Source organism: Gnatocerus cornutus, chromosome 10 (genome assembly GCF_029298725.1).
Source record: "Gnatocerus cornutus isolate USDA-ARS CGAHR chromosome 10, icGnaCorn1.1, whole genome shotgun sequence".
Classification (NCBI taxonomy): domain Eukaryota; kingdom Metazoa; phylum Arthropoda; class Insecta; order Coleoptera; family Tenebrionidae; genus Gnatocerus; species Gnatocerus cornutus.
The window spans coordinates 4,791,384-4,899,499 of record NC_142242.1 but is presented as its reverse complement, the minus strand read 5'-3'; the positions used below and the strand labels follow the sequence as shown (position 1 = coordinate 4,899,499).

The 108,116-nt window shown below is 35.1% G+C and overlaps 14 protein-coding genes and 1 pseudogene across 29 annotated transcripts; 4 read left to right on the top strand and 11 right to left on the bottom strand.

Annotated features, from left to right (window-relative positions):
* The first annotated feature begins 522 nt into the window (after positions 1-522).
* Positions 523-1,452, top strand: LOC148167332 (uncharacterized). Its single transcript, XM_088047042.1, has 2 exons — positions 523-634; positions 898-1,452. Exons 1-2 carry the CDS (start codon positions 574-576, stop codon positions 1,392-1,394), a joined length of 558 nt encoding a protein of 185 aa, XP_087903168.1. The 5' UTR covers positions 523-573; the 3' UTR covers positions 1,395-1,452.
* A 1,642-nt stretch (positions 1,453-3,094) lies between these two features.
* Positions 3,095-3,780, top strand: LOC148167331 (uncharacterized). Its single transcript, XM_088047046.1, has 2 exons — positions 3,095-3,506; positions 3,553-3,780. The coding sequence occupies exons 1-2, from the start codon at positions 3,259-3,261 to the stop codon at positions 3,689-3,691; spliced, it is 387 nt and encodes a 128-aa protein (XP_087903172.1). The 5' UTR covers positions 3,095-3,258; the 3' UTR covers positions 3,692-3,780.
* A 169-nt stretch (positions 3,781-3,949) lies between these two features.
* Positions 3,950-8,293, bottom strand: Art4 (arginine methyltransferase 4). 5 transcript variants are annotated; one of them, XM_088047007.1, is made up of 10 exons: positions 8,086-8,293; positions 7,680-7,808; positions 7,430-7,632; positions 6,988-7,373; positions 6,764-6,936; positions 6,233-6,455; positions 5,989-6,185; positions 5,782-5,892; positions 5,565-5,731; positions 3,950-5,251 (listed from the first exon to the last, which is right to left on the bottom strand). In XM_088047007.1, exons 1-10 carry the CDS (start codon positions 8,246-8,248, stop codon positions 5,147-5,149), a joined length of 1,857 nt encoding a protein of 618 aa, XP_087903133.1. In that variant the 5' UTR covers positions 8,249-8,293; the 3' UTR covers positions 3,950-5,146. The 5 variants fall into 5 exon arrangements, with proteins under 5 accessions (XP_087903133.1, XP_087903135.1, XP_087903134.1 ...); XM_088047009.1 differs by having other exon boundaries at positions 5,565-5,710; XM_088047008.1 differs by having other exon boundaries at positions 5,998-6,185.
* A 246-nt stretch (positions 8,294-8,539) lies between these two features.
* On the bottom strand, positions 8,540-10,082 carry LOC148167329 (putative elongation factor 1-delta). Of its 6 annotated transcripts, none has more exons than XM_088047034.1 (7): positions 9,978-10,082; positions 9,760-9,897; positions 9,465-9,542; positions 9,301-9,385; positions 8,994-9,254; positions 8,706-8,947; positions 8,540-8,655 (listed from the first exon to the last, which is right to left on the bottom strand). In XM_088047034.1, the coding sequence occupies exons 2-7, from the start codon at positions 9,844-9,846 to the stop codon at positions 8,617-8,619; spliced, it is 792 nt and encodes a 263-aa protein (XP_087903160.1). In that variant the 5' UTR covers positions 9,847-9,897; positions 9,978-10,082; the 3' UTR covers positions 8,540-8,616. The 6 variants fall into 6 exon arrangements, with proteins under 6 accessions (XP_087903160.1, XP_087903164.1, XP_087903161.1 ...); XM_088047038.1 differs by having other exon boundaries at positions 9,301-9,379; XM_088047035.1 differs by having other exon boundaries at positions 9,760-9,851; positions 9,978-10,080.
* Positions 10,083-10,104: 22 nt separating this feature from the next.
* Positions 10,105-13,793, bottom strand: CycE (cyclin E). The gene is made up of 10 exons (XM_088047006.1): positions 13,569-13,793; positions 12,906-12,957; positions 12,809-12,856; positions 12,562-12,606; positions 12,349-12,513; positions 12,043-12,301; positions 11,455-11,991; positions 11,130-11,409; positions 10,865-11,082; positions 10,105-10,813 (listed from the first exon to the last, which is right to left on the bottom strand). Exons 2-10 carry the CDS (start codon positions 12,941-12,943, stop codon positions 10,481-10,483), a joined length of 1,923 nt encoding a protein of 640 aa, XP_087903132.1. The 5' UTR covers positions 12,944-12,957; positions 13,569-13,793; the 3' UTR covers positions 10,105-10,480.
* Positions 13,794-14,470: 677 nt separating this feature from the next.
* Positions 14,471-18,440, bottom strand: LOC148167327 (GPI ethanolamine phosphate transferase 1-like). The gene is made up of 11 exons (XM_088046998.1): positions 18,074-18,440; positions 17,798-18,018; positions 17,523-17,748; positions 17,184-17,469; positions 16,906-17,127; positions 16,616-16,856; positions 16,398-16,570; positions 16,160-16,350; positions 15,917-16,110; positions 15,601-15,869; positions 14,471-15,542 (listed from the first exon to the last, which is right to left on the bottom strand). The coding sequence occupies exons 1-11, from the start codon at positions 18,331-18,333 to the stop codon at positions 15,147-15,149; spliced, it is 2,679 nt and encodes an 892-aa protein (XP_087903124.1). The 5' UTR covers positions 18,334-18,440; the 3' UTR covers positions 14,471-15,146.
* A 981-nt stretch (positions 18,441-19,421) lies between these two features.
* Positions 19,422-22,369, top strand: LOC148167326 (GTP-binding protein 2). Of its 2 annotated transcripts, none has more exons than XM_088047013.1 (5): positions 19,422-19,579; positions 19,845-20,038; positions 20,085-20,507; positions 20,555-20,719; positions 21,069-22,369. In XM_088047013.1, the coding sequence occupies exons 2-5, from the start codon at positions 19,856-19,858 to the stop codon at positions 21,990-21,992; spliced, it is 1,695 nt and encodes a 564-aa protein (XP_087903139.1). In that variant the 5' UTR covers positions 19,422-19,579; positions 19,845-19,855; the 3' UTR covers positions 21,993-22,369. The 2 variants fall into 2 exon arrangements, with proteins under 2 accessions (XP_087903139.1, XP_087903140.1); XM_088047014.1 differs by lacking the exon at positions 19,422-19,579 and adding an exon at positions 19,609-19,773.
* A 1,604-nt stretch (positions 22,370-23,973) lies between these two features.
* LOC148167325 (ras-like GTP-binding protein Rho1 pseudogene) lies at positions 23,974-24,623 on the bottom strand (annotated as a pseudogene).
* Positions 24,624-40,502: 15,879 nt separating this feature from the next.
* Positions 40,503-65,634, bottom strand: LOC148167324 (atrial natriuretic peptide-converting enzyme-like). Of its 4 annotated transcripts, none has more exons than XM_088046994.1 (15): positions 65,557-65,634; positions 52,020-52,136; positions 51,784-51,967; positions 49,365-50,078; positions 49,182-49,314; positions 48,800-49,132; positions 48,415-48,567; positions 47,623-47,838; positions 47,429-47,573; positions 44,099-44,277; positions 43,605-43,791; positions 43,395-43,548; positions 42,749-42,872; positions 41,271-41,419; positions 40,503-40,679 (listed from the first exon to the last, which is right to left on the bottom strand). In XM_088046994.1, exons 2-15 carry the CDS (start codon positions 52,076-52,078, stop codon positions 40,503-40,505), a joined length of 2,907 nt encoding a protein of 968 aa, XP_087903120.1. In that variant the 5' UTR covers positions 52,079-52,136; positions 65,557-65,634. The 4 variants fall into 4 exon arrangements, with proteins under 4 accessions (XP_087903120.1, XP_087903119.1, XP_087903122.1 ...); XM_088046993.1 differs by lacking the exon at positions 65,557-65,634 and adding an exon at positions 52,434-52,493; XM_088046996.1 differs by lacking the exon at positions 65,557-65,634 and adding an exon at positions 52,434-52,493 and having other exon boundaries at positions 49,365-49,739.
* A 3,840-nt stretch (positions 65,635-69,474) lies between these two features.
* Syn2 (Syntrophin-like 2) lies at positions 69,475-74,027 on the bottom strand. Of its 2 annotated transcripts, XM_088047902.1 has the most exons (8): positions 73,864-74,027; positions 73,578-73,782; positions 73,372-73,531; positions 72,860-73,326; positions 71,599-71,757; positions 71,323-71,547; positions 71,071-71,274; positions 69,475-71,023 (listed from the first exon to the last, which is right to left on the bottom strand). In XM_088047902.1, the coding sequence occupies exons 2-8, from the start codon at positions 73,773-73,775 to the stop codon at positions 70,916-70,918; spliced, it is 1,521 nt and encodes a 506-aa protein (XP_087904028.1). In that variant the 5' UTR covers positions 73,776-73,782; positions 73,864-74,027; the 3' UTR covers positions 69,475-70,915. The 2 variants fall into 2 exon arrangements, with proteins under 2 accessions (XP_087904028.1, XP_087904027.1); XM_088047901.1 differs by having other exon boundaries at positions 71,323-71,757.
* A 261-nt stretch (positions 74,028-74,288) lies between these two features.
* On the bottom strand, positions 74,289-75,509 carry Hmgcl (hydroxymethylglutaryl-CoA lyase). The gene is made up of 4 exons (XM_088047032.1): positions 75,356-75,509; positions 75,165-75,304; positions 74,997-75,120; positions 74,289-74,949 (listed from the first exon to the last, which is right to left on the bottom strand). Exons 1-4 carry the CDS (start codon positions 75,419-75,421, stop codon positions 74,314-74,316), a joined length of 966 nt encoding a protein of 321 aa, XP_087903158.1. The 5' UTR covers positions 75,422-75,509; the 3' UTR covers positions 74,289-74,313.
* A 42-nt stretch (positions 75,510-75,551) lies between these two features.
* On the bottom strand, positions 75,552-86,791 carry LOC148167321 (RNA-binding protein 38-like). Its single transcript, XM_088047031.1, has 5 exons — positions 86,053-86,791; positions 85,379-85,505; positions 84,717-84,774; positions 77,126-77,355; positions 75,552-77,075 (listed from the first exon to the last, which is right to left on the bottom strand). The coding sequence occupies exons 1-5, from the start codon at positions 86,491-86,493 to the stop codon at positions 76,936-76,938; spliced, it is 996 nt and encodes a 331-aa protein (XP_087903157.1). The 5' UTR covers positions 86,494-86,791; the 3' UTR covers positions 75,552-76,935.
* A 6,069-nt stretch (positions 86,792-92,860) lies between these two features.
* LOC148167320 (uncharacterized) lies at positions 92,861-94,252 on the bottom strand. The gene is made up of 3 exons (XM_088047718.1): positions 94,133-94,252; positions 93,142-94,080; positions 92,861-93,094 (listed from the first exon to the last, which is right to left on the bottom strand). Exons 1-3 carry the CDS (start codon positions 94,161-94,163, stop codon positions 92,919-92,921), a joined length of 1,146 nt encoding a protein of 381 aa, XP_087903844.1. The 5' UTR covers positions 94,164-94,252; the 3' UTR covers positions 92,861-92,918.
* A 1,618-nt stretch (positions 94,253-95,870) lies between these two features.
* Positions 95,871-98,381, top strand: LOC148167319 (solute carrier organic anion transporter family member 74D-like). 2 transcript variants are annotated; one of them, XM_088047874.1, is made up of 7 exons: positions 95,871-96,165; positions 96,211-96,396; positions 96,442-96,630; positions 96,679-96,783; positions 96,829-97,481; positions 97,527-97,788; positions 97,840-98,381. In XM_088047874.1, exons 1-7 carry the CDS (start codon positions 95,901-95,903, stop codon positions 98,214-98,216), a joined length of 2,037 nt encoding a protein of 678 aa, XP_087904000.1. In that variant the 5' UTR covers positions 95,871-95,900; the 3' UTR covers positions 98,217-98,381. The 2 variants fall into 2 exon arrangements, with proteins under 2 accessions (XP_087904000.1, XP_087904001.1); XM_088047875.1 differs by having other exon boundaries at positions 98,001-98,091.
* On the bottom strand, positions 98,210-104,345 carry Oatp58Dc (Organic anion transporting polypeptide 58Dc). Its single transcript, XM_088047873.1, has 8 exons — positions 104,189-104,345; positions 103,764-104,124; positions 102,937-103,368; positions 102,530-102,835; positions 99,195-99,555; positions 98,724-99,116; positions 98,555-98,658; positions 98,210-98,499 (listed from the first exon to the last, which is right to left on the bottom strand). Exons 2-8 carry the CDS (start codon positions 104,011-104,013, stop codon positions 98,288-98,290), a joined length of 2,058 nt encoding a protein of 685 aa, XP_087903999.1. The 5' UTR covers positions 104,014-104,124; positions 104,189-104,345; the 3' UTR covers positions 98,210-98,287.
* Between the last annotated feature and the right edge of the window lie 3,771 nt (positions 104,346-108,116).

Here is a 108,116-nt window from a genome sequence, read left to right as displayed (position 1 = left end):
TGGAGATCTAACGATGTTTTAATTCACTACATGAATATGGAAATTACAAATGAAAGGTTTTTACGCTCCCAAATTGATTTTGACAACGCCTATTTTTGAGACGTGAAAATTATGGAACAGAGAAAAGATAAATGTGTTTGTTTTTCTCGCTTCGAGTTTACGATATTCCGTGACACTAAAGAGGAAGTAGGAATACGTTGAACTGCAAAAAATTATAGTTTTGCGCTCTACCCAAAAACCCCAAATTCTTACATTACCCATTACGTCAATCGCGAATAATTCGTTGACCAAACATATTTTCGTATTTACTCTACGGATAATCAAACAAATATAGCAAGAACTTCTTAGATCCTTCATCGATATTCATGTTCATTCTTATTAATAATTGTGGTATTTGCAGAAGATTTTAAACACGTTTTCATTAATGTTTTCTGACGAATTAAGGTGATTCCCGCAGTTTGTGACGAGTAAATAAGAGACATTCTTTGTTGGAGGGGACAACTCCATTTGTTTGTCCCCATATATAAATATCATCCTAAATTCTTCACCTGGAGTATTATAGAACATCACAAGATGAAGTGTTTGGTTTTGGTTGTAGCAGTGGTGGCGGCGGCTCAAGCCGCCAGATATGAAAGTAAGTACCCACTAGTAAAAACGGGGATTTTTTTTTCAAACGGAACAAATGGCAAGGTCTCGCGGTTCTTAAAACGAGCAAACATCGCATTGTCATCATGTACAATTGTCTAACTTCCAAGGTTAAAACCATTAAAATCGAACCCATCCTACAGTAAGAGATCTACTAATTTACTAAATCAATATTAGTTCGATCAATATTAGCACAAAACTACGCTTTCATTGCTACAAGAGATCAATATTATTCCTAATCGTGTCTTGTAGTAATCCCAGTTCTAGAATTCGACGGCGATCTTTTCGTCCCTCTTCCCCAGTCTCGTAGCATCCGCGCCGCAGACCGCCGAGGCTACGGTGGCGGTGGCAGCGCTGGAAGCCAAGCTGACGCCTCCTCTGCAGCCAACAGCCAAACCTACGGTGGTGCTTTCGGACCATTCGGCAGTCTTGGTGGTTATGGAGGAACAAAAGGAGGTTATGGAGGTAAAGGTTACGGAGGAAACAAAGGTGGCTACAAAAGTCCTGGCAACTTTGGGGGATCTTCCTCGAATGCCGGAGCGAACGCTGGAGCTTCCGGAGGTGGACATGGAAACTCTGACTCTACAGCTAACGCGCAAAGCCAAACTTTCAACGGAAATGGGTTCAGTGGGTCAGCTTCTTCAGCTAGTGCTTCTAGTCATAGCTCTAGCGGAGGAAGGGGTTATGGAGGAGGCGCCGGGTCCAACGCTGCCGCCTCCGCTCAAAGTGCGAGCAAATCGCAAGCGTAATTTCTAATATGTATGGATAAAAATGCTCTTTAATAAATATGCAGGTGGATAAAAACAAGTCAGTGGGTTTCAATGTAATTATAAACAAAAAGAAAAGAGTTTTCGACTAAAAATGAAAACTGCGAACACATGGGTTCCCGGCAACACGTTATACACATCTGTTAGCTCGACACCGACTAACATATTAGCCTTTATTCTAAATATTGAAGTTTTATTTATTGGCAGTTTTACGATTCGATGGGCAAAATTTTATTTAGAAGGGAAATCTCAACTTTATCATCTCCAAAAAACTACTCACTTGTGAGACCTCATTAGGACACTCTTATGTAATTGAAAATGATAACATTTACAATCGTAACTATAAACAAAGAGATCTCTGGAAATGATGATAAATATGTTAGGAACTTGAAAATTTACGATCTCCCATTCGCGTAAATTAGAAAACAGATTTAATTACTCTGAGTTTTGTTACGAAATTTATCACTGTACCATCATAAATTACTAGATTCCGAGATTTAAGAAATAAATTTTTAATTGAAGCCTCTGGTGGATTGTAAACACGTCAAAGTCGCGACTACAAATTAAACACTTTAAACCCCATCGAGAACAATGCTCTCAATAATTACACATGCTCAATTTACACAATAGTTCGTCTAAGTTCTGTGCGGAAACAGATGTGTCTTCATAATAATGGGAATTTAACAAATATTGATACTTTTCGCATTAGAGTTGACAAACTGACAGAGAAGACAAATTATTACCTCAATTCACGAAGCACTGACCGCAAATGATCGAATTTTCTGTCACAAAAGTCTCTCTCGAGTTTTTAACACATATCGGACATAATTTAATTAACATTGCGTCATAAAATATTCGGCACACCTAAATCAATAATTATGCATAATATAGTATTGCGACACTCTCCAACTGTAAAAACACCTTCCTTGAATTAAACAAAGGGTAACAACCGTTTTAAATAATTCTTGCAAGTTTTCTCGATGCTGTATTCGTGTCGACGAAATTAATTGTAGCAGATGATCAATAATCGCGAACACGGAGATATAATTGAATTGTGTCGCTGCATCTGTTTTCCTCAAAGACAAGAAAGTTTGGAAAAACTAAACTGTGTGGGATCCATAAATTATTGAAGTAAGATAATCGAAAACGCCGATTCATTTCAAATAATTAGGAACGATCGGTTATCGACAGGCGGTGCTGGTGGTAGCTATCCTTCAAACTTCTCTCAGCCGCACCCGCCTTAAAGCTCGCGGTTATTTTTTATAATGAGATTGTTTGGGTTTTTCCTAGAGTGAATTGAAAACATAATCGAATTTGTGGTTTCTGTTCTTTTACTCTGAAATAATCGTACGCGAGTTCCCTAGCTAAAACCTCGGATATTTTCTCATGCCCGAAGGTCGGAATTTAAGGATTCTCCGTACGATTCTTATATTTCCATTAGAGTGCGGACTTGGTGCTCGAATTTTTTACATACATAATAAACTTGATTATAGTAAAACCTTGCAGGTGGCTTCCGTCTTCCTTATTATTAAAAATAGCTATAAATCACTACGAAAGTTTGGTCATGGTGGTGTGGGCCCGATAAAAACCCAAAGAATAAAGTTGACCTCTAATTATTTAAATTAGGGCACAAAGTTTGGATATTTGGTAACATCGCGACTAAAAAACAAATTTGTCGACTAATAATATCGTCAATATTATCGACTGTGATCAAAACAGTTTCCGTCGTTTTATTATCACACCATTTCCCCTAAAACTGGCTCCTGAAACACAATTCCAGGACCACTTATATAAGCACAGCAAAGGATTAGCGAATCAGTTAGCAGTTCGCTCAATCGCAGACAAGATGAAATTTATTATCCTTGCCGCTTTGTGTTGTTTCGTCTTAGTTATTAATGCAGCGACAGTACCGCTTACTGACGACGAGATTAACAGTTCTAGTCCTACAAGACAAAAACGATCACCGCTCTTATTAACCGCCTTAGGTGCAGCAGGACTAGTAGGAGCAGGATTGGTGGGAGCAGGGATTGTAGGCCTGGCTGGAGCAGGACTCGTTGGGGCGAAATTGGGAGCTAAAGCTGGATTTGCGACGGGGTATGTACCTGTGATTTGGATTATTAAAATTAAACAAATTTTATAGGGCTTTAGTAGGATCTGCAGCTAGGGGGTTCGCCGGTGGCTCTTATTATTATGCTAGGAATAATGAGCCGGGATATACTTCCAGAGTTTACGACCCTAGAGATTACGAGTATAGGGCGATGGTTAGGGTGCGAGTCTAGCAATCGGCTTAATCAAAATAACAAATTAGGGACAATTAAAAAGACGGCATCGATCTTGGCTTTGGAAAAGAAGTCCCAGTACGAAATTCACGTTCAATTCTCATCTGATTTTATGATGGAAGGAAATGAAAGACGAAACAAAGAAGTTCTTTTCTGTATTGCCGCAACAAATAAATTTCAAAAAATGTGTGCTCAATAGAAATAAATGTTAAAAGAAATTTGTTTTTTTTTATTAAGGGGACAGTAAAACTAGTCGACTCAAAAGTGATACAATATATTGTTCTTAATGAATTCAATGTACAGATTAAATTATCCTATGGTATACATGAAGCATATATTATATGTAACTAGGCTTTCATTACACTGCCATTGCACATGGTATTGTAAGGCAGAATATGCTCCATTGCCTAAAATTCAGCAACGACTGCTTCATTGCATATAATATCAGATGCACTTGATAATTTAAAACACAGTAGATTCCCTAAACTGAAAGAGATTACATTATAGAATAAATATATAAACACGGTAGGCGAACAAACTATCCTGTACTCCTAGTCTACAGTAAACATAATCCTGGAAACGTGTTTCATTAAATAATGTAACCAAAATATCACAGACAAAATAGCAACATTTACAATAAAATGAGTTTTTAGTCAGTTGCCAATTATGTCATACATTATGCCCTTACTGATATGACATTTACAAACGCAAAATATATAAATATATCCAAAAATACTTTTTGAACAACCTGATATATAAACGCAAATTTTAAAAATATCTCACAGATCTTACGAAAATACTACAACTACGAGCCATAAATTAATAACTATAAATAAATTCCTATTAAAATATCGACAGTGTATATAAAAAAAAGAACCTGTAAAGTTGCTATATTAAGATTACGGGGTACACAATAAAATTACTATTGTCATAGTTTAATACAAAAGCTGACCAGATTAAAACAACTGATTACCTATAAACCGTGATGCTAATACAAAAAACACAATAAAACCGTCATTCAAATCATTGCAATTTTTGAAAAGGCATTGAATTTATTGCTTAGGTGATGTTCTAAAACCCGAAAAATGAATGACAAAAATCAGCAATTAATAATACAATACACATAATAAAAACCCGAGGCTTTAAAAAAAGATTCGGTCACTTTTAATACAAAAGTTGCTCCCTGCCGCATTCAGTAAGCTAAGGCATGGGAATAAATCCCAGAAAAGATGTTCTTTTCGACGACACAATATCCGTAAAAAACGTGTGACAAAGGGACATCTTTTCATATATACAAATCACATGATAAAGCGAAACTAAAAAGAACACTAAACTCAAACCAACACGATACAAAACGATAAATTAGGAGAATAGTTTACAATAAAAATAGTCAGTTGTCTGAAATCCATCGCAACTTTTTTAAGAGTTTTTGAGCATGACAGTGCCTTTAACACACTACTGGCGATACGCAGGCATTGCTACTCCATTTCCTGGCGTAACATAGTCTCCAATCATTAAATTAGCACTAACTGGGTAATTCGTCATCACTAAAGGTTGTTGCTGAAAGTAAAAAATTGGTAAAAAAAATTCTATCAGCTACCAACTAACTCATCGGAAATAAAAGTGATTTATTATAAAAAGAAATGAATACAAACATTCATAGTCATAATAAAAAGATATTTTCGTAATAAAATTAATAAAACAATACTAAAAATTTGTCTGAAATTACTTCTTCAGTTTTAAACAATTAACGAGCAATTTAGCGGTGTTGATATACACTGTTCTTCACCCGAACCCTTACCTTTCCCTACAAAATTTTGGATTGACAACTATTACCTGAAATCGTCGTTTCTAAACAGTAAAAATAACTCACCTGTTGTGGATTTGGTGAGGTAAATAATGAGGGAGAGATCGCGCCACCAATTAACTGAGCTGTGTGGGTGGAAGTCGGGCTAGCTGCAACACGTCCTCTTCCAGTACTCGAAATGCAACCGGGATGGATATTAGGTTGGGTAGGTTCTGACAAGTGAGAAGGATCCACTATATAAAATATCCATTACCAAGAAGTTAAGTAAACTGTGCAAACTTACCTAAAGCTATAAGATTGTTGGCCATCATATTACTATTGATGATAGTTTGAGTGGTGTCCATGGAAACTTCGCCGAGACCATTTACCGACATTCCGTTGACCATATTAACGGCTGCAACATAACAATGAAATGACTCACGCAAGTAAAATTAAGTTTGCAAAAAGAATTTTTCATTCTTTTTGCTTGCAACTTAGCACTGGATTAAACCTGATATACCATTTCTGACTCCTTGTGCATCTAACTGACTCCAATAATTCTCACTAGGGGACACATTCGAAATTCCTGGAGGAGGTTGCACAGGCGCCCCCGTATACCTAAAGTATGGATTTTTCAAATCTAACGTGTTTTTAGAACTTTGGTTTGTTCCTTCAACCGCCAAGTCTATAGTCACATCGTAACTTTGTCTAGAAAATCATAAATTACCACAAAGGCACATCAATCCAGTTATTACCTTTTATTAGCGACAAGTAAGACTCTTCCTGTCAATACTTGTCCTTGCTTAAGTAACAATGGCTGCTCTAGTAAACACCTGACTTGGTACCAATGAGTAAGAGGCTCAGTTGGGCCTGTGCTCAACCAAATCGTTTGTTGCGAACCAGCGAAAGCTACATCGAACCAAAATGCTAAACCATGGCAAGTTCCGGATTCTAGAATGTGGAACTCCAAAGGAATATCTATGATAAACCGCGAGAATTAGTTAGTCATCCAATTCAAAAAAAATCAGTTAAAATAATTAATTTCCGTTACCAGCGTAATATTAAAATTCCATTTCTTATCGTGTACATAAATCTGAAAGTTTCTATTGTTGGCTTGTTATCAAGACTCATAAAAATCGCCATATACACATTTAAAATTACTATTAATCTCCAATACAAAAAATACGATAAGATTGAAAAAGTTCGCCCACACAGCATTGCATTGAAAAATTATGTATTTCATGCAATTTTTTTTATTTTTGTACGCAAAAAAGCGCTTTCCTCACCTATTGTGTGAAGATCCGTCTCATGGGCTTCTGAGAAATCCACGACATGCCTAATGGATTTGCTCATGCAAATTCTAATGTCGAAAGTATCGACAATTGGTTGTCTAAAGTACTCCTTAACAGCACAATTCTGAATTGCTGATAAATTAACACCATGAAAGCACGTCTGGAACCTGAATAAAATTAATAGAGTAATTGAAATTCCCCCGTTTGGTCGGTTTTACCAGAAATTCGCTTTACTATATTGTTCCATATAAAGAGAATCATCCGTAAAGGGTGCTATATGAAGGTCTCCCCTGGAAGGATACATTTTCCCCCCAGGAGACAACCACTTTTTTGCGTGTAAATATGTCTCTAACATCCTCTCATTGTAAAGCATATATCCCATTGGTTCAGATATAATTACATCTACTTTTTCTGGAAGTTCAATTTCTTCTATTTTACCAGGTATCACTTTTATTGAATCTGACAAGTTGTTAGCATCTACTAATTTCTGCGCAAAGTGTGCCATCGTGGAAGCTTCTACTGCGTAGATTCTCTTAGCCCCAGCTTGGGCGGCAAAAAAGGATAAAATTCCGGAACCAGCACCAACATCTAAGATGACTTTATCCTGAAAGCAGGTAACTTCCGGTAATCCAAACTGTGATTCTAATTTAGCGAAACTACCTTAAAATCGTCGAGATTGCATAATATTGCTCTTTGATACGTGTAAGTCCTAACAAAGTCTTGTAACATATTCTGTTGTTGTGATAGATATCCATAAAATTGAAAATACTGTGTGGCTGAGGAATCTTCTGTTCGAACTGAAAAAACGGACGCTCCTTTTCCAGATTTGACCTTTGTAATGGCTATTGTGAAGCTCCTAGCATCTAAAAATGGGGGCTAAAGACTGTGTTTAAGACAACACGGCGACTACCTTCTATTGAACTAAATTTAAATAGGATTGCCTCATTATCGAAGGAAAAGACATAGGATTTAGGCCCCACTCGGCAACACTCTGAGGTGGCGGATATCGGAAATTCTGTTAAAACGTGTGATTCATCACCTGAAAGTTAGATAAAGTCAAGAAACAATACAGCTAATTAGAGGTCTGAGAAATAATTGAACTGTGGCAACGAAACAAAAGCCGAAATTACGTGAAAATAAAGCACGACAGGTTTACGCGGCTATTTTTAGAAATAAATAATAGAGGAGCATATTGGAGACACTCGCTACCACGCACTAAAACACAAAAAACCGACGAATTTGACTCGGAAAAAAAATAAAAATAATAATACCTGCATGATGCTTCAAACTAAATCACTCAGATTTATTGTACGTACCGTCCATTAATTTTATACTAATTCCTTGTGGATCGTAATCAGCTCTCAATTTCACTTTCTTGTTATATTTTGGATTGCAAATAATTTCTTCTGTTACATTAAAAACCTCAACTTCCCAGGTCCTAAGCGCCATTTTTCGCCAGTCACACACTACCGCACTCATTTGCAACAAACAACGGCAGACTGAGTCGGTAACCGAAAAAACTACAATACCGATTTTTTCAAACTGAAGAAAGGGAGAAATTACCCTTACTATAAAACCAGACGGAAATTTCACGACAGGGTCGTTTCTTCCAAACCCTTATAACCGTTATTTTAATCAATTTATTCAACGGATATCAAACGATTAATTGAACGAGAAATAAAAGTGCCACCTGGTGGCGATTTGAGCTATTACCACCGGTAGCCGGTATTTAGCAACCACCTTGAACTTGAATTGGAATAAAAATCGGGAAAGAATTGTACACTTTATTGTAAATTAATAATCCCGATGATCGAGTAAATTTAAACATAAAAAAAGAGAGTTTTTCTTTAAATTTTGTTGAAGGCAGCAATATCCACGCTCTGGATCTGAAACAGCATGTTATGAAATCCGTCAAAATAATAAACAAAAAACTAACATAATCCTCAATCCCGGTAATTTCATCTTGCAGCCAGTCGATGGAGACTTTCTCGTCCTCCACCACGCATGAAATCTGCAATTTGTGGATGCCGTACGCTAATGGCACGAGTTTAGCAGCCCCCCACAACAGCCCCTCAGAAGAGATCTTCCGAACTTGTTTCTCCAGTTCTTTCATGTCGGTCTCATCGTCCCACGGTTTGACATCGAGTATTACGTTTGATTTTGCAATTAAAGCTGGTTCTGTAACATTCCCGTTAGTAGGAGCCCCCACTATTTATTAACCAACTTTTCGATTTTTTCGCGTTGTACGCAGCGAGTCTTTCTTCTCTGATTTTAGCCGACGCCTCGTTCTCCTCTTCAGAGTCTGAACCAAACAAATCGACGTCGTCGTCATCATCCACTTTGGTGGTTGAGGTGGGTTTGACGGTCGCTGTAGCTTTTGCACTGGATGACACCTTGACTTCTTGGATGGGTTTTGAGGTGCCTTTTTCTAGTTTCGATAGACGCTGGTCTAGTTGCTCGATTTTACTGAGAATTGTATTGATAGCTGAAATGAGAATGAAAATGCGTGAAACTGGAGAAGGAAATCTCACTTTTCCCAAATTCCAGAGTTTTCTTTTCCAGGAATTTGATCGCACCGGGGTCGATTGATTGGGTGCCTTGCACTGAGTTCTGTAACTGAGAGAATCAACAGATTTCGAAAGTAAGAGATTGAAGTTCTACATGAAATGTTAGTGGAAAGCTCCCTTTTACTCACATCTTTAAAAGAATCCCTACTTTCAATAAGAAGTTGTCTGGCCTTGGCAACTTCACCCGCCAAAGGAGTTACGGATGCCTACACCAAACAGAACACCATTAGTGTTAAAAGTGAGAAGACAATTAGTGTGATTTGAGGTTAGAAAGAAATAGTTGCCAACGTTTGTACTATTACATAACTATACATACTCGTTTTGTTAAAGAATCTAATGTAGAAACTAGAGACTAAATCCTGTCTAAAGTGTGACTTTGGGAACAGAAAAGATGAATTTGAAATGACCCCAATAAATACGCACCTTTGCTAGATTTTCGTAATACTTCGTTTCAGCGTCTTCATAAATGCATTTTGTGATCCAAATGTTCTCGTATTGAAGGTTTTCCATTTCTACTAGAAAACAAAAGTCTACTAGAAAACACGTGTACAGTTAGGATCACTGAAAAGCACAAAAATATCAAACATAGAAAAATAAAACTTCAAGATACTATAAAACTGAGTTATTTAAATGTAATTTACCTGTAAATTTAATGCGTTTTAATGAAAAGAATTCGCTCAGTAGTGCTCGCTAGACAGCTGTTGACGAAAAGGTTATGATGAATGACATTTGACAGCGCCACAAAGCCGGAGCGGTGATAATCATAACTATTTTATCAAAAGAATTTATTCAATTACAAAAATTTTACAAATACGTGGTGTTTCTACAGTCTTTTATGCCGCATTAAACTACCAACATATACATTAGTTACAAACAATTTCAAAACGTACATACATATTAAAATATAATTTGTACATTGAGATCTTTTCATTACCTAAAAACCTTGCTATTGCGTCAACTTAACATAAAATTGGAACAAGAGACAAATTCAATATTAAGACTATTGATCACAGAATATTTAAAATGATCTACAAAACTAACATAATTTAGTGTCTGGTTGAGCCATGACAAAACAACACCTGAGAAAAAAATGAACTTTTACAGTGAATCAAAACGAGGTAGTTTTGGAACAACCACTTGTTCTCTACTCGTCGGTAGTTTTCCCTTCGTCTTGACTCAAAATCAACTCAAAAATCTCGTCAAGACTCATCAGATTCTGATCAACATTTGCGTCTTCCTCAGGATCATTCTTGGTAAGTTGTTCCAAACTGAAGTCATCAATGTTGATACCAATGTTGTTTTCAATAATTTCGCTGACTAGTTCTCTTCCTTCAGCGTCTCCTTCATGGTCGCTGTTAGACGGAGGCTCTGCTTTAGCCGAATCGGGAGTCTCGGGCTTCACATTTGGGACTTCTTCCGGGGGCTGCTTGCTGATCTCGCGCGAGTGGCACGAGAGACGATAAATCGTAGCTCTTTCCTAAGAAAAAACACAAAAGTTCGGAGAATTTCACAGAGTCGCGCAACTTACGAAGTACTCCATGCTGGCAACGTGGGTTTGGAAAGAGTAGTTTTCATTCTTTGGTCCGTTTTGGACTCGTTTTAACAGTCCTGTTGAAAATTTGTTGACTTCTTCGGGGTGAGGTCCTCCTAAACAAGATTGGAGGCGCGGATCCGGAGTGTCTTTCACAATGGTGTAGAAGACTTCCATGTATTCCACGCACGGTCGCAATTGCTGCCACGACAAACCTAAGTCCGAACGTAAAAATTGAACAATTACAAAAATTAGAAATTACCTGACACAGAGAGGGCGATTTCTTCACCATACATGTAGTACATCGCAGCTGCTGCAATCACACTGTACCCGAATTTCAAAAATCCGGGATCCAGAGACAATAAATCAATCAATTGAGACGCTCGTGTGAACTGATAAGCGGAATATTGAGGGAAGATGAAGTCTCTGTTGAAGTCCATGCTCAGAGAAGAACGGACTATGTCTTGACTTTTGAAATGTAGTTGCATGTACAAATTTAGCCAGTCACTGGGCGTTGTCGACACGACCTCCCAACCCAAGCTCTGAAGACAAAGTCATTAAGCTGTAATTAAAGTCATTTTACTTACATTAAGAATAAGAAGCTCGCACGACACCATCTCGTTGGATTTGCAGGCCCCGTCGCAGACATACGAAAATTCCGATAAATTCGGTGGATAGATCTCCTCGACTTTCGCGGCTATGTACAAACAGGTAATTCCAACTAATTGTAGGAGACTTTTAGGAATATCAGGTCTGATCGAAAGAAATCGATCGAAATAATCGACGCTCAAATAGTAAGTTACACGTCGTAAATGGTAGACAGCCGCAACTTCCATCAACCAGTCGAGAAGTATAGCTCTCATTCGTGGAGTGACACTCTTGAAATCGTTAAATAAACGAGGGTTTCTCAGTTTAAGAGACGCTTCTTCTTTAAAGATCATGAACGTCCAGACTTCTTTACAGTCGGAGTGGTTGATAATACAAGAAGGAATGCGGCGAGTGGCTTTGGAGAAATCTACATCAGAGTTGGTCACGTTCATTCTAGCTTCCGCGAGTCTTTGGCGTTTGCGGGAGTGAGGTGTTTTGTGCTCAGTTTCTGGGCCTTTTGAACAGGAAGGTTTCCCCTAAAAGTGGTAATCAATATCGATAACTCTTACTTAAAATCTAGTACGTACCTCTTCGTCTGTAACGACGACAAGTTCTTCACTCTTCCTACTTTCGCTCTTCTTCTTATCTCTAGCGGTTTTCATGTTTTCTTGGGCGCGACGTTTGGTTGCTTCACCGAACTCAAAGCCTGAGACCAACTGTTTCACATGCATCTTTAGCAACTGGGGAAGGGGTATCTGGTCTGTGTTTTCATATTCTCCCAACTCATGCTCATGGGTAACTAAATATTCCGAATGGAATTCTATATGACTCTTTTGCAAGACATTACTAGAAAAGAATGTCAGTGTTTGTTACAACAATAAGAAACGACAAACCTGTCGATATTTTCTTTGTTTGAATCAGAAGAAGCGAGACTTTCGCAGCAAGCAACTTCATTTAGAAAGTCTTGAGAAGATTTGGAGGTATTAACGCTGCAAGCAGCTTCGGTGTCCCTTTCTTCGTTGTCGGCTTTGTTGACTTCGGCTTCCTCATTGTGGGAACTAAATTGCATAGTTTAGATAGAAGTATCAGTGGAATTAGATACTTACTTGTTTTCTTCTGTTGGATTCTCATCCCCACTCACGTCGGCGCAGCTACAAACAAATGACTTTTAAAATTTAAAGGGCCGAGATAAACAACGGAAGTTTTGCCTTCACATGCACTATCTAGTAGACATTTTACGAGTACTATTATACAAGACACAGAAAAGTCAGTTTGACATAGTTTTTTTTTGACTTGTTCTGACCCCCTTATCAGGGAGTATCGACACAAAAATTAAACATGAAGTTTTCTCACCTATTTCTACGACTCCTAGAACTTGTAGGCTCTTCCATTTTGGTACTTCTACGAAAAAAGCAATAAAACCCTTCTAATGAAGAACACTTCTTCTTACCTGTCTTCACGTCCTTCTTTACGAGCTGAAGAGACCATACTTGAACCACTATCTAAAATCACAGTTTTTCAGTAACCCTGAACTGGGTATTGTATAATTACAATTAATTTTGGATGAAATAGCAACGTTTGCCTTCGTGGCGGTCATTGACAACACCTGAACTTTAGGCGCCAAAACATTAACACGAATCTGCATAAAAGCGGTAATTCTGGATAAATACAGCACGAAAATTATTCCGCGGGTTCTAGTAGAGTGTCCCCACAAGACCTGCCCCCTGAATTTCAACAAATTTTGGAAATATTCGCTATTGAAAGTGATAGTAATATTGGTGAGGTTATAGGCGCCAAATATCATTCACGGGCTATGATTTTCGAGGAATTTGAGTTTTAAAAGAAGTTCTTTTGGATTTTGGTAGTTCGTACTCTCCTCCAAAGATTTCCAGTGAGGAACGCCCCTTGTTCATTTAATTTACGGAAGAAAAACTCCTTTTAAGTGAAAAAGACCGGGAAAGTGCACCTCCCACGAATCTGACACGAAACCACCACAAACCGTTATATTCCCGATTTATATTAAAAACACATCCAAACCAAACATAAATTCATCGAATTATAGCTGCTCTTCATTCAAAATCATAAGAAAAATTAACAAAATGTAGCTTCTTACCGATGCTGCTATCAACAGTTTGTTGAAAGAGTTGAAACGGATTTACATCATTAACCACATTGTACAACTACACTAACATTAAACTATATGAGTTTCGCACAAAACTTACAAATAAACATTAATTAGGAACAAATAATTACACCGAAAAACTCAAAACAAAACTTTGCTCTTCAATAACCTACACCATTTGACGACTGATCTCTTGATTGGGCAACATCAACAAATAACATGATTGCCGCGTTCAGGGACGCATGCGTAGAGGGCAGCAGGGTCCTTTAATTTTTCGAAAAGTGGCGCGAAGCTAAAATTATGCTCGCTTTGCCTCACAAAAGTGTTTTTCAACGAATTGTAAGTCAAAAATAAAGTAAAGCAAAAAAAAAAACGCTACGAAAAAACTAAGAAAGTCACACAAAAAACTTTAAATTCAAGTTAACACAGATTTGTTCAATAATAGTTTTGCTACTCCTGCACACATTCAACCTCTTTCCCGTTTATTTCCCACAATCTCAATTTAAAAACACTTTTTATACAGGATGGTATGGAAATAAGAGCACTAAATTAAACTGGTGGGAGAACTTACCATTTGTAACGACTTTTCTTAATATTTTTTTTTTCGAAATCGCATTTTCCCCCCATATTTTGATAAATATCCCACCTACCATTAAAGAACTATAAAATTAAAGAACAAAAAAGCGTTAAAAACTCGTTATCAGACCTTATTAATGCTTAGTCAATACTAATTTGGGGTGGTTTTCGGATTTATTAATAAAAGTTGCATATTTTTAACACCCTGTATGTTGTGTTCTTTTCTTCTTCGGGGGGAATAGGCGCACTTTCTGGATTCAGTTTTTTTACACTTAAAATTTTTAGGCGTGTAAAATAAAAATAAGTTTTTTTTTATAAAAATTTATTAAACTCTTTGTATCAAAACATTTTATAACAAGACAAATACTGTTAGGTATAAAATTTAACAATAAATAACAGGAATTGCGTTCTCTTAGAGCTAACAGTCCATGGACAATTACCCGCACACTGTCAACTATAAGAACGCAACTCAACTACATAGTTAAAATATGAAATCTTTATGAAAATATCTATAACTCAGTCAATATCTCTTTAATATTATCATAACAGTTATAGCAGTCTTTGGAATGTTTTAGTAACTAACCGTAGTGATGAAATAGGCAACTCCATACAATAGAAGTAAAATAAAAACAAAAACTTCCATTGTAATGAACTGAAGACAAATTTATGCCTAATTACAACACGACTGGCATAGGTGATCTCATTAAGAACTTTAAAACAATTACAAACATATAAAAAGCTTTAGCTTTATGGAACAACCTAACAAGTGAATAGAAATTCGCCGTGGTGATCAGATAGACAACTCCAAACAATAGAAGCAAAATAAGAACAAGAGCTTCTATTACAATGAACTGGGTCAAACTTATGCCTATTCAAGCCGCGATCCAATATTGGTAATGTAAAAAAAATAAATCACATCAAATCCGAAAAAATTAGAATACAAAATACAAAACGAACACAAAGCTTTGTTTTTACCAAACAATTACAAACAAGTTAACGGTAACTAGCTGTGGTGATGAAATAGGCAACTCCATAAAGTAAGAGTAAAATAAGAACAAAAACTTCCATTGTAATGAACTGAGACAAGCTTATGCCTATTTCAAGCCACGATCCAATATTGGTGATGTCATAAAGAAGCTCAAGTAACATTAAATCCGAAAATATTAAAACAGTACAAAACATATGCATTGCATTTCCTTTCCGAAATAAGTTAACAGCCCTATATGAGCAACTTACAAATATAAATGGCACCATTATTTTCAGCATTATCAAGCCGGCCATTTTGAAGGGGCTGAAAACGGTCAGGAAGCATCGCACCCACATAGGATCAAATGAATTCAAACTTGCAATGTTTCCAGTTCCAAAAAAGCCCATGAAGATCAAACCAATCTAAAGGAGTCAAGGACTGTCTTAATTTAGTCGGGTATTTTACGTAAGAAAAGGATACGAAGAAGAATGCCCGGCGGAAATCATCGCTGTTTGGCTCTTTGTCTTCACGAACTTCAACGCTAAAATTCTTCTTTCTCATGGTGGCGTAACCGAAAATTTTGCTCTCTATTTTCATCCAGGCGAAAAGTACAGTTACGTAAAAGGTCAAGAAAACAAGCTCGTAAGTGGAAGACACCATTAAATAGTACGTCGCAAAACCTATACAAATGCTTGTCATTCTTGTATAGATACGAATACAGGTGGCGGGAATGATTAAAATTGGCACGACTGTAATTAAAAGGTTTAGAGGAAGAATGACATGTAAGGTTTCTTACAAGCCCAGATCAATGCGACTGTTTTTATATAGGAGTCATTAGGTACCAGTTCCATATGTACGGCTAAGGTATAAATTGGAGTCAGTTTATAACAAAAGTGTTGAAACTGCACATATTGGTTTGTAATGTCGGGCTCCATAATAGGTAAAACACCCTTGTCAAACATTGCCCACCAAATTCCATATCCAAAAATACTGCAAATTGTAACAGTTAACACAGAATTACCTCCACTGTTTAACTTACTAAGTTATTGTACTAAAAGTGGTTTTCATCACTGGCAATAATGGGAACACAGAAAGAACAATACAACAAATAATCCAAACACTTTTTTGTTCTCTTGAGCAATTTGTTTTAAGCGGTTTTGACCACATTGGAAAACTCGCCATGACGAACATTAAAACACACAAATATTCCCGGCTATGAAATCCTTTAACCTAAAGGTGGTGTGTAAAATAAATCGGAAAAACTGCAGTGAACTTACTAAAAGTCTTAATCCGAGTGTGTAAACAATAAGATGTATCACAGTCTTTTTAAATCCAAATGCTTTCACGAGTCTTAAACCTTCTAGAACGTAACGGTGGCGTTTAAAAAGTACCTGAGTCATGGCCACCGGGAACAAGAAGTAGATATAATACATCCACGGCAACGATTGAACTGGAAACAATATTGTAAAGCACATCATAATAGGAAAAAACTTACTCCAAACAATTATACAAATATTGCAATACAACGGTGAGAACAGAAAACCTTCTATACGATCAACGAGACTTCTTCTCGTAGGATACAAAGTTCTACGAAAACGGATATTAAGGGTTGCTAAATAAATTATCCACACAATGATTCCGATAGTTACGGCCATCAATAGTGGCAGTTGATAATAATTATGGTAGTAATCGGTACCGAGGATTAGAAACTTCATGAGCGACCGGGCTTCGATTTTCTAAAAGTTTAAATTACAATGTGGGTACAAATTTAGTGATGTTACTTACCAATTTCTCAAATTCACCGCGCATTGATAGGTTTCGGAGAGTTTGTATTCCTTTATCGAGTTCTTCACTTCCCATGCCATGAAATGGCACAAATCTCATGGCGTGTTGCATTCGGCGATATCTTTTCACGTTGAAGATCTCGATCAGTTGAAGAACGTTAGTAATCATCATTTGGCTCAAGTTATCTATGGCGCTCTCAATGTATTCAATTGGTAATTGGCCCTAGAAAACGTGTAACAATTTTTTTCTGTTTTTATATAAGTAAACAGTCAATTCACCTGTGAATTAATAGGATAGTTGATTCCAATCAAAGCAGAAATTAAAGGCGCTATGTCGACTTGTTTTATATCTTTCCGCTGATTTTCGGGCTTGATTCCAGCACCCCATGCAAAAAAAGGTGTTTGAGTTTCATGGTCAGATCCAGCCCCATGAGAACCCCAAGACGTCATACCATGGTCAGCAGTAAAAATATAAGCTGTCGATCGATCTGGAAAAGCCTCCTCAAACCACCCTTCCAATTTTGGGATGTACTGATCAACAAAACGTATGTTGTTTCGGTACTCGCTAAAATTACATTTTTACTTTTTCGGTTACAGCTACTAAAATAATAAACCTACTCTGAGTCAGGTTTGAATCCATGGCCAGCAGTGTCAGTTCCTAACAAATGCAAGAAAAAAAAGTTCCCTTTAGCTTTGAAGTCTGGACATTCTGTACAGTCCTTGTTTTCCTGAAGGAAACGCTCAACGTGTTCAAAGACCCACAAGTCTAATCCAATGGTATTATTATTACCAAAATCTTCCATTTGCGGGTCATATGAATGGAGATGGATGTGGGAAAGGTTGTCTAAGGAACAGAAAGGAGTAAACATGTGTACAATGACCCCCAGTGTTACCTTTATTGAACATGTTGATAATGCTCGGTCCACCCCAGCACCAAGCGTTTGTGCTTTGATTTACAACTGAGTCAAAATCAACAGGATTTGATTTCCATCCTTTTAAAATGGCTGAGGGGTCTTCATAAATACCACCAAGAAGTGCAACGTGACCAGGTCGCGACTCTGTAGGTACTCTAGTGTGTGAAATCCCCCAGGAACCACGAGTCATTTTTATATAACTACAAAGAGAGCAAGTCAAGGAGGAAAGAAGAAAAATGAAAAATGTAAACATACTTGAGGTTAATTGCAACATCATTTTGGATAGCTTCAGCTCGTAGCCCATCAGCAACAATGAACACCACTCGAGACGCTGGAGGATCGTAAGTGGCTCTGATGGGTCTCATTCCATGGTCTATGGGGCTTGAGAAGTAAATATCAAAGGCAGCTTGAAGTAACACAGTATGCACCAATATACCGAACGAAATTAATACTACAACTTTTCTGTTACGATAATTCGTAACGAAAGAAACTATTTCTTCAACTATTCTGTACATTTCTGTTTTTATTTGTTACATACACATTAGTTTGCTACTTGTTTATCACAGGTTATAACGACTAGTAAACATTGGAAATGTGAAATGACGTGAAATTCCACGTCGGTTGTAATGAAGCTTCGCGCTGATTGGCGCAGGAACCAATTATATGTTTGAAAAGTAGCGCCTTATAGTAAAATTTGTTAACAATAAAATATACATTTGCCAAAATTAAACATACAGTTATTAACAATTAAAACTCCTATCAACAAAAACAAGAAAACATAGTCTAATATTTATTTTAAATACATAAGTCTAGTGGAATCTGAAAATCCTAGCAATGTGGTAGAGCCCTCTAGGGAACAAATGGATTCAAATGTGTGACGTTACAAGCGCAAAATTCAAACTATTCTATTCGAAAAATTTCTTAAAAAAATTAGCGGAAACGAAAGATTGGTTTCATGTTCTGTGCTAATTAGAGTTGTATAACAAATGTGATAACTTCAAATTAAAAAAAATGCGAATCCCATTTACGGCCAAGCTTAAAATTATTAATTTTTTATTTCCTCATGCACAACGTTTATGGAACAAAACATTTCCAATTTGTTTAAATACAAACGGTTTTTAAGGTTGCATTTGCAAAGTAGAGATCAAAAAGCAGAAAATAATTTTTTTTTATCAAGATACAACAATTGATTCTGAAAAAATCGGCTGAAATGTCCTTGAAATCTACAAAATTTGTCGACAAATCAATCAACTTTTGTTAAAAACAAGAATGTGGAATTATGTATTTAAATTAAAAAGATTACCAGATTTTAACAATAAAACTCGTTTTTGATTGATCGCATGTAATCATTCTGATAAAAACCACAAAAACATGATTACTGATAAATTATGTGCAATTAAAAAAAAGACGTATGAGATTTTGATTAGCACAGCATCTACCAAATTATGAAACATGATGAAACCGTACTGTTTGAATTAAAAATGTAGAATTCAAAATTTCCTTTGACCAATGGAAACTCGTAGTTCTTTTGAATCGAGTAAAAGTGGTTCTGATTGGTGGAGCTCTCCCCCTCCGCTAAGCTTCGCAAGACATTCTCCCCACTTTCCAGCGTCATTTTTCGTGTAGTTCAGCTGATGTCAGTTGTCAAGTGTCCAAGAATGATTGTCTTCAAATAGTGTTTGTTTTGGTAGTTCAGATTTAAAATATGTATTTTTAACCTCTCGCACAGTTTATTGGCTAGGCTTCAAAAAGTAAATAAAGGTGAGTTTGTAAACATATTTACATTGATCTGCCAAAGTTTTTCCCTCTATTGTTAAACAATCAAGTTGGCAAAAAATTATCAAAAACAAATGCCAAAAGTTGGTTTTGTTTAAAGTTCTTGAGGTTAAACTCGTACAAGAAAGTTTTGCAATACTGTGGAACTAATAGTTCACTTTCACCGAATTTCATAATAGGTAACAATATGTCGTCATAAAATAGTTTATTGATATGTACTGGATAGATTAAAATGACGTGTTGTTGATAGGTGCAAGAACAATGGATTCATTCTTAGGTCTCTTTGATCCTAATAATTGCAATGAGTGCAACACTGAAGACTTTGCAATAGGCAATCTCAACAACCAAAAATCCCTCCCGCCAGAACCCCAAGTTGGCAATATTGAGTACAAATTGAAAATTGTGAACCCAACAAACCAAAGGTTTGAACATCTGGTGACACAAGTAAGACTTTTCCACCGTTAAGCCCCCATTTACCACTTCTTTCTAGTTGAAGTGGCGTCTTCGTGAAGGCAATGGTGAAGCCATCTACGAAATCGGCGTGGAAGACAGCGGAATCCTCGCTGGGCTCTCCCAAAGAGACATGACAGCCAGTCTTCACACCCTCCAACAAATGGCCTTAAAACTAGGAGCCACAACTACCATCCTTCGAGAGCGGACACTTGACAATGGTCGCAGCATCGCTGAAGTTCTTGTACGCAAAATCCCAGACGACCAAAACAACATCGAAGTTCGTGTTGCTGTTCTTGGAAACGCAGATGCTGGGAAATCCACCCTTTTGGGGGTCTTGACCCAAGGCAGTCTAGATAATGGACGAGGACGAGCGAGACTCAACATGTTTAGACATCTACATGAAATCCAAAGTGGACGGACGTCTTCAATTTCGCATGAAATTCTTGGGTTTAACTCTCAAGTGAGTTGGAACAATGAAATTTACATTGAAATAATTCGGAATTTTAGGGACAACCAATTAATTATAGCTCCAGTGAACTGATCACTGCTGAGGAGATTTGCGACAGTTCTACAAAATTGGTGACGTTCTTAGATCTTGCCGGTCATAAGAAATATTTAAGGACTACCATTCAAGGCCTTTCTGGGTATTCACCGCATCACGCCATGCTTGTGGTAAGTGCGACATATCCGAGATATGAAGGAATTTTTATGATAGTAATCATTTCCCACAACGATCAATTAGCGGAAACAATGCAATGAAATTCTTGGTTGCAAGCTGATGACACTGTTTAAAATCTTGTTATGATTTCCGCACATTAAAAAGTCGCTAAAACAATCCAACAAAAAGTGAATTTTTAAATATTTTACAATATTAATTGAAAAATCTAATGAATTATTTATTTATTTATTGAAATGTGGGTTATCTTCCCTTAGATAACGTGTTTTTCCTGTTTATATTTGATACATTACATACGTAATAGAGTTTAACAATGACAGATCTGTAGATTATTTTTCATTCAAGGTCTCCAGTACTGCGGGTGTTGTGGGAATGGCACATGAGCACTTGGCCATAGCAATCGCCCTAAACGTGCCATTCTTCATAGTCATAACAAAAATCGACTTGGTATCTCCAACTAACGCTCTTCAGTCTGTTGAGACTTTCTTAAAGCAAGTGGGTAGTCGACGCGTCCCTCTCATAATAAACACTTTGGATGATGTTATAACAGCTGGAGCAAACCAATTAACCGAGAATGTTGTGCCTATATTTTGCGTATCTAGCGTAAACGGAGAAGGATTAGAACTACTTTTGAAATTCCTCCATGTCCTCCCTCCCGGGATCAGCGCCACTGAGAAGGAACGTCTCGAACAAGAATCTCCCGAGTTTCAAATTGATGAGAATTTCAAAGCTGGTGATGTTGGGCAAATTGTTGGAGGTTTGTTAACGAAAGGAGTGATAACTGAAGGAATGCAGATGCAGATTGGGCCGCAGAAAGACGGTAGTTTTCATAATGTGATAGTCAAGTCTATCCATAGAAATCGAGTTCCTTGTCGCATGGTGAGAGCAGGCCAAAGCGCAGCTTTGTGTTTGAGCAGTTACGTTTCTGGGTTAAGAAATGGGATGGTTTTGTTAAGACCCGGATCTAATGCGAGAGGTTGTTTATTCTTTCAAGCTAGTGTGAAGGTTTTGTTTCATGCTACTGCTATATATGAAGGCTACCAAACGACCGTCCATATTGGAAATATACGACAAACGGCAGTGGTTGTGGGCATTTTTTCTTCTAAATGTATTCATACCAATGAAAGAGCGTCAGTATTATTTAAGTTTAAGGTACATCCTGAGCATGTAACTGTAGGTCAAAGACTGCTGTTTAGAGAAGGAGCTGCCAAGGGGATTGGTGAGATTACTCAAGTATTTCCGCTTCCTTTCAAACCTGACTCTGAGTAATTATATGCGTTAACTTAACACCATACTGCTTCTCTTAGTTTAATGCTTCACGTACTTAAAAGCCAAATTTTTAATCTCATATTACAAAGTTATTTTCTTATTTATTTGTTTATCTTCCAGTAGTTGTAGTGTAAATTTGTACAAATGTACATACTTTAACGAAAGTTCAAGATTTAAAAAAAGTCGTGTTTAAAATTTAACGTTTATGTACAATGACATCTAGTACAAAATTAGATTCTTTTATTGTAATGACAAAAATCTGTGATTGTAATTTAAGAACTTTTGTAGGTGAAGATGTTTTATCTAAATGCACATATTATTTTATTTTGATTTCCAAGATCTCTGTCTTTATCGATAAATATATGTTGTAGGTAAGATTGTGTTTTCTATTTCGCACCAAATTTCCTTTACTACTTATAAATGTGAGCATCTCTATCACACCCGTCACAAGCAATATGTGAAAAAACCAGATGGAAATAAACATTATACAATTGTTTACTTAATTACGGGATTTACTGGTAGTTTTTTCTCATCAAAACGGCAAAAAAATGTAAATTTTCAGACCTTTATATTTTCGTAACTAGAATGACAAGAACAATCTGGTTTGTGCCATCAACCCTAGGTTTGAAAAATTGCGCCAATTGTACTAATAATGGGTGGTCTTTTTATATTTCATGGATAGATGGCACTCTCAAAAAAAAAAAACTTATAAGCTTTGTAATTCAATATAATTCCTATTTAAAAAATACAACTATGTTAAACAACTAGTTACAACTTCACTATTACACAATATTTCACAAAAACTTTATACTTATAAATAATATCTTTAAATTATTAGTAACGTATACACAATTTAATGATTAGTATTATCTTTTTGTGCATATAATTCCGCGCTTTATTCATGAGCCGACCTGACTAAAGCCAACAAAGTTATTATGGTTTTGAATATGTACTTGAAATTTATAGAAATATTGGAGGAACAGTTCAGCAATGTTTTCCTAATTTTATTTTGGTCCAGCAAGTACGAAATAATTGTCAACTATTAATTTACATTTTTCTTTTTAATTATATTAAAACACCATAAATAATAAAGTATCGGGGATTAGATACCCCTTAGAATAGGTATGATTGAAATACTTATTAATTAATATTAAATTTTACTTTTTTACGATTTTTGAGCATTTTATTTCCCCGCAACCCAATATACACTATTGCATTAATAATAACTTTAAGTAACCATTTCATTTAAAAAAGACGCCATTTCGCCGCGTTATCTCGCGGCGAAAAGCTGAAGGACCATGAAAACGACAGCTGAATGTCAAAAAGCTTTCCCTACTGATTGTATTCCTATGCTGTGTTGTATATTTATTTGATTAGGACAGTTTTTTTCTCATTGCTTACAGGAAAAGAGTTCAACCTTACTTATTTTGTATTTCTTGAGTGAAATAGATCTCGCCATAATGATTCATTTTGCTACTTTCGCTAGCAGATAATAGAGGACGCTTATAGCCGATTCTTGGAAAAATTAAAACTACTGTTTTAATTATTTTAAAAATTTGTTAAAATCATTATTTCGAATGTAAGTGTACATAGAAAAGTTATAAATAATTTAAATTGCTCAAATTCTTCAATTATTTCTGATTTGAAGTTGTAAAAGTCGTTCGGATTTATGTTTTGTGCGTTAATTTTAAGTTAAGTTAAGTTGTTCGTTAATTTTGAATAAATTATTATTTTCTACCGTATCTTGAGAAGCGTCAAAAACAAAATTTTGAATTAAAATGAAGGAAATTGGAGGGATAGAAAACTGAACAATGATTGTAAATTAGGCTCCCTTCTTTATCAAGTGCGATTTTAGTATTAAACATTTTAATGTTTAAATTTATAACTCATTGTGTAAACTCAGCCTTGGACAGATATAATGCGTTTTTATCTATTTTTTATCAGTTTTTTCAGTGGCGCGGGGTAATAAAAAATATAAAAATCGTATCAAAATGTATATTTAAAAAACATGACGCCAAGGTATACACCCACAACATTGTTCTTCAGTTTCTTCGTTTAACGCAATCTCTGCAGCTCTCAAAAACACGTCTTGAATCCTCATCATATGTTTTGCCGAACATTCGATATAATCCCTCGCTTTGATTTTCTTCGCAACTTTTAATCCTTCTCGGTTTTGCACAGGATGTAAATTGCGGCTTGTTAAACTTTCAATGCTTTGTCTGTTATTTCGAAGGTCGAGTTTGTTTCCAATTAGTATTATGGGAACTGGCGGAATGCAATGTTTGACTTCTGGCGCCCATTTATTTTTAACATTCTCCAAAGACACAGGATTGTCAATCGCAAAACATATCAATATGACACTGGCGTTGGCGTAGGATAAAGGACGAAGCCTGTCGTAGTCTTCTTCACCGGCGGTGTCCCAAATCGCTAATTCTACATTACGGTCTTCAAGTCTGACAGTTTTAGTGTATGTGTCGTAAATGGTAGGAATGTGTTCTTCAGGAAATTCATTCTTGCTGAAAACTACCGACAAGCAGGTTTTACCGCACGCACCATCACCAATTACCACGATTTTTTTGTGCACCATACTTCAACAAAAACGAAAGTGATGTAGTGACGACATATCTCGAGGAATTGTTATCGAAAAGGGAAACTTATCTATGGAATACTTATCATTTTTATTTGTTTGTTTAAACAAATGGTGGGAAAAATGAGAGTCGTATTCAAATTTATCTCTATTTAACCAAAACTCGGCGATGAAATCAAGCGATTTTGTGTCTTTACCGTTTCTTTTATTCCGTACTTAATTAGGCTGCTTCAAAGCATCGATGCAGCGTTTAAAAATTTGCAATTGATTGGATTTGCTTTGAAGTTTGGCTCTCGTGTAGAGGATTTCCATGTTTGTTATGAAGTGAGGCAGAAAGTTATTGAATTATTTTACTACCGATTCGTGACATCATACTTCTTAAACGTACAAAATTGTCGAAACCTTTCATTACAGGAGCATAAAAACTATCAGAATTGTATCTATTTTCAACATTTTCATATGACAACAAATAACTAAATAATTAGAAGCGATTGAAATTTCGGGGTGTTGCCAAGTTAAAAAAAAAGTGAAATTTTTGTCACGTGGTTGTTTCTTATAAAGACGAACTGAATGCAGCATGGACTTGTAAACTTTATCGATAGTCGTGAATTGCATAAGATTTGCCTTGATCTGCCTACCTCTAACGCAGAGGTGCCTTTCGCACGGTTCTGGGTAAACGAAAATTATATCACTTATCTTGAAGTTTCAAGACAAAAATATATAAAAATTCCAATTAATATTTTAAGATGTACATGATTTTTAGACTTTTTACTAAAAACAGAATAAAAACAGGAAAAAACGTCGGTGTACCTAAATGTCCATGGTGAATTTTAACCAAAATATCAGAGACACCGCTGTAAGTAATGATTCTGCAAAAAAAATCGAGATTCGAATGGGGCAAAACGTCCCTGGATTACCCGTTATTCGACGCTAATGGAACTGAATTTAAACGCTGTTCTCCAGACTCCATAAACCGCTCGAAAAAAATATTTACTCTCTTATCTATCATACTTGTTTAACATTCCCTTAACTACTGGTTTTAAAAACATTTTTAAAAGTGCCTATTGCGAAAAAATAATTTGTTTGAAATAAATTGAGCGCTCAAAAGGGCCAACCTTTATCTCGATTGTTGTTAAGGTAGCTTTTTCCGACTCGCTTTGTGGATTAAACTGAAATTTTAATTAGAAACGAAATATTTATTTAATAAAAAAGTTACCTGAAATTATGACAAAAAATGACAAAACGCCCTTTATTGGACAATCCACAATGTCATCACGCGTGTAAATTTAATTTCACCAGAATAAACAAAACACTGTTTATAACTTTAGGTTCATTAACACTATCAAAAAATAAAAAAATCAACAATTTGCCACTGTAAAACCAACATTTCTGTACCACGATTGCTACACTGACGGGAACTCAATAAAGACATTTTTATTAGCGTTTTTCTTCCCAACACTCAACCCATTTCGTGACATTGATAGTGGATCATCGGACGGCAATTTCTGCAGAAAAAATTAATAATTTTTCTCTCGAAAACGGTGACGTTTCGGAACCCGAAATTTGGCCATTATATCAAACTGTGTTGTCTGATATTGGGATTAAAATCTTTGCACTTTATTCGGGTACACCTGTATAAAGCAGATTTCTCAAACATTACAAATGATGCGAATTTAAAAAATTTTAAATAAAAATAGGCGTATAAAACAAATCAAATGAGAGTATTCATATTTTGGCGACACTTCCGGTTGTACCAGAAATAGGGCTCAACTTGCTTATTTAAATAAGAACACAAAACACAATAAGAACATATTTTGACGTAGACTCTCGTAGATCAAAACGTAAATTTGACTTATGTACATACTATAAGCAATTAGGAAATTACATATTAATCTCATTTGGTGATTTGTGCTACAGAGTGCTGCTCTGAGAAAATATCGTGCAAGGTAAAGTACCAACAACCCTATAATTATTGAAGAGTTTTCAATTCAACGGAACGTAAGGAGCGTTTGATTGTCTATTTTTTCAGTTCGTTGGCTTTGACAAAAGCAGTTTAATATACAGAGTGTTTATGCTTAGTAATAATCGAAATTTTAAGGAAGTTAGATACATTTAAACTTTTTTGTTCTTACAAATGTTTATCTAAGATCTGTATGGAACTCAACTTTATAATCGTGTTCTGTACTAGAAATTCTGTTTTCTTTGCTTGGATCTTTCCTAAAAATTTCCATAGTCTTCTCACGCCACCGTGCTGGAATTCACTTAGGTCTCATGTATTTATTTCATCCTTCAATTACGTAATTAGTTGAAGGTTAGTTGAAAGTTGAGCAGTACCGCACCATCGACAAACAATTCGTTTTTTTGGCAAAAAAATAGTTAGATAACAATACTGATAACTTCGCTCTTATTGTGCTCAATTTCAAGTCCAATTATATGTATGAAAAAAGGCCACACTAATAAACCTTTGTTGAAATCAGTGCTTCATTATTTATTATTTAGGCGTAGTCGGAGTTTCGTTTTAAAAATTCGAAATTTGGTTTAATCGACAATTATTAAATCTGATTATTGCAAGCACTCTAAATACAAGTTTTTAATGTAAGGGAACAGTTTTGATAAAAACTGATTAGTTTTTGTTCACTCAAGAAAAAGGTAGTTAGCAATTAGGAAATTACATAATAATCTCATTATTAGAATCAGTTGTGTTTCGACTTTTGATAAAGAGGGTCGTTTCGTGCTGCTCTGAGAAAACATCTTGCAAGGTAAAATACTACTAAGGTAATTTTAGTGCTACAGTTATGGCATTTCGGGAAATTACTAGTTTTTAATTAAATATTAAATTGCAAAATTGTAAATCAAAAGACATAAATAGAAATTTTTATTTTTATTGCCCAAATGCTTCACTAAAATATGCGGTTTTCTCTATCGTTTTTCTAGCACTATTGTTGCTACTCTTTTATTATTAGATTGAAAATTTTGAAACTAATGTAAAGTTGAAAAATCTGTTGTGTCTACCCATCGTATATTTGAATTTATTTTGGAACTCGACCTTCTGAAAAATCGTTGTCATTAATTACCCTTGGTTATGGCATGGCAATAGCGCCACCTGATAAGGTACTTTTTGTTCGCTCAAGAAAAAAGTAATAGTTTTTGTTATAAGCAATTAGGAAATCACATATTAATTAAAACAGTTGTGTTTCGACTTTTGATAAAGACGGTCGTTTCAGAGATGTGTGCTACAGAGTGCTGTTCTGAGAAAATATTTTGTAAGGTAAAGTACTACCCTATATTCATTTATTGACATTTTGGAGAGTTTTTAATTCAGAGAAACGTTAGGCGCGTTTGATTGTGCATTTTTTGACTCGTTTCTATTAACTAAAGCAGTTTACTATACAGAGTGTTTATGCTGAGTAATAATCGGGTTTTAAAGGAAGTTAGATACATTTAATTTTTTTTTTGCATTCAAATGTTTTATCTAGGATCTGCGTTTAACTGTTGGATATGACGAACAAACTTTGAACATGACTCTTAGAATTTTGAAAATTTTTTATTTAGACGGAAACATTTTTTTTTTAATTAGTTGCCCAATATTAAATCTTGCAATTTTAAATTTATTTTAAAACTCAACTTTATAATCGCGAGAATGGGTAAGATTCATTTGACTGAAATGTTACTAGAAATTCTGTTTTTTTTTTTGGTTGGATTTTTCGTGTAAATTTCCATAGTGGTCTCACGCCACCGTGCTGGAATTCTTTTAGGTCTTACGTATTAATTTCTTTCTGCAATTATGTAATTAGTTGAAGGGCAGACAAGTTGAGCGTTACCGAACCACCGACAACAATTAGTTTTTTTTGATAGAGAAAGAGTTGAATAAGAGCACTGAGAAATTCGCGAATATTCTGGCCAATTTCAAGTCCAATTAAACAAAAGAAAGATCACACTAATAAACCTTTGTTGAAATTTGCTTTTCGCTAAAAATCCTGGTGAGAATCAAAATCACTTGCGTCCCAGCGAAAATCAAATGTTTAAATTTTGTTGCATAGTGAAATCAACGCTTCATTATTAATTTTTTACGCGTGTTTGGAGTTTCGTTTAAAATCAACGTGCTTTAAAAATTCGAAATTTTGTTTAATGTGCAATTATTAAATCTGATTATTAGAAAGCAGGCTAAACACAACAAGTTTTTATTGTAAGGAAACAGTTTTAACAAAAATTGTGTCGTATTTTTCGGTAAATTTCTGATTGATTAGTTTCAATATTTCCGACTTTTGAAAACGAGAGGCGAAGTAATAAAGAATTGCTGTCTTTAAAATATAGCAATTCTCCGTACGTTTGAGTCTTGTTTTTTAACGCAGAATACGTAATTGATTGGAGCTGCATTGTTCCTAATTAGTGAAAAGGAAGGTCAGTTACAAATAGATTCGGAGTGATTTGTTTTTTTGTCAAAAAAAAAGAGTTAAATAATCGTTATCTAATAACGCTTGTAAAGTCATCATTTATTTAGTTGTGCTCTGAATTTTGAGTGAGAAAGACGTGCTACGGACTTTATTAATTAATTAAAGGTAGGACTTGTACGGTGGTTTAAAAGTAAGCGTGTATTGTTTGTACATAAATATTCGATCCTTTTACTTAATACGTATTTATTTGTTGCAGATATCATCCTAACTTCGGAATTTTCACTCGAAATCTTGGAACATCTTGAAGAATGTAAGACGAAGGATTAAGGTAGGACAGTTTAGTTGCATCTTTCTAGTTGACTGTTCTTGTTGCATTTTTGCCTCATCTCTTCAATTGGATCTTTTTTATACTGTTTCTTAGTCTCATGTCTATTGAAATGAAATTTTCCTTTCTATGACGTTTTTGCTCTTTTACCACATAAACTTCTATTTGCTTTCTTTCTTTATACTGGAAAACTCTGTCCTTTCTTTTATACCAACACAACCATGAACTTCTATTTCTTCTCTTTCTTAATATTGGAAAAGTCTGTTCAGTTCTTTTATACCAACACAACCATGAACTTCTATTTCCTCTCTTTCTTAATACTGGAAAAGTCTGTCCAGTTCTTTTATACCAATACAACCATGAACTTCTATTTCCTCTCTTTCTTAATACTGGAAAACTCTGTCCAGTTATTTTATACCAACACAACCAAGGGGAAACAAATAGGTAGACAAAATTGGGGAATTAGATATACACACATTTTGCGTGAGTTTATGGAAACATCCATGTATGTTCTGTATTCTGCACATAATTTAACATCACTACACTTGCTGCCACCTACCCTGTACACTTAAACATACCAACACTAGAAAGGGGACCCACGTTCATCCACGTAGGCACACACATTTAGGAAATTAGGTACCTTTTGCGTGCGTCTATGGAAACATCCATGCATGTTCTGTAGCCGACACATTAGTTTTGTCAAGTTACGGCATTTACAGAGTCTTCTAAAGGTGTTCAGTTTGTGTGAGCTAATGATGCGACGGTGTCAATCCGATACCGACCAGCAGACGTCGGGTACGAATGACTTCATTTGCAGCTCTAAACTCTCAGAGCGCATTTAGTTGAAGCTGTATCTGCATATCTCCACGATTTGACTTTAGGGGGGGTGGATGAACCTTAAGGCGGGGGGATTTAGCTAGAAAGCCGAAGTAGAATGCCGGTCGCATCACATGCTAACCTAGAAACAGGGCCAATGTTAGTCATTCAATACCCCAGGCTCGGATTGTGTTATACCATAATGGTTGGAACGGAACTATTGAGGTATTTTGCTTTCATTTCTCCAACATTGGTTGGACAGTATTCATTTGGCACCACCGAAAAACTGGCCTCGACTGGACAATTGGTAGCCGACAGACCTTAGTATGTGGGCGCGCGATGAACGAACATCATGTTGAGGGGGACGAGGACAATGTAAAGACGGGAGACGGGAGCTAGCTGTCGTTTGATAGCACAACTGCCCTTCGAATCAAAATTTACCATAGCGTTCAGAATAGGTTTAGAATCATTTTGTGTAATTTATTTTTCAAGACGGTTAGCTAGGTGTTGGTTTGAAAGTAAATGTCCGGTTAGTTTTGCTAGAAGGGTGGACACACTTTACGGGACACCTTGGTCAAGATGCTTACTCACGGGATAAACTTTTGTTTCGTTAAACATGGTGGACTTCCGGGAGCTGAGTTCATTTTGAATCCACCAAGATCCCCTACGGTGTCTGTGTTCGCGAAAAAGGGGTGTATTTTGAGACCAAAAATGGGGGGAGAAACACCTGAATTTCATTCTTTTTTTCTTGCCACTTTACACTTTTCAACTCCAACTTTGATGAGTTACTCTGCCCAACCACCCATTCATTCCCCATCTGAGCACTTTTTTTATTAACTTTTCCTCCATTAAACCATTTTACGACGTTTCTAATTTTGTCATTTCATCTATTCAATGTTCTCTTTTTTTCTTATTAAAAAATGGGGAGAGAGTCACCCGAATTTTATTCATTTTTTCTTGCCACTTTACACTTTTCAACTCCAACTGGTGTCCTATTTGTTCAATCTTTGATGAGTCACTTTGGCCAACCACCCATTCATCTGAACACTATTTTTATTAAAATTTCCTCCATTCCACCATTTTACGACGTTTCTAATTTTGTCATTTTATCTATTAATGTTCTCTTTTTTCTTAATATTCCTCCTATTTTAATTTCACTATTAATTTCGAGTGCCGACATTTTTAGTGCGGGAGATAGTTCAGTTCAGTTTCTGTAGCGTCTTAAAAATAAAATTCAAATCGTTTTTAAAACAAAGTGAGTGAGTGGTTCCTGGTTCCTGATTCCTAGAGGGGGATGCAGTGGTAGGAGCCTGTCGATGCAAGCTTCGGGATCAGGATTAAAGGGTAAGTTAACTGCTAACTTTAAAATGTCGGTTCAAATTTTTAATAAGTTTTTTCTTGCAGTAAGTCCGTGTACGAAGATGATGGCAACGTTGGATCCAACAAGGTAGGATTTTTTCCTTCTGGGTGACGGGATTTGAACGACGATGGATCTCGCGATGCGATGTTTTTTCTTTACGAGTTGTTCGCGAAGTGCAAGTGCATTCGTTGTTTGACAAGTGGTAGTGGTAGTGACACTGTGCAAGTTAATATGCAGGTAAGACAAAACTATGTTTACCTAAATGAATATAATTTCACCTCTTTACAACTCTTCGTAAATTCGGAACTTCCGCGAGTGTCAAAGTTAAAAGTCGAGTTCTGCGAAACAGTGCCGAAGCTCTTTTTAGTGCGCGAGCTACTTTAGTGTCTTAAAGCTAAAATTAAAACCGTTTTTGAAACAAAGTGAGTGAGTGCTTCCTGTGTCCTAGAGGGGGATGCAGTGGTAGGAGCCTGCCGACACCGCTTCGGGATCAGGACTAAAGGGTAAGTTAATAAAAATCGTAATTTTTGTAATTTTAGTGCTACAACTATGAAATTTGGGAAAATTGCTAGTTTTCAATCGTTTATTAACTCTGCCAAATTGCAACATTGTAGATCAAAGGACCCAATTTTAAAAAAAATTATTTTCAAGGCAAGCCGAAATATAAGAAATCCTCCCAATTTTGGTAATTTTAGTGCTACAGCTATGAAATTCTATCGTCAATTTGAAAATGCGAGTAAAATGACTAATAAAACATTTCTATTGCAGTAAGTCCGTGTACGAAGATGACGGCGACGTTGGATCTCACAAGGTAGGATTTTTCTTTTTTTTGGTGTTGGGATGTTGCGCTTGCGGTTTTTCGCGGAGTGTAAGTGAACCCATTTTTTGCGCAGTGGTAGTGTTAGTGCTGTTGTGTTAGTGTGTGTTAACATGCAGGTAAGAGATTAACAGTCGCCTAAATGTAAAACACAATATCTGTACCTGTCCCAAATTTAACACAGCCAATATAAATTTCATAATTGTCACCAATTGATTCTATACAAATTTTGAAAACACCTTCGTGATTTACAAGCTTTTATTTTGTTTATTTAATAAATAAATTAAAAGCTTATAAATTACGAAGGTGTATATATATATATATTATGGCTATTATTATTATTATTATTATACATATATATTTATCATTAAATTATTATTAATTTTATCTTTTATCAAGCTTTTTCAATTGCTTCGAAAATTAGGGTTGACTGCAGATGTCAGATTTTGCATTTAAGCGACTCCTATAAGTAACTGTCTTTTTCACTTCTTAAAAATGAAATTGTTAGGTAAAAGACAACTATGTCCAGGTAAGCACACCATTTTATATTATTTTATCACATAAATAAACACTTTTTTTTTAGGTTTAACTCCGCCTGCAGCGTCCTGGGGTCTGTTTCATAAAACTAACTCTGCTAATTTTCAATTAGAAGTTGATTAGTGTTTGAACTAAAGACACCTTAGTAATTTATCATAGTAAGTTTTTATGGTACAAGCCCCCTGGGGTACATTCCGTATCACTAAGGACGCTGTTGCCGGTCCCAAGCCCGGAAAAAGGAGGAGGGTTTTTCGGCTATTTTAGGAAGGGACCTGCCCATTGTGAAACCGCTTTTGAGGATTATTTTGCGGTTGGAGAAAAAACTGGAAACATAGATGACACCGACTTGTCTATGATTATGGAAGCCAGTTTTGTCATGGAGGAATGAAGATGTTCAAGGTGAGGACGAAATATGAAAAATCCTTCACTAAAAATCGTAATTTTAGTAATTTTAGTGCTACAGCTATGAAATTTGGGGAAATTACTAGTTTTTGATCAAATATTAACTGTGTCAAATTTTAACATTGTAGATTAAAAGACACAAATTTTAGAAATTTTTATTTTCAAGATGTAATTTTTAGTAATTTTTATTTTCAAGATGTAATTTTAGTAATTTTATTTCTTAATTTTAATAATTTTGGTGCTACAGCTATGAAATTTGGGAAATTACTAGTTAAATCGATCGTATGCTAACTTTGCCAAATTGTAGAAATTTTTAATGCCAAGCAAAAGTTGTTTCATTCAATACCCTCTGTTATGCCAATAGCGCCACCTGATTATTTTTTGTTCGCTCAAGAAAAAGGTATTTCATATATTTGAATTCCTAAAAAAAGTGGCATTATTTAAATGTTTTTTTAGGCTTTAATATTAATGATTTTTCAAATAATGTTGATGAGATAAAAGCTTATATTATAAGCTTTCCAACTACGTAATGTTGTTGGATATGTGCTAATTGATAAGCAAAAACACGCGGCGAAATTGCCTGCAATTTAATGGATAAACTGCGTGTATAACATTCATTCGACTTTAGCGAATTTAATGGCCTATTATAATTTTTAAACGCTTTTGTGAATAGTTTTGAAATTAGAACAATATTTGGTACCTATCTAGAACTTGCATCTAGATACAAAAATGTCCATTTCAATCACATTAATAATAATCGATTGATTGGGTATTTTATTATTGAGTGCCAATAAAAAACTCTTTCTTTTGAATTTGGCGTTGTTATAAAATATAACGGTTTTGTTAAATTTGTTCATTGTTTACACAAAGAAAGTGTTGTGTTTACTGGCTCATTTTAGTCAGTTTAATTGTCTATACTGTAACTTGATGATCGAAAGAAAAACTTCACCGACGATCGCAATTGTCGTTGACAATGGTTTCGTTTTACTGAAGCATCACAGACGGAAGGTATGCAAAACAATTAATTGGATGTTATTATTATCATCAGCTTATTAACTTTTTGTTTTCAGGTCATTTTCGAGGAAGCTTCTTTTTACAATCTGAACGATTTATTATTTTATTCATTTGTCGTAGATGCAAAGTTTTAGCCGAAACAGACATTTTATCACAGTTTCACTTACATCTTTACTGCTTTGCCTTTACATCGTTCCACATTGACCGATCGATCGGATTGCGAAGGGAAACTTTCATCATGATTATGCTCTGTTTGTCGTAATAAATAAGTTTGTTACTAAGATGAGCTTTCAGTCACATTTTAATGCGAATCCTCCATTTCCTGGTATTCCGGCATTATCTTCATTCAATTGTGATACTGTACTGAATTCGTCTAACTGAAAAATAGTTCTGAATCCGTAGACATCTTTTATTGTTGTAGAAGAAAGGCGGAAATGAGCTGCTGTTATTGTGTAAATAACTGAAGTATTTTATGCAGAATCCTTCAATATCGATTACATTTTTTCGTACGACGGCTAAAATTCCAGTTTTTCGCACGAGTTCAACTGCATTTTTTATTGGTTTTCAGGTGTTTATCTATCGTGATTTCAAAGTTTAGATGCAGTTTCTGGTGACGTGACTTTTCTAAGATTGGGGAACTTTCACCATCTTATAAAGTCGTCAAACATTGTCGGAAATGCCCATTTCAATTTTTGGAATGTTTGAATTTTCAGGGGGATTTCTTGTTTTATCACAATATCGATGTATTATCTTGCAGGTCATATTGTAAGTTGGGAACGTATTTTACCACTAATAGGGCTCCTTCAGAACACAACACTTTTTTAAGAATTCTACCTTATTTTTAAAGGTATATGTATTATACAGGGTGTTTTTGAAATACACTACCAAAAATTTAACACTGTTTTTGGCAGCCTTAAGGAATAAAAAAAACACCATTTGTTACTTGCTTGGAACACCACTGATGAAAATTTCCACCTAAAACAACAAACTTAGGATTTTTGCTAAGCAATCAAGATTATAATCTTTAATCCAGTGGCGGACTGGAAATTTTGACCAAATATTTGATTAATTTTATCTAGAAAACAAAAAGACTTTTACATACACTATTTTTGTCAATTGATTCTACTTGTCTCCACCAATTACCATGTTTTGTTTCATAGTTTATTTCAAAAACACCTTGTACATATATATGCATTTAAAAAGGAAATATGTATTTCAAACATTTAAAAAAGTAACAATTTTAACTCATGACCGAAAGAGCAATACAGATTGCAAATTCAAAATTAAAATTGCTTTATTTTAGTTTATTAGTATAGGACGAAAAACTGAAAAACATTCCTGAAAGCTTTTACATAGGTTGCCGTGAAATAAAAGGCCATTTCAATTTCCTAGGCAACAAGACCGTAATGTCAGCCTGACAAATGAACAACAGTACTGTCTATTTTGCGTATTCGAGCAATTATAAAAAACCTCTCACAATACCTCGGTCATCGTGGGTTCAGCGATCGTCATTGGCTACCGTATTTTCGATTTAACTTTTTGATGCTGTAATTTGTTTTAATCCTTGTGGTTAAAAAATGTCTGGAGGAAATAAAAAATATTGTATAAAAGAAATTATTTAAAAACAAAGTAGCTCTATTTAATAAAAAAAATACAGCCCAAATTATCAAATATGTGTGGTCATCTTTGTCTTCTGATAAACCAACATCACACTTTAAAACTGTACGAAGACATATTGATAAAAATAAAATACAGTTTGATAAAAACCTTGTTAATTTTTCTGATAGTATTTCCTGTTTTTCATGAGTAGGTAATTTTGTAATTAAAATTATTGTAACATTTTTTAACAACTCAAATTCTTCTTCATCAAGAATATAATTGCAAAAACTTGACCATTTGTTTTAAATTGAAGTGTAGAGATACCATTTTTCTTTAAATTTAGAGTTTTTCATTTACCTACGTATGCATACATATAATTGATTATTCATTACCTAGTAACAAGAAAAAAGGATTATTAATTATAGTTTCCAATTAGTTCGTTATTAATTAACAACAAAAGGATTAAAGTATCCAAACGGTATTGTTTCCAAATTTTCTAGAATCTCTCTCTTTTCATCAACAAAACCAATTTTTTTTGTTTCTATTTTATTTTTAAATTATTTAGTTTGAGTATCTCTGGTTATTTGATGATATTCTTTTATTTGGAAGCTTCATAGTTTAATGTAAATCTTTTTATTTTACAAACAACTTTACCTGTGTTATAGTCTTATAAAAATAACTCTTTGGACCTGTTGATACAGTCAACAATCCATACGTACATACTTAATTCATCGGTCCAATAGATTTGCTAAATTACCACCAAAAAATGTTTCTTGTGTTATACGCAGATGCAATGTGCTTACTGATTAATTAACTTAAAATGTTTGTAATGCTTAAACATTGTACGATACAAAAATTATCTCAGATTTTGATCTCAGCGTTCTGAAACACCTGTATATACACGGTGAACCCGAATAAAGTGCAAAGATTTAAACCTCAAGATGACATAATGGCTAAATTTCGCGTTCCGAAACGTCACCGTTTCCTAGAAAATAATAATGAAATAATAATTTTTCAATAATGAAAAGTTTTCTGCAGAATTCGTCGTGCACCACTGAATTGATAGAGGTTTCAATATCAATGTCAGTCCAGACCATCGAGAAGTTGGGAATAAAAACGGTAATAAACTACTGGCAAAAAATGTTTTTATCGGGGCTCCGGTTCCCGTCAGTCTAGCAATAATCGTGGTAGGGAAATGATGGTTTTCTAGAGCCAAATTGTTCAAATTTGGATTATTTTAAGTTAGAATTACAACAGAATTATTTGGAATGTTTTTTAATTCAAAATATATAAAAACTTTAGCAAAATTTATCAACATCTTAACAGTGACAATTTTTAATATTGAAAGAAATTGAAACAATCAACTCTTATGAGACATTACATAAAAGTAACTATTTTGTAGTAAAAAAATCTGGTGCTTTTATTTATTCCTTTTTTGGTCCCAAAATTTTCTCTGCCACTTAAGTTTTCAGTTTTCTTAAATATGCAAAAGAATTTATTTCAAGCAGTTTTGTTAATGTTTGCAAACACGTCAGAAATTTTATCTCATAATTTTGTTTTTGCTTTCTGCACTGACTTAAATCTCAGTAAATTACAGTAACTACACCAACTGTTTCTCGTGAAATTTCAAATTTTGAGTTTTTAACATTAGATGCAAAAATACGAAATAGTTGGTCTTTGATTTGTGTGTTTTTTGTAATGTACAGATAATCCGCAGCACGGATAATCCGCACCCAGATAATCGAGGTTCTACTGTAATTTCAAATCATTTGGAAAATGAATATAAATGATAAATAAATATAAATGATAAAATGTAAAACAAATTTCTGACATCTATCAAGGACCATCTGGAGGAATTGTAATTATAGATGAAAATAAATATTATTTTATTGGCTTTCCTAGTTTTCAAATAAAACAGTCTGGGCACATTTGAGTTACGATTAGGTACCTAGTAATAAAAAAATTCAAGCAGGAGTTTAAAATTAAAATTCAGCAAATTCCTACAGAAACAACAAAAGGAGCTCAAAATGATTCAGTATTTTATAATTGTTGCATTCTTTCGATTTTCAACAGTTTTTCTTTTCCCATCATTGAATTCGTGGATTTATTCTTCAGAATTCGTTTTTCTTGAACCCGATAGCTTTTCCATGTTTTTTATAAAATGTTTTCCAACTTATTACAATACGTTATAATTAATAAATGACAGGCCAAAAAATTTCGCGTGTAATCGAACATACTTATCCAAGTTGCAAGCAGTCTTAATACTCGTTCCTCGGAATTCAAAGAGTGAAAGTGGTTCCAGCTCCTACGTTTTTGCGAGCAAGGCCGCTTATAAAATTAGAACAATAACATATTTAATTTCGGGAGTTTAGCAGATAAAAAACAGTCTATGGCCTTGACCTAAAGATACAACTAGTTGTGCTGATGTCAACATTCTTGGAAGAGTACAAGCAGGAAATAAAATTTTATTTTATTAAAAAATTTGGGGTGGAATGTTTTGATTTAAATAATATAATTTTTTTCTTGTGTCTCTGTTTAGCCTGTACAGCTTTCGTAATAAAATGAATGATTAAGAAGCATCTGTTGAATTAGGTGAAGCCTCATGCAGGATTTAAGATACTGAAAGTTCAAGTTTGCTTTATTTAATAAATCCTCCGTCAATATTTATTATTAAGAGAAAGCAGCTCGTTTGCTAAACATCTTTTTGCTCTCTCGTGATTATTATAAGGTTATGTTTATTAATTCCTTTTGTCTTTTTAGGTAGTAATTTTCTTTGGGAAGGAATAGTGTTGGGATAAAATGAAAGAAAAGTCAAGTGTTGTTATATATTGACTACATTTTTTTCAACACAGGTTTCAATAATACAGGAGCGGTAACTGGAAGCACATAGCATGCTCACCGGACATCACATATAACTAGACCAGTTATTGTCCCATTGCATCGACTAGATGTAGCAGCAAAAGCCAAGGAACACATAAGTGAACAATTTCGCCTAATTTAAACAATTTCATAAAAGATAAGAATGGTTCTATCAAAATAGTATTTTCCCCCCAAACAAATAATGCATATGTATGTCGAAGCTCACATGAAAGCACCCACGATGTATAAATATAAATTTATTGTCTAAAATATTGTCAGGATATGTTATATCACTTAATTTTCATGATTCTCCGAGTTTTAGAGATATGTTTATGTCTATTAAAAATTTCATGTGAGCTCATAATTTTTATTTGCGTCATTAATCGCGCAAAACACTTTCAGACGATAGTGCTTCCGGAAATATTCAAGTAGCATTAATTTTACTTTAAGGAATCTAAAAATTTTTATTGACTAAGTGTAACTGTTACTTAACGTCTAATATCACTGTATTTGATTGCGATATTTCTGTAAACAATATCGTGCAGTACAGTTTAGCTTTTTGGGGATTAATGACTTTTGCGTTATTTTCTATATGAAAAACACAATTTAGAAACATGTACAACGTATTTCATTAGTGATTGCCCACACGTCGCAATTTTAGTTAAACGCAGCGTCTCTGGAATTTGACAATCGCCGACGGCGAGGACGGGCTAAATAGCAAGAAAATTATTCATATTTCAGCATCGTCTGGATATTTCTGGAAGGATGATTAAGTTTTCGGTTATAGATGGAAAAATCGATTAAAAAAAGTTCTTTGGATGTGAACCTCGCCGCGAGCTGTAAAATTCACGACCTGCGCACAGTAGACACTAGTTAACATCGTTATAAATCTATAGAAAACTATTATATCTTCTCTGTCTAAGGGTATAAAATATATTTAAAGCATTGCAGAAGGCTCCGAAGTGATTATTGTCACGGGTACACCAGCACCAGGGCGCAAGGCTATTATCTAATAGGGTCTTCGAAGACTTCTGCACAGATGGCGATGTTACGAAATATACTGAACCTTTCATGCTCGTTAAAGGGCTCTTCATGAGCCAAACACCAACGTGATGTAAGTTAACCTTTGCACGAGCAAAAAGAAGATGCATATTTCGGTGTAGACATATTACGTATACATTTATACATTTACAATAGAAGCATTCACATTCAACCTTGACAATTTTTATATTTCGTAAAGTCCATCGTCTCCGACAATACACAGACATCTAATGATCTGATTAGTGTTATTTTTAAAGCTTTCGCCAAGTTGCCGAGTTATGTGTTTATTTTCACGCAAAAATTTCGTTCTGGAAACTTGGGGAAGTTTTCGAGTTATTTAATTACCAAAATATTCCACATTCCGGCAGTCGGCTATAGCTAGATGAATAGGAGGTTCTTGAAGGTACGACATAATCGTTCGTTACAGCATGTTTTAGTTCAGTATATTTATTAATACCGCACAAAGTTGTATATGACACAGCTGTATAAACAGATCACATGTAGTAGCGGTCCGCTCGAACACTAGGTGAATTGTCACGAAATATCACTAGAGGATCATTCTAGATATTGTGCGTAGCTGGATTGTGGCAGGGGAGAACTGCTATACCACAATATAACAAATGCGTCTTACTAAGTAACTTTGTAAGCATTCTCTTCATGTAAATGTCTTAGAAAACCATAGTTACCGTGTATAATTTGTACCATTCATTCTTGTTACATTATTGTCAGCTTAATTGAGATTATTGTCTTATCTACTATCTAATCGGAGTAATGCTTCATCTGCTGTAAAATCCATGGAATATATTTCGGAACGTAAGCATAAACTCCGGGTAGGTGCGGATGAGCACATTTGATACCCCAACTGACGATTCCACCTACGAACCATCGGTCTGAATCGTTGCTGTCACGACACAGTAAAGGTCCTCCGGAGTCTCCCTGTGAAGAAATTTCACCCCATTTTGACGGCTAGTACAGACTCGTTCAACTAAGACAACCACGCTACATTTCCCACCAAAGCAAGCGCTGATTTATTTTTGTCCACACCAAAAATCGATTTTTATTTATTAATTCAATGTGCACTCTACGTAAACTATCATAAATTGAATAAATTTAGAATGTGTTCCTTTCAACTACCCGATTCAAATATAAGAGCGGATTTATTTCCCGATTTTCACGGAAATAGCATCCAGAAAGTATTTATAACGTAAAATCTATAATAACAGAGTTTATCCTACTTACAACTCGGTTTACGAACACTAAATATAGTTTACAATCAATGAAAATTTCGTTTTGTTTTCAAATTCGTGTGCATATCGTTGTATCAAACTTACTCAAGCATTTTGACTTGTGATTGGCACGTACATGATGTGAACGTGTCTACGTCCCCGTTGGACAGATAATTTACTCGTAAACAACGTGCGGTTCCATCCACTCTGTTTTTTCGACTTTTAAATCAGCTTTAACCTTGGCCTTGGTTTATTTGTATCAGCTGCACGTACCAAGAGAAAATGTTTTGTAATCGCTCACCTGACAGGCATCTTTTCCTCCCTCCTTGTACCCGGCACAGATCATACCATCTGTAACATTTAGTTCCCGATTTTCCAGCCAAGCGTTGCACAAGTCCCGATTCAAAACGGGCACCTCCACTTCATTTACTTCGGGTTCGTATTCTGACACTACAAATAAACAACAAGTCTAACATCACTTTTTCCAAATCGTCCCCCTTTCCAACAAATTGCCCAATCGTTTCAAACGAAACAAATATCCCAACTTCCTTCAAATCCAAAGTAAAGTATTTTACTATTTTTACACCCCCATTTATAAGCGAGATTATTATTAATTTCTCTCTTCTTGCTCATAATCCCTTCATCCCTTCTCAGTTAAATAAGGTTCAACTTCACCCGTTTCTTTACGACACTCTATTTTATTAGTGTTGATTCATTTTTCTCTGACAAACATATTTTTTGCTTTAACCGCTAAAATGAAACAAAAACAAAATCCCCGACTCGCTGTGGAAGAATATTAATTATAACCTAGTGTGTCTTGTTGCTGTGCACCATTAATTGATGACAGAAAACATGAAAAATGTTAGTTTGCTCTTTAATAAACTTCACAACGTAATCGCTGTCCCCATTTTTCGGTTATTCAACAAAGAATTTTTTAAATCATTTAGTTAAAAAGAACCATCAAGTTCGTTGTAATATTTACACGCAAATAGCAACGTTCACAATTGGAAACTTTTCCTTTCAAATAGAATGTTTTAATAAAACTTTATGTAAATAAAGCGCGAATTTTGTATTTCCAGGTTATAAAGTTTTGAAGTTCCAACAAATAAACGCTCGCATGCATCATTTAGAAGGTTTAGGGTTTAGCGTACACACTTAATCTCTCGTTTTGATCAAACGAATTAATTCACACCGTGGAAGCACTCATTTTCGGCAATATAAAAATGACATGACTTTTTCATTTCAAAGGAAAAATTCCAATATTTACATTTTTGTATACATTTGGATTTATGAAATGTTGTTACAAAACCTGTTGCGTCTACGTACCAAACTGACAGTGCTATTTGGAAATTAAATAACTTTCTGGTTTATTAATTCGAATAAAACATTTTACGAGATTTGCAGACACGGTATATTTAACATTTGAGTGATGAATTTGCTCAATTTTGCGGATTTAAATATTTATACAATGTTGTCTCAAAAATTGTTCGTTCACACTACAAGTATCGATTTCATAAATACACTGTATTCATTACATTTAGTTAAATCGTCAATTGTTAATTAAAACAGATCGAAATAAGCACAGCCCGGCGAGTTTTCAATTTTTGGTAAACTTAATTGTATAAATTTGGTGGATGCGCCGGTCGAAAGAAGATATTTTGTAGAAATGGGGTGATAGTAGAAATTGAGTGGACAAATACAAACAAAAATTGTTAATAATGAATAGGAATTTTGGAAGTTTCTGAAATGGGCGAATATTGTTTGAAATTAGGTACTTACTCCCAGTGTCTTCTTTTTTGCCCCATCCAATAACAGTACATTTTGTGCCGGGGTGGAGTTGCTTATTGGCTGGCGGAAGACAAACGGGTAATAAATGTTCATGAAAGTCAACTCTGGACGAAAGCTAGAAATAAATATTTATGTTTAATGAAAAATTAAACTAAATTTAATTTTAACTAATCGTAATGTTCGCATAGTAATAAAGATAAACTATGATGGTTAATAATGGAGACCTAAGCGTTGTTGTGTAAATTAATTCCTCCTTTGTATACTTAATGAGAATAGCGGATTGCAGCTTTTGTACGTCGAAATTAATTGTTAGAATATAATCTTCATTCTGACAATTAACTAGTTATGAAATTCGTGTTAAGTGCGTTAGTTGAAAGGCAAAATTTCTCGATTAATCGATTTTTGCCCAGTCTATTAAATATATCCGGACAAATGTCGAGTTTTATTTAACTTGTCGCAACTTAATGTCCGGGACAGTGACGGCTGTTTATCAAACGGTTTCTGACACGTTTTATTATCTCGGACAAAGCAAATTGCACCCGAAGACTTTTAGTTGATTTGATTCAAGAGAAAATTCAATCGAAAGGAAATGTTCTGAATTAATAGTAATAAGATAGAAAATCACTACCAAACTTACTTGAAATAAAGCGACGTCATTATCGTGTGCGACACCAAGATTGTATAAAGGATGCGGAACAACATTTTTAACTTTCATTTTTTGCCCATAATATGAATGAGCATGTCGTCTAGTAATTCCCAGTTGAATGGTCCAACCGGAAACGTCCGAATGGCTGTGGAATAAAAATGATTTACTAGAAAAAAAAATAGAAAAATTATATTGTCTTACTTTCCAACGCAATGAGACGCTGTAAGTACCCATTGATCGGCGATTAAAACGCCGGCACAATAAAATATCTCTTCTGGACCTCCAAGGAGAGCCGCTAGAAATGGCCAGTCCCCCGGTTTTGCCGGATTACCGCCAACTATCCTCAAAGTTAGTTGTTCCGCGTAACTTTTCCTCGCTTTCCCGCAAACTACAGTCATAATTCAGTAACAATTTTATTACGATACAAATTTAATTGTTGGTTTTGCAGGCTACGAGCACATGGCGTCAAGAACAGAAGCAATTTTTGAAAAAAGCAAAACTTATAACTTTATTAAAATTTCTCTTTTATAAAAACTCTAATCTTCTTAGTCAGAACTTGGCCAAAGAATCGTTGTTATGTTTGGAATGTTTGAGCTCAGTTTAACTACATTCATAACTGACTGCTTTCTTTACTGCTAGACATGAGTCTGTTTAAATTTGTCTGAAATTTATTATTAAACTTTTTCATTACTCACCATAATTAGTGCAGTTTAAAGCGACTGTAGGATATGTCGTTCCGTTACACGATCCAAATTCCCGGATCATGTTCTTCGGCCGTTTGTTCTGGTTCATTCGCCAGATAGCCGTTGTCTCCTGGATCGGAGGAGAAATGTTTATATCGGTACCTCTCAATAAACGACTTCCATTGGAACTCCTATAATTCCGCGAAACACTATTTAAACTTTTGTTAAGGGCAAAGAAAACTTTATAGCGATGTACCTTTCAATACCTACTACATCTTTCTAACCGTCTCGCTTCTTTTTCTGTTCCTTTGACCGATTTTTAAGGAACTTCAAACGAATTGTGAATAATAGAAATGCCAGGAATTTAAAGCTATAATCTAGTGATGCGAACATTATTCTACTACAATTGAAGCACGGAACATTTCATTAAATTTAATTGTCTGCGTGACACTTTTTGAAAACAAATTTACTAGATAAATACTAGAAAAGTGTGGATTAATGGATTGCTTTAAGCTTCCTTTTTAAACTAGCAGAAAATGGATGAAAATCACGAACCTGGATTATACCAATTACTACTTTAAGCTCTAAAAGGTTATCTAATTAAATAGTTTACCATCAGGAACCGAATTAAAAATTGCGATAATGAATTTATGAGCTACGCAATTTTACATATCAGAGTCCTTTAACCGATGAGCACGCTGACTTGAATTAATGAATCTAGGGTTAGAACGAAAGGATTTTCCAGGACTCGAAACTAACTAAATCCTTTTAACTCATTTATTATTAGATTGGACATTTACATAATAGAATTATGAACACTTTGCTTGCTGTGATTTAGTAAAATCAACTTTTCTATTTACACTATGCAGATTTTACGTAATATATCCCCAGAGGAATTCATTTTAAAGACAGGTTTCCATTCGTTCGGAATCAAAGAAATTTATTTTTATTCCTCCAATGTCAATACGATTGATACACATGGCATAGCAAAAGACGCAATATTGTGTTCTAATTTCGAATAATATTGACGATATTTGCCAGAATTAATAGAATATTATTATACGAGCATGTTATGAGGCACATTATTCACACACGAGCGAGTAGAGCAAATCAACCGAGTGAATAAGGACGATAACATGCGAATGTAGTGTACTATGCTTTATCTACGACCCTTTACTCAAATAAGTATAACAAATTGTTATCAATAAAAAATGTACTAAAAAATAAGAACCAAGACAGTTATTATGATGATTATGTGGGAGTATTTTGAGTAGAAGCTACAAAATTAACTAAATGTAAAAATAAAATTCACTTAATTCTTTGATAGACTAATTTAATTTTTTAAGAGAGCGAAACACTTGTAAAGATTTTCTTCAACTTGTTTTCGTACGAATTTTTAATATGTGCATTGTTCAAAGGGTATGTTAAAAGGCAAAATAAAAAATGAACTGAATGGAATGATTGTCAAAATAACAACGCAATTTGACATAATGACCAAATTTCGCGTTCCGAAACGTCACCGTTTCCGAGAAAAAAATGATTACAGTTTTCTGCAGAAACTGGTGCGCGCCACTGCAGACTCTAGTTCAAGTTCATTGTCAGTCCAAGTCATCGAAAAGATGGGAATAAAAACGCTAACAACCAAGTGGCAAAAAATGCCTTTATTAGAGTTCCTTTGAGTACTGCAATCAATAATCGTGGCAGAGAAATGTGGGTTTTACAGTGCCAAATTGTTCAAATTTGGATTATTTTAAGTTACATTTTTGTATTCTTTGCCCGTGGTTTCTTCAAGAGTGTTGTGATAAACCTGAAGTTATAAAAAATATTATTTAAATTTATTTTTTTATTTATATTTATATATATACAGTATGTCCCCGGATTGAGTTCACAAGAGGAAAAAAAAGTATATTTTCCATTTTACAAACAAATTTCAAAGGAATAACATTTTTTGCTTATTTCAAAACAGATAAATCTGCAATTAAAATTTCAAAATTTTTAGTTTGTACTCTTAAAATTATTTTTTTTATTATTTTTATTTATTAAATTTTGTAATCGTGTTTAAATAACAACAGGCTGTGCATTCGCAATATCAAATAGTGCGTTAAAGATTAAAGAAAAATTTACCCAATAATGTGTAAGTATTAAAAAATTGGAAAAAAATTGCAATTGCATCCTTAACAATAATCGAGAAAATTCGAAACAGTCTTAAAGAATTACGAGTTAGAATTGAACTATGTTCTAAAACAGGTAATGGGTCAATCAAATATGGAAATTGGTTGAGTTAAGGAACAAATTTCATTCCTTTGACTTTTTTTGCAAAATTAAAAATAAAAAAGTTCTTCGTTATTTTTTGTTTTTTTCGATTTTAAGAAACCCGCTTGATAATATTAAAGTTTTAATTAAAGATTTATTTATTTTAAATTAAGCAAAAAATATTATTCCTTTGTCATTTTTTTGTAAAATGAAAAGTAACGTTTTTTTTCCTCTTGTGAAGTCAATCCGGGGACATACTGTATATATATTTATATTTATATTAAAATTTCATTTGGGTTCACAAAGCGAGTCGGAAAAAGTCACCTTACGAACCTGTGGAGATAAAGATTGGCCCTTTTGAGGGCTCCCTTTATTTCAAACAAATTAATGTTTCGCCATACTCAATTTTGTGTAATTCAATTCAATACTCAATTTCTGTAATTAAGACGAAAGTTAAACACCTCCAATAAGACCGAGCGTAAATGTTTTTTGTTCTAATGGTTTTTGCATTCTTTGGGAAACAGTGTTAAATTCAGTCCCATAAGCGTCGAATAACGGGTAATGGGGGTTTTGCCCCATTCGAATTTCTTTTTTTTTGCAAAATTATAATCTACAGGGGTGTCTGATATTATGTTTAAAATCTTTGCACTTTATTCGGGTTCAATCTGTATTGACATTTTTTTGCATCTCACTTCGCGTCCTTGAAAATCCGTTGCACTATGTCATAACTAAATGGATTTTAGCCAATCAGAGCCGACGAATTTTATTATTGCGTTGGACATAATTATAGCCATTATTATTTATCTAAACGCGAACATGTTATAAGAAAATTATTTAATGGTCGTAGATAAATAAAATTAATATGCATAGTGAAAACTGAAACTTTCTTTCGTCTAATAAAAATATTAGTTAAAGACAATTAAAATTTTAAAAATACGCTTCTATTTTAATGAATATGAAGACCGAAAGCGTAAAAACCATTTTTTATTTAAATCTTCAATGTCCCTACATTTGGTGTAGAATTTTTGAATAATTGTATTATCTTTTGTGTTATTCAATATTAATCATATGTAATATTTAGAAACTCACGAATATCCGAGCAGGGAGCAGATGGCCTTGGGCGAGGTTTTTTGATCCCAATGGGCCACACATGCAGGAACCCACTCGTCTTGGTCTGGTCTGTACACCTCGAGTTGTCCTTTTCCTTCATCTCCATTTCTTTCGCTTAATCTTACTAAAAAACGCATTATTCAGTTTTCCCGACGATTCTCGTTGTCACTTACAGCAGTTTCGTTCGTCTTGACCCCACGGGCAATCCACTTTACCATCGCACATGTGTTCTTGGGTTATGCATTTTTCTCTTCCGCAGTGAATCATTCCAGGGCCACAGTCCTTACAATTTAACTCGTCGGATTTATCCTTGCAATCCATATGACCATCGCATTGCCAATCTTTAGGTATGCAACGTTTTATGTCACATTGGAAACCGTTGGGGCACACTTGAAAATGTTTAATAAAACGTGATTTTTAGAGGAAACTACACACATGTTTATTGATTTCAGTTTACGGAAAGAAAATTGTTGGATAGAATGGCGATTTATATCCCAACCGCGTTTCCAATTTAATTGAAAATCGTTGAATTTTTACTGGATCATTAGTCATCGGGATCGTTTAGTTGACATTTCAGATAAGTTGATTCGGAACGCGTTAATAAATTCGCGGCAATCTGTTTGAATGCATCAACATAAAATATTTATTGAAAGACACAGATATCATCGTGTAAAACGCGACATGACAAAAGATCCATGAAGCATATTAAAAGAATATATTGCCGTAGCGCGAGATAAGAAACTGTTACTATATATTCCATTGGACTTATCTGATGGTGCTACGCACAGCTACTACAATGTTGTTATTGCTCGATGTCGTAGTTTATTGTGTAAACAGCTTCCGGTTGTTTTACTCCTTTACTTTAATAGTTTCAAACGCGACTTGTAGCTTCATTAGAAACATTTCTATATGTACCGTAATTGAAGTCTTTGTAGATTCTTTTGTACAAGTTAAGCACAAATTACCTGGCCTTTGAGCTCGCAATTTGGCTTGTTTCACTTCGTGGTAACCGATGCACTGGCCTCGTTCCGGTTTTTCCGGAAACAAGCCACAGTCCAAGTACTCCGGCAGAGTTAAACCAAAAACGTCAAGAAAGAAACCGCATCTTCGCTTCGTTTCTGTAATGACTCAGTTAGCAAAGTTTCCCACACAACCAGAGTCGGGACTATGCCGAGTAAACACATAAATATAATGAAAATTTGCGGAAGACTTTCACAAAGAAAAATAACAACACCACCTGTTGGAATGATGTATCGATTTTTCATTGAAATGCATTATTAACAGCGTTAGAATTTATGTGCTAGATTTAAAAAAAATCGTTCCGGCTCTGGTTTGGTCGAAATTGTATACCATAGCAGAGGTTGCGACAAGGCCGGACGACCTCTCCATGAGGTCCACATTTGGGCACGAAGAGTGAGCAAAGAAAGAGCGCAGACAACTCGTAACAACGAACATCAACAACAGCATCATACAATTCTAATTCTTGCTGTGCGTCTCTCTGTCCAAAATGTCCCATGTAGTTCGGATAGACAGTGAAATTGTAAGGTACTTTGTGTTGTTGACAGAAGCTTACTATAACAGGTAAACATATTCCTGGTGCTGGATTTGTGCTAATTTTTTCAATAACTGGTGCGACGGTTGTGTTGGAAGTTGTGTTTACAATTTGCACTGATGATGGATAAGCTGGAAGAGAATCAAGGATAACGCGGATAAGAATGTATTCGAGAGTCACCTTTGAAATACGCTGCCATTCCTGCGCCTATTGCAAACAAGGCAATTGCATTAATAATTATTTGAGCAAATCTAAACCTTAACTTTAAACGTCGAGCGTAGTGGCTCGAAGGACGTCTCATATCTCTAATTATCTGTAAATAAAAGCGATGAAATGGGCGGCGGTGAATATAGAGAAAGTTACCCTATGATGTAGAGACATATTTGACCCATTATGAAAGCGCACGATGGTCTGCAAACTTGCAGGCGTCGATGCACTTTTAGTTATTGTTGTGTTTCCGTTAGCGTCGTCTTCGACGTTTTGAACTTTAGTTAGAATCCCGTTTTGTTGTCTGACGGGCGTTTTTGGTGGTAAAAGGGGAGTTTCCATTGTTTTTGTGGTGTAACTCGGAGAGGATGTTTGACTGAAACTATCACTTGATATTCCCGAGTCTTGCCGTACTGAAACTCTGCCTCCGTTACATTGCTGATTTCCGGAAACTTTATTTGCCGGAGCGATATTGGGCTTATGACAAGTTTTCGGAGCTGGCGGCGGAGGACCCACTGGCGCCGGAGGAATCTTTGAGAAATCCTGAGTTACTGAATTAAATTCAAATGTACAACCAGGTATTTTATTCGTCTGTTTTGGCGACGCGTTCCTATTTAAGTCGTATGTTCTTGATAAAATATTTATATTACTCGACTCGCTTGAAATTTGTTTTCTAACGGGCGGTCTAGGTTTATTATCTACAGTAGGAATTGGGGGGAGTGCTCGAGATTTTGGCAAAGGTGGTATTACTGGGGGCGGTTGTGGCTGCGATCTAACATTTGTTTTAACATTTTCGACTGCATTCATCGGTGCGGGAACATGCGTTCTTTTGGGTACAGCAGGTGGTCGCATTGGAACGGGCGGTGGTATCTGAAAAAAACCAACCTCCTAAACAACTAATTTAAATTCATTCCTACTAACATTAAAGTTCTTCTTCTACATTAACGTCTTCTTGTTGAAATAAGAAGGATTATAGACATTAACATTCGCAAACTTCTTGAAGTACACATCAGGTGGAAGTGGGGCTTAAGAAACTTGGATGGATATGTTGAAACTAAATAAAATTTAAACAGGCAAAGACTATCAGGAAGTGCCTCTATTTCCACTTCCTTATCGTTACGTTCATCTGCCAAATAATTTCAAGTAGTAAAAGTAGTAAACGGAATATAATAAAAAAAGAGCTACTAATGACTTAACAAAGCAGAGAACGTTAATTTTAATACGGTTAAGCAATATTTCTGTCTTTTCATTTCGCGGATTTGGTGTTTGCTGCTCCGAAACCCAAAACGACCACTAAAATATACAAAATCGATATCTGAAACTTGATATAAACCACACTAACCACAAAATGTATTGTTTGATTTAACAGTATCTTAATAATCTGCGATTATCTCTTCATCACCTGGCGTCAAGTTTGTTAGCGCGCTCCAATCAGCTTCCATTTAAAGGCATGTTTGAGAGTTATAACCCGATTAATGTTTTGTTAAAAAATGAAATTGACAATGAATGAACATTTCATCATAGTCAGAGCGTTGGCATAAGTGATTTGTAAATGTAGAAAATGTTTTCGGTCTCATACCATTGCGTCTATTTTCATTCTGTATACATTAAGGTGACTGAAGAATAATAATCACGACAAGGTTAAAACAAAAATCCATCACTTGTGAAACCAAAGTCTGTTTTATGTCCTATTAAGAATAACTGCGCACATTAAAACCACCCGCTGCATTGTCACCACGAAGAACGTTTCTGTTATAGGATAAAGGTTTTGAGCAATTACTTGAAACCTTCAGACATTTTACGAAAAATACGTGGAAGAATATTGTTGCTGTAGCAATAGCACTGAAAATGAATTTAAAATATTCGATCAATTTTACAAAGGAAAATAAAGCTGTGGCACTATTTTATTATTGTAAGAACATAAAAAGTGATGGCAGTAATGAGCATGCAAAAGAGGCATCATTACTTATCTTTTATCTTATTTCAAACTGCGACAAACAACAATAAATAACATGTTTTAAGGAGCTTGTTGTTCGACTCATGTTTTAAATAATTGTAGCAAACATTTTGAATTTTCTAAGTCATGTTGACTTATACAACCGTACAAAAGATACTTTGAATTGATTTTTATTCTGTAGACGTATGAAAATTTTATTTTAGAGTTTGCTAATATTCAACTCGTTTGTATAATGGATTTTTTTGCTTTTTTCATCGGGAACCAACGTTTCATAAAAGGTGTAATAAATCAAATATTTTAATTTTTATCCTCCATAGAGAAAGCTCGAACACAGAAAGACGAGAACTTAAGATGACAGAATCACTTGGTGGACCATGAAATAATATGCAAATGAACGTATTGAAGTAATTAATTTGAAATTTGGTGATCGATTGCTTGCGAGGAATTATTTTTTGTACTTACCTTTGTAATGTTATGATTACAACGAATCGTCACAATTAATTAAAAATTCCGATGCGTTTGAAATTTCTGCGAGATTACTTGAGCAACTGAACCAATTATAAACGGGCATGATCAGTTTAAATAGTTTATTTTTAACCAGAAAGATTTGGTACTCACGCTAGCCATTGGTAGAGGTGGAGCATTTCTCTCTTCGGTGATGGGACAAGTGTGCGCGGAGTGTCTTCTGGCGTAGATGTTAGAATTGTTGATCGGTGCCAACGTGAGAGGGGTTGTTTGTAAAGTTTGCCGATCGCCATCAAGAAGGTCCAGAAGAGCTCTCTCATTGGCTAAACTCCCCCATCTGGGTAAAGAAAGAGTTAGGGATAGAAAAAAAAAAAGAGACCACGAGGTACCTCGGCCTAGGCCTCGGTTCTTCTATCTGGTTAACACTGTGACGATGTCTATCCACCATGGCGTCCCTTTCCCCTTACAGCATGCTGCGCTCTGCACATACAACAGACCTGTTGCACCTATACAGAAACAGATTATTTGCATGGTAGACATTCGCAACGCGATTTTTCATTTGACCACTGATTTCGGCAATTCCACCGGGAGCCAATTTAATTTTATCGGGAGGAAATTTATGACACCACGATCAATCATATTCCATCACGGCGCCAAATACTGATCGAAACCAAAGTGGACGATTTCGGCGCCACGCAACTTTTTTCTTTTAAAACTTCTTGCAAAAGTTTTATAAAAAAAAATAGGCACTGAACTTGGGCCCTCCGACGGTCACTGACCTACCAGACATCACGTACACTCACCTGGAGCGATGCGCGCGTAAAGTAACGTGTGGTGTGCGTGACCGCGGCGTGGCGACATGTGTACGCGAATGTGTCTAAGCTGGCGGCCCTTCGGACCTGCGCCGCCGCCCGGCCGAACCGCCGCCGCCGCCCGGCCCAAGCTGCGCTCGATGCAGCGCTCAACTCCACGTGGACGTCTCAAACACCGCTTCTGAGCCTACCTTATCCTTTCGACGGTGACGCGCTACCAGCTTTATTACCACCGTAAAATACCGATACGACTGCAAAATGCATTATTACTTCAACTCTGGGATATTAGCGAACAATCGATTAATTATATGCGGAACCAGAGAGAAATTTCAACGACGTGTTTCTCAAACTTCGTTAAAAGGATCGTAATCTATTCAGACCTGACACTTGGTCTTACACTTTGCTCCTATTTATGATATGACTTATCAAAAATCTATTTCTGAACACTAACTTTCACAACAAGTTTACTACAAACTTTTATTTTCTTTTTCTTGTACGGCAAAACTAACGTTCATTACAGACGAGAAATTGCCACAGTCAAATATTCCTTTGATAACTAACATACCGCAAACGAGCTTCCAATTCTAGTTTACCTATTAAATGTGTTAACACTAATTATGTAGTTACATGAAACAGCACTAAATTGTACCAAATATTTTGCTTCGCTTTCTGTTTTGCGTTTTGCGTTTAGACCGTTAAAACAACTGAATTAAAAAAAATTGTTTTCTTTATTTTTTTGTATTAAAACACAGAAAAACTACGAAGAACTTAACGAAGTAAGCTAAAAAAAATATAACGTAATTTTTTTCCCGGCGCATCCACCAAATTTGTTTGGTTATTTATATTAATTTTTAAAGCAGTCATTATAATAAGTTGGTGAACATCGCACCTGCCTGTTGATTCCTTTTCATACTTATAAAGATTAATTATTACCTTTCACTATTCTTGTTTGAAATCAATCCTAATTATTTCTACATAACACTAGTCAACAAAATTTAGACGAAATTTGTACCTGGACTAAAACAGAATTGCCTTTTGATTTTTAATCTGAAACCCGTTTTGTTACATCAGGTCAGGACTCAAAGACTATTTTGAGTGCCCAGCGTTCACTTTTGTTTTAGTTTTGCTTAATAACTTGCAAAATCATGAAACAATAATATATCATTGGAAATGAAATAAACTTTATAACGAACTAAAGAAGTCGCCGAATGACTTAGTTTTTGTCAAGATATTTGAGAAAACTAACAAAAATTTCAAAAAATTAACGATTTTTAAAAACTTTTTGACACTTTTTTTCCATAAAATTCCTAAATTAGTACTTTGATTTTTGATTGTAATACGTCAATATAAAGGCTGACATTTCTGCTTTCTAACGCAGTGTTAAACAACTTATCATCTCTTCTCGTTTAGAAGTTGCATGACAAAGAATGTGGAGTGATTTTTGGAAACAATATTATTTTGTTAACTTTTGAAAATTTTGTAAAAATTGTAACTTGAATATCCACAAAGTTGTAGTTTTTCGATAAATCGCGCGATTCTAAATGATTTCACTCGTCAAAATCAAAAATCATAGATAAAAAGTATGCAGCAACTGTTAAAAAGTTTTTGATGTTTTCATCGGCTACTCCCACCAGATTGTCCGGAAAAAAAATTCAAGTAAAGATTCCAAAAATAAATTTTCAGTGTCATCCATCTCCACATTTTGTGCAACAAATCGGTGAGTATTTGTGTTTTTCAAAAGAATAAAAAAAAAACATGTACCTTTCAAAGATTTACATTTACGTGATTCGGAATCAGAAGGCTATTCCTCTTTAGAAATAGTATAATTTACTGATACACACTATTTTAATTGGAGCAAATTTAATCTCAGTTGTTTAAGTAAACTGCGTTATTTGATATACACTTGATTAATTAATTGCATTGTGTATATAGAAAAAAAATCCCATATTTGCTTTCAGACTGTTGACCGCATTACGAAAAACCGACTTTACTTTGTGTCAAAAGGGTTGTTATGTACCTTTGAAAAGTTCGGGTTTACCTCAGTAGATTCGCCGGTTTCTAAAACATCCGTGCGATGCTGTGACTATTATCAATTTAAATTCCCAATTACACTAAACCGTTTGATTATTTTAAATCAGCGATTACTACCATGGAAACCGGATTTGTATCAACTGTAATCAAGAGGCCTATTAAATTAACCGAGTTGACTTTAATCTTGATTTAAACGTTATCTATGTGGTAAAAGATATCGAATATTTAAAGAGTTTTTCGGATGTGGCAGGTTTTCAGTTCAGGATTAGTTTATATCAGTCATTTTGATCCGAGCGGATATTTAGGATGACATCATTTTTATAAGAAATGCAGTCGATTCGTTGACAACCTATTTTACGCCTCCACAAATACGAAAAAAATCGAATTACAGGCCTTCCAACGCACGTCAATTCTGTTAATTACTTTGTACAGTTATTTATTTCCGCCGAAAGGAATCCTTCCGATAATCATAAGAAAAATGAAAATAATTGCTCCACATAAATTTATTCTGAACTAATAAATTAAGCACCAACGGAATATTAATCATCGTTCATTCTATTACAACTGTCGAGCTCGTTACACGTTTGACGAAAATGAGGCAAAAAGTGGTAGAAAATTCGCAATTTGCGAAGCTTTAAAAATAATATTTTTTTTCATTTCTTGTAAAAAATGATTAAAAGAACAGTGATATGCAGGCCAAACTTCAGAAGAACTGAACTGAGAGGATTTTCCTCGGTTTATACCAACTTTTAAAATTAATGTGGTATTTCCCCTCGAGAATTTAGTCGTAATTTATAGGAATATGCATTTGAAGTCGCGCATGCGTAATCGTTAAATAAACAATTCCGAAAATTTAGTTTCAGTGATCGAAGGATTTATGAGAAAGGGTCATGCAATTTCATCTGCTACCCTTTTCTCATGGATCATAAATTGAATATGTTGAATCAGAGACTGCCTGGAGTAGTTAGTTGCCTTCTTAATTTTCCCATTCTTTGCTTCAAATTGAATACAAATTTTAAGATCAAAGGAAGCCGCAATCGATTCAATTAATTTACAGTTTCATTTCCGCCAATCACAGGTCAGACTGTTTGTGCAGCTTAATTGCACTTAAATCAAGGAAGTGTTCCTTGTGCCATAAGTTTCAACCAAAATAATCCTGCTAATGTTAAAATCGATCATTTACAGTAGAATAGAATGTTCTCTATATTACGACGAAGAATTTTTGTTGGGCTATTGATCTTGATGGCATAATAAATGGTCTTCATATAATATAATAATAAAAATGACATTGGAAATTTTGTAAAGCGTTTCTCAAAACCCATTACAGAATATAGCGTGTTTACGCAGCCGTTATTACATAGCTACGACTTAATGCTTAATGTAAAAATGCAGCTGCGGTAAACGTGTTTGTTTTGCTCATAAATTAAAAGTACTCATTTTTTAATGTTTCTGTAATTATACTAAAATGACACTAATGGTTACGTTTACATTTCGTGCAATAGACTATTATGTATTGAAACACATTTATGCGATTAGGACACTGAAAACCGCAGTCTATATAGGACAACATAACGCGGCAAACAAATATGTAGCGGCAATAAAACTAACAGCAAAATCTCTCATTTTCACTTCTTACTAAACTCTGTTAACTCTGACTTCATTAAAACGACAAGAAAATAAAAATAAAACGAATCAACGTCTATCCATGAATTTTATTAAATTATTTAGACTCTAAAGAAGCTGAACGCTATAAATAACACATAAATTAAAATGTGTCGCTAAAGAAAGCTTCTCTTTGAACATTAAAATTAGTACGAACTAAACTGACATAATTTAATCATGAGATAAAGCAAGTCGAACAAGCATGAAGGCGCCAAGAGATTATTTATTTTCAATTGAAAGAGTTTTGTTGTTTTTGTGGTGTTACATTTTAAACCTTGTCCTGGAATAAAGAGAAAAATAATAATGGAATAAATTTCTTGAGGGTTTTTCAACCTTTCAAGCTGTATTATTTGAAAAGAAAGGTTTTCTTTTATTAATTCCCAAGTCCTTGAATTTACTTGAATAATTTAAATGCGATTTGTTCACATTTAATAAACCAGAAATGGTAATTAAAACTGCGTGGACTAAAAGATGTTTTAATTTTTTAAGGATTCAGCCAAAATTTTGTCACCGCACTAATTAATTGTGTGTAATTAAATTAGATGACTGACTAATCCAAAGTATAATCTCTAATAAAAACTCTAGACGCTCTAAATTAACTTCACTAAAATGTAAATTCATTAGTGATTTCCACGTTTTATTTGCAAATCACTCGCTACATTCTTTTGGTAGAACTGCACGGATTCAACTAAATACTACAAGTTATGAAGGAATTTCACAAGAATGCCAAGCAGTTATCGATTATTAAACAGTCTTTACAAGATTTTCCTCATCAAGAGAAGTCCACAAACAGGAAAAATTCCTTAAATTATGAAAATTATTCTAACTTAATTACTGGTTCCACACCATACTAACTTTCGCCACGACATTTTAAATCGTCGTGTTGCAAAATGGTGGATGCGCCGCATTAGTTTTCCAAGATTTAATGCAAAACCTTTTAATCGGTTTGACCGGTGAAGTAGTGTGAATATCACAACTTGATTCATGGCTAAATATAACTGTTTGAGTTAAGTATCCACTAGTAATATTGGAATATTAGTTTTCATTCAGGCGCGATTTAATAATACATTCACACAGAGCTTAAATTATGAACTGGTAATAATGAAAATAATAGCCCTAATTTACCGCTTTGTGTGAGTAATGAAGTGGCTTTGAGCCAATTTTTTTCCCCTGATATCAAATGTATTTTTTTATTTCTCTTGCCACAGACGACATAATGAAGAGAGATTATTTGTAAATTAGTGGAATAACTCGAGCCAGAATTTTGCTGAAAAATTAAATTAAAAAAAAATGTAATAACTCTGCTCTTGGCAAGTTTGCATACTAGCTGCTAATCAACGGCTTTATCGAAATTTACAAAATTCGGGTAAATCCGATAAATCAGCGCCATAAACGGTTAATTATAATTACAGGATACCTAGTTGATCTACTGTGCAAAGTTGTTTTCCAAGGTAAATTACATTAATAGAAACGCGCCAAGTGGCAACCACCAGTTCTCAAACTTCAAAATTGCTTGATTCACATCCTAAAATTTCAACACACCTCCAAACTTGGCTAAACTTAATCCCCAAGCACATATTTAGTAAAAAAATCGAAGAAATTTTTATCTGTATTTAATATCGCATCTCAAATGAAGTGTGTCATGTAAATATATATTTTTAGCCTGTTTCGTTCTACCTAATACTGGCAGGGTAACTATTGGAGTGAAAGAACGGATACGAATTTAGAAACATCGAGCTGCGTTCTGAAATATTTAGTGAGAAATATTATTTGTTTAATATTAGGAGAGCGCTATTCGGCTTAATAACATTTCGTTGTTTTATATGCAGGAAAATTTTTATATTTTGAGTTTGTTACCACAACAATTCGTGAATGCTTCTCCTACAAAGACTTGGATAAAAAGTTCAAATCACATTTAAAACTTGGATGAACAAAGGAAAAAATTTCTTGCGCGTGGCGTACGAATGCTTCGTTTTGTTAATTCTTGGAGGTTTGAAAAAAGTTGAGTTATTTTTCCTGTTGGAAGTAAAAAATGGTACATTTAACAATCTCACACTTAATTGGTAATCAAAATTACAATGCTAGTAATTACTGTTGATTTGAAGTTTAATAAACCTTCTGCTGGCATTTCTAAATCATTGTTTTTGTTTTGATTTGCATATATTTTAGAGACGGCTGTTTTCACAATGAAAATGTGACAGTGTAACTATCATGTCCTATTTTCATTCCATGTTCGTTATTCACCCGACGGCGACGCACTAAGTACCAGCTGTTACTGAGCTTCGTACTCAAGAAGTCTCCAACTCATGCAAAACATAAATGATGAGATGTCAAGAGTTTAAATAAGAGCCGAATCAAATTTATTGTAGAAAATTGAAAGATACAAATCTGCAAACGAATAAAGGAAAAATGCTTTTCAAACTTTTACTATAGATCGATGAGTAACCAAAAACCACACAACAAAACGTAAGAAATTCTGTTGAATTTGGATGTCATTAACTTGTTTGAAGCAGTGGAAACGAATCAGTATCAACGGCGTAAACTTTATCGATTTGGCATGGAAGCGACAAATTAAAACCAAGGTTGGTGTGTTGAAGAGCTGTAAGTAAATTCCAATATTTGTCTGAATTCTTACCGCGAAACAATTTCTTGGTAATAACAACTGTAAATATATTGTTTAGAAACAGAATCAAGCGTAATTAAATGAAATTTTCTCGAGCACTCTTTATGGATTCTTTGAATAAAAGACATTTTGCTCTCAACTTTCTTAAACTGCTAGAAATTCATTTAAGTGCAGTTTAAGCGAGGAGTGAGCCGAGCATTTTAAAAGCGTAATTTATGTCATAGGTCTTTACGGAAACCCGTAATTTTTCAACTTACAATAACAAAATCAATTTACTGTTCCGAGCACAACTTGCAGCAACTGTACCAATAAATTATCTATTTTATCCTTTTAATACTTTGACAATGAAAAACAAACAAATTTAACAAGAAAGATCAAATCGGACTTCAATTATTACCCTTGCATGCCACAGCGGCCATAACAACTTATCCATCATTTGTCGACCTTCGATAAATCGATTTCAGCGTTCGATGTTAAAATATTTCCACAAAAATTCATTGTTTTCATGAACGTCTAAAATGGTTATTTCAGGACGGAGTGTCAGTAGTTTCTTTTTAATTTTTCGACCAGAATGGTTTATAGAAAGAACGTGCTAAGCTTAAAGTAGCTGCCTGCGCCGCCATGTAGCTCTTGGGTTTATTTAGTTTAAGGGTCCAGATGCGTCCGCCTATTGAGCTTCTGCTTTCCACCGTACACCATTAAGACCGGAATTCAATTTTCCGCATTTCCCTTGCATACGAATCACGCCGATGAAACATATTTGTCGCGAATTATTTCGTTTAATATCACTAATTACACTAGTTTACAAAGTTTTATATCCCATGATGAAAAGGGTTGAATTTAGAAGAGTTTTTTAAGGGGAATTCAAAACTCAAAACAGAAAAAATATATCACGTCTGGTTTTTTATTTATACAGGCTCTCTTAACTGACTACAAGCTCATATCTCCGGTTATTTTTGGAGAAAAATTTTGAATTTTGGCACAATCATAGAAGGCCATATGGTGCATCTTTTGAGACCACTACGCTTACTGTAAGTGGCAAACTCAGCCTACTGGGATTTTTTGAATAGAGGGATTTTTCAATATTTTGCTTTGCGTCAGAGATATGGACTAAATATTAAGAAAAGTTGCTTATAATCAAATTTGAAGTTTTTACAGATTTTAGCCAAAAATTCAAATTTTAATTTAAAAGAAAATATATCGCATCTTGCGAATCATTTTACCCACAAATGAATGCTTTTCTAAACATAAACAAAAAATCCTGTAAACAATCCAGACGTGATAAAATTATGCTCAATGGATTTTTGTAATCACAGTGGTCCCCCGCACCAGAAAATTATAATTTAATCTCCGGATATAAGAAAAAATTTAAATTTGTAAACTAGTGTTATTTTCACTCGTTTCATCACAGCAATCGAAATTTTGTTTTGAAATCTGTTAATTACAATGCCATGTTCAGTTTATTTTTAGGAATGCTAAAATTCAACATAATCATTTTATGTGTTACGTTACATCATGAGTAAACCATTCAATTGTATAGGTCGAATGAAAGAAGCAATGACCATAACTCTTTGTAAAACGATAGAAAAATGATTCGCCATCGAAAGAATTAAAAGATTGTCCTACATTTAAAAAAAATCGAAATATTTCGGGAATCGTAATAAGAAATCGAAAGCAGTCATGGAAACGACACATTCAGTCTAACTACAAATGTAAAGAAATTGAAAAATAAGTTAAGTGATTCCATAAAAAAATGAGAAATTCAAAGATAATGAATAAATCCGATCATAATTCCGCAGTTCTGCTAAAATAAAAAAGCGCAGAAAACCAGGATTTGTGTAGCAATTGTCCGAGTGTGCAGCTATGCAATTTCCAGAAGAAAACGGAGCATAAAATCTAAATAGGGCCACAACGTTTGTAGTGAAATCACGAACAGAGCTGCGCGATCCTGGAATTCCGTAATACACCGACATTAAGATAATAAAGGTCCGGTTGCAGAAATGATTTAAGCACAACGTCAAGCTCTTTGCGACTAAAAGGTATTGAGTTATAATTATATTCGGTTTGCCGAGCCAACAAAAATATTGGCGTTGTCCCGTACACGTGTCTTGAATTTAATTAGAACCGAATCGGATTCAATCAAGCACACAAAATCCTTTATTTATTTTACGGTTAATTCAGTGCTCGAAAACCTCACTAATTGTCAGTATCAAAAAAATCGATTCTTTTGGTAAACTTCAAAGCTCATAAGTGATAAATGAATGACTTCAAAGTTGTTCGTTTTCAATACGCTAAGAAGAAATTCATGATACAACGTGAAGCATTTTGACGGAATGGCCAACCCGCGGGAGCGAAAATATAGGAAAAGAAGACAACTGTTGATTTCAATTTGCATCGTGAATTTAATATCAGGATGTTGCCAGTTTATGGCATTTAAGAGTATTGTCGCAGCCGCTAAATCATCGAAACTAAAAGGACGAAAAATAGCTTGAATTGGTTTCGAGCGTCGTGTTTTTTATTTCGATTTTATGAAGTCTATCATCAGGATAATTTAGTTCAAACGTTTTCTAAAGCTCTGTTCCTTTATTCAGCTCATATGTACGAATGTAATTTATAGCTGCGGAAGCCCGAAATACTCGAAAAACTTCAAAAGCAGCGTTCATGTTTTTTTAATTCGCACTGGAAGTTGGTGATTTAGTTCGATTTGTGAAACAATACAATTTAAACTCAAATTTTGTTGAAATGAAAAGCGTGCAACAGTATAACAAATAAATTTAAATGCTACAGTAATCAAAACCAAAGTCTTGCTGAGTGAAGGAACAATAGTAAAGTTGGTCTGTTTTGTCTACTGGAATTATTAGAATGGATTTAGGAAAGTTTTGTCTGCAAATCGAGATTCCGTGAGAATCATTACTCACCTGATGTGTCAAAGAAAGTTGGCAGTGTTAGGCCCACAATTAATGTCTCTGCCGAACAGCATACAAGAGGCCCGAGGTGATCGGTTTGTTTTGATTTCATTATGCTAGAGCAGTCCCAGGCACCACCGGAGATTGGCTGGACCAAACCGCTGCCCGGAATGTCTGAGCTAGCGCTAATGGATATTTTACCCGGCGAAAGCACTAAATATTATTTCGCATTCATGACAACATTTAACTGAAATACGTGGCTTATTAAAAAGCTAAAAGCTTCTCAGCGGACTTTTACATTTCTGTGGGAAGATTCCAAGATGTATGACTTTCGATATCACATTTGGTAAACAAGAACGGCCGCAAAAAGGAAAGACACTCTACGAAATTTTATATCTCCTTGAAAAGGCTTGAGTGTTCTTTACGGACATTATTTTGTACTTTTCACGGTTACTACAAAGCTCGATCGGCTTTCCAACTTCTTTTCAGGGAAACAGATCCTTCAACTTTGGTCAAGCAACGAGATGATTACTAATACTAATATAATTGCCTGATTCCTGCTATTTACATTATTCCATCGTTTATTTGTATTCTCCTGCAGGACCGCTGGATTTTTTCGTTTCAGCCCGAGATTTCCCAAGAAAAATCAATAAAACCTTTTAAAATCTTTAACTTTAGCGGACGGTGACATGTCGACGACATGATAATCCAAGACGAAAAAGTAAAAGAATGATAACGTCAAAACTTTCTACAAATATAGAATTTGGAAACTGATGAGGGCTGCGACTAATCTTCGATTTCCACATGTTCAAAATCGTGGTCAGCCATTAACTTGGCAAAAAAACGTGCGGGTAATTGTCCAAGGTTATTCGATTTATTTTCCATTAGAATGCCCGCTTTTAATTCTCCCTTTCAAATCCCATTTATGCCAAATTTTGTAGATCCATTTACGGCAAATATGGATAACGTACAAACTAATAATTTAAGTTATGCATGATTTGGGATTTCTGACATTTTAATTATATTTACTAAAACTGCATTTCATTAAAATTAATTCTCAACTCGAATAAAAGTTTCAGCTTAATAAAAGCTCGGGTCATATGAGCCGACGCTGAAACAAGAATCCAGTAATTACTTCCGCTTAGCAGTTATTACAATTACACGTTTCTCATTTAAATATTTTATTTGCTGATGTAAATACAAATTGCAACGGATATTCGATGGACTCAATAACTTCAGTGAGAATTAAATAAGACTCCACAAATTAAACATTATCCATTTTCCATTTCACTTTACAGTATCCTTCGGTTATAAAACTCGGAGATTTAGCGGCTTTTCGTGATCTTTTACAGCTTAAAATCGATTTTCCTGTGTCATATACATTATAAGTTTGAAAGATACACGTAAAGTTGCCATATTTTACTTAAACGCTGTTCGAACAATCCATATATCCCATAAAAATAGGAACGTAAAGTTTAAGCTTCCGTCGAGGCGATAAATGAATAAAACCATCTCGTTAAAAGATTTCTAATCACTAAATTTAAGAGATTAATTACCGAATTTCGATAGAAAACAAGGACGCTCATTTTTTATCATTTAATTTTCAACACTTTGGAGAAAAATATCCACCGAGCTAAAGAAAAATCTTACTGACTTTAAATAAATTGGAAGCAGTGGTATAAGAATCGAGGGAAGAACGCTGTCGATCAATCTACTGCCACCTAAGAATATCTGTAACTGAAAGGCCTAATGAAAAATGAAGAAATGCTTGCCTCGAAAAATCGAACTTTTACTATTGATACTTGTTTTATTATTCTATAAATGATCTTGGAATCAAAAGTTATGAAGTTGATCTTAAATATTTTGACACAGCTCAGATTCTCGAGGAAAACGACGTTTTAAGAGAGTTTTGTACCGTTCTTATCGACGGGGATTATGTCTGTCTAACGTTTACAAGAGATCTTTCAGTGATTTAGCTATTTGGTGGCTGCTTACATTTTCCTTCAAAGATTTTATTACAACATTTTCAGTTTTAATTCATAATTAAATTTCGTTAATGCACCTGCCAATCAAATCACTTTGGGGAAATATATTTCGTCGTTTAGCTTTAGATATAATTTTAAAAGACGACAGAAATTTCCAAAGAGGAATCCAAAGATATCTGAATAAAAGTTTGCAAAGGATACAAATATTCTAAAAACATAGATGGAATTCAAAGGATCGAGAAAGGAACTGATTTAAAGGAAACTAAGGTGGATTTCAAGAAAAATCTTGAATCGTTTTTCGTTTAATTTTTTTTGGTTCACTGTCGGACAAATAAAAGATTGCGGAGTATCTTTAATAAATTTGCTAGTTTTGATTGGTTTTATGTAGTATATAATGAAACATCGTATTTTCAATTCGGTTGAACTATTTCCGTTTGCGTATCGAAGTGGTGAAGGCTTCACCATCTATTGTTGTCCTTTAACCAAAAGTGGCATTCCATACATTATTCAAGACTTTGTCGTGAATTAAATTTACACACAACACATAGTACATAATATAGAACGTCGCTCACGTAATTCTGAATGATTTTGAAGTAATTTGTAGGAAGACGTATTGATTATGGTTGTGGATTTTAAAGGAATAGAAGAATTTTATTTAGCTGTGGTTTGTGATAAGACTTCCTTAACTGTCAAAAATATCAAATGCTTTTTCAGTGCAAAAAACAAAGTAAGTGAAGTAGACAAAATTCGATGTGACATATCATCGATAAATTCGACGTGACAAGAATATCGTGACATGATAAGAAAATGTAATAGGAAATCGATGTGGTAGGTTAAATAACAAGTTAATGAAATAAGAGTTTGGGGGAAGATGACAAGAAAGTATATAATTAGATGTGTAGTTATAAGGGTAAGAAGCTAAATGTAGTTATTTGATATTTTTGCTTTTCCATGAACGTTTACATGAAGCCTAGAGAATTACGTTTAATAACGTTAATATAAGTACAAACATGAACTGTGTAAATTTGAAAGAAAATCCAAATGAAATTTTACTCGCCAAGAAGATGAAAATTAAATAGAGTTGGAGACTTGTAAATACGCGGGTGTTGCGTGGGTAATTTGCAAATTTGGGGATATAACGAAGGAAGCATTTTAATATTTTATTGTAGAGGGTTGAGATTTTTCTGGAGCAAAGTCTCGTGAGTGTTAAGATTAACTAGATCGATTTAAGTAAGGAAATCTACTCACACCGTGCATTTTTATTTTATCTAAGTACTCGACGAGAGTTTGCAAGTTTGGACGTTTGTGAAATAGATATTTCGTAATATGAAGAAGACACAAAATGGATAGTCCGCTTTGTCACTGACAACCCAGAGATAGACAAGCACGAACAGAAGAACTTCAGCCTGCAAACTGAGCATCTGAATCCGACGGCGCCGAAAGACCACCCCTACACCCACGCAAAGGGCGTGCGACGCTCTGTTGTAGGCGTCTACATGCAGGAATGCAGACGTGCACGTGGAATTCTACTACTATAGTATTCCATTAGTGTGTATCGAAAATCTCAGCACGTCTCTAATTTACCACACGTTGAAGACATGTAGCCCTTTTATCTTTCAGTCTAATAAGTAAAAATTGTCGCAAAAACAAAAACCGGAAAAGAGACGAATGAAATGTCATTAGGAATGACAAACGCGTTACTCAATTTCCTTTCATGGTCACGCACGGGGTTGTCATCGCCGGTTCTACTACCCCTCTTGCTTATTTCAGTAAAGTGAGTTTACAGGAGTTGAAGAATCTGAAAGAGTTGCTGCTTTTTTGTAGTCAATAGAGAATATGTGTTAGGAATCGGCAACTAGCTAATAATTTAGCACAGACAGGTATTACTACTCTATTGACGTACTCACATAAGTCCATGTATCGGCGCCTTTGCACTAGAGCGCACCGTGCTTTTCCCTGCTGAAACTGGAACGTCGAAAGCTACGTACACAGCTGAAGGCTACGAGACTACGAGGGCTAAAGGGAGAGTGGGGATGCGAGCTTCAGGAGGGGTGTTTTACTTGTGCCCTTGACGTTGATCGCATTTGCATCTAAAGTGATGTCAATGCATTTTGCTCGATAACTACCTCTCATGTTTACATGCACGAAATGTCTGGATTGTCCAAACCCACATAATCTACTCCTCTCGAGAATTCTGATACTTTCTTACTTGAAAGCTGTCGATGCTTTCAATTATACGAGAGGAATTAAACATCGTACAACTTGTTGAGACACCTTTCTTAGTTTAAATCTCTTAATGACACTGAGCTAGAAATTTCAACTTAAAATCAAACACATTTCATCTCGGCGAAACTTTTCACTGTTACGCCTTGTTTAAGATTTATTGCATCCGAAAAGAAACATTATATTATCATCACGCGGCACGACGTCTCTGTATTAAATTTACATGACGACATTTTCCATCTAAATTTTGTGAAAAATTTTGCACCCCTAAACGGATTACAGCTAATTGAGGATATGAATCTAACAGAGCTCCACTTTAGTGTCAAATTCAATTCCCATACTGAAACCTTCCTTATTTACCGCTTAAGAGATCCTTCTAGAATTATTATCGATCTCGGGAATTCAATTTTAAACCACCCCCCCTCTCATGAAATGCACTCCAAACTGCATCCAATTAATCAGTAATTAATTTTTATTCCTCGTCCTTAAATCGTTAACATTAACATAGAGTTTAATCAATTAGTAAGTTTATGTTGAAACAGCAGATTTATTAAGTGTCAACTCTCCTAATTTTCCTAATGCAATACATGTTATTGCGGCTTTCCGACTGGACAGGCGAAGCGAAATTCTGTTTGTATTTTGTAGCCTTGACCGTGAAATCGATTCAGACCTACAGATTTAAAAGTGTTTAGGTTGAGGAATAACAACGCCTAGTTTTATATCCATTAAGGGATAATACACTGAAATCTAACGATTTATGATTGTAATATTAATCCTTTTTTTCGGCGGCCAAATCCAAACGTTTTATAATGCTCCGGGCGGAAACCGCCACAATTACTTAGAAAATAAGGCCACAGAAAATTCTTCTAATCGCTTTAATGCGACCTACTAAGCATTTATGTTTATGTGTTGTTTTCATTTTACCTAATCTTCGTTATTAATTTAAATCTTCCTCCTAACGAAATTTTTATTTTCGCTATATTTTATCTCGAAATACGTTCTTAACACCACGGCGAGTTCGCGCTTTTTAACGAGTGCTGACTTAAAACCCTGAAATTTCTACATAAAAAATCTTCACTTTTACGTTTAAAATTTTTGATTTCCAAGTTACGACTGTACCAGTTTGCCATGTGAGTAAATGGTAATTATACCCTAAACGATCTCTCCATTAGCATTTATTATGCAAAATAAAGCCATGCACTGTGTCTGTGACAATTTCTCAATAATGCTAATAACTGAATCTTTCATGACCGGAATGAATAATTAGGACAGTCCCGTGGCAATTTGCCAAAAAATTCCAAATCAATAATCGTAAATCTTCAAGGGCTACATCGCAACTTATCTCTAGTTTTAAAATAATTTGAGAATTGTTGGAAATAGTTATTTTTTTAACTGTATCCGATGTTTATTTTAGGTGTGTAAATGTAAACTGCTTTTGTTTGGAATGGTTTGAAACTGTGCAATTATCCGTTTGTTTGATATGGTTAAAAAAGTGCGTCGCTTCCTGTCAATTACATATCACTCTTACTTTTTTTATTAAACAGCCGCGTCAATCATGTTGACGCTTTTTAAAATTACTTCTAATTTTCGAATTCATTAGATCGTTCTTTAGATTGCATTCTTTCTAGATCTTCGGATTTTTGGCAAATTCTTTAAATCTCTTTTCCCCTTTTTCAGATTTCTTGTAGTTAGATTTTTGCGTGCGTTTACATTTCTTTTACTCATTGTAAAAATTGTAGTCTTAAACGTACAATTAGCTCAGTTTCTGAAGTTTCCTGCTTGTCAGGTTCTTACGTTCTCACGTTTTTAGGTCTTAGATTTTAAATTATTTCTTAGTCGTCAAGTTTTAAATTTTCATTTGTTCAGGTGTTGAAGATTCTGAGAGGATTCGCGTTTTTTTGTGAATTTGCATGACAATTCGACCAATTAAAACAGAACGTAAAATATGCTGATTCTAATTTGTTAACAATCCACGATTCGGTTATTGACTGTGTTTTATTTCATATAAATTCTACGTGATTGCGAAACCAAAATGGGCCGCGCGTAACTAAAAAAAGGCTATTTGAATGAATGAAACATAATACACAATAAATGATTGAATATCTATGTGTATAACTGATTCCATTTCGTTTTAATTCGATTTTCACCAAACCGTGCAATTTGCAGAAAGTGTCAAAGTTTAGAGATAGGAGGAAACAATTTCTTTGCGAAAAATAAAAGAAGTCTTTTAGTAATTAATTAGTGAACGGTTCGCTAATTGGGGAACAAAAACTAGTAACTACACGCTTCTCTGTAAGTCACGTATTTTGTCTATGTGAATAGGAAAGGGCGACCGGTTTCTGTGCTACCAATACCTAACCGGACGCATGAGAAGTTAAGGGCTTCGGTGATAGGAAGTCTAAAACAAAGGATTCACGGTTGCTCCAAATCTCGCCTATTCACCTCTCAAATGAATTATGGACAAACAGTTGTCGCTCTCTCCATGCAAAATTCAAATACACGAAGCATTACCGGAACAGAATTCGACGATTCAAGTTTTAAAACCATTAATTGGGTCTTTGATTGGAAAAAGATATAATATCGAAAATATTGTAGTAAATCAGAGAAGACGCATCTTGAAGTTTGATTTTTGCGTTCCCCGGCTTAAATTTTAACGACAAGCTTAACGTGGCGTCTATTTTGTAGTTTCCGTCGAATTAGAAGTGAAGAACTTGTTGAACGCATTCTTGTCGACTCCCAATTTGAGTATCATTATCCCGAGCGAAAGCACAGTAAATATCTCTATCCGGTAAAACCTCAAACAAATTTTTTGTCACGATTTAAGAAAATCTTCGTCTCATCAAAAAGAAATTCAAGGGAAAATTTTGACAGGCTATTAAACCAAACGGGAGAAAAACGCTCTAAAATAATTTACGTTTCAAATATGTAGATTTGAGTACGTGTAGGAAATAAAGGAGTCCTAGAAGACGGAACAGGATTTAATTAAAATGGATGAATCCTCCGGCTATTGTCAACTGACTGGGGTGTTAACACACGTGGATACCTCTGTTACACGCGAAACGTGATCATTTCACCGTTTCCGAGAACCACCCTTGGAAACAAGACCAACATTTTCTTTTAAAATTGTTTTTAGCTCCAAATCTCAAATTATTTTCTTAAAGTGACACCTATTGGATACGTGTTGAACAAACGTGGTAATTGCCCGATTTCCTGTTTCTTTCTCGGAAAAACGTTTGTAACGGGCACCAAAATGTGACTATAATTAATGACACAGTTAACGAGAAATCGAATCATGATTACAACGTTTTACATTTGCTCCTTAATGATCTTTTGATGAATACTGAATTGGGGCGAGCGCAGATACCGACGCTACATTATTTTCTTGCGCGTTTTGTAATTTCAAATTACGTTGTAATAAAATTTACATCAAACTATGTTGTCATCTATTCTAGCTAATTTACTTAAAGGGCGGTAATGGAGTTAATAAAGTTGCGAAATAAATATAACGACACGGGATCTTACTTTCTCGTTAAAATAATCTAATTCGCTTCAAGTAGTTAAATTAAACTCTCGAGGAAATGGGTGTCGAATAAATGAAAGAATTTGGGTACTAAATAAATTTATTCATATTGTCAACGATTAATAACTATATGCTTCAATTGAAGTATTGAAAACATACTAACTTGGTCAATTTTAAACAATATAAAATATATAGACCATTAAAATGATACAAATTAGCTTCGAGTTCGATGGGATTTAAAATAAAAAATCACAACCATTTCTTTGTAATGCACTAACGAACTATGTTATGTTAAAGCCAAAGCTAATGGTAATTTAGTTTTACTCATATATTTCATAAGATTCATTCAAAAATTTAACAACTAATTAACGATACTAATTTGACAACTTGACTTTACCATCTATACTGCAAGATAAGTAATTACCAACAGTAAGTAACAATAAATACATTTCAATTTATTTAGAGATCACTTATGCTTTGGTTCAAAACTAGTTTCAAATCATCATAATCTTCTTTTTATACAAATATAATCCTGTTAATACACTTATTGCTAATGAATTCTAATTGAACAAATGGATGATTGACTATCGTAACCCTAACACCATCCTACAATATTGGAATTCTTACAAGTTAATTCCCTACAACTGCCGACATGCCTACTCTCCCAACTACGAAACACATCTAATATATGAAGTTGTAGCTAAAAAAGAACAAAACTTAGCTTAGACCGAACACAAAGCACAGCTCCACCGCTCCAGTAATGTGATTTTGTTTTGGTCTTGGAAAATGTGTGCGACTGTCAATCGTTGATCAAAAGGCAAAAGTGACCAAAACTAAATCCCCGTTGTTTTCCAATAAAGTAGATGTTTCTACTGATATGATGTGATAGAAAATGAAAAATAGCTTCGTTAGATACGTATGATGGTTTTGAAAAGTTTCCATTTTAACGGCCGATGGAAACTTGAAGAGTAGCAAGTCACTACAATTAACATAGATCTAACAATGATGTGTGATATGGATATTGGGTTTCTACTGTACATATACGTTGTGCTCTTCACGTCTTAAAGGGAGACGTACTTCTAGATTGATAGCATATAGAAATAAAAGAGCTATCTATAAGGAACATTACCAACAGTACCATTTCGTGCAACGCAGATATTGTGCAATCCTATTAATAAAAATAATCTCAAAGTTAGGAGTATTATACCAGAAGATACTACTCTAGTTACATTATTACCCATTTTTAATAACTATGCAATACTGACTTCATTAGTTTAAGGTGGAAATTTCAAACTATAAAACCTACAATTATCACTTTTACACACAACGGTCTCACCATTTCCCTACCATAAATCAGTTGGTTTAACTTGGAGTCAAAATGACTTTAAAATAGCACCATATTTCACGACACAATGGTGAGCCAACGATATTTCAAGTTAACTAATTACAGTACTGTTATGAAAATACATTTAAACAAATAACCAACTGTGAAGTACACATGGACTTTTTAATAACCATCTAATTTATGGCATCATTGAACATAAAAAACCGGGATCTACCGATGCTACCTTTGCTGTCAGAAATGCGTGCATACAGAATAACAAACTCTGAAGGATGGAACATTCTAATTCCTGCAAAAAAAATGGTAAGAAACTAATTTAGGTGATGTTTTCACTACCTTTGTATCTATAGCTCGTGATTCCGAGTCCTGAAAGTGTAACTTGAGCTTAGACTTGCCATCATCTGAAGATCCTCGTAACTGTGAAAACTTGTACTGCCAAACCGGTGTCTTACAGTCACCTTCATGGAGCGAGAATCCTAAATTCCAATCTAAAGTTAATCCAGCGGTCTTTCCATTGCAGCTCACAGTAAACGTTTTATTCTACAAAAAACTGTCAGAACGATACTCGATAGTTCTCTAGAATAGTACCCCTAATTTCATCACGGCTGTACACACGGAGCAATGCCACGCATTTTCAATTTTCAACAACTCCTGACGTGTTTCTACAGAAAAATATCGCGAATCTTGGCCAGAAGTTTGGACCAAGAAACAATGTTGACGTTCATCAACATTTTCAGAGTCTTTAACTACGCGAAACATGGTTTGGTATACTTTAAACATTAGAGGACATTTACTCCAATCCATTACGTTTAACTGAAAAGGCGCATTTGAGGGATCATCATGATGGGATTGCGTGCAACTCACAGGCGGTGAATCGAATAACATTAAGTCTGTGCCTTTTAGGGCGAAAAAACGAGGCTTGTAATTTTGCCAAGGCTGATTATTATTAAGGACACCTTCGTTCACCCAGCCCATGTATTCGATGCGGTCAGACACGCTGAAATTTCTATTGTACAGCTTCATCTGAAAGAAAGAGTTATGTCAGAGATTTATTTATTGATTCTAATCCACGAGTCTTGTGCAATCGCATGTTTTTGCACTGTTTTAATAACACAATTCGGATGCCAAACGCTCCTCATTAAAATTCGAATTTGTTTTATCGATAACCATCTTTGCTATAGCCATCAAGGCTATGATATGTCAAAAATAATTTGCCGCTCATTACAAATGTGGGTTTAGATTTTTTAACTGAGTTGTTCAGGGAACAAAATAAGTTTTGAAAAAAACTGTTCTAGTTGCGGTTTGAAACCTGAAAATTAAAAACTTGAACACAAAACCCAAACTGAAACGTCATTGACGTAAGTGGCATTATAAATAAATAGATATGTAGTTATATTCACTATGAAAACAAAGCGGCAAAACAATGCCATGATGGGAATTCCAGAGCCAGCCTTGATCTAGAAACGTTTATAAATACCTTGCAGTATAAAAAACAAAAAAAATATGTTTCCTCCATAACCCGATAATTTTCTTATAAGAAAGTTAAATCCGTAAAAAATGGATGTTGATTAACGATTACAGCAAGGTTTTGGTACCCTAAAAAATTAGTGTAAAAAGAACGAACTTTTGTGAGTGTAAAATTCACATCAAAGTTGGCGGCTAAACAAGTTATGACCTACATTTTTTTTTTCAATTCTTTTTTTTTCTGATATATTTGTAACATTTATAACCATAAATACATTAATATCTTAAATAAACATGGAAAACAACCATTTTAATTTTTTTAACAAATTTTCAAAATGTCAAAAAAATGGTACGTGATGAAGCTTTGAGATAAAGATATTATTTATTATTTTGTTTCGGTCACAAAACAGCAACTTTCAGAAAAACTAAATTGAATTAGTCGCACGGTGTTATCGAAATTAATTTCCAAGAGTACACAAAAAGTTGATTTCATTCAAAATTGCCTTGAAATGAAATGAAAGGTGTCCCATTACATCATACAAAACCAACAAATGCGTCATCTTCCCACTGGTGCTAATAAATACATGCAAACGTGAAAATTGAGCAACCATCAAAATGTCAACGCGTGGGAAGAACTCAATAAAAAAATTTATATTCTTACCTGTAAGTTTGTAAGCCCTATGATATTATCCGTAATGTATTTAAGCCACTGGGAGAGTATAGCAGAATCATCACAATGAATAATTCCAGTACTGACACCATTGAGCCCCCTAACTTCAAAAGCATTAGGTCTCAATTTATCAGTGCCAAAGATATATCTTGTGACATATGCCATCATTAAGGGTAATGTAACGATATCCACCCAACGCATTTGGGGCTCTTGTTCTGACTCAGAATATATAGAACTGGGTCTGCTACTAGTACTATTAGTTGTGAGCCTTAAACTCTCATCAGATGTTTCTTTTTCATCACTATTACTGTCTTGTTGAGATTCTTTATCTTCCTGTTTTTGTAAAAATGGAGTTGCAGCTTTGTAGTGTTTTACAGTTAAAACTACTAAATCGCCAGCATTGCGTAGAATGTTAACAGCGTCGTCATGGGGGCATGCAGTGATATATTCCCCATTAACTAGAAAGAGCCCATTAATTCAAAAATGGACCAATAGGTCCATACCTTTAATGATAGCATCTCCTACAAAGAGTTCTCCTGTTTGGTCAGCAGCTTGATTTTTATATATTCGTGAAATTAAAATAGGCAGTTTATGTTCAGCACCACCTTTTATGCTCAAACCAAGGCCCCCAACTTTTTGTCTTCGAATTTGAACCATTCTTTCCTATAATATGAAACTTTGTCAACTTGTCAGGGAGAGAAATTCCTACCTTAGCATTGAGTGGTTTAGATTCTAGCGGTATTAACTCTTCTTTCTGGAGCCTTAACACTTCCATAGATAAATGCAAACGGACAGGAATTGGTCTACTTTTCCCATCACTCACTGTCACCATCCCAGTTCTTACCTTCAATTTCTGATCCACTTTTTCTTCAATTGGAGTGGTCATTCTTGTTGCGTTTATCCTCATATTGGACCTAAGAACTCAAATGTTTACTTCATAAAGGGCAATTGATTTTTTTTCTTCAATACTGAATTGATAACACATGTAGACGTACCTTTAGAAGACACGAACACGAGATTATTTGAAATTGATTTGCAACATAATTTGATTGTTATCAGGTTTTACGAAGAAGTTAACTAAAGAACTAGCAAAACATTCTATCACTTTGACAACCTAGAAGCCATTTTTAAAAGGATCCAATCCAAAACAAACGATTGGAGAACGAACGTGGTTGCCACATTCATCCAAACGACATAAAAAAAATTGACAATCAATTCAAAATAAATCAGTTTGTGAGAAAAATTAACTGTAAGTCTAATTAGTAAGTAGATAACTTGTAAATACCATGAATTTGATTTTTTTAATTCGATGGTTAAGAATCCTAAAAGTGGCACGTATTGTGGCAACACCGCACAATTGTTTCACCAATATCACCACATAGAATCCCCTAGTTTTTCCGCGAACTTCAAACACGCGTGAGATTTTTGTAAAATGAGTTTATTTATTAGAAATACTTTTTATACAATGCTTGGTTGACTCGTGATGCTGTAGGTTTGTTAATCTTCTCAGAAATGTAATGTCCCGCGTCTATCAATTTTTTTAAGTCAACTCCAGTCTCAGCCCCCATCCCGTGTAACATGTAGACTAAATCCTCTGTGGCTACATTGCCTGTGGCCCCCACGGCGTAAGGACAACCTCCAAGGCCAGACACTGAGGAATCCACAACTTTAATTCCGTGCTCCAGAGCCGTGCAAATGTTAACTAAAGCTTGCCCATAAGTATCATGGCAGTGGATGGCAAGTTTTTCAGCTGAGGTGATTTTTAAAAGATCTTTTATCATTGCTGCGATGGTTGTTTGGGTTCCTATTCCAATAGTATCCCCTAAAGATATTTCATAACACCCCAAATTGAGCAGAGATTCGCATACTGTTGTTACAGCTTTGGGTTTGATGTAGCCGTCGTATGGGCAACCAACAACACACGAGATGTAGCCTCGGATCTTGAGGTTCTTGTCCTTTGATTGTTTCACTATTTCTTTGATTCGGTTAACGCCTTCTTGGGCTGTACAGTTTGTATTTTTTTGGGCGAAACCATCAGAGGCCGAGGCAAAAACCGCGATTTCTTGAGCCCCCACAGATATCTGAAAACATTTGATATGAAAATGTTAAAACAACCGGCGACCATTACAGCACTCTCTAAGCCCTTCGCGTTTGGTACCAAAACTGGATACGCGACTGATGGTTTCTTGTTGATTCTTTTGAAAACTTCAACATTGTCGCCCATCTGCGGCACCCATTTAGGGCTCACAAAGCTAAAAATGCGTTAAAAACAACATTACAGCTTCAGCAGGATTACCTTGTCACTTCTATAGCCTGCAGACCAGTCTCTGATAACTTGTTAATAAATTCAATTTTTACGTCTGTGGGCACATGAACAGCTTCGTTTTGAAGACCATCCCGGGGGCCAACTTCCACTATACGAATAAAAGGCTTGTGCTGGAACGAGGGAACGAGGGATGACGATGAAATTTTATATTTTGTACTTACAAGGTGTCTTCGAAATTGGGTCTGAGCCCCCTTGGAGACAATCGTCCTTGTCGGGTTAAAAAACATTTTTATTTTGCTAGAGTATTATGTTTTATCATTGTTTATGTTATGATAGTAAGGTTATTGTGAGAGGGGGGATTGGATTGAGAAATAAAAGAACAGCTCTTTTATATATAGGTGCTCCAAAACAACGCGAAACTATTTAGAAATATTTATTGTAACCGAATTACATTTTGATATTTATTTTACAATTATACGTACAAAATAATTTATGTTAGATTTATAACAAGTATAGGTACTACATATACCATTGCAATTTTTCTTATAGAGTACTTAACAGAATATCGAGAGCAGTGGTACTGCATAACAAAATAATACCTATTTTAGGCCACGTTTGACTTAAGCCTTGATAGTACTGTATGTCTAATTATGTATATACATCTTCACAAGTCCAACAATGGTAGGCCTGGCAGTTAGGGCACTAGTCAGTTGGACGGAACTTATTGATAAGAATTGACTAGAGAGTACAGTTTTTATCACAAGTAACTCGAAAAAGGCACTGTTGTTACTAGACTGCCGCCATTCAAGGAACACTTACAATTCTCTTTTTTTGCGTTTGAATTATGACTTAAGTAACTTATGCTATTGACCAGAATCATCAACGCAAAGAAAGAAATTTTTGGTTAGTTAGACATTTTGTTTTTTGGTGAAAATGTATATAGGTATGTTTCATACAATGACTCTATGTGCTTTTGGAAGTTTATACAGAGAGATTTAACTTTTGGTAGGCTATACAGAGTATCAGTTGTGCTTCTGTACAGATATAGTACTATATTACAAATCGAACTAGAATGTGATTCAGAAATTTCATATCACAAAATATATTTTCGATTTTTTTTTGGACGTGCTTTTCATTTGGTTTGTGAGCTGACATCAATTTTTAATTCTAAAAATTACAGTGAAGAGCACATTTAAAGAAGAATTTGATTCGTTCTGTGATGTTTCTGAAATGCACATCTTCATTTAACTACAACTAGTCTAAACTAAGGACTAATTATTTAAAGTATTTAAGTAAGTATATAGGATACATGTAAGGACTAGACTACTATATAATTTAATTTGCTATCTACTCTTACTTAAATTTATTGCACTTTCTTTTGCAGTGACAACAAAAACTTTCTGCAAAAGTAGGAGCAATTAAAGTCTGTTATAGTCATTGAGCATTATTACTTAACTCATAATGGTAACTAAGTGGAATTTATCATAACTAAACATAATTTGAATTGTCTTAAAACAGATCGTAATTTCCGGAGTGACTATTGATGAGTTCAAAATTCCAAACGCTAGTCCGGTTTTATGAAAGACAGAGATTGTCGAAAGTTTTAAGGGTGCTAACATCATAAACTCAGACCAGAATCTGGAAACTAAAATTCTCTACATTGTGAATGTTCAGACTGGCACATCCTGAGCCTGTAATCCAACAGAATTTCTATATTGTCGATAGATGGCGTAAGCTGCATAAACTGCTATTTATAACAGAAAAAATAACAACGTAGGGACGTGCTCATAAATTCAGGTAATTATTGTAATCTTGCTTCCTGTAAGGTCTGTGCTTGAGCTGCTGTTTGGTACGGGATAGCAGGAAAGGCTCCTGCCGTCGCTGCCGGGAGTCCAGGTGTCTGAGGAAGTGTATAAGTGTACGGTAAATATCCTGCTGCCCCTAAAAAACACATATAGTACTCCACCCTCCAATTGCAAAGTACAACAAACCTGCAGCACCTGTGTAAGGAGTATAGGCATCAAATCCATTCGCGTATTGTCCCGTATAGGGGGCGGCAGCTGCAGCAGCAACAGCGGCGGCATTTTGATATTCATAAAACTGCGATGTGGCGGCGGCTACAGCAGCCGCATGAGTTAGCTGAGTCGCTGGAAGCGGAACTAGACTTCCAGGAGCAGCAGCCGTCAGGTACGGTGATTGGTACACGTAACCAGGTGGTACTCTGGAAACAGTCTTTCTTTAAAAGAAAATCTACTGCGATCATTGGAACACAGCAAGCAACACCAGAGAATAAATACCAAAAAAAGAACACCTCTGATGCACTAAAATGATCAACTATAAAAACACGTTACAGGGCGACCTTCTAAGGATTATAGCAACTAAGTCACGAATCAAAGACACCAACTTAATCATACTTTTAGTACAGAAAGAAAGCACCAAGTCGGCCAAACGACGTGATCTTTACACCATGTGTCAAAATCGCCCAGTTTAAAGCGTTTAAATATACAGAATATTGCTCAGTTTTAATAATATCCATAGCTGATTTTCTCCCAGAACTGGGGATCTCTTAAGGATCAGTTCGAAGGAAAAGCAGCAGATTTTATTAGTAGATCGAGCATGCGACGTTAATAAAATTCTAATAAACTATTTTGAGAAAGAAATCGTTTTTGGTGGAAGAAGTTACATGATTTTTACATTTAGTTCTCGTATTTAAATAAATAAATTGCATATTTCAAATCGAACAGAAATTTTGACTTACAAATTCAGAATTTGCGTGTTATTTTGTAAAGAGTCTCTTGTCACCACGATTTGAAATATTCACTTGTGAAATATACAATATAACTTCAGCATGCAACTTTCTTTGTTAACATTTTATATACAATACATATAATACAGGTCTGTGTTATTTTCATAATAATCTAATAATGTTAAGTATTAACAAATTAAGCACAATTGTCCCTCCAAGCGTTGCGACTAGACAGGGAACACTTTTCTAGAAATCTACAATTAGTAGCTAATCGTATTGAATTGCGTGAAACCAAATAGATCGCCAATAAAACGAAAGAATATTGTGACGACTTTCTGTTACATTTTGCCTTTTAGGCATCGTCGGAACATCAATGAAACCATCAATAAACGCGCCGTAAAATTATTAGAAAACATCAACAATTGTTGGCCCGATTGCTGTCGATTCGAATTATTTATGACCGCCAACAATTCCTGAGGTTTTTTAAGCTCATTTCCAATTATCTTGATGTCTACTATACAGAAAAATCTGATTATCCCTGTTATCCGATGCGTTGAAGTAGAGCGCGAAATGACAAAATTTTGTGAAAAAAAAAAGACGAGGAGTTAAAAATTTTGTTTTCCGATGGTGGCCGAAGTTTTAGAGCAACCGTAAGATTTATGTGGGTTAATATAATTTGAAAAAATTATTATTTAATGGGACGTTATAGTTTTACAGCCATAGCCATAACTAATGATCAAATATTACACGGGTTAAGTTTGCGGTTTGCGGAACAAAGTTGAAATAGATAAATTTAAAAATATTTAGTGAAAGTGTGACTTCATGATTTCAGAAAATTGCAGTGATGTGTTGGGATAATGAAATCGTAGTTTATTTTTAAACAGCTTCAAAAATGTATTTTATTGCTTTTACGCAACTTAAAGCGTTGTTGGGTTTTGTTTTAAGAGCTCAAAGTATTCATTGCACCTGATCGCTTTAACTAGTTTAGCTAAAAAGAGACAGCAAGGACCTAGCCATTATAAGAAGACATTTGCTGGGACGAGAGACAGTGCCAAGACTGCCAAGTCTATTTCTGTCGCCCTATTTAACATTGTTTGCGCGTTTTGACTAACACATTATTTTTAACTGAACGGAGATTTAAATTTTACCAGAATAAAAGGCGCACTATCACTGCCTCACATCTATCCGATATTTCTTTGCATTATTAATGATGTACTTCGGTGCATGCGGACGGAATAACGGCCATTTTAGATTTTTTGTTGACAAGAACACTTCTACTTAGATAGTCAATATCTGGGGTCGGACAGTAATTTAACAAATGACCCGTTCGCCCAATATTGGCCCAACATTCTAAATCCCTTTATGCCATTTGCATGACAGAAAATTGATTTTTCTGAAAAAGTGGTGTGATAGCTTCGGATTACGGCGGATATAATGGAATATTGAAATCTAGGTTTACCGGACACCACGTCACATCGATACTAAAAACATTATTTCTAGACAATAACGCGAACACTTCACTTTTTAAATCGATCATCATCATGTTGTCATGCTTTCTACGCATTCGTATTTTCATGAATATTCTTCAACCAACTTCAACGTTTCACCAAAAAACTCAATGTAATTCAATTTATGGCTTTTAACCGATTTTTTTACGTGTGGTATTTTAAACAAAATTCCACCAAAATTTTTGTTTAAAATGAAATAAGTCTTCAAAGACACATTTTCAACGTCAGAATAGAACAATAAAGTTGTTTCGTCACTACAATTCCTTGGGAAGGCTGCCAAAAGTAGACAGTTTGGGACAATTAAAAATGTTCGTCATTAATCAATTTCACAGTGAAAAATTCTATTTCCTATATAACTTTGAACTAAATCAGAATCACTGCTCAAATCGTTTAGAGATATTTAGAGAATTAATTTAATATCTTTTTAGTATTCGTTTTGAGCTGTTCTAGAAATATACAGTTTTAAAAAAAAATCTATTTGCGTCGAGTGCAGGAATTTTTGGCGCCATGTCGGACAAAAATGATTGTCATTTGTTTATACTAGATAAAGATTTTGGCAAGTTTCACAATGTTGCGTCCGAATTCGTTAATAGCCTTGAATTATCACATTTACGCAAAGGACTCGTAATATTTTTAGGTTGTGAGTATTTTTGAGGTCCGGAGGAATGTTCTTACAATAGCGACGGTCTAGAAAGTTTTTTGTTCCAGACAAGCGTTGTTAATTGTTTGAAATAAACGAGAGCTATATTATTAATTATTCGCAATAAGCGTGTAAGAGAGCAAACCACATGTGGTGTCGGGGTAAACTTTCCTAATCGATTTTGTGACATAACAATTTCAGTTATTTCGTAAATTGATTTGTTGAAAGGGTAAGTCCACCCCAACACCAAAAGCACAACGACAATTGCTGCAGTTAAATTGGCTTTATTAATTTGACAGTAATTTTGTCGATGAGTGTGTGCAGATTTTAGATGAATATGAATTTTAGAGGTTTTCGCCTTGGCTTCAATTTTTTACGGAAATCCGCCTGGCCTAAGAAATTCAACGTGAATTTATGAAGTGAAGCTACGCCGTATTAATTTATGTCGAGCGATAAACTTATTTTAACGGTTGGTAAACGAGGAATTGGCTGATAAAAACGAAGAACTTGCGATAACCGCGTTCGATACAAACCCGCTGAATACCGATGTGCATAATTAAAAAGTTGCTGTCGCCTTATTACACAGAAACTTCACGTTATAGACTTTTTCGTTTACATTACACGGGAAATTGTGTATATTTACCCACCAGTTAAGGGTTCTAAAACCTACAAATACGCCATCGTTTTATTCCACCAATCCCAATTTATTACGACCGCAATTCTCATTTATTTTACCCACATTGATAAACACGTCATTTGTTATGCATATTTCAATTACTTAGAGTGTGCTTAGATCGCAATTGTTACCAAGTGGACAAAATCACCCTTAAGATACGCGCCCCCCACATTTACAATAAGGTCACTTATTTCATGCATTACATTACTTCTATTTAATTACAGGCAATGACTCCAAATAACAAACAATACATTATTAACCTCCCTCTCACTCTAATTCAGTTTGTGATTTATAGTCCCACTGCTTTTTACAAGCACTTTCCTTCCTTAAGTACTAATTAACTACCGCTTCATTTTTTATCACAATTATGACTGTCTCTCCTTTTTTCTTTGGTCAATTTTTTGTCGAATGAACCCACCCTAAACTTAACTCGACGGACACCCCTTCAGAATTCTGATAAAGTCGCAGGAATTTAATTAAGGGAGTTTCAGCAACTTCCTTTGCTTCTCAAGGTCGAACTGATTTAAGCACAATCTTCAAAATCAATACATATTTGTCACAACTCTAAATCGATCCTGTACATTCAAAATATTAATATGCGATTCGGGGAAGATTAAGCTTCCAAGAGTCATGAATCGAGCTTTTTTGTTAATTTTACCGACAAAAAAGCGTCCACAATTGGGAGATTTTATTGTCTTTTGTCTGATCTTCTTTGTTTAGCTTTTATGGGGTTTTTATGAGTTTTAATTCCTAAGCAGATGCAAAGAAACTGTATTGTTCACCCAGTGGTTACGGTTCTGAGAAATTGTATGTTTTCATGATTGGAACTTTTTATTTTCGTGCATCTTTAGTTTGAAATATGCTTCGAATCGTTATGTGGTGTGTCATTGGCGGTAATTAGCCAAAGTGTTCGTTCGATTGTTGGTTATTGCGCGTTGTAGGAGTGTGCAAATATTGTAATAAGACCGATATCCGCGAATAGCTGAGATTGGCCGGAAGAAAAGATCGCACATGGGTAGCGCCCACAGGTCAATAGTGCCCCCGGAATCCGGATTCCGGAGTCGGCGGCAGGCGCGCAAACGTCATTAGCCAGCAAGTAAGTCCGGATTTGTGCGAAGCTTGAACGAGATTATCCAATAGAAATGTGTTATCCGCCTAGAGACCGCCTTCTCAACAAATCCGCCACTCGTTTTCAACATTCTAGAAAAGTGTGTTGTCATTATCGATCTGTAATATACCATATTTGTTTTTCAAAGGTTTTCCGTGATAGGCAGTGGCGGAGAAGTCTGTCGCGCGTAGGTGTTCGACGCGTTCCAAATGTCAAAATACGTAGTCGGAGAATGCTTAACAGCTGCTTAAAACTGGTAATATAAAGGCGACTTGTGATAAAACGTAGCTAAATTTAAGCACGGTGTCAAAGAGACCGGAGACTGAGAGGAAAGGAAAATCTTAGTAATTAATTTTAAAGTTATTTTCGGGTGATACATAATTTACAAACACGGCCAAGAGTGACGCATGTTCTTGGCGTCAGATTCGAAGACACCATTACACAGCATGTTCCGCCTTTTCAATTATATTTTGTCATTTCAAACACCTCAACCTGTCAATATTTTTCGTTCGATAAAACAACTCATTTATTTCAGTCATCTGCATTTACGTGACTCATACACCGCTAAATTTACAATATAACTTAACGATGAATAGATAAAAATAATAATCGCTGACCATGGATTTATGCCACAAATGTCACAATTTTCCTAATGACCGACACTCGCATTGCTTTTATCGACCAGACTTAAAAAAAAACACCAAATTAATACAACCACAACAACAAATCAATGCTTGCGTACGTAATTCAGAAATACAGAAATCATCTTTTTAAATTTAGTCAAGACCTACATTTTTACGTAAATACTATTTACGTACGTACTTATGCAGGTGATCTACATTTAAAATTATATTTTCAGTGCTTCATAACATTTCAAATAACACATTTATACAGAGGTGTTTGTTTTGACTCGCGTCCGAAACAAGGAACCATCCATCTTTTCAAAAAGTTGTTTCCAAAAATTGGCAAGACTTTTTAGATATGTGAGTGACAGAGAATCAGTGGTACCAATGGAAAATATTGAAATATACGTAATGTCCTGCCGGAAATGATATTATCAATACTTTTGAAGTGTCGTACACATGCAACCATGTTAATCTCCTGAAATATTGTCTTGTTGCGCAACGATAAAGAGATTTTAATGAGTTTACGAACCGCAATGGTTCCTAAAATTATTAATAAATAACAAAACAAAATCTGATATGTTACAGTATCAAATAAAAAAATAAAATAATTTGTACGTCCGGTTATTATTACCTTCAACTGGTTTATGTGGTCATTGCCTAGAATATTTTTTAGAATTTTGTATTGAAAGCCTTTTTTATTGAAAGCGATTTTTGCTCTTGATTTTCCTCAACCAATAGTGGAATTAGTGCATAAAATCAAATAGGCACGTGTTGCACTCCAAAACTACTATTAAAAGTGTATGTGCACTGATTATCTATAGAAACGGTTAAATATAGAATGCATAGAGTAAAACAGCTACAAATCTAGGCCAGTCCATGCCAAATTCAAGAACAACGGAATATTTTTTGCTATAGGGGTGACGATTTTGAATGCAATTAGCTGCACCCCCAAGCAATCTGTAAATCTAGATAGAAGCTTTGATAGAGATAAAGTTGGGAGTGTATCTAATTGTAGTTTAATATTGATAACCACAGCAAAGACCAAGTCTACGGATTAGCAATAGTGAGACCGCCGCCGCGAGATTCGCGCCGCCGCCGCGCAAGCCAGGCACACATTCACTCGCTACTACGCCGCCACCACCGGCTGCACTGTAACACGCCCCAGGTTAATGACAACCAAGCACATCGACATCCTGTTAGTGTCGCGTTAGTGTTACATTGCAGTCGTGAGTTACAGAAAAGGAACGAACATCAAAATAGTCAGCCCAAAAGAAAAACGAAAACCTCACAGCAAACAGTAAGATTGGGCGTCCGTCGCCACCCGTCCGTGTGTCCTCTGGACATATCCTGTGCTAACGACAGATTTAACCATGCCAACCGCTAATGGATTAAGATAAACATGCTAGATTACTTTGTACTTTTCAAATTATAGCATTGACGCATCCTTTCTCCAACTGTTTTTCATTTTTAGTCCCCAAACTTATTTTTTTCTTATCCAGACGCTTACCATTAATGAATGCCGAATTGTCCTTGTGATTTTAAAACCCACCGATGCGGGTAATAATAGAACTGTTAGATAAAGAATTTTCATTTGTCATGTGTGAGGAAGTTTCGGAAACGAGACAAAGTAATAATTTTGACAAATGATAAATCGTTTGGAAAAGCACTGAAGTCGATTAATTATTAGTTAGTTTTGGTTTTGGGTTTAGATTCCGGTCGATATCGACAAGATAATGGTAAGTGTCAATTGGGGTCAGTTTGAGGACCGCTGTTTCTGTGTGTCTAAAGTAAAAATCGCATGTTTACGAAACATGTGTGATAGTAGGAATGAATAAATCGTCCTTATCAGTGGAATATGATAGTACGAAGCGGACACGACCAAACAGGGAGACGGACTCGTGCAAAATGTGTCTCTGGCGGTCCCACCGTCAATGGACACCTGGGGCTCGAACGGCGGGCTCGCGAGTGACAACAAATGTTTAATAAGTGGAACTCAATACTAATCAAATAAAATCCACACGCACACTCACAAACACTCATCGAAGGAACTAACTCTTTACATTTGTATGTTTGAGGCGTTACGAACGATGGTTCGGGATACGTCTCATTGTCAGCCAAATTCTAATCTGCAAATCATATGGAATAACGAATCACCAACTGCCTTCGTGACATAAGTAGCTAGAAAATACGAAATATTGATTACGACAGACTTGGTGATGCACATTTATAAAAGTGCACTTCGCGTGCGCCTGTGGCTTGTCTGTTCATTTGTACTTACCCGTACTGACCCGGAAGAAGAGTAGGATAGCCGGCCCGGATTCCTTGAAACGGGAACCCTGCAAAAACGCATACATCAGACCCAAGTACTTGTTGCCTCCCAACGACTTTATTATGCACAGGAAGTAGACTATTTCGCGTCGTGTACAAAACGCTAAATACCTCCCTACACATTAGCGGCACCACCCTGCGGCCATTTCTCGCGGGGCAAATTACCCTTTTGCGTTTACGACACCAAATATTACAGAAGCCAGAAAAAAATTGACAACATTCTTTATTTATTGTCACTAAAGATTCGTACATTTTTAAACCTTAAAAACAGAATAAAAATGACAAACCGTTTGTTCGGAATTTTAGTCATTATAATGTTGCTTGTAATAATGACATGGATTTGAATATAAACCGGAATAATGAGAGTCCACGCGCTTTTTCGAGGCGAGTCGTTCCAAATTTCCATATTGTCTGCGATCATTGGTTTAATTACTAAACGGATTGTTGGTTCGGTGGTCGTGCGCCATGTGCGGACGTCCGGGTGTACCGGAAGTCCGGAGGGTGGTTTAGAATCCGCGCGCCTAACCAATAACCACTATTTACTGTAACTTTAACCCATCTGCCGTATGTAAGAATTCGTTTAGATCGAAGTAAGAAAATTTTCGAACTTACCCGTTTGAACATTTCCTCGTGGCTTTGCTCCTAGAATTGCTAAGTTGACGTTCGCCTTTCGACCGTCGATAATAGGATTGGCGTCTTTACATGCTCTGTCTGACGAGGACTTATCTCCCATGATCACCTGTAAGAAAGGGTACTTCTTAGGACTTCGCGTGTTGCCAATTTTTGTATCGAAAGGAAAAGTTGTTGAACGCGGGTAAAATGTTGGCAACGTAGTTATAAAATCATTACTGTATTGAAATAAGTTTTATGTGCCGCATTGAGAGTTCAATGCCAACATATGACAGGAAAATGAATTTTTTATTGACATCAACAAGCTTTTATGTGTGTTTGTACCTTTGAATGTTGGCTCATGTTCGTATCGAGCTGTCGATAAAATAAGTGAGTGGAAAAAGCTTCCGATTTAACTTTTTGGAATTGTAGAATAGCCCTGGGCCCAATTTGATTTAATCCGGGCTATGAAGTTAATGATTCGTCGTATCTGATAAATATCGTTGTGCAGAGTTTATTGTGCGATCGGGCCGGGTAAATTTGGTGTGAAAGTATTCCGACCCCATTGAGCAGCTGCCGTGGGGAGTAAGCTCCCTATTTTGTGCAGACACAAACGAGTACGGTGAATATTAACGATTTTCGTGTATGTGGCTCGGAAGAAGGGAAAATTAACTTACAAATCCGTAGCCGCGACTTTTTCCTGTCTGTCTGTCGGTGATAACCACGGCTTCCTCAATTTCCCCATAAACGGAAAAATGCTCCCTCAAAGACTGATCCGTGGTGTGGTAAGGTAACCCGCCGACGAAGAGCTTGGTCCATGTGGTGTCTTTATGTTGCACGCCGCTGCTGTTGGTGGTGTTGGTGGCATTGGTGTTTCCCAACACCCCCAAACCGCCGAGCCCGAGGGTGTCCGCTTCGGTGGCGGCAGGGAGTCCGGCACTGGGCATTAGCATGGTTTTCGCGCCCTGATCTTCGGAGGGATCAGCAGGGGCGACGCGCTCTTCGGTGGTGCGAGAAATGTTGTTGTGGTTTTCTGTTGGTCGACTTGGGCGAGTTCCGAGGGGATTGACTACGTTGTTTATGTACTCTTTGGTGAAGGTGCTCCGACGATCTCGCATAGGTATGCAGGTCCAGCCGTTTTGCACATAAAGTTCCGGAATACGCGGATTCACACCACTACCAACAGCGCGAAAGCACGTGTGATGCTTTGTATGTACTACTTGCGAGACGCTACAACACTAAATTTAGCTTTGCGGTATTGCAGCTGTGTTAATGAACCAGACGGCTGTACGAGAATCGCACTGAAGGGAGCTAAGGGTTCACTGAAAAAGTACCGCCAACGCTGAATATTCAACACATATGACTACTACCAACGCTCTGACACGAATAAAACTAAAGCGCTGAAATGCGCCCCCTGGATTGGTCAAACTGTGGTGGGGACGCACCTATTACATTTCAAACTCCATTACGACATTTTCCTGCGATATATGAACTTTTAAGCGCACCATAAACATTTTCTTCGCTCAATTATTGATAACGACACATCAACTACTTCCTTCAAAAATAACGACACTCAACAGCTGAAAACACTCTTCTCGCTGGGGGTACATAACAACGAGGGCCGTACTAAATTTATTTACAAATTTGCAATTTTTATATCGATTTATTTATATTTTTATTTATATTCTTCCACTCTTTCACACGCTAAATAATTTTCTTAACAAATCTTTACAACACTAGATAAAAATTCAATATGGGATAAATGTCATTTACCATCTGTTCTACATTCAAAATTCCACTCGATGATAAATGAACAAATATTCACACAAAAGAAGTTTCTGTCGAAGACTTCACAGTTGTTACTTTTGTATTGTTTTTCACAGAAACACATGACACGTATTTGGGATCGATTTGAAATTAGTGTTTTATGTGTTTCAGGTACATTATTTCAAGTAATTTACTCCAATAAAACATTGATTAGTGAATTACATATTTATTTATTTATTAAATATTCCACGAAATTGTTTAAATTACAAAATGTAATAACCGCCTATGCTGTGAACAAATTACACGGCAAAAATGTTAAAGTATGCAACTTGATTTGACTCAACTGATTCTTTCCGATCTTTTAATAATAAATTGAGCAGAAATAAAACTTTTCCTGTCAGTGGCTTGTGTTAATTTACTTCTAATTACCTCGCACATCATAAAACTTCGAAATTTTGATGTTTTCAGTGAAGCGTTGTTAACATAAAATATTTTGATTGGTAGGGATAATTTCAGCAATGCTTTAAAAATCTCTAACGATAGTGATGATGCGACAGATGTCAGCGGAACCTGGATCACCCCCTTCATTATTCTCCCGTACATAAATAAAGCTCCAGAGAATTTGTTACTGCCAATAAAACCCGTTATGAGACGACAAACCAAGTTGTCTCTTTAAACCCGGAAGTATATAAGTTTAGAACTGCGTTGTTTTACGGTTATTGTGCAAAATTTGTAGTGATCAAAACAAAATTATTTTAGGATTTTACGATTGTAGTGAAACCGTAGGGTAGCAGATGTAGAATTTTCATTTCAATGTTAAGTAAATACGCTTTGGAGGTCAGAAATATGAGTATGTGAGAAGGGGTGTGAATTTTTAGCAGGGCCGGTCCTGGAGAGAACGCGTGCGGTGTGCGTTATTCTCCATCTGCGCGTGTTGAGGGCCACCCCACATATACCGTTGTTCCACTTGACGAGTGCTGCAATACTTGGCACACCTGGTCTAGCACCCTCCTTATTTAAGATAACACCGGTATTATCTTGGTCTATTCATTTCATCGCTGTTCGGTCTTAATTTGTTATTTTTATTAACATGATTTCCTGCATTTTTCGTTCTAAAATGGTACAGTTCGTACCGTCTGATTGCAAGCAGCTGTGCTCCTCGTGTTCAAGAATCGGAGCACATGCTGACCCCACCGCAAGCAAAATGTTAGAATCAATCAAAAAACATTAAGTATTCACTAGACTTGAAAAGAAAGTTTTTGTCATTAAGGCCAGATTGTGAAATTTAAATATAGATTAGTATAAGTCGCGATACGAAGCCATCCCCTGTATTAAACTAAACCAGGTATTGTTAACGGGAAGTACTATTATATTACGTCATTGTCCTTCAGGGTCGCTCCCAACTACCCCCTTTCCGTTCCGGATGTATTAGAGCAAAACAACGGCTCTTTAGAATAATATTGACAATTGGACTTGATCGAAAATAATAATGGACATTTTACAAAATTAACAGAGAAGCAAAACCTAATATCATTACTTAGCAAGCCAACAAATGTATGTACAAAAAAGCAGCTCCCCACTGTATTAAACATGTGTTTTATATGAGCTATTTTTTGAACTAAGCTCTTGGTATATTTACTTGCGTTTTATCGTCAATAACTTACCATAATTTACTAACGAAGCTTTGGGATTATTGTTCCTTAATTTGTTTGTTTCATTTCACCGTAACCCGCATTTCACCCAAGAAGTGGAAAAACGCGTTATTGATTTGTTAATCCATAAAATTTAGCTTGTTTTTCTTTTTTATTATTACAATCATTTATAAATCGACACACATTAAGAAAAATTGTTACAAATACCAAATCACGTTTCAAGCAAATGCGATCATAAAATCGTAATTATGAATCAGTTAGGTTTCTAATTAATCGATTACGACACACGTGGCGAAATAAACATGAAGTTAGATTATTATCTGCCGCAACGGGCATTTCATAGTTTGCCTAATTATATCCATCAATATTTTTGCAGATTAGTATTTTAAATTTATTTCTAAAAAGTTTTTTCATCAATCGGGTTTGTTACTTCCGCATTTTATGCTTTTTTACTGGTATGTTAGTCCTTTTCTTGTTTATATTCATCTGGTTTATAATAATAATCTTCTTTGAGTTTATTTGAACTTGTTTTATTTTGCCTTTTATAGAAAATTTTCACAAATATTTATGCGAATGTTAATTAAGTCTATTAACTGTGAAAATTCTGACATGTTAAGTCGACGACAAATTCTAAAAAAATGACAGAAAAAAGAAACACACTTTGGCCAACATTTCATAGAATTGTTCCGAAAGCACATAAAAGTCGTATGACATGGCCGTAACAATAGGATTTCAATAGAAATGAGTGTAATATTTTATTAATTTTTTTTTGGTGTCGAAGAAGTGAAGATAAATTCTTTGTTAGTTCTTAGAAGCATTTCCGTTCCAGGATTTTATTTACCATTTTAGGGGGGTCGCGATTGTTGAATTTGCAAATGTCAAACCCGTGAATGTCCACTGTATACTCTTTTATATTTGACATTCTAAAAAATGACTGATACGCACTGTATTTATTCGTTTTCTCTAGTCTTATATCGTCGGCTTAAGTTGTTAAGTTGCTAAATCCATTTTGGGATAAAATGCGTCTTTAATTTTGTAAAAGAAAAACAAAAAGATTAAGCGTTGGATTATTAGTATTTTAGAATTATCAAACACTATGTTTTTAGTCCCCAAGTCTTCGAAACTCAGATTTGACGACAAATATGTGGAAAAAAATTTTTCGACCTCCGTTAAAAAAATTCAAAATGGACTTAGTAGTTTAACGACTTAAGCCGACGATTAACTGTCTAGCTACTTTTAAAAACCTAAATTTTGTCTTTATGCCTTTTTAGCAACAGTTCTGCGTCACTTATAATTCGTCATTACACCGAGCGTTGACCCGCCATTTAAGTTTAAAAATAATAAAATCACCATAATGAAATTATTCCATGGCGTCACTTCCTTCTGATTAATTTCCGAAATTCTCTTGGAAAAATCTAACAAAGCAAAAAATTGGCTGAGGACACTGGCAAAGTAACAAGACGTTATGTTAAATAATAGAAAAATGACCTCGCAAATTTCTGGTTGGTAGGTAAATACAGACTGTGGCGATGCCAAATGAGAATATCAACACCAAGCAGTCAAAAATATTGACAGCGAGTGAGGTTCATTTTAAAGAAAAAGCTGTATGTACAGATATTTATGTTTTGTTGATAATATTGTAATTGTTGAAAAAATATGTGTTTGTTTTGGAACCGTGACAAAAGTGTTTGTGCCAAATTAGTTCAAAGATGCGCATTTGCGACACTAATGATCTGTAGATAAGAAAAAGATGTTCGCTCGCCAAAATGTTGTTTCCACCAGAGTTTTGTTCTTTGTGAGGAATAGCGTCGAAGTATTTTCACAGTTGTGTCTGTTTTTTCAACAATATTGTCGAATGCGCGAGGATGTGCGTCCTTGGTGGAATGATGTGTAACTTTTGGAGAGTTTTCAGCGGCAACGGCTAAGTGCTATTTTCAGAAGGCCACAAGTATTCTAATACGGCCAGTAAATTTTACGGTAGTTCAAGCGTATTTCAAATGATATTTTTATTGTATCAAGACAGAGCTTTTATATTTGTTTATTTTCGGGGAGATGTTATGCTTCTTACACGCTATCGAAGAATGGTGTTGATAGACGGATTGCTTCATATCTAATCATCCAGCGCGTATATTAAGAGGTGCCCCTGAAATATTTATACGATGTTTTGCTTTCAGTAGTTCACACTTCAGTACAATAACCCTTAAGCTTTACCTGTTAACGCGCTCGAAAGCTCCAACGATTTTTTAATATCTACTTGATGAAAAATTGTACTGAGGAAAACTAGAACATGAAGATTTTAGACTCTGCCGGCTACCATGACGTCGATGACGTTATTTTGAGTCGAAGAGGAAGTAAGAATTGTGTTTAGCGCAAGCGGCGTCGGGACGTCGGAATACGGGGGCAGATGTACTCTCTCGTATCTAATTATCTCCCAAGTAAAAAGAGGTTCAAATTCTATTTTGGTAAAACCATGGTTAATAGATCCAGCTGTTGAACGTTCATCAGATTTATAAACTGAGATTGGTTGTAGTCAAGGATGATCAAATTAAGATTTGATTCGTACCTAAATTGCATTTGCTCATGTGGTTATATAAATAACTTTTGGGAACATCACCACCAACGTCAGTTTCAACCAAAAAATTTCACTGAAAAAGCGCTCGTGGTGAAATCAATAATTTCCATTAAAAACGAAAACAAGTACATATTTTAGTAAATAAATACGTTTGTTTTTAACTGGGTCATCTACTTTACCGATAGTAAACACATACATGAGTAATTACCGTTGATAAAAAATCAAATAGTGCACAAAATAAGCGCGCTAAAGTTAGCGTCGGAATAATTATCATCATTTATTAGGTTTATCATTTAAATATATTCTCTTAACGATTAAAACAAAAAGCACCTCTTCCCTTGTTGTGGTAATTAAACGCCTGTCGAGTGTGCCCCTAATTTCTTTATAAAGATAATAATTTTTCAGGAAGCAGTGTATAGTTTTCGGAAACAATCAAGTTCCGCCCCTTGTATTTCACACGCGTTGCATAAAAAAAACATAAACTGAGGGGAGAAGTAGGCGGTTTTTAGCGCCTACCCTTAGTAAAATGCGCGTCTGTAAATGTACCCAAATTGTTTTAGCACGGAAACAACGTCAGTTTTGTCAATTAAATCTATTTTTGTGGCCGCAATGTTTATATCAAAAATAACGTGTTAAATTAGGTTGTTATTTTAGTTGTTTCAAAATTAAATTTTCATTATGTACATCGACAATGGCGTTACAGTGTTTAATAACGAGCGATAAATGAAAGTTTTCTATAACTAAAATAATGTATATCGTTTTTTCTGTTTTAACATTTCGTGCGTGGTAGTTGATTAAATATATAGATAACGTTGGACATTACGAAGTAGTATGAAGGACAAAGCCGATCCAACAATTTAATACTAATCTTCTATCTACCCTGTATTTTTGTGTTACAAGCGTCTAATGAATGTGCTTGTTCTCTTTGTTTAATTGCTGTTGTTGAGTAGTGTCTATTTGGTTTCGTAATTAATTTTATTTCCACGTACTCGACTTAGATTGTCGATTTTAATTAAAAAAAAATGTGTACAACAACTCTTTGTTTTATTACCCGCACTTTAAATCAGATTGTTCCATGACCAACTTTTTAATTTTAACGGCAGAGATAGTTTTCAAACTGGCATGAAATACATATTTCCATAGTTCAAATCCACAAATACCGTCAACACGTTAGAATCTAAAGTACGAATATTTTTAAACAAACATACTTTCACTTTTCCACTATTTTTAAGTCTCCGCTGTAAAAAAATTAGTGCCCTCATTTATCACACCAACCACATATTTTAAAAATAATTTCAATCTTTCCAATGTTTTGGAATGACATTGCGCAAATTATAACTGGTTTTATGTTCCTGACGTTGGTGAACTGTCTGAAAAATTAAGTTATTGCACCGAATTTTTAAAAGACTGCGTAGGCACAGTTATATTAATTTCGAATCTTGGCACGGATCTGCCGCCACAAATAAATTTTTGTTGGGGAGAAATTAAGACCAGTGAACATAGAAAATTTTATTCACTACATAGAATTCCCGTCACCAAAATGTGTGATGATTTACTTCAAGTTTAGTCTATCGTCGAGGTGAACTATGTCACGGACTCGTTTAACGATTGCGTTTTTTGTTTCTTCCTGTGTGTACCAATCAATATAGGGTACTTGATACTGGTACTTTCCCACTGGAGGACCATAAGTAAATGACACGTGCTCGTTGCCATTTGAGGGTCCATATCCTAAAATAAACACTACAAGTCGTGGAAAATCAAGGGGGCAACTTTACCATATGTGTTATTCGAACTTGGAGTTGTGGATGAAACTGTGGTATTTGTAATAATGGTCGTTGGCTCGGTAGTACTAGTAGACGCAGTAGTTGTAGTAGTTGTCGTTTGCGCTTGTCTTACTATCACAATTTCAGTATTTGGACTAAATCTCTCGGTGTTGCTTTCAATTTCCAACGAATCGTCATTTTGATTCTGAGGTCTATTCTTCCTAGTTGGTTTTCGCTTTGGTTTTTTGAAGTACCGCGTCGTGGATTCGAAAGAATCATAATAATCGTCGTCGTCGTCGTCGTAGAAGTTATCCGCAGGTTTTCTTCTTCTGTTCGGTTGGTAATAATCTTCATAACTATCGTAGTAACTTGAAGGAGTAGTTGGACGCCTACGGCGTTGCGGGTAACGGTTCCCTCTATTAGGACTTCGTCTTCTGTTTTTTTGGGGTTGTCTCCTCGACTCTGCCGGAATTGGCTCTTGAGTTGGTGCAATCGTTGTGGTTACTATCGGCGAGGTTTGGTCTTCCTTCGCTGTGGTAGTCGGAGTTTCTTCCGTCGTCGTTTTTACATGTTCTATCCGTTTTTGCACATTATTTGACGCAGAAGGAACTAGTTTATCGTAATGGGGATAATAAGGATAGTCGTAATTTCCCTGGTAGTCATACTCAATTGGATGCTCATCTACATACGGAGAAGTTGTCGTCAAAGTAGGATACGCAGATTCGTAAGGATCTTTGATAGGGTACCATTGCGAGTAGTAAGAATGATGATTATAATGTGGTACTGGCTTGTTATAAGCTAGCCAAGAACCAGGATCGTATTGGTATGGAAAATAAGACAGATATTTAGCACTCACGGCCTTAGCTAATAAATTCACCAAGAATAGTCCCAGTAGCGGGCCAAAACTCCGGCCCTGATTGTGACTCATGTGATCAAATTTAAAAATTGGCACTAAAAACCCACCACCAATTATTTTCTTTATATAAATAATACAAGTACTCACATAGGCCACTCGTGTTAAAAATGTGTGACATCTTTCATCGTTTTGAATCTCAGGACGACTAAATTTCTAGTTGGTGCTCAGAGAAAGTTATAATTATGTGGGTAATATTTAATTACTACCCTCATAATTGTTATCAGAAAAAAACTTTTTCGGAGATTTAGAAATTGAACGTGGAAATTTATCGCCATCTAACGAGAGCCTATTGTAGTAGACAAGTCGCATAGGACGAGAATATTTGTACAGTGCTGTCCTCTAGAAATCAATATGTGACATATATGAGGACATGTTTTTAAAAATTAGATTACTTCGACACGATGGAAGTTTTAATTTAAACAATAGTTTATCTTATCTTAGCTGTTCTCTTGACTCATGAAAATTCGTCTCCTACTTTTAACTTAATGGAATTAATTAAACTCAGCTTTGTTTTTAACGGTTCGCTGAAATTAAAATTACAGTTTTAAAATCAGAATATTGTAAGCACAGAAAATAATGTTAGTTACTTTTGAAAAAAATAGACTGTTTCTGTTGATTTGCAATTTTTTTTGTAATAAGAATATTGATTTATAATTCGATGATTTTCGTCAGTAAACGAGACATTGCCGTAATTCTAGGAACTAAAGATAATAAGTTCTTGAAGTAGGTTTCTTGCGCAAATTGGGTATCGAATCAAGCGTTGAGAGTTGAACTTTGAAGGTATCTTTATTAGGAAATAATATTTGCAGTCTTTAAAAATGTTTCATTTGTAACTACTTTGTAGCTGAATTGCAGTTCCTAGAAATCAGTTTCTGTGTTCTTTTCATTAGAAATGTTTGAACAGAATTTGTCTGTCTGAGGCAATAATAAAAAAGTTGTTTAAACCTTTATTCTAAGAATTTTGACTACCGATACATACATCTAATGGATTAATAATTTGCTGAAATGAGTGGTATTTTTTCTCAGTGCGCTCATTATTATTGAAACCTGTAGCTGAATAAAATTTCCGACGAGTATTTATTCGTAAAAGCTGATTTGTAGCAACTGCAATTGAACTATAAATGGAATATTTTTAAAGACAAATAATCTCATTTACTAATAAAAAACATTTTAGGTTTAATTCTCAAGTCTTGATTCGATTCTCAATTCGAGCTACCTTCAGAATTTATAATAATCACTTCAAAGCAATATTAAACTCCTAAATAAAAGACCTGATAGATCTCGGCAAATTGAGTTTTGCTAATAAAATTAACCCTTCAATCAGGGGTATATCGAAAGACCTATCTTCCGGATGATTATTATAATGTAACTCTTTCGTCTCAAATACTCTCCTTTTGAGGTTAAAAGCTGTCGTCTCTAAAAGCAAAAGACTGATTTTTGTTGCATTTGCTGATGGAAGAGTTGATATCTATAGAGCGATTTTTTTGTGTAATGTTGAATTCGCTCATGAAATGCATCTTAACGGAACCTAATATTGCTGAAAATGGAGACGCACACCCCTATTATCTCCGAGGGAGACGATGATGCACCCCATGATAGGATAGAATTAGAGATAAAAGGATTTCGTTGATTTCATTTCCACTTGGGGGTTATCTAAAAAAAAGTAAACACTAAGATAATAATCCTTCCTGTTTTAATTTAGATCAAAACCCAAGAAACTTGCGTCATGAGAATACATATTAGCTTATTCATACTGAACGATAATGTGCGTTTGCTTAATACCTCACTGATAACATATCTCTTACTATCACAAAATAATAATATCTTCTACCTAGTTTTTACACTCTCTATCACAATGGTGCATCCCAGCGAATTACTCCGAAGTAATTCTAATGAAGGCAGAACTTTTTCTGCACCAAGAGACGTATATCAGTTAGACTGCGGATTGACTAATTTACCTATTTTAAATCGATGTTGTAATTTGGAACGGCTGGCGAAACCGAAAGTGTTTCTTGTGTTTCTATCACTTGTGGGATTTCTACAGGGTGTTACATTAACCTACTTCCGGGAAACTGCCAGAGTATGGGGAAAACATTACAATATATCACCAGATAATATCGGTACGTCTTTATTTTAGTAACAACAAACCTAACTGTCATTTTCAGATTGGATGATTTATACCAATGAATTCTTTGTTGGACTCATTGCTCTGGTAGTGTCTTACTACGGCAATAGAATCCACAGAATTTCGTGGATTGGAGGTTTAACTATTTTTCACTCAATAGCCTCTGGAATCTTACTAGTTCCTGAAATTTACAGACAAAACTACGATGAACAACAAAACTTGACAGGTGACTCAATTTGAAGAGCGAATAGTGTTTTAATATAATTTTTAGACCCTAATTTATGTCCACAAAAAGTTAATCAGACATACAAACAAACGGATACGGAAATGAATTACATAGCGTTGACAGTTCTGGCTATATATCAAATTTTCTACGCCATGGTTTCGGTTTCTTTTATTTCACATGGAATCACCTATATCGATGACAACACGTCGGCGAAAACCAGTCCTGGACACATTGGTAATCTCATTTTAGTACAAAACTTGAGTTCTAAGTTAAAAATCGTAGGGATTGCCCTCGCGTGCTTGGAGCTCGGCAAACAAGCAGGAATCTATCTGTCATGGATACCAACCTACCTCAACACAACCGCTGGCGCAGTTTTTGCATCTCCAGGTATTAAATTTCGTTAAAAGTTTCCTTCTAATCGTTCATTTTTAGTGTGGTTGTGTCTAGCATCGTTCACATTTATTTTCGGTGTCTTCATATCGATGTTTCCTAAAAGCATGCCTTTAACTCTAGTAAAATCCCTCTCTGCATCGCTTGTAGATCTCGCTTCGGGTTATGAACCCCCTCGAAAAGCACAAATAGTCGATGGTTTCTTTAAAACACTTTTCAGATTGTTAAGAAACAAGATCCTGATGGTTAATATTTTCTGCACGGTTTTTATGCAAGCGGGCTTGATTAATTTCAATATTTTCGAAAAGTATTTTAATCAAGCGAGATTTCAAGTATCCCAAATTCACGACACGTCTTATACGCAGTTTACTACGAATATCTTAAAGCAGCCTTTAGTGGCAATTTCCTTAATTGCCGCCGGACTGCTAGCTGCTAAAACAAAACCACATCTAAAGTCTCTGGTTAAGTGGAATATAACTGCTATAATTCTTGTGATTGTAATTTTTGGGAGCTCGGCGTTCTTGAAGTGTGAGCCAAATACGAATTACGATAAAATGATGGAAAAGCAGCCATCCTGGCAGCCATCCTGCCATTGCAATTATGACGTATTTCAACCTGTTTGTGTCAATAAGAAATCTTATTATTCTCCGTGTTTCGCCCAATGTACAGCTGTTAGAACTGAGAATTTCAAAAAGGTGACTATTTTAAAAATTGTTTCAATGTAGTGAAGTGGTTTTTAGGTTTACACGAAGTGTTTAAATGGATCACTAGTGGCAGCAGAAGGTCCTTGCGATGAAACTAAATGCGATCTATTTTTTGCACTATCACAAGTGAATCGTGTTATTACAACAGCGTTACTGGCGTCTACTTTCGTCACAAATTTAATCATTAACATGAGATGTATTCTTGTAAGAGATAAAGCGACGGCATTAGGGATTGAAGCTACTTTTACTGCTTTAATCACCTATTTACCAGTGCGAGCAATCTACGGCGCTGTAGCAGGTAAACTTGTAAACTTTTCTAGTACTTAGATCATTCATGATTCATTTTTAGAAAATTACTGTGCGTTTCCTAAGTACAACAAAGGCGTTTGTAAATTGTATTCTAAAGATTTTGCGACATTTTTGTCTTTATGCACGTTAGGTCTCATGGTCATTTCGTTAATTCTTGCTGTCATTGTGTTAATTTTTTTGAAACTCACACCGATTGAGCAGGAGGACGATGAAGACGATGAGACTTCGATTGAACTTCGAGATCGACATTCTGAAGAACACAGTCGTAATGAAGCAGATTCAAGAACCATGCAAATGGGTTCAGCAAATTCTGTATCTGCTTCTCTTCTTGAAATGGAAAATGTTGGAGATGATCATGATTCTGTTGATTCCACTCCACGTTTGGATGATCGACGAGTAATAGAAAGCAATTTATGATTTGATCAGTATTTATTTACAAGACTACATACATACTCTAATGACTCAAAGATATTATAATGTGTTGTTTGTTAACTAGCTAAATCTTCAAGTTCTAATTCGATTTCTTCGTCAAATATTTTTAATCCTTTAACAAAAAACCAGACGCCGGCATCGAAGAGAGTTCCAATCAGCACAAACGTCGCCGCTGTGAAATTCATTGTGTATCTTAAGGTTTTTCCATTATATAACCAACAGTTTCCATTTCCTGTACAAGTCTTTCCCCACACCAGACAGGCCTTATCTGGAAAGAATTCTTAAAGTGACAACGTACTATCGCTCTCTATTATTTGTCTAACCCAAGATTATTCCAAAGAGGATGGGTGAGGGGACGAAAGCGCAAAGGCTCATTAGCATCAAACCGAAACCCATTGCTACAGGTTTATCCTTCTCTTCCACACACCTATAAAATTTACGTTAGATCTGTTACTTTTAAATAAATCTTTAAAAATACGCTTTTATTTATACCTGACTGTCACAAGAAAATTCGAAGCTCGTCCAGTCGCTCCACTGAATTTAAGAAGACAAACAACAATTAGAAACACGTAAAATTTGGATAGACAGTCCACGGTGCAGTTTCCGGGGGTAGCAAAACCGCCTTCGTAAAAATTTGGTTCTTCTATGGCTCTTTCGTTTTCAGTATTGTTGCTTAAATTGATCAGACGCTCAAAATATAACGTGCTATTCGTTGAAATACAAGAACAAGCGGAAAAGACATCCGTTCCATTGATTTTCTTTGAATGTTTGCAACCAGCATGACACGCCGATATAAAAGTCGTTTTCCCATCTTGGGAGCAGACTGGATTGTATTTCACGTAATCGCAAAAACAATGAGCATTGCACTCTGTCACAGGATTCAGTCTAAAATAAAAACAGATCTTCAGCTAGAAATGTCAAAGTAATCTCGTTCTTAGAAAATATAACGTGCTCCTTACTTACTCTCCATTTGGCAGCAATGGGGCTCTGTTGTCGTTTTCAGCACATCCTAAATAGGCATATGAAACAATACCAAGAACTGAAATCGCTCCCACAATTACATTCCAAGCCGCTAAATATCGTGCACGTGGCTTATATTTAGAAATAATAAGTCCTGACAATAGAATACCGATAGCAGAAAATACAAGGCCAGCACTTCCAGTTATCAAACTAGAAGCAGAAGCTGACTGTCGATATTGAGTTTCGATGTATTTGGGTAAAAATATCCAGTAAGGCATGTAACCCAAAAAGTAAAAAATTGCAGCAAAATTATTAAGCATCAGGGTCGGATTCAGGATCAACCGTTTGAAAGTTGACAGCATATCTAAAACAAAACGAGGTTTTCAAACAAAAAAATCACAAAAACACTTCCTGCTTTCCTAACTTATTTATTTCTTTTATTTTTAAGCTAAATGTAATGCAATTTCTTCTTAAATAACACAGATTTTCACGTAGATTCTAGATCTCTTTTTAAGAGGAGAATAAAAAATTAAATTAGACGCGATTGAAATATTGAGGTGTCGCCAAATTGAAAAAACTCCGGAACTAGAACAAATAGAAAGATATGAGTTACGTCATCGTTTTCTCTTATTTTAAATAATAAGAAGTCGACCTTATCTTAATTTTGAAAATTTAATTTTTTTCGGCACAAAAGGTTAAAAAGCGTTTTTGCCTCTTTCTTCTTAAATACTCGACTTATAGATGTCTGATTCGCCATACTTATACATGTTGAGCTGTTCTTTCGATTGATGTAAAATATAAACAGGTTTGACAATGTTTTCGTAGTGAAAAAATTCCCAAAAAGGACCATTAAATTCTATTTAAAAAATGAAATTTATTTATTTCTAGGCTAAATCAGTTGTTCTAAGTAAAAACGCAGTAACTAACAGTTTAAAAATATAGTTTTTTTTTAATATTTTGATTTACGTCTACATTTACAATATCATTTAAATACCGATTCTAATCATTGGAAATTAATGTAAAATTTTATTGTTTAAAAACAGTAACTGCATCCCGAATTGTTTTCCCAGTACTCCATTTTTTAAGTAAACTTAACTTAAATTGTTGTAAAAAATTTAGCGATTTATGGGCTGTGATTGGTCAATTTAAAGTGCTTCTAACTTAAAGACTGTAAGAGCCTGAACATTAGGCGATACGACAGTCAACTCAAATTTTGAGAGAGAATTTTTCATTCAAAAGAAGTGCGAGCGTTCTGGAACACATGCATATTTGTTTTACTCTTCAGTTGAGAACAATCAACCAAATAAAATAAAGTATCAATTTTATTTACATCCAAAATTATTTTCACGAATTCTCGATAGTTTTCAATTGACAAAGACATGTGAATACTTTACAGTGGCGTGCTTCAAAGCTTTTATGACTCTTTTATAATTCGTTTACGTGTCTTTTTGTCTGACATGCTATTTAGACACTGTAAACCTATTTTAAGTCCAAAAATTGATTTTCACTACAGCAGACTCTCGATTATCCGAGTCCCGATTATTCGAGTCTCCGCGTTATCCGAGCAAGCTCTGGTTTTGAATTCCTCCGCGTTATCCGATCTAATCCGGAATTTTATCCGAGTTTTTCCAGAAAATTTACACTAAAAACGCCTTATTGTTCTTCTTCCTCTTGATTGTTCTTAGAACTGCAGTTCTGTGTATGGATGCAAATCTAATATAACTACCATAAATCTGGTAGCCCAGTCAACAAAAACAATAATCGACATAATCCCAGAACTTTTGAAATTTTTGTCAATTGTATGACAAATAAAAACAATAATAAGTTGATTTTCCGTGTAACATTTTTTATTTTAAACAGTCTTTGCATTATCCGAGTTTTTTCTTATTCGAGAAGGGGCTGGTCCACATTAGCTGGGTTAATCGGGTGTCTACCGTATATTGAAAATTTAGAGATGAGAAGCAATTGTAAAATAAAAAATTAATTAATGTAAAACACAGTGTCTAACACTATAAACTTATTACAGTACGACCTCGATTAACTGAAATGAACAGTTAATTGCTTTTTTCAAAAATTGCACTTTCAAACTTAGATTAAACATGTCTTTCAAAAAACTCTTACACTTTGTTTTTCATTATTAAATATAATCTAATTTTTGTACAGTGTTACTTATTATGTCGATTTCCAAAATATTCTATTGAAATATTGCACGCTCGAGTGCTTGTTAATGCGAAATTTGAATAGGATAGAATATAAAAAATATCTATTTCTTCTAAAGTACTTTGCGGTTATAAAGGCTTTCTTGTATAACATATAGAAAAAAATACATACATATTTTTTAAACATATTCTATCTTGGATTTTAAAAGTGAACCTTGGGAAAAAAACTTTTTAGATTTGAAATTAGAACAATTTAAGTTTAACCAATTACAAACGTTTAATTAAACAATTAATTACATAATTACAAAAAAGTTTAATCATCGCTTTGATGATGGTAGTCTTGCTACAAACGTTTTGTTAATAAATTTTCGAATAATTCTTGTTACTTAGCAACATAGTTTTTGTCGCAAATTGTGATTGGTGTGTTTAAAATTGTGCCGTTTGTAATTGATTAAATTGAAATTGCCCTTATTTAAAATCTAACGAATTTAGAAAATTTCTTTTCGTAAATTTACTCTTTTAGAATGCAAGGCAGAATATGTGGTTAACGGGTCATTCGAAAGTTTTGGATCAATTTACCTACCGCTTAAGATGACATAAATTTATAGAAAATGTTTGCGCCCTGGCATTAGTGTGCAATAAGATAATATTTTATGTTTTTTTAACTTTTTTTGCTCTGCACGGATAACAGAGGCAGGAATATTCCGTGGCCGGTTAATCCGCGCCCGGATAATCCACTGCCTGGATATTCTAGGTCCTACTGTTAGTATGTTTTATACACTTTTATATACGTTTCTGCTATTAAAAAACGATTTTTAAGTTAAATATCAAATGTAGAGTTCAAATCATTTGTGAAGCCTTTTAAAATAAATTATTTTTAGGTTAGTGAAAAATTGATTAAATATTCTTTTTTTTAAATTGGATATTTAAAATTGCTATTGCTAAGAAGTTGATAAATTTTGTTTCATTTTTTATATATTTTTAAATAAAAAATGTTCCAAATAAGTTTGTTGTCTTAAACGTATGTTTATTTAACAATTCGATTTATCCGTGTGTTTCAAAACACGGATAATCGAGGTTGTACTGTACTGTGTTTTTGCTTGGGACAGCCGAAATGCATCATGCTCTTGTCTATTGATTTGTAGTCGAGTAAGAAAAATTCAATATTCCACGGCATACCTTGGAACGAAGCTGGCAGCTCCGCTTCCGGTTCATTCGTAGCTAAGAGTTTGCAGTTCTGTTTCTTCAACAACTCCTTCCTCACAGCTGCTCTAGGAAGAGTTTTGGGAAAGAGAGCAAGTAGTGATGCGAAAATAAAAAGAACTAGAGCTAGAATAATCCAACCTAGCCACCATGCACCCAACCATCTAGGATCGTTATTATCTATAGTCGGTGTTACCGTTGGTGAAATATACAATTTGAGACAAACAGAAGCTAAACCGTAACCAATGGCAGGTCCTAGCATACGTATGAAGTAGGAAAAACCTAAAAAAAACTTTTGTATACAAAGACACAATGAACTGTAATTTTGTCAGTAAATTTAACGACAAAACAACAGATTGTCTGGATGGAAATAGTATTCATACTAAAAAGCGCCGGGGTTTTAGACTTCTTAATGTTGTCGTCCATATAGGAGACACCAAGCGTGTAATACAGAGATCCTCCAATTCCAGATATAAACTGTGCGGTGAACAGAATTAATTGCGGGGAATAATTTCCTCCTTCCATTTCGCACTGAGATGTTGTAGAATTTTTGTGATGACATAACGCCTTCTTCCGCTCACGTTCTAAAGCATGAATAGTAGCGTTCCGATCGTGTGTTCGATGTTCAACAGTGAGCGATAGAGCATCAGAGCCAGCTCCATAAAGAAAGTGTGGCAAAGCAGTCAATAAACAGAAAAGAACCACCGTGTACATCCCCAGTGCCATCCAGCGGGGTCTGTGGCCTCTTCCGGCATAGTAACTTAGAATTACGGAGACAAATAATTGACTTAAGTCATTTCCAACAGTAATTATACCTAAGACAAAAAATGAATTAATTATACGTGCACGTGGTTAATACTGCAACTTTAGGAAGCAATATTTCGTTCTGAATATACTAAAAGCAGAGTCTCTTCAATAATAGAATTAGCGGTCGGCTCATGGTAAAACAGTAACTTTAAGGAGATTTTAATAAAACATTTGGTTTGCGTTCTACGAATTCGGTGTTTATGTGAAAAAGTATAACAAAGAACGTTTAATCAGAATTACCACCCACAAGGAATTGTGTGATTTCAATGAAACACTAAGTACATTAAATAATAGTGTGGGAAAACTAACAGTCGACTTTATTGCACTTTGTCTTCCATTTTCGTCCAAAGAAAACCACAAACATGCACACACTTGTATTCACTATTTTAGATTCTTGACTCACCTGTAGTTCTGCTCGGTATTTTAAATCTTTTTTCTAACGTTGTTATAGTACCGTTAAAATAGGCGTAAGCTGCTGAAAAGAAGCAGCCTAGTAATCCGTACAAGAACACGTAGGCCTTTTTATTGGCAAATCGTTGAATCCAATGTCCTTTCAGAAACCAAATACCGCAAGTCGTGTCTTCTGTCAACTCCTTAAAATTGCTAGAATAAATTTCTGGTTTGTGTTTATTGTTTCCGACATGATTTTCCATCCTTCTGAACACTTTTAAAAAGAACACAACCACTCAACGAGTTTTTAGCGCTAAGGACTATGCACTCAATTTATTACATTATTCTGTTTGTTACCGTTCATCAAGTCACAACTACAATAATAAAAACAATGTCAATTATAGTAAAGAGATGTTACTCGGACTTGTTGCAACTTACATTATATTTACACTTTACAGTTATAAATATTTAACTACTTTTATTATCCATAATGTTTTGAATTTTAAGGCACTGAACAGTAAACAACACTAGTTTAACACACTAACGCAATAAGTAGTTCGCTAGTTTAGGACCTATTCATTCATCAACATCGTGGTCAATCAGCAAGCGCTCGTTTCATCCTGCAACCATAGACGTAAGAAACTTACTTCCATTATTCAATTATTTTTAGCTTTTCGTCAATTTATGAGTTATTAACTTCATCCCTAATTAAAGTTTAAATGAATGAAAAATTCAAACAAAAATCCCAACTAGATTTACGGGGATACGACAGTTTGTACCCGACAATTCGTCCGACACCAATTTGTCCCCGTGTGATCTATAATAATATGTAATTGAAAAATGTGAGATATACAAGGTGGCCCATCTAAGACGTTCACGCCTAATATTTATGAACGGATTTTAATAAAATTTAAAACCAATATAATTGAAGAGGTAAAGATTTATTTGGGATTGCAGACGACACCTTTCTTCAAAAGGTTAATGTTATTCGTATTAATTTAAATTAAATCATTTAAAACTAATCTTATCTTATAAAGCGGCAATAATAACCCGCGTTCGCTAAAAATCAACCGTCTAGCATGCCCAGTTTCTAAGAAAAAAGCATAAACTAAGCTACACCGTGACATCTGTTTCAATTTCTCGTTTTTGACGTTTCTCATTTGAGGTTATTGTTTGATTTTGATTAATTTAAACCTACAGAAGCTTATTTTGCCTCTCTTAGAGATTGTTTTTTCGATTTTTTGGAAATTATTGCAGTGTATTGTCACGGAAACCGTTATAATGTGTAGAAATTCAAACTTGTCAAAAGGTAAAAGGTCAGCAGGGATGCAGAAAATTAACACTTTCGTTTGTTATTTCAAAGATATTGATAATAAATCGTTTCAAGAAATTAACAATTTTTAATGAAAAAATCGACTAATTTCTCTTAAACGGAAAGACTGATTGACCCAATTTTTTGTAAATAAATTTAATGTTTTATACTTTACGTGATAGTAAAGATTCTAAATTAATTTTCCTATTAAAAAGATGGTTAAAAGTGCATTTTTAACGGTGAAGTAGAATAATTAAAGAAAAAGATTCCAAAAACTTGCAATATTACCATCCGAAAAATATGCATTACAGATTAACAAGGGTTTGACACAAAATTAAATATCTAATTAAGCTAATTATTTTTGTTGTTTGAAAAAAAATCTGAATAATATTCGATGATCGAAAAAAACGTATTCAAATGTACTTAAATTATAAAAAACTCGACCAACTTTTTGCCACTTGCTTTATAATTTTTATCTGTTATTTTATTCTGATGGGGAAATCATTTAGAAACGCGAGATTTATAAAATACTACAATTTGGTAGGTATTCAAATTTTACAAAATTTTCAAAAGTTAACAAAACGTGAATTTTCTTCTAAAAATCACTCTACATTTTTTGTCATGTAAAATCTAAAGGTAACAACATGTTTAAAGTCGCTTTAGAAAACAAAGGACTCAACCTTTTTAATTACGTATTTTATTAAAAAATTAAAATACGAATTCAGAAGATCTATGCAAGAACGTATGAAAAAGTTTTTAAAAAACAATCGTTTTCCTAAATTTTCATTAGTTTTTCTAAAATTTTGGCAAAAAGTAAATTTCCCATCGACTGTTATAGTTCGTTGGCTAGCTTCATTAATTAATTACCTTTTCAATGATGTGTTATAGATTTTTATGATTTTGCAAGTTGATAAGCAAAACTGAATTTTTTTTTAGGGTTAATTTTGGTTTACTGCAACGGTAAAATAAATAAATACTGGTTGTTTAAACTGTCGATGACAAAAAACAAATTTGCAAATTAAAGACGATTTTGTCCATAATTGTTGCCAAAATCTGTGCGGATAATCCACTATGAAAAACGGATATCTGGCTGCGAATACATTCAGTTGGTCTAATTACAGTGTATGCAAGGAGGTAAAGCTTTCAGGGAGCAATTTGCCGAGTACGAATTTTCAAGGGGACAAAAAAGTTGGGGACAAACTGTAGGGAGACTTTTTAATTCTTAATTTTTACGATTATTAGGCTCTCAAATTCACAGGTTTTTGATATTAGAAACTTTAAAGGTCTGGAGCTACCAGGTTCATAGATTTGCAGATTTTAGGGTTTGCAGGTTCTTGGGGGACACTTTCAGTTTAATAAAATTTCCAATTATTCAGGATTTACTTTCCTTATTTTTAATTCATACAATTACATATACATATTTAAGTTAGTCTAGTTTGCAAGTTTAGAGATTTCTCTTAAATGTGGTAAAAAGCGTGTTGATCATTTTCCATATTCGGTGCGTGGAAGATTAATCGATTGTAATTGGCATTAATTAGTACTTATTGTGAAAACATGAAATAAAAGTTATGGTAGTGATTGTAATAGTGTAGGAGTAGAATTGAGAGAGATCTGGTGTGAAATTTAGGGTGAAAGAAGTAATTTGGTTGTTTTAAATTTGCGCAGTGTGGCGCACTTAAAAAGATATAAATTCGTTGTATCGAGGTTTACGTAGGGTCTAAGGTAAGGCGTATTCTTAGGCTTTCAATAAAAGGGTGGAATATAAGGAATTAAAAATAAATGGAAACTTTTTCCATAAGTCCCGTTAGATTACAAATAATGAAAGCTCGGCTCGCATTGCGTTTAGAGTTTTAATAGTCTTATGGCACATCGCGTGGAATTAGTCGGCATGGCAGAAGTATCTTGGTATCTCGGGAATATTTATTCGTTTTTCCAAACGACTCGGTCCGAGACAATGCCGGAGCTAAGGACGAAAGGACGCGCTCGTGATTTCGCTTTAATCCTCGTATAATGGTTGTGTAATTCTTCCAACTCGGATCCGCCAACTCTTTCGCTGATCGCCTAATGTATTCAGAAAGCATTCCGGTTCGCGGCCGTCGATTTGTTCCGGTTGCTTAATATTTTTAACAGTCTCGCATTTAGACGCCGTATCAGGGGTCGAGGATTAAAATGTAATAACTTCGCTGCACGCTGAAATTACATTTTTAATTTGAATAACTTATTTTTCGTGTTGATTTAAGCATTTGCGAGGCACTGAGCCTGCTAAGACGTGCCGTCGCGGTAAAAATTGCGATTCTCAACTAAAGCTAAATGTATAATGGTGAAGATTGGAGCTTAAAAATTATAATGGGCTGAAGGGAGCTAAATGATGACTAGGCCCTAGCCCGCAAGCCCTGGCCCTGTCCGGCTGGAATATCGGCTCGCCTGAAATCTGATCACGTCTTCGTCCTGATCCAAGCACGTAATGAAAAATTGCACGTTCGTTAAAGAAGGTGAACGAGTAAAACGACTCCCACGAAAACTAAACGAGACCGCAGCCATTCTCCACTCAATTCACACTAATTTCAACCCCACCGATCTGCAAATCTTAGGAGTGATATTCGTAATAGTCATTTTCATCTTATCGATTTAATCGTGATATGACTGGGGCTTCGCCGTCCAGAGGGCCGCGCACTCACCAAAGATTGCAATTGCAGGACGCGATCCGTTTAATCGTATTTACTGCAAGATTAAACGACCACCGCCGCCACCGCTGCCGCCACCCTTATTTTCGCGGTACTTGCAAAGGATGCAGTCAATTACTAAAGTGGCTGCCACATGATTGGATATAGATTCGGTGCGGCTTTGATCCTCAACAAGGAGTATTTTTATTCCTCTCGAGTGGAAATTTTGCAATTTACCTTTCGCAACGGCTATGTGTGTTTATGTCAACTAACTCTAGCAAAGTAAATATTAGTCGATGCCAGTATAGGACTTTATTAGTGAAATTAACCTACCGCGCTGCATATGCACAAGCGAATCACCGAGGCATTACAACCACTCAGATCGAACACT

What these genes read in the sequence shown, in the direction of transcription:
- LOC148167331 (XM_088047046.1), top strand. Translation starts at nt 3,259, where the DNA reads ATGAAATTTATTATCCTTGCCGCTTTGTGTTGTTTCGTCTTAGTTATT. An exon ending in AAAGCTGGATTTGCGACGGG is followed by an intron (nt 3,507 to 3,552) that starts GTATGTACCTGT and finishes CAAATTTTATAG; the next exon opens with GGCTTTAGTAGGATCTGCAG.
- LOC148167329 (XM_088047034.1), bottom strand. Translation starts at nt 9,846, where the DNA reads ATGGAAAACCTTCAATACGAGAACATTTGGATCACAAAATGCATTTAT. An exon ending in ATTACGAAAATCTAGCAAAG is followed by an intron (nt 9,543 to 9,759) that starts GTGCGTATTTAT and finishes TGTTTGGTGTAG; the next exon opens with GCATCCGTAACTCCTTTGGC. An exon ending in GTAGGGATTCTTTTAAAGAT is followed by an intron (nt 9,386 to 9,464) that starts GTGAGTAAAAGG and finishes TGATTCTCTCAG; the next exon opens with TTACAGAACTCAGTGCAAGG.
- LOC148167324 (XM_088046994.1), bottom strand. Translation starts at nt 52,078, where the DNA reads ATGGTGGATAGACATCGTCACAGTGTTAACCAGATAGAAGAACCGAGG. An exon ending in TCAAGACGAACGAAACTGCT is followed by an intron (nt 47,574 to 47,622) that starts GTAAGTGACAAC and finishes TGCGTTTTTTAG; the next exon opens with TAAGATTAAGCGAAAGAAAT. An exon ending in TTTAAACTGCACTAATTATG is followed by an intron (nt 43,792 to 44,098) that starts GTGAGTAATGAA and finishes TTATGACTGTAG; the next exon opens with TTTGCGGGAAAGCGAGGAAA.
- LOC148167326 (XM_088047013.1), top strand. Translation starts at nt 19,856, where the DNA reads ATGGATTCATTCTTAGGTCTCTTTGATCCTAATAATTGCAATGAGTGC. An exon ending in TTCTTGGGTTTAACTCTCAA is followed by an intron (nt 20,508 to 20,554) that starts GTGAGTTGGAAC and finishes TCGGAATTTTAG; the next exon opens with GGACAACCAATTAATTATAG. An exon ending in CGCATCACGCCATGCTTGTG is followed by an intron (nt 20,720 to 21,068) that starts GTAAGTGCGACA and finishes TTTTCATTCAAG; the next exon opens with GTCTCCAGTACTGCGGGTGT.
- CycE (XM_088047006.1), bottom strand. Translation starts at nt 12,943, where the DNA reads ATGGTCTCTTCAGCTCGTAAAGAAGGACGTGAAGACAG. An exon ending in AATCCAACAGAAGAAAACAA is followed by an intron (nt 12,514 to 12,561) that starts GTAAGTATCTAA and finishes TATGCAATTTAG; the next exon opens with TTCCCACAATGAGGAAGCCG. An exon ending in TTGCCAGCATGGAGTACTTC is followed by an intron (nt 10,814 to 10,864) that starts GTAAGTTGCGCG and finishes GTTTTTTCTTAG; the next exon opens with GAAAGAGCTACGATTTATCG.
- Hmgcl (XM_088047032.1), bottom strand. Translation starts at nt 75,421, where the DNA reads ATGTTTTTTAACCCGACAAGGACGATTGTCTCCAAGGGGGCTCAGACC. An exon ending in CCCAATTTCGAAGACACCTT is followed by an intron (nt 75,305 to 75,355) that starts GTAAGTACAAAA and finishes CCCTCGTTCCAG; the next exon opens with CACAAGCCTTTTATTCGTAT. An exon ending in CGAAGGGCTTAGAGAGTGCT is followed by an intron (nt 74,950 to 74,996) that starts GTAATGGTCGCC and finishes AAATGTTTTCAG; the next exon opens with ATATCTGTGGGGGCTCAAGA.
- Syn2 (XM_088047901.1), bottom strand. Translation starts at nt 73,775, where the DNA reads ATGAGGATAAACGCAACAAGAATGACCACTCCAATTGAAGAAAAAGTG. An exon ending in AGGAGATGCTATCATTAAAG is followed by an intron (nt 73,327 to 73,371) that starts GTATGGACCTAT and finishes GGCTCTTTCTAG; the next exon opens with TTAATGGGGAATATATCACT. An exon ending in CACGAGCTATAGATACAAAG is followed by an intron (nt 71,024 to 71,070) that starts GTAGTGAAAACA and finishes TTTTTTTTGCAG; the next exon opens with GAATTAGAATGTTCCATCCT.
- LOC148167327 (XM_088046998.1), bottom strand. Translation starts at nt 18,333, where the DNA reads ATGTACAGAATAGTTGAAGAAATAGTTTCTTTCGTTACGAATTATCGT. An exon ending in GATGTTGCAATTAACCTCAA is followed by an intron (nt 18,019 to 18,073) that starts GTATGTTTACAT and finishes CTCTCTTTGTAG; the next exon opens with TTATATAAAAATGACTCGTG. An exon ending in TATTTGTATAATTGTTTGGA is followed by an intron (nt 16,571 to 16,615) that starts GTAAGTTTTTTC and finishes TATTGTTTCCAG; the next exon opens with TTCAATCGTTGCCGTGGATG.
- LOC148167320 (XM_088047718.1), bottom strand. Translation starts at nt 94,163, where the DNA reads ATGTCACACATTTTTAACACGAGTGGCCTAT. An exon ending in TTTTAACACGAGTGGCCTAT is followed by an intron (nt 94,081 to 94,132) that starts GTGAGTACTTGT and finishes GTGGGTTTTTAG; the next exon opens with TGCCAATTTTTAAATTTGAT. An exon ending in AAGTTCGAATAACACATATG is followed by an intron (nt 93,095 to 93,141) that starts GTAAAGTTGCCC and finishes TGTTTATTTTAG; the next exon opens with GATATGGACCCTCAAATGGC.
- Art4 (XM_088047007.1), bottom strand. Translation starts at nt 8,248, where the DNA reads ATGAGTGCGGTAGTGTGTGACTGGCGAAAAATGGCGCTTAGGACCTGG. An exon ending in AGTCAGAAATGGTATATCAG is followed by an intron (nt 5,893 to 5,988) that starts GTTTAATCCAGT and finishes GTTATGTTGCAG; the next exon opens with CCGTTAATATGGTCAACGGA. An exon ending in CAACAATCTTATAGCTTTAG is followed by an intron (nt 5,732 to 5,781) that starts GTAAGTTTGCAC and finishes TATTTTATATAG; the next exon opens with TGGATCCTTCTCACTTGTCA.
- Oatp58Dc (XM_088047873.1), bottom strand. Translation starts at nt 104,013, where the DNA reads ATGGAAAATCATGTCGGAAACAATAAACACAAACCAGAAATTTATTCT. An exon ending in CCATTGCTGCCAAATGGAGA is followed by an intron (nt 99,117 to 99,194) that starts GTAAGTAAGGAG and finishes TTTTTATTTTAG; the next exon opens with ACTGAATCCTGTGACAGAGT. An exon ending in AATTTTCTTGTGACAGTCAG is followed by an intron (nt 98,659 to 98,723) that starts GTATAAATAAAA and finishes TAAATTTTATAG; the next exon opens with GTGTGTGGAAGAGAAGGATA.
- LOC148167321 (XM_088047031.1), bottom strand. Translation starts at nt 86,493, where the DNA reads ATGCGAGATCGTCGGAGCACCTTCACCAAAGAGTACATAAACAACGTA. An exon ending in ACGAGGAAATGTTCAAACGG is followed by an intron (nt 84,775 to 85,378) that starts GTAAGTTCGAAA and finishes GCGTTTTTGCAG; the next exon opens with GGTTCCCGTTTCAAGGAATC. An exon ending in TCCTTACACAGGTGCTGCAG is followed by an intron (nt 77,076 to 77,125) that starts GTTTGTTGTACT and finishes TGTGTTTTTTAG; the next exon opens with GGGCAGCAGGATATTTACCG.
- LOC148167332 (XM_088047042.1), top strand. Translation starts at nt 574, where the DNA reads ATGAAGTGTTTGGTTTTGGTTGTAGCAGTGGTGGCGGCGGCTCAAGCC. An exon ending in TCAAGCCGCCAGATATGAAA is followed by an intron (nt 635 to 897) that starts GTAAGTACCCAC and finishes CGTGTCTTGTAG; the next exon opens with TAATCCCAGTTCTAGAATTC.
- LOC148167319 (XM_088047874.1), top strand. Translation starts at nt 95,901, where the DNA reads ATGGTGCATCCCAGCGAATTACTCCGAAGTAATTCTAATGAAGGCAGA. An exon ending in AACCAGTCCTGGACACATTG is followed by an intron (nt 96,631 to 96,678) that starts GTAATCTCATTT and finishes TAAAAATCGTAG; the next exon opens with GGATTGCCCTCGCGTGCTTG. An exon ending in AATCTACGGCGCTGTAGCAG is followed by an intron (nt 97,789 to 97,839) that starts GTAAACTTGTAA and finishes ATTCATTTTTAG; the next exon opens with AAAATTACTGTGCGTTTCCT.